The sequence below is a fragment of the Trichomycterus rosablanca genome, chromosome 13 (genome assembly GCF_030014385.1).
Source record: "Trichomycterus rosablanca isolate fTriRos1 chromosome 13, fTriRos1.hap1, whole genome shotgun sequence".
In the NCBI taxonomy this organism is placed as follows: domain Eukaryota; kingdom Metazoa; phylum Chordata; class Actinopteri; order Siluriformes; family Trichomycteridae; genus Trichomycterus; species Trichomycterus rosablanca.
In genome coordinates this window covers 17,051,003-17,153,461 of record NC_086000.1, presented here as the reverse complement: position 1 = coordinate 17,153,461, position 102,459 = coordinate 17,051,003, and the positions used below count along the sequence as shown (strand labels likewise).

The 102,459-nt window shown below is 39.1% G+C and overlaps 3 protein-coding genes across 4 annotated transcripts; 1 reads left to right on the top strand and 2 right to left on the bottom strand.

The window, feature by feature from the left end:
- Positions 1–2,549: 2,549 nt before the first annotated feature.
- On the top strand, positions 2,550–3,966 carry adob (2-aminoethanethiol (cysteamine) dioxygenase b). The gene has a single exon (XM_063007318.1). It carries the CDS (start codon positions 2,790–2,792, stop codon positions 3,549–3,551), a length of 762 nt encoding a protein of 253 aa, XP_062863388.1. The 5' UTR covers positions 2,550–2,789; the 3' UTR covers positions 3,552–3,966.
- A 4,718-nt stretch (positions 3,967–8,684) lies between these two features.
- egr2a (early growth response 2a) lies at positions 8,685–13,930 on the bottom strand. The gene is made up of 2 exons (XM_063007934.1): positions 13,783–13,930; positions 8,685–9,733 (listed from the first exon to the last, which is right to left on the bottom strand). Exons 1-2 carry the CDS (start codon positions 13,928–13,930, stop codon positions 8,685–8,687), a joined length of 1,197 nt encoding a protein of 398 aa, XP_062864004.1.
- Positions 13,931–27,260: 13,330 nt separating this feature from the next.
- Positions 27,261–97,412, bottom strand: jmjd1ca (jumonji domain containing 1Ca). 2 transcript variants are annotated; one of them, XR_010014234.1, is made up of 28 exons: positions 96,925–97,412; positions 81,422–81,571; positions 65,370–65,483; positions 49,977–50,082; positions 48,248–48,372; positions 47,440–47,577; positions 47,312–47,353; positions 46,996–47,113; positions 45,093–46,789; positions 43,422–43,576; positions 40,125–42,613; positions 38,678–38,879; positions 38,048–38,268; positions 37,138–37,290; positions 36,943–37,032; positions 36,689–36,813; positions 36,375–36,486; positions 35,805–35,968; positions 34,480–34,761; positions 33,956–34,124; positions 33,644–33,734; positions 33,305–33,435; positions 33,053–33,175; positions 31,604–31,743; positions 31,173–31,373; positions 30,342–30,473; positions 28,202–28,458; positions 27,261–28,117 (listed from the first exon to the last, which is right to left on the bottom strand). XR_010014234.1 is itself a non-coding variant. In XM_063006816.1 (27 exons), the coding sequence occupies exons 1-27, from the start codon at positions 97,063–97,065 to the stop codon at positions 28,357–28,359; spliced, it is 7,713 nt and encodes a 2,570-aa protein (XP_062862886.1). In that variant the 5' UTR covers positions 97,066–97,412; the 3' UTR covers positions 27,261–28,356. The 2 variants fall into 2 exon arrangements, 1 of the variants encoding a protein (XP_062862886.1); XM_063006816.1 differs by having other exon boundaries at positions 27,261–28,458.
- Positions 97,413–102,459: the final 5,047 nt, after the last annotated feature.

The window sequence follows — 102,459 nt, the reverse complement described above, 5'->3', positions numbered from 1 at the left end:
TTTGATTTTGTTGAACAGTTTTGTTATTGTGAGCTGTGTGTGCTTGTAAACATGTGGTTTCTCAAGTATTGCTTCCTGTCACACAGCTTACTACTTTATGGATATACTATTTTGGTCTGTGTATAAATAAATGACAGATTGTTAGAATTAGGCATGCAATAATAACCACATAAACTGAGATGACTAAACTGTCCACATGTCTTTCTCGCTATAAAATGAGAGATTGAATTACAGATAGAAATGATTCATGCAAAATGACACAATTTAGGTTTATGCATTAATGACTTTATATTTTAGGTCCATTGCAGATAATTGTTAATTGATTTTATTTTGTTTGTTAAATTGGTAGTACATACTAAGTAGTACATTTCTGCTAAAATTACCCACTAAATGGGTAAAATCTCTACATTTTTACTTTTTTAAATAGTAGACTCTACCAGGGTGCACATGGAAATGACCTCATATCCTATTTCCTATTCCTATTATCCTATTAAGAGTAGATCCTAAATCTTTTGAGAAAATAATAGACGAACATGACAAAATATAACATTATTACTATAATTTTATGAAGTAAATGTTTGTACAACAGGAACAGTTCAACATGCTAATGGTTATTTAGCCTAACCTGCATTAATCACTGAAAAATAAAAATTATTATGGTTTTACCATCATAATGTATATTTATTTTTTTTGCTGCCAAATTATATTTATATTTATTTACTTGCTGCCAAAAATGTAAAAACACACCATATTACCAACCATTTTAATTACATTTAGACCAAAACCTTACAAAAAAAGGTCAATGGCAGAGAGGGCAGAATCCAGCAGGAAGCGGGGACAGCAGTCCAGCTAGGTAACAGCTAAAAAAAATCTTGTATTGGTCATGAGTTCAGATAAATGGAATTGAACTAATGTCATCTTAATTAACATCACCACATACCAGAATGTAATAATCTATAGAACACGTATGGTTAGCATTAGCACATAGCAACAGGACTCACAAATGGCTAATTCATTTAATCTAGCTAGTACTTAGGACCAAGGAGAGCTGAGATTTACATGCCTCCTCTGGCATGCATGCTGTTACACACCACATCTTTTCACATGCATAGATATTTTTAATTAGTTATTAGCGGACATTAGCAGCAAAACATTAAAATATAGCATAATAAACTTAGAATTAGAAAACTGAAAAACCCTTTTCCAGAAAAGTTGGGACATTTTTTGTTTATATTTACAAAGTACAATTACGTTAATCAGTGATAACATTGAAAATCTTTTCTTTTTACTGTTGTCAGTTACATAAATATTCAAAACTTTTTTTTAAATATGGTTTGTAGCTAGGTTGGCTAAATAACCAGATCTAGTTTCCCAGTAACTTATCGTCTAATTAAATTGCATAATTTAATGAATAATTTATAATTTAATTTATAATAATTAATAAATTAATAATTTAAATTGCTACTTTAAATGTCTAGGTTTTTAATATTGGGACCTCTATTTTTCAACTGTTATATTTTAGTGCTATATTTTTCATACTTCTTGTGTCAGTGTATATATATTTGAGCTTTAGTGTTTATTCTAGTGTGTTTATTCTATTTTTATATTCTTCTTATTCTAGGTTTATTGTTTTGATTAGTTGTTTAGTGTTGCACCGTGGGTCAGAGAGTAACGTAATTTCAATCCTCTGTATGTCCTGTACATATTGCAGTATTGACAATAAAGCAACTTTGACTTGACTGACTTGACTTGATAATTTTAATTAATATTCTTAACTGGCAATTACACAAAATGCATTACAATGGTGTTGCATTTTGAACAAAAAGATCAAAAGTCAGCCCACTCAGGTGGTTTATTATAATCTGATTATTAATATGCACAGTTCATGCTTTACTTCAATGTGCAAGTACAATAAATTACAGCTTACGCACGGAACAGGTGCAGCAGGGGGTAAAGGGTAAAGAGAAACTTGCATTCAATATAAACTGGCCTTTAATCTAAACCATCACTAAAATGTGTTCTTGGTCAGAAGTACTTGGGAGGTCTGTGTTGTAAACAGAAAAATAGTATTTATTTATTGCAGTGAGTAATTTGCTGCAGAAATGTTCTATATAATTAGGCTCATTTGGTTTTATTTTTACTTCTGAAATAAATATTAATTATAATGCTCACAATTTACTAATCAGTTTGGCTACAATATTGCCCACATGAGTCAGTGTTGTACAACAGAGGTTAGTAATGCTGTTACCCCGCGGGGGCTTGTGCCTGTGCCCTTTGCGTGAGAAGTATGGGCCATGTGTCCTTATCCCAAACTAGAAGAACACGCTGGGTATTGTAGTATAGTGTAAAATACATTATCCTTTGCAGTGTATACTCTGTTTTAACTGGAATTAAGCACGCGTTATATTGTATATATGATTATCGTTGAAGGATATAGTTAGAAAGAAATTGTCGTGTACTCACAAAAACTTAAAATACAAAGTTTTATGATCTGTTTGGACTACATATCCCAGAATTCCAAGTGTTTAGCGCTGCAATGTCGTCATTGCGGACGTGTAGATTAGATCCGTGTATATGGAGATGTCGAGCGGATGATGAATGGTGGGATATTCGTGTGTTCCAGGCGTTTTGATAAATGCTTAATCTCACGTTCAATCTCAGCCGGGCTCGGTTGATTTGTTGTGGAGTTCCTGGATTATCACACCGTGTGTGACCGAAGTTTTCGGTTCGAACTAGAGGCGCAGACGAGCATCTGGAGCAAGTGGATTTCTCTCAGTAGATCTAACGTGATGCCCCGAGACAACATGAGCTGTCTGATCCAGAGACTTGCCCGCCAGGCACGCGTTACTTTCCGTACCTACCCCGCTGCTGAAGAAAGCAAGGCGTTTGTGGAGAACCAGAACAAGCTGAGGAACCTACTGTCGGAAGTCAGGGCGGCAGATTTGAAGATTGTGCCTCGCTGTGTGGACAGCAGTTCTCTTCCCCCGCCACCCCTCGGTCCTCCTGTTACCTACATGCACATCTGCGAGACGGACTCGTTCAGCATGGGGGTGTTCCTGCTCAAACACGGCACCTCCATCCCGCTGCATGACCACCCCGGCATGTACGGTATGCTGAAGGTGCTGTACGGAAAGGTCAGGATTAGCTGTTATGACAGGTTGGACATATCAGCTGATGGCGCCAGCGGGAGACACTTTAACCCCCCGCTGCTCCCCTTTCAGAAAAGTTCTCTCAGGCCTTCGGTGGACAGATCAGTAGGAGAGTACACTGAGGAAAGTGGAGCATGTGTCCTGTCCCCTTACAGGGACAACCTGCACCAGATCGAGGCTGTGGATGGCCCCACCGCTTTTCTTGACATTTTAGCACCCCCGTACGACCCAGACGATGGCAGGGACTGTCACTATTACAAAGTCCTCCAGCAGGGTCCAGATGGAGGAGACCGAAAGGTAGACGGACAGGAGCACACTGAAGTATGGCTCATGGAAATCCCACAGCCCAGTGAATTCTGGTGTGGTGCAGAACCTTACCCTGGACCAAAAGTTTGTCTGTGAAGGAGGCATCTGCTTAATCCTAAAGTTTTCAACCTGCATCCCACAGGCCACCTGGAACCTGTGATACATGGTGTGGCACACTATTTTGGTCCTGCTATTTCTATACAATTAACTTGAGTCTGTGGGCCAAGAGACCAGCTATTCTCCACCATTAAACCAATTAAGCCCTTCAAAAAAGGTTGAGAACTACTGGCTTATGACCTCGTTGGCAGAAATGGCTGGAGAACTGCCAGGTCTATAAATTCCTGATTTGTATTTGTCTAAGCAGTGTGCATGACAAGCTGTATTCTGGATTGAATAACTACATTTTGTAATTGTAATGGACCTGTCACTGACATCGTGTTATTTAGCCTGTTTGGAAATGATGATCTATTTTGCCTGTTTGGTTAATGTATATAAATGATTTCAAAGCAGATTGCTTCTATGCTCTTTATTTTAATGGTACAATTCATTTAGGCCAGTTTTAAAAGTTTAAGCTCATAATTAATCATACAAGTAATTGTGAGTTATCCTTAATAACCCAACAATCATCACAGTAAAATTGATAGTTTTAAAAGCCTCTCAATTATAAAATTATAACTGACAATTATAAGTGATGCAAAGGATCAATTGGTGATTTATTAGTATTCTATTAATTTAAAAGTATTCTACTACTGACTTTATGGTAGTCATATACAGGGGTTGGACAAAATAACTGAAACACCTGTCATTTTAGTGTGGTAGGTTTCATGGCTAAATTGGACCAGTCTGGTGGCCAATCTTCATTAATTGCACATTGCACCAGTAAGAGCAGAGTGTGAAGGTTCAATTAGCAGGGTAAGAGCACAGTTTTGCTCAAAATATTGCAATGCACACAACATTATGGGTGACATACCAGAGTTCAAAAGAGGACAAATTGTTGGTGCACGTCTTGCTGGCGCATCGGTGACCAAGACAGCAAGTCTTTGTGATGTATCAAGAGCCACGGTATCCAGGGTAATGTCAGCATACCACCAAGAAGGACAAACCACATCCAACAGGATTAACTGTGGACGCAAGAGGAAGCTGTCTGAAAGGGATGTTCGGGTGCTAACCCGGATTGTATCCAAAAAACATAAAACCACGGCTGCCCAAATCACGGCAGAATTAAATGTGCACCTCAACTCTCCTGTTTCCACCAGAACTGTCCGTCGGGAGCTCCACAGGGTCAATATACACGGCCGGGCTGCTATAGCCAAACCTTTGGTCACTCGTGCCAATGCCAAACGTCGGTTTCAATGGTGCAAGGAGCGCAAATCTTGGGCTGTGGACAATGTGAAGCATGTATTGTTCTCTGATGAGTCCACCTTTACTGTTTTCCCCACATCCGGGAGAGTTACGGTGTGGAGAAGCCCCAAAGAAGCGTACCACCCAGACTGTTGCATGCCCAGAGTGAAGCATGGGGGTGGATCAGTGATGGTTTGGGCTGCCATATCATGGCATTCCCTCGGCCCAATACTTATGCTAGATGGGCGCGTCACTACCGAACCATTCTGGAGGACCATGTGCATCCAATGGCGGTGCCGTGTATCAGGATGACAATGCACCAATACACACAGCAAGACTGGTGAAAGATTGGTTTGATGAACATGAAAGTGAAGTTGAACATCTCCCATGGCCTGCACAGTCACCAGATCTAAATATTATTGAGCCACTTTGGGGTGTTTTGGAGAAACGTTTTCCTCCACCAGCATCACGTAGTGACCTGGCCACTATCCTGCAAGAAGAATGGCTTAAAATCCCTCTGACCACTGTGCAGGACTTGTATATGTCATTTCCAAGACGAATTGACGCTGTATTGGCCGCAAAAGGAGGCCCTACACCATACTAATAAATTATTGTGGTCTAAAACCAGGTGTTTCAGTTATTTTGTCCAACCCCTGTAGTTTAATAGTAACTTTAATACTTTGTGTAGATATGAAAAGGAGTTTTAATTGTTTAACCTGTATTTTTTTTTAACATTGAGGATACAAAAATCTGTCCACTTTTCATAGTGTCAAACCAAGGAAAACAGGATCCCAACAATCCTTAAAATATTAAAACAATCACTAAAATACAGATTACTGTACAATAACCTATACTCTATTAATATTAGAGTTATATTATATTTTTATATAAAAAATATATTTAAAAACATTTAAAAACTGTATATAGCAATTAAATGACTGATATTGTTAACCTTTGCCATGTTGTCTCAAGTTTCACATGGAAATTATTTTAAACAGTTTTGTACTCAGTGATAAACCGCTCTGCTATTATGACTGTTTGCATAAAAGTTTAAAATGTAATTAAATTAAAATGTAATAAGCTATTTGTACTGCAGTATGAATGTTATGGCAAAATCTCTAGTGGCAGACACTCTTATTACCAATCCCTAACTTATAGTCATAGTTTACTGGCCATTTATATAACTATATATATATAATTTTTTTTATTAAGAACAGCTAATTATTTACATTTGCCCTACATAAGTGATGAGTGTTATTCTTTCTTAAACATGGATAACATGTCAAATTTAGACAACCAAAAAGTAGACATTAAATTTATTTAAATTTTGCAACATTATTAAATTTGCGGCATTACGTACACTAGATGGCCAGAAGTACGTGGACACCCGATCCAATTATTGAGTTCAGGTGTTTAACCCACACATTTTTTAAGAAAATCGTTTTGCTTCCAGCGTTGTGGCAAATGTTTGAAAAATGCAATTACAAATGCTTTGGTATTTACATCTGTTTCTTTGGTTTGCATAAAAACAACACAAAAAGCTGAGAAAAGAGTCAAATCTGATATCACGCCACACAGAACTCCAGGAAATGATACCCTCAACTTAACAAATCTCTTCTTGTAACCATGAATGAGTTTCTTACCTTCTCCTTTTTGAGATATGTAAACCGGTGTTTGATGGGATTTAGATCTGGACTCTGTGTCTTTCACCATAGTGTGTCACTTGGTTCAGATGACGATGGATAGGACAAGCTGTAAATGTTGTACCCTGTGTTTGCAGGTCAGCTTGAATTTAATTGAAAGTTGATTGAGATTTTTTTAAACCACCAATAAATAATCCTCTGTTTTAATCTTTTCTTTGGAGATGGACTTACAGACACAAAAAACAAAATCTACTTTTCTCCAACCTTTGTTCCTTAGTTGCAAGTGTGATTTCTATATTACCAGCACCTGTTACATGCCACAGGTGAATTTAAGTACAAATCAAAGGAACATCACATGATTAAAATCCAGTTATTCCTTACAATTCCTTTAGAAAAGATTCTTGCAATTTAGTCCAGTCAGGTTTCTGAGTTTTTTGTTGTAAGGTTGCAATGCAAGCAAAACAAACAAATCAATACCAACTTATTTGCAGTTGCAATCATTGAGAAATGGTGCATATTTTAAAATTAGTGCAGAGGTGCCAATATTTTTGGACATGCTTGTATATATTGGTCCTCAGTGATTTTAATCTACAGTTTAAACCTGAATCAAACAGTGAAATATTTAACTTAGGTCAATAACAGACATTGGAATTGTATTCTAAAAGAGATGAATAGCTGTGTTTTCAGTTAGGCAGGGATCCTGTTTACTATATACTATATACTTGAATAAATGCATTATTTCCTAATATTTTACGACCATATTTAGTCTAGTCACAGTTCTTTACAGACACTAAATGTGAGTTTATTCAAACATGCATGCTAAACATTTCTTACCGTATCATGGCAAGGCATCTTAGTAGCCTCTAGTGGAATATTCGGGTAATACATAACATTTACACGACTATTGCAACTTAAGAATGTAGTCAGTGCCAATTTACCACACACAGTCTACTCTTTAATTAAGACTTATATACAGATCAGCTTCTCTTTTAACATAATTTTAACACAGTTTTTGTGTACAGAACAAATATTAGTAGGACATAACAAACAGACATATAATACTTGTAAAGAGCCCAGATACCAAAGAATGTGAGCACAAAAGTCACAGTAACAACAGTATCTCACTGTCAGCTAAAATAAGCATGACTGATTAGTCAGAAAATAATGAAAAGCATTTAAGTTCATACAGTGATCTGTCCCTTTTTAAAATGTTCTAGTAGATTCAATCACAGACTTTCATCAGTGTATAGTTTATAAGAACCAAAATACAGAGCTCAGTTACTTGTAACAAGAAGGTTCAATTTTCAGTGTACAGAGAAATGACAGAAACAGTGTTGTATACAAAAATAAAGCTGCCTTCAAGGTGTGCAGGTCAGAAACTGCATACTGAACATTATATCAAAGTAATCAGGCCTATGTCGGGGGTGCCTAAATTTTGGAAAAGATCAGGTCACATTCAGGGCCATGAGAAGACTTAAATAATGTGAAAATCCCAGAAATGATCTTGGAATTCTTAATGAGAAATGTATGCATGTGCCCCAGTACACCAAATTAATGTTTACAGAAGTGTTGCACTATTGTTATAGGTTTTTTACTTTCATTTATACACACATCTGGATTGAGTGCTGATAAATCACAGGTAATTAAGCAAAAACTGAATTATTTAAAGTGAATCCACAAAGTTGAATCAGTTCATCTGGACACAAGTTTGTTGTAGAGATACGTTTCGTCACTCAATCCGAATGACACACGTGTATTGTGTGTATCTCTACAACAAACTTGTGTCCAGATGAACTGATTCAACTTTTTGAATTTGTGTACCTGGATTATTGAGCATGCATCAACATATTTAAAGTGAACTTTGTTTAAAGTGAATGCACATCCTTACAATGCACTTGATTTGGCTTTGTTGTTCACACTAACATAAAACCAGGGACAATTTAAAGTACCTAATAGCATGTTTTAAGAGATGAAAGAAATCTGGAGCATTCAGAGAAAACCCAAATGGACATGAGGCAGCATGCCAAACTATACGCAGACAATAACCAGAGCTTAAGCTCCAACCTGGGAACTTGGAGCTCTGCAGCACTGGTCACTAGTGTACTTTTTATTTTGACATTATTAGTACAGTAGTATGCAGTTTTGGACGTACCAACCGAAACTATCTGGTCTTGGACTAAAATGGTTCAGACTGGTCCACGGACACTCATTATCACGTGATCAGGGTCAGTACAGTTTTGATTTCTCACCCTGAGTGACCCTGTGAGCTGCTGGACTGTGCAGCAGCAGTAGTAGTAGCAGCAGCAGTAGTAGTAGTAGCAGCAGCAGGGTTTGCCCGTTTCTCTCTCTGTCTTTGGTGAATTTTGGTATGTCTCCGTCTCTCGTCGCTCCTGGCGAACTTTCTGCCGCAGAAGTCGCATGAGAACGGCTTTTCTCCGGTGTGTGTGCGGATATGTGTGGTGAGGTGGTCGCTGCGGCTGAAGCTGCGCATACAGATGCGGCACTGGAACGGCTTGTGGCCGGTGTGGATGCGCACGTGGCGCGTCAGCTCATCAGAGCGCGAGAACCTGCGGTCGCAGCCCTCGGCTGGACATGGGTACGGTCGCTCATGGACAGGGGTCTTACACGGCCGGTTCGGGTACTTTCTTGGTCGCAGGATTGGTCGTAACGGGACACTTTGAGGCTGTGAATCCACATGGGGTCTGGAACCATCCACAGGACACGCGAGAGTGTAATTTCTGATCATGTTCAGAGGGGTAAGAGGAGGAGGAACTCTTATCGAGTCTAACGAGCAGGAGAAGGGTTTTCGCTCCTGGAAAGGCGGTGCGTCTCTCTGGCTGGTGCTCTGGTAAAACCCCCCGTAGTCCGGTATAATGGAGAAAAGCGCACCGTCTATGCTGGGTTTAGGGGAGGAGTAGGAAGGTGGAGGGTATGTTATTGGACATGTGGTGGTTGACAGGTAGGTAGAGGGGTCCTGGTAACCCTCGGCGCTACAGGTGTATGTGGGATGTTGTGTGTACATGTGCTCCATTTCCTTTTGTTCAGAACAGCTTGGAGTCCCGGAGGATAAGGGTCCTGGAGAGGTGGTAGGGAATGGTATGTCGGTGGATGATGTGCTCTGCACCCCGGCACAGACGAAGTTTAGCAGACTGTCCTGGCTCCAGTTGGAGTGTGCGCACTGAGCACCGATGGATATCTTGCCTGTGTATGTGAGTGGAGATCTCTGTGCGTTTTGCTGATCTGGAAAGTCAGGAGCGCGCTTTTCTACACCGAAACTGTCCGCAATCAGGCAACCTGTCATGTGAAAAAGTACATTTTGGGTTAGGTTTTAACATTCCTATTAAACAGACCCATTTGTTTTACACCTTACACACTAAATAAATAAATAAAGAAATAAAGAAAGAAAGAAAGGAAGGAAGGAAGGACGGAAGGAAGGAAGGAAGGAAGGAAGGAAGGAAGGAAGGAAGGAAGGAAGGAAGGAAGGAAGGAAAGAAAGAAAGAAAGAAAGAAAGAAAGAAAGAAAGAAAGAAAGAAAGAAAGAAAGAAAGAAAGAAAGAAAGAAAGAAAGAAAGAAAGAAAGAAAGAAAGAACACTTATTGGGTAAAACCAGCACGAAACCAGCAGAAATTCCACCCCTTTCCATTTTTAAGAAAAATATTATTATTATTATTATTATTATTATTATTATTATTATTAATGTAGCCATGTGTGTACGTACTTGTATCTATCTATCTATCTATCTATCTATCTATCTATCTATCTATCTATCTATCTATCTATCTATCTATCTATATATATATATATATGAATTTGCATGTGTACATGAGTATATATGTGTATGTATTTGCATGTGTGTATATTTATGTATATGTGTATATATGTGTATGTATATACAGTGTATCACAAAAGTGAGTACACCCCTCACATTTCTGCAGATATTTAAGTATATCTTTTCATGGGACAACACTGACAAAATGACACTTTGACACAATGAAAAGTAGTCTGTGTGCAGCTTATATAACAGTGTAAATTTATTCTTCCCTTAAAATAACTCAATATACAGCCATTAATGTCTAAACCACCGGCAACAAAAGTGAGTACACCCCTTAGTGAAAGTTCCTGAAGTGTCAATATTTTGTGTGGCCACCATTATTTCCCAGAACTGCCTTAACTCTCCTGGGCATGGAGTTTACCAGAGCTTCACAGGTTGCCACTGGAATGCTTTTCCACTCCTCCATGACGACATCACGGAGCTGGCGGATATTCGAGACTTTGCGCTCCTCCACCTTCCGCTTGAGGATGCCCCAAAGATGTTCTATTGGGTTTAGGTCTAAAGACATGCTTGGCCAGTCCATCACCTTTACCCTCAGCCTCTTCAATAAAGCAGTGGTCGTCTCAGAGGTGTGTTTGGGGTCATTATCATGCTGGAACACTGCCCTGCGACCCAGTTTCCGGAGGGAGGGGATCATGCTCTGCTTCAGTATTTCACAGTACATATTGGAGTTCATGTGTCCCTCAATGAAATGTAACTCCCCAACACCTGCTGCACTCATGCAGCCCCAGACCATGGCATTCCCACCACCATGCTTGACTGTAGGCATGACACACTTCTCTTTGTACTCCTCACCTGATTGCCGCCACACATGCTTGAGACCATCTGAACCAAACAAATTAATCTTGGTCTCATCAGACCATAGGACATGGTTCCAGTAATCCATGTCCTTTGTTGACATGTCTTCAGCAAACTGTTTGCGGGCTTTCTTGTGTAGAGACTTCAGAAGAGGCTTCCTTCTGGGGTGACAGCCATGCAGACCAATTTGATGTAGTGTGCGGCGTATGGTCTGAGCACTGACAGGCTGACCCCCCACCTTTTCAATCTCTGCAGCAATGCTGACAGCACTCCTGCGCCTATCTTTCAAAGACAGCAGTTGGATGTGACGCTGAGCACGTGCACTCAGCTTCTTTGGACGACCAACGCGAGGTCTGTTCTGAGTGGACCCTGCTCTTTTAAAACGCTGGGTGATCTTGGCCACTGTGCTGCAGCTCAGTTTCAGGGTGTTGGCAATCTTCTTGTAGCCTTGGCCATCTTCATGTAGCGCAACAATTCGTCTTTTAAGATCCTCAGAGAGTTCTTTGCCATGAGGTGCCATGTTGGAACTTTCAGTGACCAGTATGAGAGAGTGTGAGAGCTGTACTACTAAATTGAACACACCTGCTCCCTATGCACACCTGAGACCTAGTAACACTAACAAATCACATGACATTTTGGAGGGAAAATGACAAGCAGTGCTCAATTTGGACATTTAGGGGTGTAGTCTCTTAGGGGTGTACTCACTTTTGTTGCCAGTGGTTTAGACATTAATGGCTGTATATTGAGTTATTTTGAGGGAAGAATAAATTTACACTGTTATATAAGCTGCACACAGACTACTTTTCATTGTGTCAAAGTGTCATTTTGTCAGTGTTGTCCCATGAAAAGATATACTTAAATATCTGCAGAAATGTGAGGGGTGTACTCACTTTTGTGATACACTGTATATGGCTATATTGGCCTCATTCTTCAATATTGTCTCATGTCACTTTACTATTTAATAACTTAATTACTATTCAGTCTTTACATTGAAACTATACCTCATGCATCATTACAGTTACCAGTTATTCATTTTATGTAAATTACAAGAAATATTCAGTTCTAGGTTTTCTGTTTGCTTTTGTTTTGTACTGTTAATTATTTGTTGTATTATGCTACTGGGGCTCTATCTTATCTATCTTATCTATCTTATCTATCTATCTATCTATCTATCTATCTATCTATCTATCTATCTATCTATCTATCTATCTATCTATCTTATCTATCTATCTATCTATCTATCTATCTATCTATCTATCTATCTATCTATCTATCTATCTATCTATATATGAATTTGCATGTGTACATGAGTATACTGTATATGTGTATGTATTTGCATGTGTGTATATTTATGTATATGTGTATATATGTGTATGTATATATATGGCTATATTGGCCTCATTCTTCAATATTGTCTCATGTCACTTTACTATTTAATAACTTAATTACTATTCAGTCTTTACATTGAAACTATACCTCATGCATCATTACAGTTACCAGTTATTCATTTTATGTAAATTACAAGAAATATTCAGTTCTAGGTTTTCTGTTTGCTTTTGTTTTGTTTTGTACTGTTAATTATTTGTTGTATTATGCTACTGGGGCTCTATCCATCTATCTTATCTATCCTATCTATCCTATCTATCCTATCTATCCTATCTATCCTATCTATCTATCTATCTATCTATCTATCTATCTATCTATCTATCTATCTATCTCTTGATGCATGCTCAATAATCCAGGTACACAAATCCACAAAGTTGAATCAGTTCATGTCACACTTTTGTTGGACACAAGTTTGTTTCTCTACAACAGACTCGTGTCCAGATGAACTGATTCAACTCGTGTATTGTGCCTTGTCATAAAAATACACCTGTTCCATAAAAAAACAGTTATTGGTCCACATTGGTACGGCTTGTTAGGCCTATGTCCATATGGTCCACACTAATTATGACATTGTATTGGAGGTAAGGTTAGTGCCGCACAGCCCCAGGCTCAAGGTTCAACTTTACTGTCTGTGTGGATTTTTCACGTCTTTTGAAAATGCCTCCGTCTCTGCGTGGGTTACATTTGAGTATGGGTGGATGGCAACTTACCCAAATTACCCGTGGGAACATTAGAGAGAACATGTTAGTGTAAGACTATGAGATGGACTTGGGTTGTATTCTCGCTTTGCCACAAAAGTTCTAAACCCATTGTGACCCTGGTCCGGATAACGTGGTTGTTGAATTTGAAGAATGAGGAATGACTTGTGAATAAAACGTCACAGTCACTGGTGTTCTAAGTTTTTCGTGTTTTCACTTTGGAAAGTAGATTTGTATTTAAGGGACAATATTATGAATCAAGCCTCAAAGTCAAATGTATCTTAAATTAAGCTAAAATCAGCCAAGCAATAAACGAATGCGCATCTCTTTCGTTTTATGCACATTGGTTTTATAAGCCTAAACTTTTAACATATAATTAGTTTATTGGTCTTTCCATTTATACATACCTAAATAATAATAAACTGAACAGTTTTAAGCGCTCACACGTGAACTTAGTGCCCAGTGATGACTTTTTCGTTTCTATTAACAGCTATAGTACTAGTAACAGTTATAGACCTATACAGAGAAACATCAGAACAGAACTGTAGACAGTATAGCACTGTTTAACATCAGTTTGTCCAGTACGGTCAGTGTGAGGTATGGACGGTTATATGTGGTTTTGGGCTTACCTCCTGATGCCTCATTCCCCTCGTCCACATGAGAAAAATCGGCCGGTAAGGCTGTAGTAATTTCATCCATAGGACAAGCATCCGTTGAAATGAAGCGTATAAAATCAGTAAGCGACTCAGCCACTTTATCCACAGTGTTTGCTGTCATTTTAAGCCAATGAAAAGTTGCCCAAAGCACTTAACTGTATCCTATGAATTTAATTATACTAGACATGTGTATTTGCTTTATGGCTTTATTTGCGGGCAACAGCTTTATTTGCCATCTCTATTCTGTTATTAATTCGCATGCTTTAGTTTCCGACGGCAGAATACTGAGGCTGGTGCGCCAGGAGGCATTTAAAAGGAGGCTTTGAATATTACATCTACGTCACTAACCATAAAAGGACATGAGATAAAAGGGTTGGGCTGTTTACAGGCGGCACGCTCTGTGACGACGCAAGGACCCCATACATTAAAAAAAACAATATTTACTGCCTTACAGGCTGATTTCCCTCATGTCACATCGCGTCAACATTTCTCTTGATTTGTATATATATATATATAATATAATGTGTTGTTAATACCACTGTACTGTCTATGCTTTAGGCTTTTCATAATTCAGATAGATGCGCTGCCAACTTTCTCAATCAGAATCAGGAATTCCGGTCGCTCCCATAAAAGGGTTCCCATCCGGCAGCCCTGAACACGCCCTGTACGACTAAAATGGGATATCCGGGAAACCCGACTCGGACAAATCAAACCACAACAAAACGCCATCATAACTTTCCTGATTGAGTAAAGGAAAGTTCTGTAGGAAAACCTTTTAATAAGTCCTGGCGTGCCAAAGATTAATAACCTATAGCAACCATCACACCAAAAATCATTTCTCTTCATGATTCATAATGAGGATTCATTCTAGCAGAGGCTCCCCATACAATATTATATAAATAACGTCCTTTTAATAGTTTATACATAAATAACACAATAATAGCTGCGTGGGCACTCAAGTACAATAATGGAAAATAAAACACATTTATTATTATTATTATTATTGTTATTATTGTTGTTGTTGTTGTTAGTCACATTTCACTAACCACATTATCCAGGTTAAGTTCATCGTGGGTCCAGGGCCTCTTGGAAATACTGGATGCAAGGCAGACTCACTCTGAGGGAAATGTTTGAGTTTTGGACATGGAAATAATGTGGAGTACCGGAACCTATGGAAGTTTAATATTTATTATAAAGTTATGCTAAAATTCCATAATATATTGCCTTAGCAACTCCCCTATATACCCCCAAGTGTGATCTGCCAGTGGCGTCACTAGGAGCTCATGGGCCCCAGTGCAAAAAAAATTTGGGGCCCCCTCAACAAATTTCATAGATAGATAGATAGATAGATAGATAGATAGATAGATAGATAGATAGATAGATAGATAGATAGATATACAGTGTATCACAAAAGTGAGTACACCCCTCACATTTCTGCAAATATTTCATTATATCTTTTCATGGGACAACACTATAGACATGAAACTTGGATATAACTTAGAGTAGTCAGTGTACAGCTTGTATAGCAGTGTAGATTTACTGTCTTCTGAAAATAACTCAACACACAGCCATTAATGTCTAAATAGCTGGCAACATAAGTGAGTACACCCCACAGTGAACATGTCCAAATTGTGCCCAAATGTGTCGTTGTCCCTCCCTGGTGTCATGTGTCAAGGTCCCAGGTGTAAATGGGGAGCAGGGCTGTTAAATTTGGTGTTTTGGGTACAATTCTCTCTTACTGGCCACTGGATATTCAACATGGCACCTCATGGCAAAGAACTCTCTGAGGATGTGAGAAATAGAATTGTTGCTCTCCACATAGATGGCCTGGGCTATAAGAAGATTGCTAACACCCTGAAACTGAGCTACAGCATGGTGGCCAAGGTCATACAGCGGTTTTCCAGGACAGGTTCCACTCGGAACAGGCTTCGCCAGGGTCGACCAAAGAAGTTGAGTCCACGTGTTCGGCGTCATATCCAGAGGTTGGCTTTAAAAAATAGACACATGAGTGCTGCCAGCATTGCTGCAGAGGTTGAAGACGTGGGAGGTCAGCCTGTCAGTGCTCAGACCATACGCAACATACTGCATCAACTCGGTCTGCATGGTCGTCATCCCAGAAGGAAGCTGACGCACAAGAAAGCCCGCAAACAGTTTGCTGAAGACAAACAGTCCAAGAACATGGATTACTGGAATGCCCTGTGGTCTGACGAGACCAAGATAAACTTGTTTGGCTCAGATGGTGTCCAGCATGTGTGGCGGCGCCCTGGTGAGAAGTACCAAGACAACTGTATCTTGCCTACAGTCAAGCATGGTGGTGGTAGCATCATGGTCTTGGGCTGCATGAGTGTTGCTGGCACTGGGGAGCTGCGGTTCATTGAGGGAAACATGAATTCCAACATGTACTGTGACATTCTGAAACAGAGCATGATCCCCTCCCTTCGAAAACTGGGCCTCATGGCAGTTTTCCAACAGGATAACGACCCCAAACACAACCTCCAAGATGACAACTGCCTTGCTGAGGAAGCTGAAGGTAAAGGTGATGGACTAAACCCAATTGAGCACCTGTGGCGCATCCTCAAGTGGAAGGTGGAGGAGTTCAAGGTGTCTAACATCCACCAGCTCCGTGATGTCATCATGGAGGAGTGGAAGAGGATTCCAGTAGTAACCTGTGCAGCTCTGGTGAATTCCATGCCCAGGAGGGTTAAGGCAGTGCTGGATAATAATGGTGGTCACACAAAATATTGACACTTTGGGCACAATTTGGACATGTTCACTGTGGGGTGTACTCACTTATGTTGCCAGCCATTTAGACATTAATGGCTGTGTGTTGAGTTATTTTCAGAAGACAGTAAATCTACACTGCTATACAAGTTGTACACTGACTACTCTAAGTTATATCCAAGTTTCATATCTATAGTGTTGTCCCATGAAAAGATATAATAAAATATTTGCAGAATTGTGAGGGGTGTACTCACTTTTGTGATACACTGTATATGCTACATGCTGATAGCTGATCAGAATGAATTAAAGGTTGGTGAAATTAAATTAAAGTGAGTTCATGTCGTGGAGGGGCCCCCCCTGCCATGGGCCCCAGTGCACTTGCCCCCCCTGCCTGTAGTTACGCCCCTGTGATCTGCCCTACAAGTTGGATTTCATCGATATAGAGACAGTTCTGACAATAATTGATAAATTATATTTTACATAATTATATATTAAAGGGGCACCAGGCCACACACATTGGCCCTTTCAAACATATTTAAATCTAAGGGCAGTTTAAAGTAGTTAATTTACATAACATGTTTCTAAAAAGTGGGGAAAACACACACAAAATGCAGACACACAGAGAACATCCTAAACTTTACACAGATTTAATGAAGCCTACACCTAAACCCTGGTGTTGATTTCTGGGCATCCAACAGACACAATTAGCTGTGTCTGTGGTAGGGTGGATGATGGGGTTCTTCAGTTGCTGCTGCAATTGCGGCCTCTGCTGGTGGATAAGGCACCTGCATGACAGATGGGTCATTCACAGACAGCAGTGTGGAACTTTCCATATGCAATGTGGCTCTCTGTGAAACTCAAATGAAAAAATGCAGCCAGTGACTGTAGGCATGTTGAAGGGGGCTCCCCAGTCAGAGCAGAGGTGGTGCTGCACCGGATGTTACAATTGGAAAATTCAAAACGACTAGACACTTCTGACTGTAATGGGCTGTAAAACATAATAGGTGGGTGTGGGATGTCTTTAGCCTTTTTATAAAAAGCAGAACTATATCCAAAGCTTAATTTGGGGGGGTGGGGGGGTGGGGCATTTCCCTGGTATAAAAAATTACAAATGTACAAATGGGTAAAACCCTCCTCATTCGGATGAATGTAATGTAAATAGAAAAGAATTATGTGATTAAATTAAAAAGTGATTCTCAACACTATGCCTACACTACACTTTTTGTACAAAACCCTAATGTGTCTGCATTGTCATATTTACGTTAAATCACATTCAGCACCAAGCCTGCTAGCATGTCAGTAATCTTCTTTTGCTTATCTTTTATGACGAAAAGCTAGCTTGCTGTAACAAGAGTGGGAGCAGCCATCAATTCTAGAATGCCCTGCGTCACTCTTACTAAAGCACCAGCCACTCGTTACTAATGATAAATGAAAGCGTAAATATTAGCATTAATGTTGAAATAAGTGTGTTAGTTACTGTAACAAGTTAAACTGTGTAATGGTATGCAATGACTGCTGTTGTGTCGTGATTTGTGATTTGTGTTAATCTACCAATCTTGCATGTATAGCCCTGATTTGATTACCGTGGCCCTCGTTCTGTGTGTTGAGTCAAAGATAGATCTCTTTTACCCTGCTACTTAACTTATATCAAGAGCAAATTTCCTCAATAATAAAGCAAAAATGACTCTTACTGCCTTGTCTTCGTCTTTGTCAGTGCCACGTACTTCTAACATACTAGTGTTTTTTTGTTAGGGTTGGTCCTAACAGACCAGTGATAGTGTCACCTTGAGTTGCTATGCTTCATTTCTGCCCACATATAGTTTATCATTGTCTCTTGACGTTTTCCATTTAGTAAAATCTTGCTTTGTTAAAGCTAAATCTATCACACTACTCCCTCCCCCAAACAAACAAAGTATGCAACACGGAAAGCATCAACTTTTGGATAATACTCAAGCTATGGCAGAGACTGATACCAACTCTGATTAAAAACTTGAGCTGTGTGTTAATGGTTAAATGCTTTCAAAACTGAGAGTTATCATTCAAGCTGTTAACTGCTTCGGCTTGTGCCAGGGAAAGAAAGCTGTTAGCATGACTGGGGTGTGAGTCTGATTTTTTAAATCAGAAAATGATTAAGTTTCTTGGCAATAGAATGTGAAATGCACGAAAAAGATAGTTATAGAAAGAGGCTGAGCTAATAGAGCTGCGAATAGTAGCTCCTAATAAAACAAGGTTTAAGGTAAGCATAAATATTTTTTAGAGTCAATTAACTTACAAATGTGAAAGGAATAGCCTATTAAGCAACAAAGATTATATCCACTACATATCCTACATACCATTAGGGCTTGAAATTGAGGTGTTTCCAGAAAAAAAAATCTGTTAAGAGACAGTGGTAGCTCAGAGGTTAAGGTACTGAACTAGTAATCATGGGGTTGCTGGTTCAAGCCCCACCATTGCCAGGTTGCCACTGTTGGGCCCCTGAGCAAGGCCCTTAACCCTCAATTGCTTGATGATTACTAGTTCAGTACCTTAACCTCTGAGCTACCACTGTCTCTTAACAGATTTTTTTTTCTGGAAACACTTCAATTTCAAGCCCTAATGGTATGTAGGATATGTAGTGGATATAATCTTTGTGTTCACTGATAATTGTAAGTCGCTTTGGATAAAAGCGTCTGCTAAGTGCCGCAAATGTAAATGTAAGTTGGACCATTTTGTGCTGTGTTGTACCTTTAACCCACTTGTTTTGCAAGCCAGGGATCCTTCAGTTCATTTATCTTTGGTCACCCCTTTACCCCACCAACTTATCACAGGGCATCACACACTCATTCAGACATGCTATGGGGCAAATCAGAGCAGCTAATACGTGTTTATGGAAGGTATAAGAAACCCACACAGACATAGAGATAACATGCCTAATTCTACAAAGATGAACCCAGTACCCTGTAGCATTGATGCAGTCTATGTTCTCCCTATTGTAAGAAATAATTATAATGACTAAATTATGTAACTACCAACTGAACAACATAATTAGAACATGACGCGTTTTCCATTTTTAGTTATTTAGATACACAATGTTTGATTAGTTATAATTTGACACAAATATGAAATTTGATATGTATACACTTATCATACCAGAAGTATTCAGACGTATAATATTGAATACATCTTTAAAGGTGTCTTTAAGAATTTATAGAAATTCTAGAAGTCTAGAAGCCGCAGTCAAAAACAGCTAATTTACATGCTTAGATACACCTGATTTGACTAATTCTGTTATCAGGTTTCTAAGGTGTGACAGTGGAAGAAAAATAAGCAAACTGATCTGGACTTTGGTCCCTGTAGTGCAGCTCTGCTCTATGGCAAATTAACAAACATACAACAATCACACAACATATTGCAACATTATTACTCCCTTCCTCTTTCCTTCAATATTAACCCCGTCGTCATTAGTCTTCGTTTTTCTGCCACCATCTATTTTAATCCATGGTGGCGTTAGCAATTGAGCAGTTGCTGTACTTGTGACTGAGGCCTAATTTTAAAGCCTCCCACACTAGAGAACAGCCCCTTCTTGGATTCTCAGCCAAAACTAAGGCTCTCCTCACTCAAAAGATCTGCCCTCCTACGGCTTGCCTCACCGCTACCTCCTCCCTCCCGAGCTCCCGCGTTCTCCTAGCTTCTCACACGCCCACACACACATGCATGCACATGTTCATGTTTTCACCAGACATTCACACAGCCAAAGTGACACAGCCAGTTTCACAAGAAGTTTATGACTATGCTATTAACATTCTAGTTTACATTTCTGTGTCCTAAATGTTGAATGTATACAAGGCTGAGTTTCACATATGTAGCACAGAGAAGGTAAATTTATGGCAAGTTAGGAAACGTGGTAATTAGCAAGTCATGTCAGTCACAAATCAATGTGATGGACACAGTTTGTAATAGCAAGTGTGTGGAAAGACAGTTTTTAATAAGAGCTTTACTTTTCAACCTTAAATACACACTGCATTAATTCACTTCTGTCATCCGAGATGCTTAAGTCCTGATAACAGGGCTAATCTAAAAATGCTATCATTGAACAAGCTCTTTAATTACCTCAAGCCACTGATTGTACTGACTTATTATAGCAAATGTGTCTTCTCCACTGTCATTCATTTAATCCCATGTTTAAATAAAGAATAGAAAAAATGAGATGCTTTTTAAAGTAACAGTAAAAAGAAGAGATCATTAAAGACATATTTAAAGAAGAGATATTAAATGTTTTACCTTGAGTTTTACAAATATATGCCTATAATTCCTAATTTACTGCCTGCACCACATTCCAAAAACGTTGAGACAGAGGCAGTATAAAACTGCAAAATTTGTGGAATATTTTAAAACACCTGTTTTTACAAACAGCAACATGTGATACTATTATAATTGGGCATCAAAGAAACATTAACAATCCCCATTTTACAAGTAAAGGTCATTTACAAGCCATGATGGCTTGAGGTTCCTAAATAAATAAGAAAAGCTCTTTGAGTTTCTCAATTTTTGATATTTTACCATCAACAGCAGCAAAAACCATACATCAACGTTTAGAAATGCCACCGATGTTTCTAATATTTAACTAATAAGACAGACTGATACAAAGTGAAAATATGTTGTGGTCTGAGAAGTCGACCTTTCTAAAAGTTTCTAAAAATAATTTACATCACGTGGGCATTACGGTGGTGCAGTGGGTAGCAGTGGACGATTTCCTGACTGGGCAATAACTCTAGTCCATTATTGCTGGTATCCAGGGTTCGAATCCCCAGCGGTGCTATCAGCTACAAAGGTAATTGGCTATGTCTGAGGAAAGGGGGAGGGATTGGTAATATTGCCCAGGACCCAAAATGGATAAGCATCATGTGCATCGCACCCATTGATTCTGGGGGAACCGGACCCACTGTGACTGTGTAATAAAGTATAAAAAAGAAAAGCAAAAACATAAAATAAAATATTTATATAAAAATTATAAAAAAGTATTATAAAATGCTAGTAACTACATTGTTAACATTGTTATTTTATTTTAAGTTATTTTAAAACTGACGTGGATCAGCACACAGTCTGAGCAAGATAAATCTGGTTTTGTTTAAAGGCATTAAAGAAGCCAAAGTTTAAAGACTCCTTGCTGTTTACTATAGTAATAAAAATAATAATAAATAAGTCCCAAATGTCTTATAGTGGTGTAGTACAAATGAGTTCTTTTCTTATACTGAACCATTTTGGATTCAGCTATTCTTTTACTTTCAGCATTGCTGGAGAATGAGCTTCAATCCCACTCCATGTCCTTGTCCTTTGTTTTACGCCCACAGGCACAAAAATGTATTGCTATTGTGTCAGCGCTTCTAGCTTCTCTTTTGGATTTCTATTTTAAACCGAGAATAGACACAAATTATTAGCTGCTGTATACCAAATATACCAAATTGCAAGTAATAAGTGGCATTAATGCAACTTTTAAAACAATATATACTATGATGATTAGTTCTGAGTACAGTGTACATATACATTAGTACATGTAGTTTAGGTCCATTTGTTTTGTTTATAATTTGTTTGCTTGTTTGTTTGGTACCGTCTGCACAACCCCAGCCTCTGGTGCCCCTCCCATGCCCCTGTGCCCTGTACGCCCACGCCAAGCCATGTTTCACCACCCGTTTTGTTTGGGCGTGCTTTGGTGCTGCATGGGGACCTAACGACCCCTGCACACAACGATTAATCAAACGTCACAGAGCGATTTCTCCAAACTAGATTATAGTATTTCATTATACACCAGAATAAAATTAAGTGTTTCTTCAATATAGTGCCACACTGAGCTATGAAATATTGCTGTCTGGGCCTTTTTTTACATATCTACATTTAAAGAGTAGTTTTTAACTTTTTATCCACTTTAAAAAATGGCTATTTAGATTAATGTTTAGTCTATGATGCATTTTGAAGTCATCTTCTCATAGACCATCTATCAGAAAGTAACAAAATAAGTTTCTCTTGGTTTAACTGCTGATATAAATAATGTCAAAGCATAATGATACAGAACTTAAGTCTTTGTTTAGCAGTCAGCTGAGTTTTTGTGCTGTTTTATAAAAATGACATAAAATATTGCCATTGCAATTGTAGCATCAGTACAGCATGGTAACATGGTAACAAACTTACTAACCTTAAAAACCAAAAACATCACTTACCAACAGCATCATTTTACACTTCCCCTACAGCTACAGTCTTTCAGATATCTTCAGAAAATGTTAGTGCTGAACTCCAGGCCTCTCTGCTTCGCTGCTGTTAATACACATTCATTCAACCCACACTCAAGACAACTACACACACAATCCTGTAGGTCTTTAGGACCAGAACCAGCATGTACATTTCCTACTCACGGAAAGCAAGTGAAGAAATCAGACAATGAGTTTGTTGCCACCTCCACACACCCTCACAGTGGAAATTGTTATGATAATGAATAAGGTTTGGGAAAGCCTGAGATTGGACCAAAAAGCATTTCTTTGCTGGGGGGAGCATCCGTAGGTGTTTAGGTCACATATGCACACCATGCTCAAGGCGTGGTTTTCTTAACAGCTGGCACTTTGCTGACCTGCTTCCTTACACATAATTCACAGAATAAGAGCATCTATACCAAACTGAAGATGTTCACTTTAATTCGTATTTTACTCTTCAGGTGGATACTATAAATAATGGGGCTGGAATATGAGAAAGTGCTAAACTTCTGTGTGTTTGTTCATTTATCTTCTTTGGATTCTCATGGTAACACAGAATTGATGAATTTATATTTTGGCAGATTAAGCAATATACTTTTATTTCACCGTAATGTAGAATGTATATACACACTATTGTATATATTGTATTATGTACATATATATGCATAATCTTATTAGATTAATGAAGAACAAAAACAAAATAAAATAAAACAAATACAATGTGTGATAGCATTAAAACAAGCTAAAACAGTAACATTGACCTAATTTAATGAGTTTATGTGTAACAACACAATTGTAACCAAATATAAAAAAATAAAAAGGATAAACTCATATAAAAATGTAGGCAATTAGAAATCCAATTGATTTTAGCAGCTAAGGTCAGAGTTAACCGATATCACAGATTTTTAAAGGAAATTTGGCTATTCTGATTCTTTACAAATCAAAACTCCCTTGTCTAAAACATATCCCTACGTCTACACCACTTCAAAATATGACCAATAACCTCATATTTAGGTAGCTCCCAAAAGTACTAAAACAGCTGAGCTCATGGACAAAAAGTGCCAGATTTATTCTAATGAATGGGTCTAACTCAGTTTTGGAGACTGGCGCGTCTCTGTTACCCTAAGAGCCCACTGCGTGGGTGTAGAACCCAGGAAGATGGATGACCATGCTCCCAAAGCGTGATAGGTATTGCCCATGTCACCACCAAGGAACAAAGACATGAGGCAGCAGGATGGATTGCATGGGGGTGTTGATCATTAGGTGTAAAATCGACAAAGAACCACTAAAAAATCAACATAACCGCCTGCGTGTCCTGACACTATTTGTGAGGCACTGTTTTTCTCATCACAGCACTATCTGATGCTGGTGCCCAGGCAGATTAAGTGCTTTTTGCTGGTCAATTTGACTGTTTGTTTTGATAAGAACCATATAGAGCACTTTGGCAAACTTCTTTTTAATTAATTCTCTCAAATTAAGTAATGATCTTCTTCCTTAATCTTTTGTAGTGTATGGTGCATACACATAACTCAATACAGGATTTGGGAGATGCTGTGGTTAGTTATATTAATTGTAACTCAGTTTTGGAGACTAGCGCACCTCTGTTAGTGTGTCTAGTGTGTCTACAAATCTTTGGGTTTTGGTCAGTTATAATACAATGTCTACAACTAGACATTTTTATATCATACAGCAGTATACTTTACAACTTAGCAAGTGGTAAATCAACATTTAAATTAACATACTACAACCCACTTCTCCACATCTACAGATTATCTACCAAAACGATATTATTAGTGAAATGGGTTATAACTTGGCATACATACACTACTTTCCTATTATTTATTAACCAGAATAGTTCCAGGTCAATAGTTTATTGTACTTTGGATAGACTGCAATTATTTAGCATTTAGATACTTAGATATTGTATCTGTATTGACTGTGGCCTAAGTAAAACTGTCTTGACATACTTAAATTTATTGTAGGTAACCTCTTTATCCTGGTCATGATGGGTCTAAAGCCTGTTCCAGGATGACTGGACACAAAGTGGACTTACACCATCAACAAGAAACCAATCCATAATGAAGCAACACACACACATTTGTTCACTTACTCTCTTACAACTACTGGGAATTCAGAGTGGTTCCTTCCTGACCGTTCCAAACAATTTAGCCATTAACTAAAACATATAAATTCATCTCAACAAATTTGATTTTTAAACTTCCCATGCATTTAATAAAACAGCAGATGGCGCTACACACCAAAAAGTAATGCAGTGCATTAACAAAGACTGGGCTTTCTCTCCGAGATTCTCTCCGAGATTGAAACTAATGCTTACTACTTACTGGTTACATTTCAAGAAAAGTTGATTTGTTTAGTGAAATGCAATAAAAAGAAGAATCTGTGACTCGTTAATTATTTTAGATCTTTATTAACCTGACACAGTAGAAAGAAAAGAAAAATTTAAACACATTTAGAATTTGATGCCTGCAATACAACCAAAACAGTCCGTGTTTGTCTCCAGTTAAAAATGCATGGTGCAGCATGAAGAGAAGAAACAGATTTGGACTGCAGGCAGGCCAGTCAAGTACATGCACTCTGTCTAATTTCAATTTTGTCAGTTGAATAAAGATTAAAAATTAACAAATTACAGATTCTTCTTCTGTTTTGTTATATTTTACAAAATGTCCCAACTTTTCTGGAAATTTTTGTACTTTTATTAGTTTAAAAAGTTATAGTTATATGACGTTATTGTTTGACACACATATTTAAAGTTGGTCAAGCACACAGAAGTGGTTTAAGAGAACAGGTTGTATGTGGGTTGGTTTGTTACCCATGTTCTGTGTTGCTACCGAGAGAGGTAACCTTCTCAGAGTTAATCTGTTTAATGCCTTGGAAGTAAACTATCTGATTCCACTGTGAATCACCTTTCACAGCCTGTGCCAACTGCAAGGTTTTTGAGTGATCAGTGTGTGTCTTGAATTTGTCCATAATCAAGCAATTAATAGTGAAATTACAACTCGCAAAAAAGCTTGTGGCACAAGCGTGTCTTCTGCAAAATCTATTAAAGTAAAATAAAAGTTGCTAAATAAAAATGGCTCTATGCAGTGTGAGGAAAAGCTTTCTGATTTTTCCATTTTACACAATTCTAAAGGACTATTTGTATTGCATTTTGATTATTTATCAATTTATTATCATTAATAATAATAGTAAATATTATTATTAATTAAAGGCAGTGGTAGTTCAGTGGTTAAGGCAATGGCATAGTAATTTAAAGATAGCTACCACTACCACCAAGTTACCACTGTTGGGCCCCTGAGCAAGGCCCTTAACTCTAAATTGCTTGCAGTGTATTCAATCACAATTGTAAGTCACTTTGGATAAAGAACATTTGCCAGTAATGTGTGTATGTGACCTAATTACAGATGCAACATTTACAAAACTCTCAATATCACGGCCGCTTACAAAATGTACATAAACTAATGGCATTTTCTAATGAATCTCACTAATGACACTTTAAATGACAGATGGTTAATGTTCTTCTAAGATGATGTGCCTATATTTTAAAATGATAATGCCCCTATACATACTGCTAAGATTATTCAACATCAAGAGCCTTTCATGGCCTTAAAATGTTGGAGTGTAAACTGTGTAATACATCTTCACCACCTCGTCCTTGAAGAACTGATAGATAAGTTCTCTTGAAAAAATGTAGAACTTCTATGAGAGCATTCCAAGAAGCATTAAAGCTGCTATGGAGGCAAAGAATGGCCTCCTTACAAGCTCTGAAATTAAATTAAATGTTCATATTTCCTGTGTATTTGTGCTAACTGCAGTGTATTTGAGTAGTATGTGATAACACAGAGACAGCTCTGCAATTTCTGTCTGAAAAAAATAAGTCATTTCTCGAGCACTGTAAAGTTTCTGATCGAGGCACCCTGGAACAGGTGTAGTAAAAAAAAATTGTGCAACAAATTGCCATAAATTGCCAGGACAGTTCGCCAGTCCATCACAGGGCCGACGCACAAACATTCACACACACACACACACTTAGTGCTATTTTAGTAGATCCAACTGGCCAGAACGCATGTCTTTGGAAGAAAACCACATGCACACAGGGAGAACATGCAAACTCCACACAAAGAACCTTGGCCACTTGGCTGGGAAACTGAAACCAGGCCCTTGATGTTAGGCGACACACAGTGCTATTCACTGCGCCATCATGCTGCCCCCCATTCACCTATTTTAACTTAGAAAATAATATTCATGAATAAACATGAAATTGGACATGAGTGACCACATTTTTCTTACAATTTATGCCCAATAGATGTTGCAAACAACCAATGCCTGATGTTAAAGATTAACAATGAAACAATAAAACTTAATACTCCAGCAGCTTGGTCTTTCTCTTTGTTCAAATAAAACAAACAGTATTATTATTTGGATATGCAATGACAACGTTGGGCATTTGTTAATTAGTGCATAATCCATAAAGTAAAAGAAAAGACCCATTTCAATGGTTTAATATTTTGCAATCTATAAAAATCCGCTTTCAAGTCACATTCATTATTTCATTTTTAAGTAATTGTCGGCTTGCATTCTAACTACTGTAGCCTGCTGTGTTTAATACATCTTTCCTGAATGCATATAAAAACAGTAGCTTTCTGTCTGAAATAATAAATCATTTCTTGAGCACTGTGCAGTCATTTCTGATCAGGGGCACCTTGGAACAGTCTTCATAACAGTCTTTTTATTCATTCATCGAGCAGGTACCACTTTGCAGACAAAAAATGTTCCAGATTGATTCCATTTTAATGGAAAATGTAAAACATCTCTTTAGCTCCAATGTACTGTACATCCAGTAGCAAACAACACATACATCAAATAAAGCACACCATATAGAAAATTCATAATATATTATATATGTATATTCTGCTTATTTACATATTATACTTCAGTTGAAAAATGTAAAGTTTTTTTACTTTTAACAAACATATACTGTATGTACTGTATTTTTGTGTTTCCCTTTTGCACAGTGATTACCAGCCAGAATGGTTAATAATTTAATATTACCTATAAACATGAACGATAAAAGCTATCAGCTTGGCGTTGGCTGAAATAATGGGATGCTGCGATGGTTGTGTTAGTTTAGCTGCTCTCCTAAAACTTTGCAGACAGTGCAGTTAACAGCTTCCTTAGAGCACCGTCTTCTGAACATAATACATATCCACTGTACACAGAGCATGTGAGAGCTGCAGTGTTGTGCTTAGCAGTTTACCTCTATTCCTTCTTTACAGATGCTTGCTTAAAAAACAGTGTTCCACCTCCTCTTTTCTACTCTTCAGCCACAACTCACCTTTCTTCTCTTCCTGTCCAAGCAGGAAGAAACCAGGATGGGACTGAGCACTGGGGAATATGGAGGTCAAAATAAAAAAAATAAAAACCATACTGACATATTGGGCTGAAGTGATGGGTCCTTGCATGGAAGTAAAATGGGTACAGAGTGCAGCACCAGCTTTGGTCTTAGAGCAGCGGTTCCTCAGAAAGGATCTGGAGATTGTCTGCACAAGGTGTAATGCTAAGAAATCTGGTTTGAAGAGACAAACTGTCAACACTCTTCCTCCTTTATGTCAGCTGTGCTCTGCTCCTTTAAATGTTGACTCAGTGCAGCCACAGCATCCTTTACTGAGTGGTAGAAGATGTTCTTCACCTGAACAGACAAGACAGACTACTTACTTCTAATAAATAATGCATGGCTTAGAATGATCAACATGGGCTGTTTGATGTCCACTTTTGTAATTTCTTTACATTTTAAATGTTGTTGTTGCCAGTTTCTTCTAATCAAGTCTCTCATATTGCACAAAGCTATCATTTTGGGAATATGAGGGCTAATGTGCTTCCTTAAAGACAAGTAAAGCTTTCTTTACATTTACATTTTTGTCATTTAGCAGACGCTTTTTTCCAAAGTATATTGTCTAAGCAATTGAGGGTTAAGGGCCTTGCTTAAGGGCCCAACAGTGGCAACCTGGCAGTGGTGGGGCTTGAACCAGTGACCTTTCGATTACTGGTCCAGTACCTTAACCACTAGGCTACAACTGCCCTACATGTACACTGTCATTTCTGTCTGTGGTAAATCATAGCCACACAGTATTTGCTTTAAAAATTAAAAATGTAATGGTATTTCCTTTCTTGCAGGTGTAGTGTACATATCACATGACAGTATGTACATGTGATGTCCCTAAACTTCTCCTGTCCCTCTTCTTTATGAGCATTGAGATAAGATGATTGAAGGAAGGTGCTACATTTACCATTCATTACACATAAACTCACAGACAACAGGGATTGGCTAGTATTACTTTGATGGATAAGAGGGACAGGAATGCAAGTCCTTCAATCCAATGTTTCCCAGACTACTAGACCTAGGTGACTATTTAACAGTCAGGGACGTTTTGTCCCTAAACTGTGTTAATAGAATCCCTTCAACAGAGGTTGATCATTCCTAATTGCATTTATAGTTATTCAGTTATACTCGCATTTATTTTCACATTGACATTACATGTACATACTGTCGGGTGATATGTACACTACACCTGCAAGAAAGGAAATACCATTACATTTTTAATGTTTAAAGCAAATACTGTGTGGCTATGATTGACCACAGACAGAAATGACAGTGTACATGGCAAGATCTGTAAATGCACAACAGTAATGAATCATTTATTAACCAGTGATCCAAGCCAAGGATCTAGCTAAGCAAATATGGTAACTTGTAAGTGTTACTTCTGGGTGAAGGTCTTTTTTAGGAAAAAAATTAACCTAAACAAAGAAAATTACAGTCTATTTTTCTATTTAGGGTAAAATAAAAAGAAGTCCCTACTGTAGGGTAAAAAATATTGCAACAGGCAAGTGAATCTATATTCAGTGCTTGAAGTGAGCCGGTACATACTAGTTCACAGTACTAGCACTTCTGCCTTTTATTGTGTACTGGCACGTCTGACAAGCTGCTGGTACTTTTTTCTACCCTCTCTATATCAGGCTTTTGGAGTTTCATAATGACCGTGTATAAACTGCATTATTCAGGTCACTATGTGACCCTCACCTGTTTCTGTTCTCTTAACAAGTCTAGTACAAGTCTAGTAAGGTTAATGCTAGTCTAAGTAACAGTAATTTAGAATGTAATACTTATTGATTTGCTAATACACACAGCAACACGTGAATAAGGGGAGTACTGGCACGGTCTCCCCACTTCAAGCACTGTCTCTGTTTGATGATTCAGTGGTCTAAATAATATACATTATTATGACACATTTACAGTTTTTTATCCAAATTCAAAGCTTATAGCCGATTGATAAGGGGTTGTGTGCCGCACCAACATATTATAAAATGTGTACACAATTCTCATACAATTCCTAAAGACAAGCTAGATGACTGGCTGTACAGCAACTTGTCATCTAGATAATTTTGAAGGCATGAAAAATTAAAAATTAAAATGGTTTTAGATAAACAAGTCTTAAATAGATGATGTTGCATAATGCAGCCCAACAAAAAAATGTGTAATAGTGAAAGAGGATGCCAGTAAGAGTGTGATATTACCTGTAGTTTATCTTCATAGTTCACCTGGTCTTTGAGAGTGCGGAGATCCTGGGTCAAGTAATAAGAGTTGTGGGCGTGTTCAGGGGACACAAAATCCACATTCACCTGAACGCAACTGTGCAGATTCATTACCTATTAATTGTAAAGACAAAACATTAAAAGCACATTCACAAATATCCAAAAATTACAACTAGTATATGACCCAAAAATGTGCATGACAATGCCAATTTTCTAACAATTTTGTGCCTGTCACAGTCATGGATATATTAAATGTTGATTTAATGGTAGTTATTTGTAGTACACATATTAAATGCAGGTAATATGTGCAGCATAAAGACCTGAGTGATTTTAATAAGGGCCAAATCATTATGGTCAGATGACTGAGTTGATGTATCTCTAAAACAGTAAGCCGTGGTGAGTGCCAACAGACAGTGGTTAGAGCAGGGACAAACCACAAACCACCAACAGTTTGTTGGGCAGCCAAGACTCATTGATGCCAGAATTGAAGGCTATGGCATCTGGTACTGACCAACAAAAGTATGACTGTGGATTAAATGGCAGATCATTGCAACACTGGTCATAAGGTGAATGTGTCACAACACACAGTGTATCAAACCCTGCTCTGATGAATGTGTTGTCTGGGTCTTAATATTAAAAACATTTAAACAATGTTGGTTACGGTATGACACAGACACAGACACAGACACAGACAGACACACACACACACACACACACACACACACACAGACCTATATTTTTATAACCTGTGTCTTTAAATAAAGTAATAAACTTTGGCTTGAGGGCCGCTGTGACAAGGATAGTGTGACAGACCTGGTGCAGAGCTCCAGCAGGGATAATTACAGCATCCCCGAAGAACTGCAACAGCGTGCGGCATTCCACACCGTATTCCTCCAGCAGCCTTTGCCTCATCTTTGGGCTCAAGTACCAGCTATTTTCACGAAGAGGGTCTGTCTCAGTATCTGATTCTGCCTCAGAATCAACTTCAGGACCTTCACAAAGCTCTGCTGATACCTACAAACATACACTTCAGTTAAGTAATGAGGTCTATATTAGCATTATTCAAGTGCATCTTGTTAGTAGTATTGTATTATACTACAAGCAGACATTCACATCAGATCAATGGCAATACACCTATGTTTCTCTGGACCTCAGAGAAGAACAGTGCATATAAAGGCCCTAAAGCTTTAATTTGGTAGACTGAGGTTTGGAATTAGTAGAAACTTTGGTAAGTAGTACCATACCATTCGAAGAAATTCCTGGATTTTATGGAGATCTTTACTCAGGTAGATGTGCCACAGTGCACCGGGGGTTTCACCGAAATCTTTTAGCCTTTTCTTTGCACTTTCATCCAAAGCCTCCCTCTCTAAAAGCTTCAACACCCCTGAAAGAACAACACACACATTCAGTTTGAAACTAATTAACATCAGAAACACCACAGGTTATGAGATCACTTTAAATACTCCAGAGCTGATGTATGTTTCAAGTCATCACATATAGCTTTAAGTCTATGGACTTATTTTTCAATAATTAACAATAGGAAAAACACAATATTAAAAAAAACAACAGAATTCAGGACATTTAACTAAAATAGGGTAGCTTGCTAAAAATAGCTATTTTTATAATGTATATATTGCAATATATGATAAAACAAAAAAAAATTAAGCACTGACATTGCCTTAAACATCTATGGTTAAGAGTCCAACACAGACTTTGTTATTTTAATAAAACTATGCTTTAACTGCCTCAAGCTGATCTTCAGTCCACGTCTGCTCAGTCTCAGCAAAGCCACTAGTCTGGTCAGACTCTATAGACAAAATCATACATCTCTCTTGATGGGGAGGTCGAATAAGGTATCGTCTCATGGCTGCTGCAACAGCAATTTCTACTTGCCGTTAAAGGTGCCTTGCATGAGTGTTAGAAAGAATGATTTAGTCTAGCATGTTTCACGTGCTGAAGGGAGCATGTTCTAGCCCACGTGTCCAAACTATTAGATTACATTTTAATGAATTACAAAATATTTATATGGTGTACAAACTTACAGTAAATTGTTTTTAGTTTGTTTAAAGCTATATGGTTTTCCAGTAAACAGAAGGCACATGCTCTTCTTGTTATGTTGTCTGTTAAAAAACATGTGCACACACCCACAGCTAGTAATAAAAAAAAACAAAAAAAAACAAAAGAAAGCTTTAGACCAGTCATACGTCTTGTAAATCATTTCCTTGTAAAAGAACTATATTGTTGATTAGGATAGCTGGCAGCAGTTGATGTGCAACAAGGTGTGTGCATGCCATGCATATTTGGATATCATCATGCATACACACATCATTGGCTTGGAAGCATTACTGTCTTCAGTTATTATTAATTTCTGTTCATAAGTGGGACCAGTGCCATGGGGAACCATTTTTCAGTATTTAAATGTGTAATATTAGGAGATAACTTTTTATTAAAAATAATAAAAATGTAAAAAAGAAACAGTCTAGCATTTGGTTGCTCTTGTATTTATTCAATTTTATACAGCCATTGATACATTTTGATCTACAGGAGAGACAGAGCCCTATCTGTGCAAAAGAAAATAGTTCAATATCATTAAATGATTTACATCCACTGTCAAATATGTTCAAACCAGTACTTTGACAAATCCATAATGCCACAGTAAGAACCGGAGCTTCTTTTGTCACAGATGGACTAACCTGCTTTGGAAAGAGCTCCACTGCCCTTGGCGATGCCAACATAGACTAGAATACTCATAGTGTCTGAAATTTCAACATGCAGATTGCTGGTTCCAAAGTCCTGTTCTGGGCAAGATGTCACACCTGTGCACGTACACATACACACACATACACAACAATTAAAGGTGCATATCAACTTGGTTACTAAAAATAGGTATAAGGTACTCCAATCAGGCGATAGAAGCATTAGAAAGTGAGAGACTAGGGAAATACCATGAGCACAGCAGAGGCGAGGACCTAGATCTGGCCGGATAAAAAATGTTGGCAGGCGAGAGGCCAGGTTGAGGGCACCATCTGGACCAGTGTATTCAGGAATAGGCAAAGACTTTATCACATCTTCATACCTAACAAAGGTATGATTATTTTTACAACAGTCATTATTTATAAAAAAGCAGTCATTATAAGAGTCATTACTTTAACAAAACTTAATAATAGTATATTAAAGATAGCAGCTGGCATGATCAATAGCTGCCACTATTTTTGCACAACCCCAAGAACACAATGCAAATATATGTGTTGAAAGAAGAGTTAGTGGCATGTAGCGCCACTTACCTGGATGGCATCAGAGCTAGAAACTCTTCTCCTGATGGCCAGTCCTTCAGTCTGTACACTGCAGTGTCACCTTTAGCAGATTTGGGTCTCTCTAATTAAAAAAAGAGGAAAACAAACAAAAAAACCACACACAATTATGTTTAATGTTTGTTTATTAATATGTTTATTAATAACAATGTCTGGTAAGTATATTAAATAACTCTGTCACAAATTATTTTTAGACAACTTCTGGCTGCTAAAATGAAAAAGAGGGCCAGGGTTGGGCTACTAGAGAAAAAAATAATTGAAATGAGACATTAAATTAACACGCACTTGACACATCCTCAAAGCTATCCCAGAAGTCCTTGACGCAGGTGTTTGTGATGCTCCCATCTCGGCAGTTGTAAAAGTCACTGTGAAGGGATGAGAACTCTTTGCTGAAGTCTTCTGGTTTCCAAAGACTGGTGTTCAGACTCTTGTGCAACCCAGAGACCAGCACTGGCTGCAGAACAACATCAGCATCAATCAACATTAACATCAATCCACATATTATACTAATCACTAATCTAGTTCTTAAGGCAGAGAGCACGTTCTATCCTTGTTAAGGAATATTCAAAAAAAAGATGAAAACTTTTGTAACAAAAATTTGCTGAATATATTTGTGCAAGATGTGACTGTCAATAAACAGTAAAAATAGTTAAACCTTTAATCCTTAAATATTTTATCCTCTATTAAAACAGATAATCTGATTAAAATATAATTTAGTAATCAGTCTCTTTTTCCTGTCCAAAAAGTTCCTAATCCCTCAGGTTTGCACAGAAAATGTTAATCCTCAATATCTTTGCTGTACGACAAACCTGTTCTTGCGTCCAGTTCTCTTTGAACAGCCGTTGGTTGCCTAGGTGATGATGATCTTTAAGCCAGAGCAGCCGGTGGCTGCCTATCCATTCGTGAGGGACACTGGTATGTGGGTCAGCCAATGGGATTCGAGCGGGCTTCACCTTTTCTGGTTTCATCTCCACCTCCTTTTCTGTTTGCAAATCCAGTTTTAACCCCAGTTTGTTCATTTTGGTGGCTGGAATCTTGTTCTCCACTACAGAAGCAATAATGTCATCCAGGAGGTTGGGAATGTGAGTATTCTGAACAGTATAAAAGATAAAGTACAAATAGAGATCTGTGAGCATTAAAATTACCACCCAAGTACTTAAACGTAATCAAATAAATTAATGAACGTATGAGTTACACACTAAGTAAACGCTTATTAAACGCAAGTAAGGATTTTGTGTACTTGTGGGTGAAAACGTGTGGGTTGCAAACTACATACTAACATTTTAAAGTTTGTCAAATTAGCAATCAGTTTATTATGAATGCAGCATCTATTCAATGCTGTTTTGGCACGCATGTTTTGTCTCTGAAGAGTTGCAGGAAAATGTTCTACAAATATTACAAAGGCAGTTGATTCTTTAAAATATTTCCATTATTAGTATGACCTTAGGTTCTAGGTTCAAATCTAGAAAATCCAGTATATTTATGTGTAGAAAAGATTTTTACACAAGAGGTAACTGTAACTGTCCCAGACTTCTATCAAATTTTCATTATGCAAATTTTATGGCTCGACCAAAATCATCATGATATCAGGTTGAACTGACCAGATAAGAATAATGCTTGCAAAATGAGCATACCATTCAAACCAACAGGACTGCTTTTACATGGTGGTTACTATGATTTTATATTACCGGCTTTATAATGCTGCATTGAAATTGCTTTTTAGTTGTACACTGTTGCCTATAAATAATTATCGTGTCATTAAAAATAACAGTTTCATGACATTTACGTTAGGACAAAAAGTAAACATGTAAAACAATAAATGTGGGATAAAAATAACTAAATGTGCCATTACCAACACTGTTTAGGTGTGCCATATAGGAATTAGAAATATGTAAATACAAGTCGAGTTTCAACAGTTATGTATGCTCCTAATGTAATGGTTATACTCCAACATGGATATGTTTTATTAGGCACATTGATTTAAAAATGTAATTAAACTTTTGAATGGAACTGTCATTTCATCTGGAAATACTACACATCTGCCACCCATTCAGAAAGTGCTGTTTTTCATGGCTATTGAATAAATGACAAGAATACCAACTTGTGAGACAGAGGTAGGATAAAAATGCTAGACCTGATCAGTATTGTGGTAAACTGGTGCAAAGGCTATTCCAGGACCAGTAGAGCCCAGCCTCAGTTTTCCAGCTGTGGAGGTCAGCAGGTCACGCAAGGTGGAGCCTTGTTCTGGGCTGCTAGACTTCCTGCCTTGAACCTCCAACTCATCACCCTGTAATTTTCCTGGAGCATACAAACACACACAGACAGTCACATAAAACATAGCAGCATCACAACTTTCTTGCACTACAAACATATATTTTATACACTGATGAGGCACAAAGATTGCCTAATTAAAGAATTCACCACTGTCATTAATCTGCACCTTCATGCCCCTGCCGGCCATAATGGCATGGCGGGTGGGCGTGATTCTGTACCCATGCCCCTGACGATCTCTATGACAGGTGGGCCCATTACACTAAGCTTTTGTTTACGGAACTATTCTTTACTAAACTATTCTTTACTAAGCTTTTTTTCAAATATACCACATAATCTAACTTGTAACATTGTTGGTCTTTTGTATGAACTGTATTTCAAGAGCAGCTGATGTAACATGCAGTAAAAATAGATGTTTGTAAATATTATTCACCTTTTTTCTCTGTGGGATTCTTGTGAAGTGTGTCATGTGTGCTCTTCTGTTGATCTGGGACCTGTGCAGAGCTTTTCTGGCTTTTCAAGTTGAATTGTGCCCTCTCTGAATGCTAATGCAACAACCACAACAACATGATTATCTTTTCCTAGTGTAAGACATCCATTGAAGAGAACAGCAAATCTAAATATAGCCTAAAGTCATTAAGAAGTAAAAATGAGGCACAGGGGTTATGATTTTATTTAATTTACAAGACAATTCAAATATAAACATACATAAGAACAAAAGAAACTAAGATTAATTAAATATCTTACCTGTGACAGACTATAGCAGACAGGGGGTCTGGACAGGAAGGGAGTGTTGCCATTGCAGGAGCACTGAGAAGGAATGCCATACTCTATTCTTATAGAATGCATTGAGCTCTGCAGCTTAGCCAATACTGAAGGACACACATCAAAACAAAAGTAACATTAGCCAAATGTCTTACTAAAACAATGACCAGAAATTTGTATTGTAGGTCAAAACATGCAAAAAAACACGCTTGTAAACCCAATGCACCAGTACTTACTAGTTTCCGGGACTATTTGTGTAGGCATAAGGGTCTTAAGGTCATGTTGTTGATTTTTCACACATCTAACCCAGATATATAGCTCCTTATCTAAAAGAGAAAACATAGTAAAAAGAGTATAAAATCCATAACATGCATATTTAGGTATAAAGAAAACATATGGAGGTTGTTACATTCTCTAAGTGTGCCACTTACCCTTAGCGCTCCTTATCTCACGAGCTTTGTAGCAGTCCATACAGACCACAAAGCCACATTTGTGACAGGCCCAGTGCATGTTAAACAGCGTAGCCTCACATGCATCACACATCTCCCTCACACCTCGCACTGCCCGCTTCCACATCACCTGGGCTACACACACACACACACACCACACAGAGGAAAGGTATTAAAAAGTATTATCTACTAATACAACACAATAAAATATCATTGTAAACATTTAATATCATATTATTATCCTATACTGTTATATGATCAGCCACATTGACGCTATATCCACACTAGCAACATTTCACTTAAAAACACCAAGGTGTTTTACAATAATCCAAGCAAAGTAGCCACATTTAAAATCTACTTCCATTTACTGGGCACATTTTCTGGTAATTTACTTTAGGGCACCAGGGTTTTAGGCAGACTGAAGCATTAATTCACCAGGTAAAAATGTAGTAACTTTTCTAAGCAAATACAGGAGGAATTTGTGTAAACAGAAGCCAATATACTGTAGAGTATGCCAGGCTGAGCCCATTTAACGGTAGGTGATTTAAAACAACAGTGGTAAAGTGACAACAGGAAAAGCTATCTGCAAATTGGAGTGATTATGTAATGAAGGATTTGATGCAACTGGTATAGAAACATTTTTCTGAAAGTAGGTTTTAATAAATATGGCACACTGTGCACATTGCACATTGTGTAATTAAATGTGTAAATTGCTGTAACCAAGCAAATTACTGTGTGCTGCCTGCAAATGTAAATGACACCAACCCAGAACAGAGCTGGGAAACAGATTTAATCTTAATTATAAATAATAATAATCTGAACAGCTAAAACTAAAACGAAAAATTAGGACAGATTTAGTATTGTTATGATTGCAGTATACACAGACACTCACTGTCTTTCCTGACCCATGTGAGAGCATTGTTTTCTGTCTTGACAAGCTGACAGAACTTGTCGCCTATGAGTGTAAGAATGTATTTGGCTGTGTCCAGTTCCATTTCTTTCCTCTCTCCTTCCTCAAAGCCTGCCGTCCACACCCTCACCGCCTCTTCGTTGGTCTCCTCCACAGCAGAGAACCCATCTACACGGACCACTCCATTCTTACTGTATGAAAGTCTGTCGCAAAAGACAAATAGACAAACTAGCAAAAAGGACAAGCAATAAATGATTCTGGCGATACATTTTTTAATGTTTTGAATGTGGACACTACTAATAAAACTTAGCATGAGAAAGCTGACACAGTTAAATCTTGCATTAAGTTGCAAACTGAAGCTAAGCAGAAAAAGGCAGGGGAAATGTATTTCTGGACAAAATCAAGTATACCTGAAATGTTTTCATTAAAAATCTAAGTGATTCTACTTAAACAAATGTTATTAGAGGTTATAAACTAATATACATTTAAAAATATAGAAGAAGGATTAATTAGTTGATCAGTCCTTTAAATGCATTTAAAGACAGATTAAACACAGGTAACACCTTTGTATGTTTCTAATTTTAAAAAATTCCACAGCCCCATCCAAATTACCTGCGAAAGTAGTAAAAGCGGCAGAAGACAGGTGAGATGGCAGTCTCCTGAGTCTTGCGTGAGCGGTCTAGTCTGCACTCGCAGCATTTCTGCACATTAGCCCCGATCTCTGCACACGAGTCATCCTGTAGGAAGGCTGAGCCACTCTGTTTCAGCTTCTTTACCTTCCTCCAGTCCTTCATTACGGAACGAGGAATGCCATCTGTGGAAAAAGAGAACCCACAGTAGCCCCAGTCAGCTCATTCAATTTCAATACGGCACAAAAATTCACATCCTTAAATTAGTAAACCTTAAATTCTTAAAAAGTCTCAAGCAGTAGGAAATAATATAATACTTTACTATGGGCTCGCTTGGGGCACATATTTCATATTACAACAGCAAGCAGTGATATGCATTGGTACATAGTTTAAAAAACCAAAAAAGCAAAGCACCTCACGCATAAAAAGACGAGGTATTGTAATTTGTTTAAAAAATTGCTCACAGCTGTGTTCTGTCTGCTCCTGTTATTATAAACACACTGTCAGAGTGACATGTCAGTAAAGTTTGCCAGTTAGGTACACATTGCCGGTGGAGGAAATTCTTCCAGAACATTGTTTGAATTAATTTGTGTAGCACTGCACTGGATATTAACATTGTAAGCCAGGTGAATCAAATTTTCCATCAGTAGACATAACCTCGTCAACAAGTGAAAATGTTCAAGCTTTTATAGTCTAGCTTTTCTAAAATATACACACTAAAACGAAATTACTATTAGATTATTTAACCTATTTTTAATAATAATGAGAGATTGTACACTATATGGCCAAAAATATTGGGACACCCCTTTTAATTTAATTAATTTTAATCAGCCACAGGTATAACCAGTTATATAAAGGAGATTACATGCCTCCAACTCTGCATCAACAGTTTAGAAAAGGCCCTTTCCAGTTCCAGCATGACTGTGTCCCTGTTTACAAAGCATGAGCTATAAAGACATTAAGAAAAGCTTGGTTTAAAAAAACCTCAGCCCACTGAACAGCTTTGGAGTGAACTAAAACATCAATCAAGCTTTTTTGACCAACATCAGTGCCCAGCCATACAAAAGCTCTTTGACTGAAGTCTCACAGGCATACTCAAAAGAGTGGCTGTTGTTATAGCTCAGATGATCACATAGAGTTCACTCTATTTTAGTTTTTGAAATGGGATGTCCAACAAGCTCATGGTGTCCAAATCATTTTGGCCTTATAGTGTATCTCTCTATGTTGGCATGTTTCCTCCCCCTGTAAACTAAATCTAATGTAATATTTGTTCAAGCCTTGAATTTATTATATACAATTTTAGGGATTTGCAGACACCTTGCAATCACACACCCTGCACACACACACAAACACTCCGCACACACACCCTGCGCATACACACACACCCTGCACACATCCTACACAAAGGCTTCAAAACAAAGTAAACTTACTGCTGGGCAGCCTGTGCTGAGACTTCTCTTTGATTGTCCGATGAGTGCCATTAGGCTTGCCCCGATTTTCCTCTTTCCGCTCTTCATCCTCCTCTTTCTCATTTCCCCCTCTCTTTCTCTGCTGTCCATTCTGCTTCTTCTTAAATGTGGTTTTGTTCTGGTTCTTGCTGAGTCTCGCTGACTCACATTTTCGATTCTCGCTTTCATTATCTAAGTCACCTCCATTTTCATTTTGACGGCTTTCTGAAAAGGCCAGTTTCTCCCCATTACTGTTCTTCTCAATTTTAAAGTCAGTTTGGGTTTCTGAGCTTGGCTGTCGATCATTAACACATTGCATCTTGTTCTGAGTGCTTGGCTTCTTTTTTTTCACCAAGTTGCCATTTTTGTCTAATACAGGTTTTACATCTTCCAAAACAGCTTTCCTTTCCTCTGTGACAGGTTTCTTGTCCTCTGTGTTGGACTTATTGCTCCCCCTGCAATTCCTGTCTTCAGGTACATTCATCCTGTCTGGGATTTTGGACTTTATGTTGTCCTGACTGGATCCTTTGCCCTCTTGTGTGGACCATTTGTTGTCAAAACCATTTACCCCCTGTTTGAATGGCAAAGAGACACCGACTGTCGGACTTACGTCAGCTTTCTCGAAGTTGGCACTACCTCTGTCCTGCTCAGAGTGACGGGTCAGCCAAGCTTTTTTCAGTTTGTGGTAGTTGTTTTGACTAGATTGGGCTGGTTGATTAATATGAACTGAAGGCTGAACCAGTGAGCCTGGTTTGTTGGCAACAACACCATGGACCTTGGGGGCTAACCTGGGATGCTTCGGGGGGCTGGGATTGAATACAGACTCTGACTCTTGTGTGTGTGTGTTACATACTGTGTGCAAACTGTTTGTAGAGCAACTGTGTGAGGCGTGACATACATTATTAGTAGAGTTTAAGATGTCTGTAGTGTGTAGCAGCTGGACTGTTTGCATATTTTGTCTTGATTTTGAAGCAGTTAATCCAGCTCTGTGTTTCTTCACATGGGGAAGGCCTTTGGTTGAGCAGCAGGATGTTGAAGAGGGATCCACCTTGGAAAAAACTTTGATCCCAGCTTCTTTGTTTTCACATTGTTCAGATACCAGGTCTGAGAAAGGACATGCGTCTGTGGAATAATTTGACATGTGATTTAAAATATTATTTGTATTTATGTTTTTAGTGGTCATGTTTAGGGGCATGTTAGTGACCTGCTTTGAAGTGATCATGCTATTATGGTGTGCGGTATCTACAGGGGTCCATAGGACACCCCTTTTACACTGGCCGTCCTTTAAATGTGTATTTGACACACTTTCAAATGTTTGCACATGCCCGCACTGACCTTGAGATAGTGACCTGTCAGGTTTGGTGTGGTTTATGGGTGGGTGGGTGTAACTGGCGGGACGAACAATAACGGAAGCAGTGGCAGCCTGTGGGTTAACTACAACTCCATTGGTTGTTGGACTTCCCATCACTCTCTCCCGGCTGTGCAAAATTTTGCCCTGGTACAAATGGTGAGCTTGGCTTGTCATGTATACAGGATCGGGAGTCACGCTCTTTCCGGCAACTGCTCCATGTCTAAGCTCTGGCATTAGAGTAGGTGGTCTGTGTACATCCTGAACCTTTCCAGATAAACTAATCGGTTGGATGGGTGTCAGAGTAGGTGGAGACAGCCTATTCTTCCCTGCCTCTTTAGATGCTGTACTGGGCAGGGCTGGAGGGTGAAAGATGGGCGCCCTGTGCAGTGAAGTTGTAGCACGGGAGGACACAGAACCTGGAATGAAGGAAGCAGGACAGCCTTTCCGATCCATGCTTTTGAGCTCCAGAGGCTCCACAGAGACTGCTTTTGAGGCTAGCTGCTCTGTAATCTTGACCAGGAGACCCTCCTCTTTCTGGTACTTGACAAGAGGTGGGGGTCTGGCCTTGACTGCGTTCTGTGTACTAGGTAAATGCAGGACAGAGGCACCAGTGTTTGGGACACTCAGTTGCTCGTACAGTTCCTTGCTGGGTGGAGCTCTGCGCGCTGAAGGCATGTTCTCAACACTGTCAGATGCTGGGCTGTAGTAACTACTCTGGGTAAGTGTCGGGGAGGGCTGGGCTGACTGTAAACGGGCAGGCACATTATGACTATACAAGTGTATTTCTCTTTCTCGCACTGCATCTCTTTCCTTTTGAGATATAGTAGGGCTCTTGGAATACCACGTCTCTCTGTCTGAGCCAAGTCTGGCTGTAAACTGTGCCACCTCAACGCCCTCCTGTGGGATACGCCGACTTTCTTCCTGGTAGCGGCCGGTGCGGTCGACTGTTAGGTCATACACTATCTGAGGCTGTTTGGAGCGAGCGGAGGTTGAATCCGCTGCTGGCGGATGAGATGTACGCCCAGTCTTTTCTATTTTAGATGTCATCTGCTCCTGATCCGTCTTTAGCGGCATGTGGACAGAGCTCTGCGTCTTTGTGAACACCCTCCTTTCCACTTCCCTAGAAGGCAAAAGAAATGAAAAATGAGCAGTGTTCGTGAGATACGAGTTAATTTAGCAGCTAAAAGGTATATATTTAATAATTTTGGTAGTTATTATCTTAATACTTTAAACTTGCTTTTTGGGGTTCCCTCAAAAGCAACACATACATGCCGCTCAGGTGGCGCAGCAGTAAAAACACATGCTGCAACCAGAGCTGGGATCTCGAATACATCGCATCGAATCTCAGCTCTGCCTTGCCGGCTGAGGCTGAGCGGTCACATGAACAACGATTGGCCTGTTGTTCAGATGGGCGGGACTAAGCCGGATATGGGTCTCTCTCTGTCAGACTGGTGCAATTACGACCTCTGCTGGCTGATTAGAGGTGCCTACATAGAGATGAGGAAAGAGTGCTCTTAGGGTGTGTCTCTCCGTACACAACGCTAAGTGGCACAACACTCGTCAATGTGTGGGTGATAAGATGCATACGGCTTGCTGCCCACATGTCGGAAGGGGCGTGGGTTAGCTTCGATCTCCTCGGTCAGAGCAGGGATCGACATAGGCAGAGAGGAGTTAGTTCTGCTCAAAAATCTACATAAGTTGATAAGCAAACAGAAACTGTTTTTGTGGTCCCCATTACTTCTTTATTCATAACAGAGTTAGAGGCAGTCAAGAGCATTTCTATATTCTTTTAAGCACAAATTTTACTATGATCTGCACAAATACGTTTGCTGAATAATAATAATAGTGTTCTGACTTAAAGCTCAATACCTCAATTGATTACTTCTAATAAAAAATATATGTGGTGTATTGGAGAAGTGTGGACTCACTCTGCGCTTTTAGAAACGAGTGTGCTGGACTGAACATTTCTGGACATTCTCTGGGGGTCTACACTTGAGGGACGCACAGGCAGCTGGGGACATAACCCTTGACCTTCTGCACTTGTTCCAGGAGTGGTTGAAGGAGGCCAGGGACTTTGTGTGTTCTGTGAAACATACCACACACAGAGAACAAACATAACAACCAATGTTAACAGCTTTCTCATAATACTTTCTCATAATACTCATAGTCCTCTAACAGGACCATAAAGCTATATGCTGGCCACCTTGCCAATTATGTTGTAAAAGCTTCCAAAGTAAATAAGACAAAGCTGAAACATTTTAAGTAAAGATGTGCAGAATTTTGTGCTTTGCTTGAAGCTTTTACCCAAATACACTGATCAGCCATAACATTAAAACCACCTCCTTGTTTCTACACTCACTGTCCATTTTATCAGCTCCACTTACCATATAGAAGCACTTTGCAGTTCTACGATTACTGACTGTAGTCCATCTGTTTCTCTACATACTTTTTTTAGCCTGCCTTTACTCTGTTCTTCAATGGTCAGGACCACTACAGAGCAGGTATTATTTGGGTGGTGGATCATTCTCAGCACTGCAGTGACAATGACATGGTGGTGGTGTGTTAGTGTGTGTTGTGCTGGTATGAGTGGATCAGACACAGCAGCGCTGCTGGAGTTTTTAAATACCGTGTCCACTCACTGTCCACCCTATTAGACACTCCTACCTAGTTGGTCCACCTTGTGGATGTAAAGTCATAGACGATCGCTCATCTATTGCTGCTGTTTGAGTTGGTCATCTTCTAGACCTTCATCAGTGGTTACAGGATGCTGCCCATGGGGCGCTGTTGGTTGGATATTTTTGGTTGGTGGACTATTCTCAGTCCAGCAGTGACAGTAAGGTGTTTAAAAACTCCAGCAGTGCTGCTTTGTCTGATCCACTCATACCAGCACAACACACACTAACACACCATCACGATGTCAGTGTCACTGCCGTGCGGTGAGAATCATCCACCACCCAAGTAATACCTACTCTGTAGTGGTCCTGGGAGAGTCCTGACCATTGAAGAACAGCATGAAAGGGGGCTAACAAAGCATGCAGAGAAACAGATGGACTACAGTCATTAATTGTAGAACTACAAAGTGCTTCTATATGGTAAGTGGAGCTGATAAAATGGACAGTGAGTGTAGAAACATGAAGGTGGTTTTAATGTTATAGCTGATCAGTGTATACAACAGTCATACAAGATTTACTTTAAATAGAATATATAAACCCTTGTTGATTTAAGATGTATTACAGATAACAATAAGGATATCCTACCAACATCAAGTTGAACAGGCCAGTGGTACCAAAATGGTTTTTGGTTTAAGCCCCACCACTTCCAAGTGGCCACTGATGGGTCCTTGATTCAGACCCTTAACCTTTAATTGCTCACGACTGTATGTTGCTTAGGATAGAAGTGTCTGCTAAATGCCATAAATGTAAACGTACCAACGAATAAACATTTGGAAGCTAAATGAATGACCACCTACTTGTTTAATCCCTTTGCAGACACTCTACTGGTCCTACCCAATCATGTAGCTACAGATTGGTGCTTCAATGTATTAAGTTAATCTACTACTAGCTATGGTAGTATGTGGATACATTTAAAAGGACTCTTACCTTCCTCAGGCTGACATCGGAGTTGCCTGCACTCTCTGAAGGTGACCACTTGGACCCTGGCAGTCCCAGAGGATACCCATGTGCCCCATTGTGCAAAGGGTGCCAAAAGAAAGGGTACAGACCCAAAGGTGCCAGTGGGGTGGCACCCGGGCTCTGGCCCAAAATAGGCGGGGTGGCCTGCAGTGCCAGTGGGTGGTGAGGGACACTCAGGTGACCCAGCCGAGTATGGCCAGCCAGGAGTGCTGAAGATGCGGGCAAACTAGGCAGGAAAGATGGGAGAAGGTGGGGGTGGGGGATAGAGGGATGAGAACAGCACAGATGGGTCTGGGATGGGAGGGGAAGAGGCGAGTTGTGGGCAGCGAGGCTAACGATCTTGGTGTGGGAGTTAGTGGAGGTGAGGCTGGGAGAGCTAGAAGAGGGAGAGAGTTCTTTAAGGTTATGTTTGGAATGGAGGTTTAGTGCAGTGCCAGGGGACTGGTCATGGGTGGGATGGTACTCTAGTTCTTTTCTAACAAGAGTTGGGTCTCGGTAGACAGTGAAGGGCTCATTCCTGTCAATCATCAGCGGGCTATTGGTTGGTTTATCTGGTGGTGGGGTGCAAGTGAGACTACGTGCCAGATTCTGAGGTGGGGTTTTAGATTGAGCTGGAAAGTCATTTAGGTTATGACATGGGACATGTACCTGCTGCAGGGTGGGGGTCAAAATCACTTCGGGACAAGGTGAGTTTTTAAGGCAAACTAAGCCTTTCTCTGTAGGGCCTAGAGACCTGATGTCCTCTGTCTTGGAGACTTCAGGAGAGGCACTACACTTCAGCTTAGAAATGTCAATCACCTCTGGAGGCTTGGAGATCACCTTAGGAGAAGAGCAAGGAGAAGGGTGCACAGGTTTGGGAGCTCCAGGAGAATTTGTTAGAGTTTGCTGAAGTACTTTACTAGCACCGACTTCTGTGCTGCAGGACATGGAGGAACCTTGACTTAGATGTACTTTAGACTCTAGCTGGACCGTTTCTGATGAATTACAGCTTGGTGTGATGACCTCTGTATGTGTGGACTTCCTGACCTCTGGGTCTCCTGATGGTTCACCTTCCCGACCATTGCACTCGGGGGGCAATGTGTGTAATAACATACATGCAGTCTCCATGGAAACCAGTTGCTCACTCTCCTGGGATGCCAGCAAGGCGGACACAGCCTCCGAGTCCTCTTGTGATGTTCCTTCCCTTCTGTCCTCCATCTCACTAACTTCCACTTTGGTCCCCTCCTCTGCTTTATTACAACCTGATCCCAGCGTGCACTGGGGTGACCTGGTTACCCCAAACTCTCTGTTGCCAGAAGTGCTAGGTAAATGGAACTGTAAAGGAGGACTTTTCTGTACTTGCTGGCTTTCAAGCTCTGATAATTGGCTGGGAGAGAGATCACCTTCGGAGGATGAGTGTGCCTTCAGGTCATGTTCTAAAAGTTCTGTGGGACCGTGAACCATCTGACAATTGGATGTCTTCTTTAAAGTGCAGTACTTTTTTGACAGGCTCTTTGATTCAATGTTGCTGCCCTCCGATTCGGCACCCTCAGACAGGTCAGAGTCAATGTCATTCTTCAGCCTCTTCAGTCCGGTTCTCCTCCTCTCATTTTCATTCTGCTCCTCCTCATGTAATGCTTTTCTTTTTTTTCTCGCACCGTAGTTGGTCCTCCTGGTAGCAGAGTCTAAAAATAAAGAAGTAAAGAGTCATCAAATAAAAAATACAATCATAAATTCCACCCAAAGGAGTCTTTTCCAGGCACCACACACTGTTGGCTGAATGAAAATGTCTTTTCCTCAAGTGCTAATGACACAAATCCATGTGCAATGAAATGAAATAAAAACACAGAGGGAGCTGTTAATATCAGCTTTGTGTATTGTTTCACCTTACCTGCTCTCGAATCGTCGGCTCTCCTCCCTTCCCTCATTCCTTCTGTCTTGTCCTCAGCTGGGCTGCAGTTGGAGTTTTGTTTGCACAGCTTCCTCTGCACTGGGCCCGAGTTACACGCCTGCAGACACAAGGAGGAGGAGATGGTGGAGGGAGTATAGATGTGTGTGTTTACAGTACTGATGATGAATTGTGCTGCTGAGTGGAACCGAGTGTGTGTGGGTAATAAAGTATCACACCATTTACTGTGTTCTCTGTGTGTGTATGTGTGTGTGTGTGTGTGTGTGTGTGTGTGTGTGTGTGTGTGTAACTGCAGCACCTGGTCTGTTGCTGTAGTGTTGCTTGACATGTTTTCTGTGTTCTAAAGAAAGAAAAATAGGTAATGAGAAAACAAAAATTGGTCAATGCTACATAGACAGTAATACAAATCCAAAAAAGCATAATCACCAGGTTGGTCCTGTTGGTATTGTTAGTTTGAGGCTTGGGTTCTGTTGTGGAGGTTTCTTTCATTAATAATGACGGACTAATGTCATCCAGGAACAAAACATGCACAAGGGCGGGGTCCACTCTTAAAGGTTCAGCTTCCTATGGGGGGCAGAAACATGTATGAGTACGTTTATCAGGAAAAAAACGCAGATATTTAAATATTTGTTATGGAATATGTAGATCTGTCTAGAGTAGTTAATTAATTAAAAGAACTACTGTACTTAAACAATGGCTAAATCTTCTTCTTCTTCCACGGCCTTTGTCCCGTTCGGTTGCGGGGTCGGCTCTCGGCGGATCATGATCCGCATTGATTTGGCACAATTTTTACGCCCGATGCCCTGACACAACTCTCCCTATTTTATCCGGGCTTGGGACCGGCACTACAATGCACTGGTTTGTGCATCTAGCGACTAGGTATCTATAGGACAATTCAGTGTTTCCATTTAGCCTGGTGGCATGTTTTTGGACTGTGGGAGGAAACCGGAGCACCCGAAGGAAACCCACGCGGACACGGGGAGAACATGCAAACTCCGCACAGAAAGGACCCGGACCGCCCCACCTGGGGATCGAACCCAGGACCTTCTTGCTGTGAGGTGACAGTGCTACCCACAAAGCCACCGTGCCGCCCAAACAATGGCTAAATAAAACATTATTTAAATAATGACTTTGAGTAGCAAGTGCCTCAGTGGAAAAACTGTAGGAAACACCCACATTTATTTATACAGCAGCTTTCCTAAACAAAACATGTTTTTACTGCCTGTGTTTCTACCTGGTTACTCAGAACAGTCATGGTTCCACTGTTGTCGTCATAGTTGCTGACGAAGCCATGGAGCCACTGGGGTTTGGAATCGGGTCTGAACACCTTTACTCTGAGCCCCTTAACACAGCCATGCCCTGTGAAACACATAATATATCTCAAACACTATTTGCCTTCACTCCAACATGTATAAAACAAAGTATGACGATAGAACCACACTAATGCTGTTAGAAAATGCTTTGGAACACCAGATATATTTTTGTTAACATGTTTAGATCATTTACTCTTGAAATGGATTGTTAGCTACTGTGTCTTTGTTTAAAATCTACATCCTAAATGCTGACCTAATTCTGTTCACACTATAGTTATTTACCTGTTTTACATTACTGCCATGTTTCCTACATTAATCTTTTTTTCATTAAATATAACAGACCGGTCTTGTGTACCCAGCTATCTCTTAGTGGCTAAAGAATGTGAATCTCAATAGACTTACACTTATCAAGCATTTTATTAGATATACCAATCTGGTATGCACAATTATTGATCATTTTAGAAGCTACACCTACAATGCAGATTGACCTTGTGGGTATATGGTGTCTGGCTAAGCCCATCTGTTGCTCCATATATATAAACCATATATATTGTGGTTCACTGCAACACAAAGTATCCACTAAACAAAGAGAGTCTAATGCAGTGAACCAAGTCTTTTATTTCTTATCATGCCTAGTTACTGAGTTACTTCAGAAAATCAGTAACTAATGTAAAAAAGACGATTCATTTATTCATTCATTTTTGCTAACTGTTTTATCCTGGCCACAGTTACGGTGGGTTCAGAGCCACAAGGCGCAAGGCAGGAACATACCCTGGCACCAGTCTATCATAGGGCAAAACAAACATGCACATTTACACTCACCCACACCAAGGGGCAATATTTTGAAAGGTGGGTAGAAATGTATGATTTAGGGAGAAAAGGACATGGACACTCTTTAGAGAAAGTGTTAAGGATCAAACCTTAACACTTACGTGGCCACTATGCAAAACACTGGGTGCATAGCAAGAATAATCTGTCAGTCCATTGCAGGGCTACGACCAAATGACTCACCTAACACCAAATGAAAATACCTAATCGTGTCTGTGTAGATGGCTGACAGCACCACTGAAATTCAAACCAAGATCTCAGTAGTGGTGGGCTAGCGTATTAGACTGCTGTGCCACCATAAGCGCCTTCAGATTAATAGCAAATGTTAATAATACATATTTATGAAAAAAAAAAATATTGTATTAAATTATTGCAATTCATTATGGCTGGATTTTTCATGTAACCTTTAAAAACAATCGTTAGCTAATAAAGAAATCTTGGAGACAATAATTCTGCTCCGACAAGTCTAGTAAAAATATTAAAGAGTTTACAGGCTGAAATTCTGGTCAGGCAGCGCTGACCTATACAAAATCCAAGAAATTCTGAGCCAAGATCCCCAGATCCAAATGCAGCAGAGTAAGACACATACAAACACATACAACCCTCCCATGATAGCAGAGGCTTAAAGTCAACTTTGTTCCGAACTGACAGCCTGAACTACTCAGAAAACTTATCCTTTCAGCAGTGGCAGCCAACAGATCCCTGACACTACATTCCCAGCAGAGCTGAGGGATTTCAGGGGAAGGAACCAGCCTCCTTACTTTTTCCTTCTTTTACTCCATCCTTCACTTTCCAGCAGCAGAACAGAGTGAAATTGAATACCTGGCTGAAGAATGTGCTGGAGATGACGCTGTCTGAGCCAGGCTGTAAGCTGCTGGCTGCATGCAGGATTCTCTCTCAGTATCGAACTTACACCGTTTACTTCCACCTACACACACACACACACACACAGCAGATCAGCACAATGACTCCTACTGCTTGCCAACAGTGATAGGCTGGGAGTGGTTAAAGAGTAATCACAAGAGAGAGTTTGTCAAAAAGTAAAACAAATTGTAACACATTGTAACAATTTATACCTAGTAGTATTACGTACAGATCTGTAAACTGTAATGTCAACACTGTTCAGTGCATTTAAAAATACTTATATATTATTAAAAATGAACAAGAGTGTAACGATCATAATTTTTTGGCTGATTCCAATTTTGATCTCTGTTCAGCTAAATGGACTGTTTTTTATGATTTTTGTGGTCTAAGCAAACACATAACACACCTAATACAGATTTCCAGTACATTTTATTAGCTGCAACATAAACAATAATGTTATTTGCTTTTAAATGAGCAAAACTGGCTAAGCAAAAGCAACTGTACATTTGTACTCACCCGTCATTAATGATTTACGTTACAAATCACAAAAACCTTATGGTTAAACATATATAAGTTTTTGTCATTGAAAATGTGTTTGTAACTGTGGCTTGATTTAAATAAAATTATTAACTGAAATTACCACTTGATCTGAAACAGGGCTAGAGGGTAACGTTTTCCAATCGGTAAGATTGACAAAAATGAAGGTGTAGTTTGCAAATCTGTGAGTAGGCATTGTGAAAAATAAGGATGCAATAAAGTATGAAGATGGTTTAGGAATATCTTAAGCCAATACAGTGGAGCAGTGGAGCACAACTCCTGTGTCAGCTATTCTTGACCAAACAATGACCAAGTCAATCAAAGTCTAATGAGTTAATGAGGTTCTGATACTTTAAAACAGAAGTTTCTAAACTTTTACACATGCTACAATTACATTTTTTACTTGTTAGTTAATAAGATGAGATAAGATAAGATAGCCTTTAATTATCTCACAGGGGGAAATTTGCAACATTACAGCAGATTTCAAGAATACAGAGACATAAAAGTGTTTATAAATATTAAAAAAATTTAAAGATATAAAAAATGACAAAAAAACAAGTCTTTGAAGAAGTTTAACAACTATTGCACTGAAAGGTATTGCACAAAGTTTAACAAATATTGCACTGATTTTAAAAGGCATTGCACATGGTTCAGGTTCACTTTAAATGAGTGCAGATATAAGACCATTAATTGAACAAAATATGTAGTGCGATATGCTAGCCCACCATCGTGGATAGCTTGAGTGCTTAAGTTTGCCTTTTTGTCTGGATGGGCCCTTAACAAACACAACTGGCCATGTCTGACGGAGGAAATGCAGATGCAAAAATGTGACTTCTTGGTTGAGGCACTGGCAAGAGTGGAGAAGGATGAAATTGGGGCATGGCGTGAATCTCCGCATGTGTGAGATTGAGAATCCACCGATGGCTAGTATAATAAGCTTTCAGCATGAGGTTGGAGTAATTGGCAAAGGAGTTGCAATAGGAAATGGATAATGAATGCATTGTGAGGAAAACAAAACAATAAACACCAGAAAAAACATGCAATGTGACCAGGGGTGCCTAAAGTGTTCTGTAAATCTCTCCATATGTAGTTAAAAAAGTATTTACATTAAATGTTTATATTGAGGAAGAATAAGTACAACAGATCACAATACTGTTCTTTAAATTGTTTACAATGTTTACCAAAAACGAAAAAAGAACAGAAAGTGGGAGGAAAAGATCTGTTGGTGTTAGACAGGCTTGCAATTGCAGACACACATGGTATTACTCATCCAGACTGAGACACACCTCCTCGCTGTGTCTGACACACACACACACTCACACACACACACACACACACGCACGCACACACACGCGCACGCACGCACGCACGCACGCACGCACACACACACACACACACACACACACTCACACACTCACACACACGCACGCACGCACGCACGCACACACACACTCTCACACACACACAAAGAAAGAGAGAAATAAATCAAGAGAAAGACAGAAAGGGATAAAAGCTAGATGTAAAAGAAGCTGTAGTGTAGACTGAACTCTCACTGAACTGTGGCTTCTGTTGTTTATTCCAAACAGCATGCCACACACACACACTCACACACACACACACACACACACACCTTCTTTTTTCACACACCAAACTACTTCCTCTTGCAGTATAGTAAACACATACCAACACAATTTGTTTTGCTTTCTCTTGCTTCTTCCAAGCCCTTAAACATACACACACACACACACGCACACACACGCACACACACACACACACACTTTAACATGCAAGTCTTAACACTATTAGCTCTTTAAAAGGTGCTGAACAACAATATTTGTTCTTGAGCTCTGTGTTTGATCCTTGTTTGTGAGTTTTGTGTGATTTTATGGTTTCCTCTGTAAATGCAGGAGGTGGATTGGTTGCTCTAAATTGGCCCCCGGTGTAAGAGTAAATCTGTAAGAGTGTAACCTCAAAGCTTAGTAGTTGATTATTTGCATTACTTATAGTTCTCGTGCAAAAAATTTGCTGTATAAAACATTTTGCATTTTTCCCAATTTTCCTCCCAATTTAGTCGTGTAAAATTACCTAATTGCATTTAGCTTCTTCTCTACTACTGCTAACCTCCACTCCTGACCAAGGAGAGCTGTGACTAATACGTGCCCCCCTGCGTCTTTTCACCTGCACAAGACAAGTTCATATGCACGGAGAGTCACACACCCATCTCCATTATTCCTCATCTCTGATGCAGCAGAGGTCTCCAGCAGAGGTCCTAGTTGCATCAGTTATGAGGAATCCCCTCCGGCATCCAACCCTGACAAACAAGCCAATCATTGTCCGTATAGGTGCCCAGCCTGCCGGTAGCAGAGCTGAGATTCAAACTCAAGAACTGCACCACCTGAGAGCCCGTCTATTTACTTTCAAATCTTTTATTTTTTTATTTATGGCAAGTTGGTGCAGGCTGCCTGCCCTCCTGTTTTTAGTGGGTTTTGGATTACACCTGACAATCCACACAAATTTCATCTTAATATAAAGTGAAGTTTGGGGTTATTTTCTGACCTTGGTTAAGACACTGCTGTTCCATGTATTTTATACAGTAAATTGATTGTACACATAATAATGAATCCTGAAGTGGCTTAGAATGGGCTCCAAGTGCCACTCCAGAGATCTGTACAGAGCTCTATAGAATTTCCCCTAGAATTTCGCCCTGATTATATGGACACAGAGAAGGCACCAGCTTTATCATTATAGATCCTCAGATGTATATGCTCTAATTCCAATTTCAACAGCACACATGAACACATTGTTAAACACATATTGTTCCTTCATTCATTTACATTGTGAGGTACATCTTGTACAATCGGAATACAGCGTTGACAGAGTGCCAGTCCCTCGCAGGCAACTCATGCTCACTTACTCACATTCCCTCACAGCTGGAAGGACACCAGAATACACAGAGGACTCTGCAGCACTATGCAGGACCCGCAGCACCCCATGCTGCCCGATTATCGCTTTTTCTGCCTTTACACACATGATGATGCATCATAATGGTCTGTCCACTACACCAGGACTATGGGATTATTATAATGAGTAATATGAAATGTATGAAAGCAGAAAACATTATATAAGCAAACATTGTAACATTTAAACATTTAACATTTTTAAGGCAAATAGTTTTAAAAAATACCTTATGTCTCTTTCTCCTTTTTCTCAATCTAGTTGTTTCAAATTTCCTAATTATTAACTTAAATAATTAGTAAAGTACTTTTTACAGTGGACATTGTATCAAAGCTACTTTACAGATTCCAGGTCCAAAAAGCCTTAATAAGCAAGCTGAAGAACAATGACAAGGACCCTAAAGACCCTAAATTTAGACTCAACGGAGACCTATCCTCCTTGGGTGGTCTAAAGGCTATTTGGATTAAATTAAATTAAATAAACATTAAATGAATTATTACAAATATTTTGACAAAAAATCATGATGAAAGTATTTAGTGGTCATAATCCTTTTGTTCTGTCTGCTTAATGGGTGAATATCTGCAGTGACTGCATTCACAAGAGTTGTAGATGTGCACATACCCCCTCTGACACTTGTAGTCGCCAGCCACTTCTTTTTACCAACCAGTGGTGTGTTCCCATACAGAGCAGTATCCTGTATGGAGACTCAATGCTATGCCCTATGTAAATCCCCCACAGCTTGTACCGGGGCCTCGGTCAGCATTTTTGCAGTGTCCCCTAATGCCTGATCAGGTCGATATCATTGCTGAGATTCAATTTCGAAGAGCTCTAGAGCTCAACAGTGGTGAGGTAGTGTTTAAGCGAATGATGCCTATAGTATTATGCTATAAGTCAAAACGTTTCCAGTGTACCCAGCACACACACACATACAGCCAACGCTTCATTAGAGCAGGACTGGCTGGGATGCACAAGGCACTGAACAAAATGAACCATTATGTGGGCAAGTTGTGACTAACCAACTGTTAAGGGGAAAATTGTGCTTTCAATTAACATGTGATTAACTGTGCAAACAATTGAACCATCCCCTAAACGTTACGTTAAAAGTTTAAACAATTTATTCTTTTGTTTCTACTACAGCTTATTGCTTATTTACATTATCAGCTACCTGGGCCTTATGATAGAGCTGTATGGTAAATGTAATACTGAAGAAAACCTGATGACATGGTATCCAGTAGTTATTGTAGCTGTCAGTTTGGCTATTTGGTGGTCACACAAAACCTAGCATTTTTGTGTCTGTGGTAAGAAGCAGGTGTTTTAAGACCAGGCACATTCGCGTCAGTGCCCAATGTGTACTATTAAACACAATCAGTTGGATAGATAAACTTACCAAGAGACAGACAGAAAGACACATAGCCACACCCATATACACCCACGTACACAGTGTTGTAAATACATATTGAATGCTTAGGCAATATTGTTAAAGAACAGAGAACCTCTGCTGTTTTTTTCAGGCTGCTATATTGATGTGAGCAATTTGTCAAATGTCCAGTTACTTTGCGGGTATTTACAAGAGGCAGCATTTGTCAGAAAATGCATGGGGGAAATACACAGATGGTGGGATTTGTACTAGAAGAGTTCAAATTAAAACACAGCATCTCAGCTACAAAAAACGAAAACATGAATACTCAAATACTACCATACTGTGGTAACTTCTTCTGTCAGTACTGTAATAAATAAAACAAACAAAAAAAATCCCTAAATCAAACCCTAACTTATTCATTATGGTATCAAGATCTGATTATTATGAGAAGCAAAAAGCCCAGCAGATGTGAGAATGTGTGTGTGTGTGTGTATGTGTGTGAATATTTAAATTACTTTAATAAGCTCTGTGCATTTATGTGAGGGAAGCCATCTTTGATTACTAATCTGACCTTGTATATGAAACTTACGCTTATGTGAGGGACTGAGATGGAGTAGGTTGTGTCAGAGACAGAATTATAGAGAAAGAGGAGAGGGAGGTGTAGGTGTGTGTGTGTGTGTGTGTGTGTGTGTATATATATTACTCATCTGTGCTTCAGTTCTCAGGACTAAGGGAGGACATGATTTATTCATTTACCCGCAGGCAGGTTTTGATCTCTTTCTTTCTCTCTCTCTCTCTTTCTCTCTCTCTCTTACACACATACACACACACACACCCTCCTTTCCCTTACTCGCTCTCACTTACACGTGCACACACACATACACACACACCCTCCTTTCCTTTATTCGCTCTCACTTACACGTACACTCACACACACACACACATACAGAGCTCTGCTTCATTGGCTTTTAGGAGGGGAGGGAGAGGTTGAGGGGGAGAACAGAGGAGAAATGAGAAGATAGATAATAAGGATGGGGATGCAGGGAAGGATGAGTGGCGAATGGAGCTAACGATGATTGTCAGGTTAATTACTGGTAACGTGTTGCACTGCTGTTTCATTTGATTGATGAAAAAGCTTACCTTAAGCTAAAATATTGCACTTGGTTGTAAATAGATATGACATTTGAAAACACATACATACAGATATCTAAACACTAAAGCTGAGCAAAATAATGATATCTCAATATTGCAATAAATTACCATCATGATACACTTTATACACAAGTATGTGGAAGAGTGTTTACATGCACAGAAATAATCTGATTACTGGGGGTTGGCCAATAATCAGTGCTCTGATATCAGTAGCTTATCACACATGAGAAATGGAATCGTGGTCGGTAAATTAACCAGTGGATCCTTTTATCAAGTAGGTCTAATTGAGTCTGGAACTACACAGCAGTTTAGGCTCTATATTGGTGCATCTTTAATTTTTACGGCAATACAAACAATTCATGAAAGCAGCTATCTTTTGTCAGAATAATTACCCATAATTAAGGCCTTAGCTAATGCACAGCCATGAAAATCGCGTCACGGTTAACTTGCAATATGAGGCGGTCCTAGCAATCCTACAGCAATCGCTTAGTCAATATGTCCAAGATGTCGAAGTGTATAGCAGCTAAAACACTTCATGGCCCAACCAATTCTTTAAAGGCAGCGGGGAGCTCGGTGTCAAAATACGGACAAGTATTTTCATATTTGAGACAACATGAAGCCTTGCAGCGTTGCTGGATGTTCTAGGTTTACATTCAGCCATTAGGGGAGGCTGTGCTGTGTGTTGTAGCTTCTACTCATTCTATCATTTGATTTAAGAGTGTTATTTAATGACTGGCATGAAATGTGGCACTTTTCTTTAAAAATCTGTGAAATCTGTGAGGAGGTCCGTGAAATTAAGCACATTTTTCTGTGAATTTAGTAGGGCCCTATTTATAATACACCCTTGAGTACTTAATAAGAAACACCTGTTTTGAATGTACATTTAATGTACAATTTATAAACTACACCTACTGTCCATCTGTTGCTCTATACACTTTTATTAATGCAATGGAACCCCTACAGAAGCCCCACTGACCAAATATTTGGGTGGTGGAGCATTCTTGGTGCTGCAAAGACCATCACGTGCAGCAGTGTTAATGTAATTTTTAAATACCTTAGTGTCTACACTGGAAGGAAAACGGTGCTTTATCCAAAAATATATAGCAAACAGTGTCATGTGATCAATGTCATATACTTTATTAAATCTAAACAGACCATGGCCTTAATACAGAACAGAAAAACAGAACAAGAACACTGCACTGGTTGTCTTTTTTCACTTAATTTTAGCTCATAGTCAAGTGTATATAGTGTGATGGTTTTCATTTTCAATGAACCATCTGGCTCCCCCACTGTCTACTACAATTCAAACACCACACACTGTTCTGTCTAGGCTACTCAATTTTTAATAATTTGTGTACAGATGCTTCTGTTACTGAAACTCCCAGGCAACCATCAAAGCAATCTCTGTGCCTCAGAGGCTGTAAATACGTTCTGGCACAATCAGGTTCAGACTGGCTGATTCTCACTGTTGAAATGATCATTTGCTTGTGGAGCTTGGCAAGCGTTTTAAAAGAGTGTGGCTACAACGAACATCAAACTGCTGCGGCTCAAACACTAGAATATTTCAGCTGAATGCTCAGTGACTGATTAAATGGAGGAAAAAACGAACTGCAGTTCTGCTGAAATGTAAGAAATGCAGTCTCTGCAAAACTTTCAGAGATTGATGCTGATTGATTGTGTATTCTAAGGCAAAATTAAAGACACAGGGTGTTTTTTTTTTTTTTAGCAAATAACCAACATGTTTTTTGATATACCTGTGTAATGTGCTTTACTGTGATATTGTCAGTGTATTAGCCACACTTATAACGAGTTAATTACTGTAGCCCAAGTTTTTATTTACAATTTGCCAGCCACCTTACACACCTTTCATCACAGGACATGTACCACTAGTTAAAATCAAGGGTCCTATGAGGGCTCTTCTCCACTCATGGACAGGCCAAAAGGTTTGCTTGTTTGTTTGTTTGATTCGTAATTCCAAATCAGCTGCTATGGCTATTATCTTGGCTAAATAAAAGGATCTGTCTTTAAAAAGTCAAAGTGGAGGTTGATATGTTTCTTTATAGTAATTCATGAAAAGACTATATGGATTAGGGTGTTGTTTGAGTAACTGTAATGGTGTAGAGTTTAAATGATTTTTTTTACATATCTGATTTGGCGTTTGAATTCCTATTGCTTCTAAGAATTTAAGCTTTTTTTTTGCGGGGGAGGAGGGGTTACTGGGACTGAGGTGAAGGCTTTTGTGTAGTTGTTTTTATTGTAACATTTTGTTCTGGTGTCTTTTGAGATACGTAGATAACAATCTATGCCTAGCAACTGCATATCAACGAAAAGCACTTGTAGTGATGAATGAAAATGAAGATTATGCCATCCTACTACTGCTGGCATCCAGGGTTCAAATCCCTGGCGATGCTACTGGCCGATCGGCCGGTCAGACACACTGTGCTACCAGTTTATTAGCAAATCTGTAATTAAACATGCCTATGGTGTTAATATTTCATCCTGTCTGTTTTTCTCCACCAAATGATAAACACATCAGCAGCAAGTGGGAGAGACCAAGGCGATAAAAAAAAAATTATCCAAAAAATTGAAAATAATATGACCTCACTCTTCCCCACTGTCAAACCATCACCACGGCAACAAAGCAAAAAAGAGACAGAGCACTGATCCAACTATTGCATCAGGAAAATATGAGAAAGTGAGAAAAGGAGAGAGGATGACAGAGAGAAGAAGTGAGTGACAGAGTGAAAAAAGAACAGAGAAAGTGGAAGAGACAGACAGAGGAGAATGTGTGTGTGTGTGTGTGTGTGTGTGTGTGTGTAAAACAAAAATAAGTTTGCTCTGTGTCTTATGCATACACACACATACACAAAATGATAAATGAACAAGATCAAGAACATAATGGTGCTTGTATAAATAAATGGAACTATTTAAATATGATAAGAGCTGGAGGAGAATGAAAATGGCAATAAAAAAAGACATGTACGTGAGGGAAGAGAGAGTGTCTGATTAACAAAGACAACATGGTAAAAAGTGAGAGGCATGAGGTAATGGTGAACGAAAGAGGACACAGAGAGGAGAGAAAGAGGGAAGGCTGGAGGGAGTGTATAAAGATATGGACGGTGCTTATAAAAAATCAATAAAGACGTCTGAAAAGTTTGTATTTCGGTTGCCTGCCCCACCACACAACTTTAAACACAGAATCAACTCTCTAGGTGTGTGTGTGTGTGTGTGTGTGTGTGTGTATCCTGCTACAGGCTGGCTGACTCACACTGCTTTCTGCTTTCTCACCACAGTCTCAAAAGGGAAAGTGTTCCACAGAGCCTAATGGAAACCACTCCTCACTCTGAATACTATTTCCAACACTGCACCCATTCCACACACACACACACACACACACACTTTTACTTGCACTTACGCCCACACAAACATTAATAACTTCCATTTGCTTTACAATAATTGTTTAATGTGTGGTACAGTGTCACATAAATAAGTGTCTGTTCTGCACGGCTCCACAGACCTAGGGTACTCTGGTTTCCTCCCATCTCCTAAAACATGCTGAAAGGTTGAGACACTCCTATAAACTGCTAGTGTTGGTGATGCATTGCTCCAAAAACCCTGGGTCAATCCCCATTTCCAGTTAACAGTGCTATCTGTGTTTGGCAGACTAAATAATCTTTACATGCAAGCAAGTGTAAATGTGCTTGTATGTGGCGTGAGATGAGTTTCTGACTTGCTCACAGTTCCTGTGGGATGGGCTGAATTTTAATGTACGGCGACTGGCTATTCAGGAGGGGTGTTTCAAAACAAATCTAATATTAGCAGTGAATGTCTCTACTGAATTCCAGCTTTCCCCAGTTTGTCTGAGGAATTTGGGCATTTGCAATGCAGATCAGCTGGGTTGGTTTAAAGCACGATGGCATTAAAGCCGTGGAAATTGATTCTCTAGAGAAGGGGTTTTCAACCTGTGGGGCGCGCCCCCCCCGGTCATAAAGTACTTGTCTGGGGGAAGGGGGGCACGAGTGCCTGACCGGGGGGCGTGGCATTACGAGATTTTTTTACTTCTAAAACTAAAGCAATTCATTTTTCACCCACGGGAGACAGATTTCATTACTCTAACTGACCACGCTCACACGCACGTTTAATGTTATTCAGTTCCGTCTGAAAAAAACCTTCAAAATAGGGCTCACAGCGAAGATAACCGGTGTCAAAAGCAACGACTGCTGTTATAGGACGTGTTTGTGTCTTTAAGAGAGACGCTCTGTTCACAGTATCGATTATAAGTGACTCGGGAGTCAATTCATTTTAAGCGCAGCGCAAGTTTCTTTTCTCAGTTATCTCTCCGTGTTTACTGTTATAATGAATGTTGCGGTTGTAAATAAACACCAACTACTACAGAACATTTTGTGTGACTCGCTTACCTTAAAATTATGAGTATTACCACAGAGTCAGAGTCGTTCTGCCTGTGGAGCTAAACGTTTTCAGTCAGAGCAGATGATCCCGAACTAACCAACTTAGTAATTGATGAACTTTTGTCTATGCTCTGTGAAGTAACGTTTTCTGCTCTCATCTACATCAAAAAGCAAGAACCGCTTATGATTTACCAAAGTGAACCACGAATTTATATAATGTGCTGATAGAATCGGCTCAGATGGGGTCGGACTGTATTATCTTTTTAAAATAATATTTTCAATCAGCAAAATTATATAATGTGCACAACATTAATTACGTTCTTTTAGCTTGTCAGAAGCTTTCTCAATGATTTCTGTGCGGTGGTTGACGAAGGGGAGGGGGGGGGGGGGCGCAAGTTGGGGGAGGGGGGGCGCAAGTTCACGGTTGGCACACGAAGGGGGGCGCATGTCCAAAAAGGTTGAAAACCCCTGCTCTAGAGCAATAAACCAAACTAGTCTTAGTGGACAAGCAGGGTTCGATGGGTACCAGGAAACCAATACCTGTTCAATATGCAATATGTATAAAAGTAATAATGATCTGAAGCTGTTAGTGTTAGCAATTCTGTTTGCTTTATATGTAATTAAATTCTAAAGAGTTTGAGGCAATGGTTTGAGAAAGATTCCTTTCTGCTTTTGTGTGAGGTGTACACAAAATAAAGTTCATTAAAGTGTTTTGCTAAATTTGATGTGGAAGGATTTGAATGGACTGTACATAACCCTGAGCTCAACCACATCCAAATGTCGACTGTGTGCCATACAGATTATTAGCCCCCCACCCCTTCAAAAATGCTCTTGTTGCTGCATAAAAACAAATCCCTGCACACATCTTTCAATATCGAGTATAACGTCTAATCAGGAATGGAATGGAGGCTGTTACAGCAGTAAATGAGTTTTCAGCTGTTTATAAAGGTCATGGTTTTGGAATGATGTGTACACTTGGATGTGATGTGAGTGTTTTATACTGTTGGCCAATTCGAATATAATTTCCATTACACTAGAAAGTCCCTACTTGCGTGCTTGTTTTTAGCTTTCTGAAAACAGCTGTTCAACCATTGTGTAGTCTTAACAATCTGTATACTCCCCCTATCCTAAGGGTCAAAAATGACCTACCTTTACTAACTCTACCTTAAGGAAATTTTAAACCCCAAATCTATTTTACATAACATATTTTCACAAATGTTGTGAATATATTGGGTCACTAAAGGAAAAGGAAAAAATTTCAGGTTGAAATGAGATTGAGGGGATCTTATCTGCTGATAATGATACTAGTGGGTCACTGTCAACAGTGCTTAACCTTTTTCTAACACACACACTTAGCAAGTGTAAGGTTAATACACAGCTTGGAGACAAACTCCTATTTCTATTTCTCCTGCTGCTCTGTCTGTACCTCCTACGCAGTAGTGTAAGAGTTATTATAATATCCACCAATCCAAATGGATTTTAGTTTTTTTTAAGGTTATCAAGTATCTAAAAATCTGGAATTTGATAATATGATAAATCATTTCATATCATATCTGGCCAGCCGATAACACCACCGGGATTCAAAAACAAATCTTTGCAGGCATGGGCTGAAAAATTAGACCGCTGTGCTAACCGAGCTCTATTCTATTTTTTAATTAAGCAATATTAATCCTTTGTAATACAGTCATTAAGGCGTGTTGCTAAGCACCACAGGTAATTAGAGAAATTAATTGAAAATAAAAAAAATATTTTTGTTCTATTAGATCGCAAACTTTGTCAAACTTCTTAAACAGTATGAATAATCTTACTCATAATAGCTAAACACAATTGTTGAAAACGCCCACATTTATCGGTAAAACTAACTAACCACTTTATCATAGTCAAAGTTGTGGTAGGTCTGGTACCATCAAAAAAACCCTGAGCACAAGACATGAATACACCCTGGACAGGTGCCAGTTCTTAAAGAAAATGAATGAAGGGAATCCCATGCTGACACAAGAAGAACAAAGTGTCAATGTGCTTAAATATAATATATTTTAATATTATAGATTTCTTAAAATGCTTATGACTCTCTAAGCCTGACACTGTTCTAAATCACTCACACATTATGCTCACAACTACAGTGGTCAGTAGAATAACTTGATAATGTGGTACAGGAGTAAGAAGGAGTGAAGAAAAGAAGAAAACAGTGAAAAAGACAGAGGAGGTTATAGGCAAATTGTTACGGCTCATCTAGACTTACATCACGTCATGTGTGCAAATCTTGTACCTACATACACACCCAGGATCGCTTACCCACTTTTTCACATTAAGAACATTAAATTCTCTCTCTCTTTCTTACTATCTTGTTTATTTTCTACTCAAAGCTTGCTTCCTGCCCCCTCACCACTTTTTCCTTTTCTTTATTACACACACACACACAGAGAGAGAGAGAGAGAGAGAGAGAGAGAGAGAGAGAGAGAGAGAGAGAGAGAGAGAGAGAGAGATGAAAGAACGAGGTTATGTCTTTTATCATCCTTCACAGACAGGGAGTGATGAAATCAGGCTGTGTGTGTTCTGTTTCTGCACAATCAAAGTAACTCTATAATCCACAACTCATTAACTATTCTAAACACTGCACATGAACAGATTGTACTCTACAGCTATATTATCTCAGGCTTAATTAAAAATATATATTCTAAAAATATAAAGCACGCTAGCTCACCAGAGTTGGGGTTTCGAATACATCGTATCGAATCTCAGCTCTGTCTTTCCGACTGGGCTGGGCGGCTGCATGAACAACGATTGGCTATTGTTCAGGGTTAGAGGGTAAGAAAGTCGGATCATAGGTCCTCATAACTGGAGCGACTGCGGCCCCTGATGCTGACTGATGACGCCTGCACAGGGCTGAGGAATAATGTTGATGGGGTGTGGCCCTCCGTACACAGCGCTCGTCAAGTGTATGAACTCGACTCGTGCAGGTGAAAAATGCACTATCTGTACTGACTGTGCGTACCGGAGGGGGCGCATGTCAATTGAGAGGTGTCCTCAGTCAGCGGTGAAGGGTCGAATCAGTATAGAGGACGCAATCAGGGTAATTGGACACGACTAGACTGAGGGATCCAAATTGGGGGAAAAAAGGGGAAAAATATATATATAAATATTCTAAAAATATTTCTAAAATATGCATGTCTGGGAGCCATTTAGTTGGTTTGGTATTTTAGAACATCTTACCCCTCCCTATTATAATCAGAGTGGGAAGAAATCACAGTTTTAGCACTTTAAGCCACACTGCACTGGATTTGATTATTTTTACATGCTGGCAACAGAGAATGCCTTTGACAAAATAAATGCGTGAGAGATTTGTTTACGCTTTGTTCCTGTTTTGAGTACTCCAGTGCCATTTTAAATATACTCCTTTATCTAAGGTTGGCCAGGTTGGTCCATTAGGTTTGTCTATGCTACTTCAAAAATGTGGTCAGGATTCGTGCCTTGTCCAGGTTATTCCTGCCTTGTGCCCAGTGTTTCCTGGTGAAACCAGACCCGTCACGACCCTGACTAGGATAAAGCGGTTGATAAAATTTAATTAAAAAAATCAATATAGTATTGTACAGGTTTTACAGAACAGTTCTCTTATTTCTCTAGTTAACATCTTTTCAGTTAAAATATGTTCAAATGTGAGGTGACAGCAAGCTTTCTTTTATAAAGGTATTGCCCTAAGCACAATATAAGGTTCATGAAAAGCAGAGCCACACTGACCATGCAGACAGTTTGAGTCTGTGTTTTGCTGCAATGATGTATGTTCTTAATATCGCAAATAAGGTGGAAATATCTGGAAAAACAATAACACAGAATTTGAACGAAGCATGTGTTTCCTACAACTGTGAAAACAGCTGAAAAAACAAAAAGCCTGGCTGGCTTGTTTATATTCCTCCTTCTGGTCACGTTATAATTACATTCTTGAAGGTCGCACCATAATCTGTACTGCTTACAGCTGAGAACATGGTAGACACTTGCTAAATGATATGGTTGTAAGAGAAGATACAGTTTGTTGAAGTAGTTATTTCATCTACAATAGTACAATTTTTATCCTGTAGAGTCCAAAATTCCTCCTTGTGAACCCTTTGCACAAACATGCTTTATTATTTTTTTTTTTTTTGCGTTTGAGGAGGGTATGTTTGCCTGCTCCACACCGCTTCTGACACGTATGCAGTTTCTTAACCCTTTCTTTTTCGCCCGTGCCTCGGTCATGAGCCCCACCAACTTAGCCTCCGGTCTTTTCCCACCCAGCAGACTTGGTGGCCAATTTTGTCTGCTGCAGGCACAATTGTGACTGTGGGAGGAAACCGGAGCTACCGGAGGAAACCCATGCAGATGTGGGGAGAACATGCAAACTCCACACAGAAAGGACCCGGACCGTTCCACCTGGGAACCCAGGACCTTCTTGCTGTAAGGTGACAGTGCTACCCACCAAGCCACCGTGCCGCCCCACCATATCGTGTATGGATAGCCACACTAGGCTCCATGTGACCCCCCCCAACACACAAACACACACACACAAATGCAGGTGGCAGGACCAGTTTTAGAGATTGCATATTGCAGCAGAAAAAAACCCTGTCCCACCCACCCTCCCTCCCTCCCTCCCTCAAACACTCCTAATTGTGTTAGTGTGGATGGTTGGTGGCTCTACTGAGATGCAAACTCACATCAATCGTTCTATCACTACTGAACTACAGCTGGGTATAACCACTGCAACCAAAGAAATAAAACAACTTGGTAATGGAAGTTGGGATCAAGTGTTGTATTTCAATCTGCATCTGTCATGTTTTGAGTCTGACAAACTCGCCAGCCTGTCTAAGACAGGCCATAATAATCCATCACCCTCACTTAAATAGACACACACACACACACTCACACACACAAACCTGAATATAAAGTAATACAAGCTCTCACACAGACCTCGCATGGACGAAGCTTTTCTCTGTCTGTGTAAAACTCCAGCTGTCTGTCCGACAGGAACTCCACTACTGCCACTTCATTCACATAATTCTGGCCAGTCAGGGGTCGGAAAACCTGAAAAAGACAAACACAGCAACCAACCTTCATTAGTGCAGGCCAAAGGTATTCCCTCACACCCTTATTAAGCTATGTCTTAATGGGTAACAAAGTGTGCAGAGCAATATATGGGCTTCAGTCAGTAGATGTATACCATCAAAGTGCACTTCTGTGGAAAGTGTAGCTCATAAAAAAAGACAGTAAATGTATAAATATGGTAGATGTACAAGGTACCCAATAATGTGGTTGGTGAGTGAAGTTTCTAAACAAAATTCATTGACAACCCCCCTTTTAATCATTAGGTAAAATGTCATAGCAATAACAGGTTTATTGGAGAGATAGAGATGTAAAAATAAATACATTTAAAACATTAAATGGTAAAACACACTAGCTCTCCACTCCTGAAATCTCGAGCCCTTGACTTTGAATCTCAGCTTATGTTTGGCTATGTCTGAGGACAGGCGTGCCAAAGGAATTGCTTACTGCGGCTGCGATTGCAGCCTCTGATGGCTGGTCAATGGCGCTTGAACAGAGACAGGGATTCATGGAGATTAGTGCATGATTCTCCATATGCGACACTGAGAGACAACCTTAAAGAGACAGTGTAGAGAGTGAGATACTAAAAGTCATTTTAATTGTATATTGCTTTGTAACTGTTGGATGATTTGCGAATGACCTATGCTTGATCATAAACTACAAGATCGTTATAAATGCTCCAAATCATTTTTGTATTACCTCTTTATGTATTTACACCCTTTTCTGGAATGCATCAAACGCCACAGACATGCAGTTCAGCAATGTTACCAAAATAAGTACTTTGGTGTGATCTTAGCTGCCATGTGACCTACAAGTTGTGTTTGCATCTCAAACACATGGCATATTCTTTGGTAACACATTTTCATTTCTTTTATCTTCTCTATTATCACTAAATTGTCTGTCTGTCTGTCTGTCTGTCAATTTTCGCTGGAACTCTTATTATTAACGTAGTTAATAAATAGTATTATATGAGCAAGTTTGTGTTCTTACTTAAATACTTGTCTGAAATGCTGGAAAGCAGACTATGATCTTAAATAGATAGATTCACCATGTCACATGAGGGAATATTTGAGGTTAGAGATAGGATGAAACTCATGGAAGATCCTTTTTGAACATGAAGGTGACTTCTTCACCAGCACTGAATATGAGGACTGAGTCCCGATCACAAGCTACACATGCTATGCAGCAAGTAATGATCAAAACTTACTGAAGAAACAGTTAGACATACAGTTTTGATACTGTGTTAAGCAATTTAGAACACAGCACGTTGTTCCAACCTATTTCTGATTTTTAAATACTTGAATACTTGCTACGCCACATTAAATCATAGCCCAGGGGCCACATTCACACTGCTTTAATCGTTTTACATTAAAAAAAACATTTTATGTAAAGATAAAGGTTTTTAGTGCAGTGATAGCACAGTGGTTAAGGTACTGGACTAGTAATCAAAAGGTTGCCAGTTCAAGCCTCACCACCACCGAGATGCTACTGTTGGGCCCCTGAGCAAACCCCTAAATTGCTTAAAACTGTCATAATTGTAAGTCGCTTTGGATAAAAGCGTCTGCTTAATGCCGAAAATGTAAATGGGGTAAATCTCAAATTTAATGTGTCCGGGAAAACTCATAGTAACATCTTGTTTCAGACTATTATTAATCAAATGCACAAATAATAATCAAAATGAATTGTAATATAAATAAAGATTCTCATAAATGCTTTATCTTGCACATTTTGTCGTAGTATTGTAATATACAGTATTTCATAATCTTGTGGTATTATGTGAGTGTATTTGAGGACAGCACTGGCAATCTCATGAGAGCTCACACTCATACAACCATTGATTAAATCTGTGTCTGTATACACACATCCTATTTATAGCACTAGGACAGTAAAGTCAAACTTTCCATAGTGCATTGTGTGTGTGTGTGTGTGTGTGTGTGTGTGTGTGTGTGTGTGTGTGTGTGTTCTTTTACACAGCAGAGTATCGAACACTCTAAAATACTCTGAAGTGAAACCTGCTTCAAGCTATTTTAGAACACACACATACACAGATGTGGAGGCAGAAAGAGGAGACAAACAGCTGCAGCTCAGCCACTTATTCCTAGAATTAGATCACACACACAAACCAATCTTACCAGTACTTCCTGTTTTCTGAAATAAGCAGCAATGAGGATACATCAAAGAATGTACACTTTATTTTATTACATTAATTATTACATTAATATTATTTATATTGCCACATAAATAAGGACTAATATCTTTAAACCTTTCTGCAGAGCTTGATTTAGCTTTAAATGAAGTCTTTATCAGTTGCAATGATGCAACAAACTCAAAGAGAGTAGAAGGATATTTTGTTAATACAGCCATGTTACAACTATGTAGACCCTACTAAATATTGCTCATTTTTTACCTACTGCTACTCTATATGACCTAAAGTTGGGTTACAACAGGATTAAACCACTGGGATTTAATAACCACTCTTAACCACCTAAGATAAAAGTGTTCTATATGTGTTGTAATCATGGTAAAAAAAAAAACTAAGGAGCTGTCACAAATGCTGAGAGAGAAGATGATCCCATTGCACCAACAGGACAATGAGTATATGAAGATTTCCAAGACCTTGAACATTCATAAAGTTATCACTGGCAGTACTGTCTAGCAGTTCCAAACTCGTGGCACAGCAGCAAACCTGTCTGACTGTGGGAGAAGGTGCAAAACTTTGTTCAGAGGCCTCAGCAATCCTGTCAGGACAGCAAAAAAACCCGCTGCGTTACTGCAAAAGACTTAAAAAAGATGACCTGATGAAGGCTGGGACGAATATGTCAGTGGCAACCATAAGAAGATCACGGAACAACTTCATGGCTTGGTTAAGGAATTAGTACTGCGATATCCTGACATGACCTTCTTAGTTCCCAGATTAAAATCCCATAGAAAATCTTTGGTGGGATTTAAAGACAGCAGTTGCAGCATCAAACCTCGATTTGCACAAAATGAATGGGTGAAGATTGCAAAAGAGAGGTGTCAGAGGCTGGTTAGCACTAATCAAAATCCCTTATTAGAGATTATTAAGGCAAAATGATGTTCCACCAAGCGCTGAGACTGGGGGTTGAATAATAGTGCACATGGACATTCGTCAGGAGAACTAGATATTTTTCATTTTAATTCTAAATGATGTCAACTTGTGTTATTAGAAGTGCTTGTACGTATTAATAAATACTCTTTCTCTGTTTACCGAGTCTTCTTGTATATTCTTGTATAATTCTACACACATTACCATAATCCCTTTTATGGTATGGGAGGTTAAAAAAGTGATAACTAAAACCTCATTTCCAACCCCACATGTGCTTTATACACATGATATTATTTGGACCTTTGGATATATCAAATCTCCTCTCTCTCTCTCTCTCTCTCTCTCTCTCTCTCACACACACACACACACACACAGCAATTTCCTTATTCTTTCTCTTTTCTTCCTTTGCTTCCCCTCTCTACACACAATCTCAGTCACACACCTGCTAAAGCATGGCCCTACACCCACACTTCTGGCAGAGAGCAAAGTGTTACCATGGTTTTGTGTGTGTGTGTGTTTGTGTGAGTGTGGGGAGGTTGTTTGAACATCATTAGGCCCTTTAAAAGCTGCTTGAAAAGATCACTACCAGTTTTCAGAAACCCAGTGTGTGTTTGAAGGTGAGAATGCACAAGAACATGCCTCTCTGTGTGTGTGTTGGTAATTAAATGTAAAAGATAAAAAGCAAAGCCTAAACAGCTGTAGTAAAACTAATTTCATGGGTCTAGTGGTATCTGATGTTCACACACACACACACACACACACACACACACACACACACACACACACACACACACACACACACACACACACACACACACACACGTAGAGAGAGAAAGATTTTTCATGACAGCCAAACATCTGTGCTTTTTCATTCTGTTTCTGTATGTGTGTGGTTTATAGTTGTTACTAATATGGTTACCTGGTGGACTTCCCCCACACATGATTCATAGGTATACAACAACTAAATGGTGCCTGCTTTAAACTGGATAATTATCCTGCACAAGTTACCAATTCATACATACTTGTCTCTAAATAAAAGTGAGCTTTTACATAGTTTTTTTTCAGCTTGGTCAGGGTCCTAGTGGGTCCGGTTTACCTGGAATCACTTGCTGTAATACAGTAACCAATTCATCAAGGGGTCTCAGCCAATCCCCTGTATTTTCCTTTTATTTCATGTTTTACCACAGTGGCTATGGTAACAGGCTGTTTTTCTTTTTTTTTTTTTTTTTTACAAAAAGCTGTTAAATAATTATGTTTGATTGGTCAGAAGGAGTTAAACCCCCATAGTAAATGAGAAGGTTTCAGTTCTCTAAGTTTATTTTGTTCTCTAAGTCTATTTAGATCATTAAGAGAAAAGTAAAGGGAAGTAAAATCAACTCTCTCTCTATGCATGTGTGTGTTTGTGTAACAGAGAGAGAGAGAGAGAGAGAGAGAGAGAGAGAGAGAGAGAGAGAGAGGAAAGAGAGAGAGAGAGAGAGAGAGAGAGAGAGAGAGAGAGGGAAAGAGAGAGAGTGTATGTGTGTGTGTCTTAGAACCTTCTTTGTTTTGGCTCAGCAAGTGCCTGACACACATCCAAGAGCTAAACAGTGCATCTGTGTGTGTGTGTGTGTGTGTGTGTGTGTGTGTGTGTGTGTGTGTGTGTGTGTGTGTGTAATTTTGAGTAGAAGAATTAAAGAATAAAAAAAACAGATGCTGGCTTTCAAAGTAAAGAGATTTGAGAAAGAAAGATAAAAAATGAATGTGTGTAAGTATGTGTATGTGGGTGGGTGGGGGATAAATTTATGTCCAGCTGAGTGAGTAATAGCACATTTCACAGAAACTGCACTCTCATACACATGACTGACACACACATACACACACATTTCCCGCTTCAGCAGACACACACTTGCACACACACACACACACACACACACACACACTGCCTGGCTCGCTGCTGTGGATCTGGGTCAAGTTAGTCTCCCTGGATACGGATCATGCACACACACAAATGGGTCCAATCATGCACATACACAAACACAGTCACACACACACAAACACAGTCACACACACAAAAAAATTAATTAACAACACCAGTGATGGCGCCACACGCCTGGCCTAATGATGTTGCTAATGGCAACTTGGATATATATCCAAGGGGAGTGCTCCTGCCCTGAGAACCTGACTTCACTTACTACTACTACTACTACTGCTACTGCTACTACTGTATGTTTTTGTGTGTCTGTGTGATCAATTTCTCAGCAGTAGTGTAAGTTTTATGTGAGTGTGAATGACTGTATGTAAGTAAGAGACAGTGGTAGACCTAAAAATCAAATCATCAAATGAGAACAGCATGAATGGACTCTACTTCTGTGTGTCTCTGTTGATTGGCTTTATATTTCACTAACATACAAACACACACACACACACACACACACACACACACACACACAAATAAAGTCACTTCCTGCTTGAGTCACTAGCCGATTAATCATTTGGCAAAACCAAACCAGTTTAAGTGTGTGTGTGTGTGTGTGTGTGTGTGTGTGTGTGTGTAAGAGAGAGAGACAGGGAAGAAAGGTAAACACAAAGAGAAACAAACACACATACTTTTATTTTTCCTATTTTCTGTTAAAAAGAATATAAGAATTCAGCCATTATCAAAGTCACTCATGCCTGATCATATATGCTGCATATACAGTACGTAACTAACATCAGCCCAAAATGAATATATTACTGACCAAGACATGCACAATTGTTATAAAATAGACATTGCTGGACACAACTTTGGGTCATTGACTTATTTGTAGCTGTTCCTTTCTGTGTGGAGTCTGCATGTTCTCCCTGTGTCTGCGTGGGTTTCCTCCGGGAGCGCCGGTTTACTCCCAAAGTCCAAAGACATGCAAGTGAGGTGAAGTGAGGAAATACAAAATTGTCCATGTCAAAATGTCAAAATTTGACATTGAACTTGTGAACTGATGAATCTTGTGTAACGAGTAACTACCGTTTCAGTCATGAATGTAACCAAAGTGTGTAAAAAATTCTAATAAAATAAATAAATATTTGATTAATTTGATGAATAGATTTTGGTGAATGTGCTCTTATTAATATGTCTGTGTATATTTTTGACCCAGCATTTTGTAATATTTGTGTTATTTACTCAAGCAATCAAATTAAGCAAAATATACAGTACTTCTCCACCTAACAGCGTTCAAGATTCATTTACATTTACATTTTTGGCATTTAGCAGATGCTTTTATCCAAAGCGACTTACAGTACTGTGACAGTATATTGTCTAAGCAATTAAGGGTTAAGGGTCTTGCTCAAGAGCCCAACAGTGGCAACCTGGCAGTGGTAGGGCTTGAACCAGCAACCTTTCGATTACTAGTCCAGTACCTTAACCACTAGGCTACAACGGCCCTTTCATGATTCCATCAACAATAGTAAAAAATGCAAGTGTAGATATGAAATGTTATTCTGCCATGCCCATTAATAGCAGTTAGACGATGAAACTAAAGTGTATAGGCAATTAAGCATGGACAACACTCAACTTAAACTCAAACTCAAAAGAAGCTTTATTGGCATGACAAAAAAGGACATTTGTATTGCCAAAGCTCAGTTACAGAGAAAAAATAAAAAATTGCAAAAATATAAAATAGAATAAAATATTAATAATAACAGTGCAAATAATAACAATAAAAAAGGTGACATTTACAATAAAGAGGTAGTAATAAACGTTTGTTGTGTGCGTGCGTGTCCACTACAAGCTGTTCGCTTAATCACTGGCCTTCCCTCACCTCTGCAAAATGAAATCAACATTTCATACAGCACCACCAACACAGAAAAATCTTCAATGCAAAAGGACAATCAGGTACGCAACAAATAAAAAGTAAAAGATACACTGTCGAGTCACATTATTATGACCACTTCCTACTTTCAACGGCTGTGGCAGTGTTATGGTCTGGGGAATGTTTTCGTAGCATTCTCTGGGCCCATGCCTCCATGTGATAGGCATTCTTCTCTGGGACGGATGGGATTTTCCAGCAACACAATGCAACATGTCACACGGCTAGAAACATTGGTTGGAAGAGCATGACCAAGACTTCCAAGTACTACACTGGCCCTCTAATCTTCCAGACTTGAACCCAATTAAGCATCTGTGGGACCTCGATCGTCGTGTTCGATCTATGGATCGTCCCCTATTCACCCTGCACATGGCTCCAGATACCTGTGACAACCTACCAGGACCTTATTGAGTCACTTCCAGCCCGTCTAGCTGCTTTCCATGCTGCACATGGCAGTTACACTGGATATTAGCCGGTGGTCATTATAACGTGACTTGACAGTGTATGTTAGTGTGATAAGTAGGCCAAGTAATTAAAATACAGTGTAAATTCTTAGGTTCTCCTCTGGGAGCTACACAATTGTTCGTGACGATGTCCGTGACAGTAAACTTGAACTGATGAATCATGTGTAACCTGTAACTACCTGTCCTGTCATGAATGTAACCAAAGTGTGTAAAACATGGCATTAAATAAATATCCTAAATAAATAAACAGATAAACTAATTTTTTAGAAGAAATCACTGCACAAATGGATGAAGACATCCCTCTTTACTACAGCAGAAATGAACAAGGAAGCCCTTAAAAAAGGCGTTTTTCAAATTTCCTTTCTTAATATGTGTTTAGATTAAATTCATCGTGTGTGTGTGTGTGTTTGTGTTTTGAGTGTTTGTGTGCGGGAAGGGCATGTTGTGTGGTTTGTGGGTATTTAAATCTGGGCAACAAGGTCATGTCTCAGCTGTGTAATGACATCATCTGTGCTAAGCAGAGTTGATCACACACGGCAAATAGCCACACGCACACACACATACGCACACACACTCTCACACACATTAAACTGACAGAATGAAATATAGCAGTGTAGTCTGCGAGAGAGAGTGAGAGTGGGGTAACCGACGCGTAGTATAATCAGATATGAAAACAAGCAAGCTGGATGAATAACTGTGTGTGTGTAGATGTTGATGACATGTGGTTAGACCATTACAGGCACATGGTGAGGAGTAGACTCTGAATCAGGGGGCTCACACACACACACACACACACACACACAGCAAGCTAAATAAAGTCATGAAGAAGCCTGTAAACGTTGACTGCAAACAAACCCAACACACATGTTGACATGCTCACTTGCACATTCGCACACGTGTACACACACACATAGTCACACAGCTGACAGATAAACTTGCAACACAGCTTCATTCATTACACTGTGGGTGTATGTTAGTGTAATAGCATGTGACAGAGCTGGCACGCATGATAACAGAAGTCTTACAACAAGTAACCATGGCCACTAAGGAGGAGAGAGACAGAGAAACCCTATACCCCAGAGGAAAGAAATTTCCTATCACACACACACACACACACACACACACAAGGTGTAATTGTGCAGGGTCACAGTGTAATGTAAGCTTGGGTTCATAAGTATGACTTTAAGAGTCCGAGGTAACCTGACACACACCTACAGCTGTGTGAGAACAAACACACGTACACGTACACACAAGCACACACACGCACACAAACGCCCACACACACAAGGTGTAATCGTGTAGGGTCACAGTGTAATGTAAGCTCTGGTACATAAGTATGACTATGAGTCCAAGGTAACCTGACACACACCTACAGCTGTGCAAGAACAAACACATGTATATGTACACACACACACTTTCATCCTACAGAGTTCTCTGAGGCAGTGCAGTGCAGCAGGAAGGTGAGAATGACGGAATGATAAATGAGAAAGCAAGGGAGAGAGCCTCCACTCTCTACGCTTTTTTTCTATTTAGCTCCTCACTCACCCTCTTCCATCTCTAGTTCTTTTTTCATCAGCCCTCCCTCATGTTTCCCCCTTCTTATCCTCATCTGCTCTTATCTGTCCTCCTTCTCACTCATCTTATGTTCGTATTCTCCTTCCTCTTCTTTCTCTATCCTTCTCCCCTCATCTTTCCCCCTCTATTTCCCTTATTTTAACCTATTGACTCTGTACATCTTTTACTCCTCTCCCAATCACCTTTACTATTCTTCCTCCCACTCATCTACACATCATCTTCCCATCCCTTTCTTTATATCTTTCAATCCCCTATTCTCTTTCCACCTCCCTTTCTTAATTCTCCTTTTATCTCTACTCCTCTTCTTGTTCCCTCTTTTATATAGAATACAACACATGTAGGGTGACAAGAGGGTTAAGGGCCTAACAGTGGCTGCATGACAGAGCTGGAATTCGAACTCTCAACCTTTTTATTGATAGCCCAAAGCTCTACCCACTAGGCTACCACTCTCCCCAAATATATTCTCTTTCCCATACTCCTTTCATCAATCCTCTTTTCCTTTACCCATTTTTTTCTCCTTTCATCTCTACTCCTCTCTCATTTAATAATTTCCGTCCTACTCTACACTGATCACAATTCCCATTTTCTATTAGCTTCTTTCGACCTTACTCCTTTTTTGCATTTCTCTATTTGCTCCGTCACTTCTCCTCCAGTCTCTCCTCTATATTTCTTTGATTTCTCTTCATATACTTTACACCACTGCTGTTTTCTTTTCTTTTCACTTCTTTGATCTTTTCTCCTTTAGGCCACTGCCTAGCCTCTTCACGACTTATTTTACACCACTCATTCTTTTATACTACTTTCATTTATCTTTTTAAATTCTACAACTTACTTTGGGTCTTATCCCCCTTGTTTTTTGTTTTTTTTAATTTCTTTTCCTCTCCTTTTATTTTGACATATTTTTATTCACTGCTCTCATTATCTGAACAGTTTTGTTTCTCCGCCTGTCATCAATGTTGCTGATCCATTTATCCCTTTCATCCTACCTGCTCGTTTTATTTACCTTTCCCTCGACAAAACCTCCACTCTCCATCACATTGCTGTAATATTTTCCCCATTAATCTCTTTCTTCTTTTCTCACCCTGATTTCATCTAAACAACCACCACCTCTCGGTTTTACTTCTCTCCACATCACTCTGTACCTCTCACTTATTCTCTGTTTCTCTATTCCACTTCTATCCACTTCCATCTCTATCATTTCTGTCCTTGTCACTCCACTTCACTCCACTTTCCTTCCTTCCCTCTTTACTCCTAATGTTTCTATCTTCACCCTTTTTGTTCCATTTCTCCTCTGTTCTCCTCCTTTCTCATTCTGCTCTGTCTTTTCTTAGTCCTTTACAGTTTTTATGCTCTCCTCTTTTCCTTAAATTTTTCTTTTCTCAGTCCTTCTAGTTGTTCTTATCCTCAGACCATCCTCAGTCCTTGTTTTCCTTTTCTCCTTTATTCTTTCTGCCTCCTCTTTCATCACCTTCCATCCTCTTTTTCCTTTCTCCATCTATCCTGATAAATAAGTGCAAGCTCAAATGATGTCATGGCTTTGGAATGTCCCGGAGGAAATGATAGAAGACTGTAGAGTCGATCCCATGGGCTTTCACACACACTCAATTACAACTCAAATGTGTGTGTGTACAAACACACTGACAGAAACACAGGCACCTTAAATCTGTCCTGCAGTACAGTAAAGATTAAGGTGCAATGGAAAAAAATTATAACCACAGAACAAACGTGTGCATGCAAGCACACACAAACACAAAATGTTTTATTAATTATCTTATGGAAACAAAATTGTGTGTTTAGCCTGTTTCTAAAAGCAGATGATATAAGCTTATTTAAATGAGTCCATATGAACAAATGTTTAAAGATAATAAAGCCCTATTAAACTGCTTACAGTACCCAGTGGCTGTTCTGAATGCTGAATGCTAAATTAAGTTATGTAAAGTAATTGCTAAGTGAGTGCGCTGGTAAAAAGACTAATGTAAGAACCAGACAGATAGAGAATGATACAGAATGGCAGCAACAAAGCAAATACACATATAAATGCCAATGGTCAAAAACAAGTACTATGCCAAGCAGTTGATATGTTTCTGCCAACATGTGTTTAATTTTAAATATTTCATCATCTCAAACCCTTTTACCAGGTAAACTCCACAGGCTGCCAACACTGATTCAACAATGTAGTATTTGGCTACATAACTGTCCCACTGTTAAGCTTCCAGTTTGTTTTAGCTGTTTATAGCAGTTGAACCAATGGTTGTTTTCTTTGCCTAAGTATTTTAAAGCTGTGATACCATGCCTCCAATAGGAAATAAGCAAGCTGAGTTAATGGATGTTTGGCAATCAGTATAAGATTCATGAAGCACCGGTTGGTCTATATCTATATTTCTTCTATAACTTATAACTTCTTTTTATAATGTACATATTATTATTATTTTTTTGTTTTTAATTTTCTATTTTTCCCACTTTTCCCCCCCATTCCTCAGCCCTGTGCAGGTGCCATTAGTCAGCCAGCAAGGGCAGCAGTTGCACCAGTTATGAGGACCCATGATCCAACTCTTTACCCCTAACCCCATGAACAACAGCCAATCGTTGTTCATGCAGCCGCCCAGCCCAGTCGGAAGGTGAGATTCGATACGATGTATTCGAAACCCCAACTCTGGTGTGCTAGCGTACTTTACCGCTGCACCACCTGAGCGGCTTATAATGTACATATTATTAACCCTCATCTAAATTTCGTTTGCTCACATTCTACCCAATAACAATAGCATTTTGGAATAACATTTAAAGTAAATACAGATGACGTATTTAATAATTTAATAATAATGTTTAATAATTTAAAGTGTTTTGATTAACCAGAATTAGTTACCTCATGGCATATGGACCTTCTTAAAACACACCCTTTTAAAAGTATTTGTGTGTCTTGGAGGAAAAATAAAGAATGCAGAAGCACATGTTCTTCCCAAACAGGTTTTACATAAAAAATTCAAAATAGTTTTTGCAATAGAAAACATTAATTTATTGAAGGCTTGATATGTGTTTGAGTGTGCTGTCCAGGATGGGCGGGGTGTCAGGGAAAGGCTGGTTGGGTGTGTTTTTCTACTGAGCTATTTATACTCCTTCTTTCTGTCCTAAATGATGTCTGACATTTAAAAGCAACATTTTATTCCTTTAAAATACACCAACATACACAAATGGCAGTGTAATAATAGTGTCAGTCACACAGTGACATTCCTCGCGCCAGTGTTTCACACTGCACTGTTGCCTTTTTGTTTTTCACACACACACCCACACCACTGCAAATCCCCCAAGTCGCCCAAGAAAGAACCCAACACATTATGCATGTGAGTGTGTGTGTGTGTGTGTGTGTGGATAATTGTGATAGAACACTGCTGCTGACTCAGAGATATTCCACAGCTCAGAGTCACCAGCATACTTTTTATTTGCCACTAAACATTAGTCTCTGTGTGTATGTGTGTGTGTGTGAGAGAGAGAGAAAGAGAGAGAGAGAGAGAGAGAGAGAGAGAGAGAGAGAGAGAGAGAGAGAGAGAGAGAGAGATTTATAGAGAGAGAAACTACAGAACCTTTGAATGAGACATAAAAGAAAACAGAAAAAAGAAAAACTGTAAGCATTAAAAGTGAGAGGTGGAGGAATGTGTGTGTGTGTGTGTGTGTGTGTGTGTGTGTTTTGGCAGTGTAAAACAAATGAGAACTGAGGGATCAGTAGTTGCTGTAAAAAATCAGATACAGAACATTCCTCTCCCTCACACTTTCCAATGTCTGTGTACCTTTCTCTTTGCCTGAAATGGTACTTTAACAATAGTACTGGTATAATAGTATATTATCAGTAATACTTAATAATAATAATAATAAATAATGATCTGTTTAATTACCTACTAAAATTCACACATTTATCCCTGGATTACCAGAAATACCGTACATATTTTACCAAACGTTCTACCTCGCTTAACCAGGTTTTATTCCTGTGTCAATTCCTAAAAGTTCTTCCTCTTTTTAAACAGTTTTGATCTTATTATAACAACTTCTTGTTTTTAAATGTAAATCTGATGATGTTTATTAAAACATGCAACTTTATTGTCCTTTTTAATCTCGCTCAGTAATTTCCTGGATGATACTTTTACTGTAGTTAGTAATTGTAGCACAGTTCTTTTACTAGAGTACTGGTTTTGGCTGCTTCATTCACCTCTGCAAATTGCATATGCAATGCAATTAAATTTTCTACAACAAGCAAACAAGCACCAGAATCAGTTCAGATTTTCAGATATTTTAATAACCATGTCCATTTCTACTTTAATGCTGTCATTTTGTTTAAATATAGCCCTCTTTTTAAATTCCCCATGTCTTTTTCTTCTTTAGGGTCCCCATATTCTTTGTCCATGGACCTCTAATTTTCTTTACTGCTCTTTGTATCTTCCTCTATAATTTTCTCTCATCTTTATATTCTGGTCACTTTCTGCTCTATCTTCTATCTTTATCTTTATGTTCTTTCTTCCTCTTTAGTATCTTCTTCTGCATCTGCACTGACAGCAGAAAACAGCACTAAACTGAGAATCCAGCCTCTCTCTCTCTCTCTCTCTCTCTCTCTCTCTCTCTCTCTCTCACCCACACAATCACCTTTAGTCTAAAAAAAACACACACATACACACACTTTTCCTTTTATGAAGGTGTGAAACAAAAAGCAGAATGTCAAGTAAACACACACACATACAACAAAAAATGTAGGGCTACTCACCTATCTCTACAGTCTACTGACCAAACAGAGGCCAGTTGCCACAGTTACCCTATTTACCAAAGTACATGTCCCTAGCAAGTGTATTCAGGACTAGGGCGTCAGTGTGGTAAAAAAAGCAAATTATTTAAAAATGACCCAACACATCTTACAGGCCATTCACCAACAACCAAAGTAAACTACACTGAGGAAGATTTAAAATATAAAACAGAAAACACTGTACAATTGTTTTTTTCTTTTTTCAGCAAAGTATGTCTTAACAAGTTTTGAAATAGCTCATTATTACATCCATTAAGTCCAAGGTCTGGTCTTTCAAATTACCTTTCAAATTCATGTTATTTCTGTTTTTTATATGTAAACCCATTGGCCACTTTATTAAGTTCGCTATACGCTTTTTTTAAACATACATAGTGATAGTCATGCCTGTGGAATAAAAAATGGAAAGTACAACATCTGTAGAAGAGGACAAGTTGTATATGATAAACTAATTTAGCTTTACGCTTTTCTTTAATTTAATTTAGATATAGAATTATAATTAAATTATTCCAGCAAAAAGATTCACTATTGGGCTGAGTTCCCCAGTGGGCATAACTAATGGTTACCCAATGTAACGTATGGCTAACTTATCATAACAAATGGTTATAGTGTAGCCATGGTAATGCACAGCTATTTGATATGGTTACATAAATATGCCCAAATCCCAAATTTAAAACACTGGCAGAATACAGCTACAAAAATAATGCCTCTTTAGAGCCAGAGTTTAAAAGAAAAAGCAGGTGAAGCCAAGAGTTCAAGCTGCTTTCACTTAGACTCTTCACATTCACAATACCAAAGAATGCCTATCTCTACACACTCACACCAGAACAACACACTACAATGTAATTACTGTTATTATGTCAGTGCAATTGCAGTGATGAGAGTAGTCCAGCACTCAAACATCATCTGACAAATTGGGTATAGTCACAAAGTGTAGAGTGCAACAGCTGGGCTACATTCAGTAAAGGTTCACCCTTATGCTGGGTTCGGCTTATAAATAGGGCCCTACTAAATTTATGGGGAAATGTGCTTAATTTCACTGACCTGACTTTTAACAAATCGCAGATTTCACAGATTTTTAAAGAAAAGTGCCACATTTTACAGCAGGCATTAAATAACTCTCCGTGTTTTGACACACCATCCTCGGCGTCCACATGGTCGGTTGGGAGTTTTCCAAACTCAGTTAACCGAGAAGTGTTTTTAGCTGCTTTAGACTTCAGCATCTTTATCTAACCAATTGTTAATGTAATCGAGAGTCTTTACAGTTTTTAGAGAAAGAAACTATACATAGACAAACTATCGGGAGCACAATACTTTACCGGATTGCTCTTTGAGGCGCAGCACAGACTACAGGGAGATGATCATGTGTGTAGAGAAGCACACTTTCCATTGATAATAGAATCCCAAAAGGGTCAAAGTGCACTCAATATGTAAACACATACATCAAACATTATCCGCACACCACAGAAAAGTCTGCTACACTAACTTAATTGTCGTATGATTGCTAGGACCGCCTCATATTGCACATTGTGCCTCATATTTCATACGCTATGAGAAAATGTTAAATCGCTAAACACAAACCTTAAATTTGAATTTGAATTTCACGAAAAACTGCATATTACATGGAAAACGACTCATTTCACGGTCTGTGACACGATTTTCACGGCCGTGAATTAGGTAGGGCCTTAATATAAATAATCACTAAATGCACAAACAACATACTGTAGGTTTACCTAGTGCTCAGTGATTGTAATTACATGTAATTACCTGTACTAAACAATAAGGTTCAGGGTAAGAGTTTGTGTCTGAAAGACTAGTAGCTCTGACATTGTAACCATAACCACAATCTTCTTTTTCTTTTTGCAACCGTAGAACTGGTCTTGCAGTCCAAACATCTAGCTCATATATGTTACTTGTCATTACTGAATGTGGCTATGAACCCCCACCTTTACTTTTAAGTAACCAAGCACGGGTGTGTGTATAAGGAAGACGATAAACCAAGACCCTACAAAGCTATATATTATGTTTTATATTACTATTATTAAGGGGAAATTTGGTCCTCACAATGCACTAAATATACCCCCACCTACTGCAGAACAATAAAAAAATCTATAACTATCCTTTAGATATGTAAGCAGCTGCAGTACAGAAAGTTAGATGTATGTGTGTGTGTGTGTGTGTGTGTGTGTGTGTGTGTGTGTGTGTGTGTGTACCAGTGCAAGCTGTGGAGAGCTGTTCTCCGGTGGGGTGCTGCTCCTTCTGGCCCACACTAGCTCATGCTCTAGTACAAACACCTCCCACTCCTCCTTAAGCCTTCTCCAATGATGCTCTGCTGCTGGCTCACCGTCCCACTCTACACACACCTAACACACACAGATGGAATTAGTGGGACACTGAAGAAAGTGTGAGCCGATATTATTGACACACACATATCTAAACACAGACACACTCGACAGGGGGTAGAGAAAGAGTACACATGTCGTATTCGTGTAGTAGCACACAATCACAATGCAATTACATTAATAATCTAATTAAGAAACATAGAGTGGAGTAATTACAAAGAAACTGAAACATGTACCAACACATACATACAGCTATACAGCAAAATGCAATAACTATAATCAGTGTGTGTGGAGGAATATTTTAAACACACATTCCACATTCCATAAAACCTCCTCTTCACTTAGTCATGTTACATTGTGACAGTTATTTAGTCATGATGTATAATCCAACAGTTACCATCTTTTTTACAGTACTAAATAAAACAGGGGTGGCACGGTGGGCAGCGCTGTTGCCTCACAGCAAGAAGGGCCTGGGATCAATTCCAGGGTCCTTTCTGTGTGAAAGTTGCACGTTCTTCCTGTATCTGTGGGTTTCCTCCAACTGCTCCAGTTTCCTCCCACAAGTCCAAAGACATGCAGTCGGGTTAATTGGAACAGCTCAGAAAAACTGCCATAAGCGTAAGTGTGTGGGTGTCCTGTGATGGACTGGCAACCTGTCTGGGGAGGTAACTGCCTTTCACTTAGTGAATAAGACCCACTGCAGCCCTAACCAGGATAAAGTGGTGGTAAAATAGACAATTAATGAATAAATGAATAAATAAAATAAATTTTAGTCCATAAGTCTACCATATATACACTATATAAGTAGCGTTAAGTGGATACAGTTTATGTGTTTTAGCCACACCCATTGCTATCAGGTGTATAAAATCAATTCTATAAAATAAACAGTTTGGAAATGCAACAGTTTGAAATGCATTTTGCAGTTCCAGCATGACTGTGTGCCTGTGGACAAAGTGAGGTCCATAGAGACCAGGAACCCCAGCGACCTGCACAGAGCCCTTACCTTAACTCCATTAAACCCCTTTGGCATAAATTTTGCCTCACCTCACTAATGCTCTTCTGACTGAATGGGCACAAATTCCTAAAGACTTGGGATTCCCAATTTAATGAAAAGCCTTTCAAAAATAAGAGAGGCTATTAAAACCAAAAGTTTTCAAATAGGATGTCCAATAACTTTATGGTAAAGTGTTCACATACTTTTGACAATTTGTTGTACCACCTTGTAAAACAAATTATGACTTACCAACTTAATTTTTTTTTATTAATGATGCTTACGTTTAAGGATCTGAGTGCTTTGGGGAAATTTTAAAAGCTCCAGTAAACAACTATGTTTTGTTTGCTTCTGCCTTATTTTCAAATTACATACAATTTCACCATCAAGACTGCAGAAAAGCCAAGCATTATAACGTTGCATCATTTAAAAAACACTGTACTCATGAGAAATTAAGTTTCAGGTTCACTGCATCAAAAAAGATGATGAAATAGAGACACAGCTCTACTACATAAATAAAGCCTAACCAGAATAATCAGAATGTGAATGCCGAGTCCATTTAGTTTTCAAAAAGTAACAAAGTAACACTATACAGCAGTTAGATGTGACTAAAGACATTACCATAAGTACAGATATCCAGCTGTGGAACACTGTTATAAACGCCTGCTTCATGTGCTGATAAAATAAATAAATAAAATCACAGATATGGATATGATTATGAAAATAGAATTAGATCTAAATAATGAATGCGTGTCAGATAAGGACAGTGATGAGGAAAGCGCGACTGACTTTGACTGTGCAAATCAGGAATACTGATAGCAGGTAGCCTGTGGTTTGGAAACAGTGGGTTCCTTGGTAACACTTGCATTAGCAAATGGAATCATATTAACATTTTAACAAGATATTAACAGTTGTGACATTTTCCACCTTAATAGCACTCTTAAACAATACTGTTTATTTAAGTTGCATTGTGTGAAGATATTAGGTTACTAAAACGTACTTTTATAAATGTTTTTTATAAATTTAATATTTTAAGAAACATTTAAGTGCCTCATAAATAATTAAAAATGCTCAGTGTTAAAGACCTAACACTGTGAAGGCTTTCCCCCCCCAATATAATACAGAAAGAGTGCACAAACATCAAAAATAAAAATAATTAATTAAACTAAATGTCAGTGAAAATTTAGTATAATAGCTATTGCCAAATGGACTTTCCATAATATTTTTCTTAATTTAAAATCCAGCAAATTTAATGGTGCCTTGGATGCTTACATAAAAAATGTTAATGTAATCCAAAATAAGTAATAAGAAAGAAAGAAAGAAAGAAAGAAAGAAAGAAAGAAAGAAAGAAAGAAAGAAAGAAAGAAAGAAAGAAAGAAAGAAAGAAAGAAAGAAAGAAAAGAAAATGCTCCAACAAATGATACATTGTATCTGTGGGTCTATTAGGACTCCTTTAAATGTCTTGTGAAGTCCATGTTTAGCAGGTCAGGGCTGTTAAAACAGAAGGGTGGTTCTAATGTTTTGGCTCATCAGTGTATATGGTGCATTGACCAGACTGATATGTCCAGTCATTTGTAGCACTTAATTCATTCAGCCGTCAGTCTGTTTTATTAATGGGTTTGTGTGTGGCAGCCGATAGAGAAGAACAAATAGAAGATACTATATTGCTAACATGTCATCACTGGTCAAGATTTTCACAGGGTGATGGAGCAAAATAGCATGAGAAAAGTCTGTTGAGTTGCTATGCTACCATCAGTCTTTTACTGTGTTACTGTTCCTTTCTACCTCCCTCCCGTCCGCTACCCCCTGCTCTCTCTCTGTCTCTCCTCCACAGCTTCTCTATGGCTGACTGCCTGTTCAACTCTTTCTCTTCGCCTCTCTTTCGTTCCAGGGGGACACCATGCGTTAAATCTCTCAGCACAAAATGCCAAATTATTGGGTACAATTTTTAGGTACATACCAGATTGTTTCATGTGTGAACAAAAGCCAGAAAGATTACTGGTAACCACCGGTATTCACAAACAATACTCTCAATTCTACTGTCTGTCACACACACACGCTCTTGTGTATAGATGCATGTCAGACACTAAGGTGATTTCCGTGCCCTCCAGTCATTAACTCAGTAGTGTGAATGTGTGTTTTTGTGTATGTGTATAGAGGGTATTAAGGAAAACAATGATTACTAAGAGATCATTAGCCATAACACACACACACACACACACACACAAACACAAACACACCTTCATCTGTGCTGTGAATGTTAAGAGCACATTGTATAATGCAGTCATTGATCATGCTGAGTTGCTGAGTATTTTCCCTACTGTGTCTGTGGGAGGCTTTACTGGTGTGTGTGTGTGTGTGTGTGTGTGTGTGTGTGTGTGTGTGTGTAGTTTTAGGCTATTAACCGCAGACTTGCTGTAACAGGCTATGTTTTATACACATTAAATAGAATGAACCAATCACATTCAAACTTATGTTAAATAGTAGTCAGGACCCGCCATCAAGTGTGACTTTGATTAACCACGTATACAGTTCAGCTCTTCTAGAAGGATTTTCTTGACATTCCCTTAGTTGCACCTTACAACAAAAAACACAGTCCACAAAGAGCTTACAATGTATCAAAGGGATCTTAATGTTGAAGGGTATCAGTCAGAAGAAGGGTACAAAAAACTACATTGCATATACCATAAAACACAGTGAAGACCATCAACAAGTGGATAAAATGTAGCAGATCAGTGAAAATACCAATAACTGGACGTTTCTACAAAATTGATTAATAGACAAGAGGAAAATGGTCTAGAAAGTTGCCAAAAGGCCTACAGCAATACTAAAGTAGCTGCAGGAATTTCTGTGTACTACATGTGACAACAATCTCCAGTATTCTCCTACCCTGTTTGTACGGGTAGGGTGGCAAGAAAAGCATCCGAACCAGTGTTAATTTTGACAGCAAATTTTGATTTAGTTTTAGTCATAGTCTTTTGACTAAAATGTCATTTAGTTTTAGTCATAATTTAGTCATCTTAATTGTTTTAGTTTTAGTCTAGTTTTAGTCGACTAATTATTATAAGAATATAGTCGACTAAATCTACAGTCAATTCAGTCGACTAAAATATAAAGGTGTAAAATGTAAATGCTTTGTCATCAGTGCACTTGAATTATTTAAGTCATTATATACACTTACACAAAATGAAACATTTTTAATCAGTTATGTAATATTATTAATGTTTTAATGTGCAATACACACAAAAACAGATTTAACTTATTTCAAACAACATCTTTATTTACATGACCTTGCTTATTGAGCAAAACAATAACAAAATATTAATGACCAGTAGGCCTGCTCTGCCTGAAAAATATATGCATTGTTCATAACAAATTGCATATTACATTCTTTATAAAACTGGGTACCATAAAAGCAACAGTGCCATTATGTTGCCATTATACTGCCAGCAGTGCCAGATGTTTCAGATTTGTTGTGTTTTTACCCGAAATCGTCGCCCCACATGGTTTACACACATCGTCTTGTTTCTCATTTCACGTCAAATGAGAAATGTGTCCATATATCGACTCTCCTCTTTCTCCCTGTTGACATTGTGGAGTTAATCTAATTCCATGAGTTAAGACAGTTTACAGGCTAGTCTGGTCTTCCCGGGTTTAGATCAAATTTGTGCAAGTGTGCTCTTACCGCAGTACTGCAAAAGAGATTAGTACTGATTGGATGGCTACCCGGCTTGTCCCGCCTCTCCACATACGCTAAAGTAGTTTTGATTGGATCTCTTTCTAACTTGTCCCTACCTTCCACAAAACTAAATCAGTTCTGATTGGATGTCGTCCCTGCCAAACATTTTCGTCTCGTTTTTATTCGTTGACGAAAGTGTCAATTCATTTCGTCATAGTTTTTATCCTTTTATGTAGTTTTTATTCAGTTATCGTCTCGTTTTTGTCAGGAAAAAAAGGTTCGTTGACGAAAACTATGACGAAAATCATTCGTCAACGAAATTAACACTAATCCGAACCTGGCTGCATTTTGCAAAATCCTACATCAAGTCTGCCAAAACCATATAGAAAAATGTGTTATGGTCTGATGAGACCAAAATTGAACTTTTTGGCCATAATTTTAAAAGGTATGTTTGGTGAAAAAACACCACACCCACAATTATTATGGTGGTGGCGACATTATGCTTTGGGGCTGTTTTCTTCAGCTGGAATTGGAGCTTCAGTCATTATGAACAGTTCCAAATATCAGTCAGTTTTGGCACAAAACCTTCCGGCATTCAAAGCTGAAGATGAAGAGGAATTTTCATCAAAAGAAATCCAGATAAAAGTCTGTGTGACCTAAGGTGACCTAAAGAGGGCTGTGCACAAGAGATTCCCTTGCAAAGTCACAGCGCTTTTGCAGGCAAGAGTGGGCAAAAATTGCCAAGTCAGGATGTATCATGCTGAAGGACCCACCCAAAAGACTGAATGCTGTCACAAAATCAAAAGGTGCTTCAACAAAGTATTAGTTGCAGGGAGTGTATATTTATGCAACCAGGGCAGCATGGTGGCTTAGTGGGTAGCACTGACATCTCACAGCAAGAAGGTCCTGGGTTCGATCCCCAGGTGGGGCGGTCCGGGTCCTTTCTGTGCGGAGTTTGCATGTTCTCTCCGTGTCCGCGTGGGTTTCCTCCCACAGTCCAAAAACATGTCACCAGGCTAATTGGAAACACTGAATTGTCCTATAGATACCTAACTGCTAGAGGCACAAACCAGTGCATTGTAGTGCTGGTCCTAAGCCCGGATGAGTAGGGAGGGTTGTGTCAGGAACAAGAAGACCCCTTTAAACAATTTTAGTTTGTTTTTCAATTGAATTGTACAGATTGTAATTCACACTGAAGGTGGAAAAAGTTCTGAAATGATTCATCTTGGTCTCATCATAAAACCTGCATTGTAACAGGGGTGTGTATTCTTTTTTACACACTGTACACACACTAAATACTTTCTCTCAGACACACACAAACATACACTACAAATACTCTCTTACACAGACACACATAATAAATACTCTCTCTCTCTCTCGCACACACACACACACACACACACACTAATCCTAAAGCCAACCTTAGCCTTTTTTCATACTCTGTAAACTCTTGCCTGTAGGAAAAGATCTCTCTTATACTCTCTCTCACACATACACACACTTACATAAACACCTTCTGAAGATAAAGGCTTGTAGAAGGGAAACATTCAGAAGCATCAGATTTCATTTTGGAACACAGCCAACATTTAGACACAAAAGTGCTTAAATCTTAAGCAACACACACACACACACACAGAACAGAGAATATAATTTGACTACATCTCCAATCACAGCATAACAGTAATGTCTCTGTGTGGAATCATCATGCATTTATATGTGTGTGCCAGTGTGTGTGTGCGCCAGTGCGGGTTGTTTATATGTGTGACAGTAAATGACTGGGAGGAAAAAGCACCCTGTCATCAAGAGTAGCGTAGAATGAGCCTCGCTCTGTGTGTGTGTGTGTGTGTGTGTGTATGTATGTTGGGTACATGTTCTCAGCTGTAGGTCTAAACATGAGCACACACACACAGAGCACTTTTTGATTAATAATTCACAGTGCGGTAGAGATGCAGCGAGAGAGAGAGAGAGAGAGAGAGAGAGAGAGAGAGAGAGAGAGAGAGAGAGAGAGAGAGAGAGAGAGCGCAGAGCAGAGCAGATGGGAATAGAGTGGTGTTCTACACTACACTTCACTGCACAGTTGATAAACACTGCAATGTGCAAATTCAAGTACACACACACAGTACAAGTACACAGTCATTTGGTAATGACTAATAAATGTTGGTATAACCGTAGTGTAGAGAGTTTTAACTGTACTTAGACTCTGAGGCCATGTTTACTTACAGCACCATAAATGTTCGCCTAACCATTTTAAAGCAACATGTTAGTTTTTCCTAGCAACGTGACTTTAATTAGCCAAAAGACAGTTCTCTGACCACCCCACAAGCATAGTTTTTTAAACACTGTTTAATGGCATCCTTATTTAGTCAGAGTGAACAACAGCTGAGCTGAACAGCAAAGTTAAGGGCACAAGAGATAGAGAGAGAGAGAGAGAGAGAGAGAGAGAGAGAGAGACAGCTTGGCAAACTAGGGATTTAAACTCTAAATGTTTTTGAGAACGCAGTCAATTGTGACTGAAGGTCAGTCAAAAAGATATGCGTCATGATAAAATAGGTGATATCTAAAACACCTCAAACAGCACTTTGCTTGGGGTGGAGTAAATAAAACGATTTAAAATTAGATTATTTCGGAATGCTTTAAAAATAAATGAAATGATGTTTGTGGTCTTAGAATTTTTATTAGATCTCTCACTAGAATAAATGAGATCTGCCATGCAATCAGGAATGCATTATTTACTTCCATGGTGTAGATCATTCTAACAGAATTATATATAACACAATTTAAAATGATATATTATGACAACTTCATTCAATTTCATCAGGCGCTTTATCCTGGTCAGGGTCGCAGTGGGTCTGGTTTCACCGAAAAATACTGGGCGCAAAGCAGGAATACGCTGTGCAGGGCACCAATCGCAGGGCTTTGGAAGACAGCCAATCAGCCGACCAGTAGCACCTCTGAGATTCGAACCCGGATCCCTGCAGTGGTGGACTAGCTTAATAGACTGTTGCACCACATACCAATTATAAAATGTGAGTAAACTTGCAGGTTATTATAAGTGCTTAACAATATTAAATGTTAACTGGATGTGTGTATGGGCTGCCTAGGAAGTTAAGTTAGTCACCTGTAAGATCAGCCACGACTGTGAGCACACACACTCACACATGTATCCACACACACAGATGCATCCACACACACGCACTCATCCACACGTGTTTGGTGACACCTTGTGAGGATGTAAATCCAGGTCACTGAATAATACATTATCCCTATAACTTTGGTTCTGACAGCTTTAACCACACCTCACATTACTTACCACACACACTCATACATACACATACACACACACATACACACTCTCTCTTTCTCTCTCTCTCACACACACTCTCTCTCTCTCTCTCACAAACAAACACACACACACACACACACACACACAGTATTAACTTAAAAGAATAAAATGCCTTCCTTCCTCTTGACCTGCACACAGACATTCTCTTTCACTTTCCCCCTCTCAAACACAGAAACACTCTCACCGATGCATACAACTATGGCTTATCACTGAGTAACACTGAAAAAACTGAGCATTGTCATGTCTCTGTGACTGATAACGAGGAAAGTGTGTGTCCCTTTATAGCTCAGATCTATTATCACACACACTGAGCTGGACAGGATAACACAAACACACACACACACACACACACACACACACACAATCTGTCTGGTCTGCAGAATCACAAATGCTTTCCTGGCAGAGCTTCAAACCATCTGCTATAGGTTAGGGGTCAAAAAAAAAGAAAGCCATATATGGATCATGCTTTCACACATATACACCTACATTGTACAGTACATGCAGACCATGCTCAGTATTTCCCAAATACACACAAAATATATACTGGCTGCAACATTAATACAGACACAGAATTAAGCATACACAGATTAGAGAGAAAGAGCAAAAGAAAGAGCGAGAGAGAGAGAGAGAGAGAGAGAGAGAGAGCAAAGTGCAGAATCACTTTTTTCATTTATTTCGCAATGTACTTCACGTAAAATATTTTAAAAAATAGTTTCCCAGCAAAAACAGGCCCCGGTGAGTCGGACCAAATCAAGATCCCCAGTTCCCTGTAATGGGCGGCACCTACTTTGCCTGTTGCTCTACCATGCAGCCCTATTCTCGATACCGTCATTTCAAAATGTATCCCATACTCAATACAAAAACTTGGTTTTGGCATCATGAATATTTTTAGGCTGTGATCACATTGACGTTGTCAGCATCTGTTAAAAATTAGTTTATATTTTCACATCTCTTGCAAGTCAGACATATTATACACTTAATAGTAGTTCTAATATCAATGATATTATTGGTGGCATGCTTATTTGTTATGAGTATTATACAGAAAATGTTAATTAAAACACGGCACACATTTGTGTAAGCTATTGCCTTTCCTTAATACAGTATTTAACAACTGAAAGGAGAATCTGTTAAATATGCCATAACATTAAAACCACCTCCTTGTTTCTACACTCTGTCCAGTTTATCAGCTCCACTTACCATATAGAAGCTACTATACTATACAGTTACTATATAATTCTACAATTACTGACTGTAGTCCATCTATTTCTCTACATACCTTTTAGCCTGCTTTCACCCTGTTCTTTAATGGTCAGGACCCCCACAGGACCACCACAGAGCAGGTATTATTTAGGTGTTGGATCACTCTCAGCACTGCAGTGACACTGACACGGTGGTGGCGTGTTAGTGTGTGTTGTGCTGATATGAGTGGATCACACACAGCAGCGCTGCTGGAGTTTTTAAATACTGTGTCCACTCACTGTCCACTCTATTAGACACTCCTACCTAGTTGGTCCACCTTGTAGATGTAAAGTCAGAGACGAACACCCATCTATTGCTGCTGTTTGAGTTGGTCAGCTTCTAGACCTTCATCAGTGGTCACAGGATGCCACCCATGGGGCGCTGTTGGCTGGATGTTTTTGGTTGGTGGACTATTCTCAATCTAGCAGTGACAGTGAGGTGTTTAAAAACTTTATCAGTTCTGCTGTGTCTTATCCACTTATACCAGCACAACACACACTAACACACCACCACCATGTCAGTGTCACTGCAGTGCTGAGAATGATCCACCACCCAAATACTACCTACTCTGTGGTGGTCCTGTGGGGGTCCTGACCATTGAAGAAGAGGGTGAAAGCAGGCTAAAACAGTATGTAGAGAAACAGATGGACTGCAGTCAGTAATTGTAGAACTTCAAAGTGCTTCTATATGGTAAGTGGAGCTGATAAAATGGACAGTGAGTGTAGAAACAAGGAGGTGGTTTTAATGTTATGGCTGATCAGTATGTATATGTAAAAAAAAACTAGTGAGTGAGATGGGCAAGCTTTATATTCTTGAGTGACAAAATGAACAAAGCTCCGTCTTCAATTGTCTAATGCATAATTATTTTTAAGAGTGTTCCATTAAAACTTCAAACTTGGCACATTTTTAAAGTATTTCATGTAATTACACAAAGCACAATTTCAATTCTTATTTTACTATTGTGAGAAGTCATCATTTTGATCTCACTGAATCAACGTTGACAGCACCTTTTTAACAGATGCTGGAACTGTCCCTCTAAATCCATTACTCATTTTTATTGGATTATACACAAATGTGCACACACACACCCACACTCACACACACACACACACACAAGTACACATGATAGAGAGAAAATTACAAACACATAGTTATACAAAAAGAAAGAATGACAGAATGAGAGTGAAAGAGAGAGAAAGAAAGTGAGAGAGAGCAAGAGAGAAAGGTGGATTAGAGTCCAAACAAATACATCTGGCTTTACTTAATGCTGAGCAGAACAAAATCAGAAGACTGTCAGAGCAAGCTGACAAAACACACACACACACACACACACACACACACACACACACACACACACACACACACACATAATGAAATAAGATCAACAGAAGTGGGTGCTTAGTAGTAATCTATTTTAAATAGAAGTGTGGTACACTACAAATCCAAACCAGTTCAATATTACCAGTACTAATTCTACACAGACATTTTCACTGCTCTTTCATTTTAACATTCTGCACCAAAACCTACAAAACTACAAAGAGAAAATACATGCTACGAAAGGAGAAAATGTAATGTGCTGTCTTGTACAGACACATTGCAATATACACTTTTCATATCTTTCAACATGCATTAACATACTTTAGCATATAAGGGAGGTAGAAAGCACCTTATATTCACCCCCCCCCCCCCCCCACACACACAAACTGTTGAAATCTAATACTTGAACACTTTTACTGTGTAAACATACACAGTAATGAGACACTACTGTTGAAAACGTATCTGCTTCCTGTTTTACAAAACATAAACATACTTTAAAAATATTATCTTTAGTAACCACTTTATGCTGTTCAAAGTCATGATGAGTCAGGAGTAAATACCAGGAAAACTGGACCAGAATAAACCCTGGACCAAGTGTCAGTTCATGGCTTGGCACCACACTCCATCCCTGATCTTATACAGTACTTAGAATTACAACATGTGATGCCAGGCTGGTAAGCTAAAGTTATCAGTGTAGTGGTACATGTTGAAGAATAGAAATCCCCATGAGGGTACTGAGACAACAGTTAGGAAAGGAGATGAAGAGCACTGAGAGGTGTGTGTGCGTGTGTGCATGTGTGTGTGTGTCCTGTAAGCTATTGGCTTTCCTTAATACAGTACATAACAACTGAAAGGAGAATCTGTTAAATATGCAACCCCCCCCCCCCCCCCCCACACACACACACACACAAAAAACGTATAAATGTAAACGTATTTTATTTATACAGTATATATATATATATATATAAAAGTATTATACATAAAATATATAAATATATATACTCTAACATGTTAAGTATATGTGTGTATACGTGTGTGTGTGTGTGTGTGTGTGAGCACAGCAAGTGATTGTAACACAGGGAAAGCTGCCAGTCACACGACTAAGCTATTGTTGCCACGGGGACGGATGTCTAACCACTAGTAGGAGACATAAGTCTCCAAAGACAAACAAGCACACACACACACACAAACACACACACACACACACACACACACCTTGTGTGAAATCAAAAGGGGGAGTGTCCTGTATTTGCACAGCTACTAGCAGAGCATCTACATTAGAATTCATCTAATGTGACAGCATTTTTCAGAGATACAAAGAGCCACAGATACAAACAGAACTCATGAACATACTGTATTGAAATGTGGTATGTAAATATTAGTATTAGTCCAATATATTAGTGAAATCCTAGGTAAAAATTAAATCAGTTTTGAAGTGGTTTGTCAACAGTTGCATCTCATTTAATTTAACCAAGGTTTGAGTGCAATGACAAGGATGGTTTATCTAACTAGTTTTAATTAGCCACAAAAATGGCAGTTATGTTTGTGGTGCAGGTAGACATGGTCTCTGGTACAGGTCTACAAGATCTGGGCTGGACAAATTTCACGGAAAACTGTTATATTACTTCTGGTCAGTTATAGTACACCCCATATTGATTACCAATTATTATTTAAGCCTAACTCACATAAACAGGGCGGCACGGTGGCTAAGTGGGTAGCACTGTCGCCTCATAGCAAGAAGGTCCTGGGTTCGATCCCCAGGTGGGGCGGTCCGGGTCCTTTCTGTGTGGAGTTTGCATGTTCTACCCATGTCTGCGTGGGTTTCCCCCGGGTGCTCCGGTTTCCTCCCACAGTCCAAAGACATGCGAGTGAGGTGAATTGGAGATACAAAATTGTCCATGTGTGTCTGTCATGAATGTAACCAAAGAGTGTAAAACATGACGTTAAAATCCAAATAAACAAACAAACAAAACTCACACACACGCACACACTTACCCACACACAATCATAGTAACACTGTTTGTTGACAATAAAACTTTTAACACTTTGTAACATACATTTCTAATATATATGGGATATAATTGTCATTATAGGTGTGAAACACTGGTACAAGGCAGGAATACCCTGGCCAATCCATTGCAGGGCTTTTGCTCTCCCCACCTCAGACATAGCCAATCATGTCTGTACAGATGCTTACCCGGCCGAATGCACTGGTGGGCTAGTGTAATAGGTGCACAACATGAGTACCATAATTTATGTCTTGGGTAAGTTTACTAACTTTCTAATTGAAAATACTCAAACACAGAGTTTAAACACATCACAGTGCTATTTTCAGAGAAGTAGTCTAATTTATGAATCTAAATCAACATGTTGCTTGTTTTTGGCAAGGATAAGAAATTCCATCAAGTCATTAAGTAAGCTCTGGGTTAAATAGCAAATGACATAATAGCATGGCTTACAAATGCTTCCTTTTAAACTGAATTAACGTTTTGTACATAGAAAGACACAAGATCTGGTATTGTGGGAATAGGGAGAAAGTGATTATACGTTCAAAACCACAAACATACTACCATACTATCTATGCCTTTCATAATTAGAAAATGATGATTCACTGTCATACCAAAATGATGACTAGCAATTTAATTGTCTTTTCTGCTTCTTTAATATTATTCACAGTTAGGAGCAGCCTCACAAACATTAATAATAACCTTAATATTTAAAAGCTGATACTAAAATACACAGAGGTGGATGGTAATTCTGCAAGAGGTACAATCTGTAAATAATACCATATATGTATATGTTTTTTTAAGTTCAAAACAAACCAAACATAACTGACCACTGCAATTTTGCATGATAATTAATGATTAGCTCAAATGTAACAATTGCAACAGGCCTGATACCTGTAGCAGTTTGAGTTATACAGTACTGACACATAATGGTATTAACACTACACAAAAGGGTTTGTTTAAATATTGAACTTATATAGCCATCTCTCCCTGTCCTGTCATTACTTATCTTTAGTTTAACATAGTTTTAGATATATATATAGATATATATATATATATATATAGATAGATAGATAGATAGATAGATAGATAGATAGATAGATAGATAGATAGATCAGTAGCATAATACAACAAATAATTAACAGTAAAAAACAAAACAAAAGCAAACAGAAAAACTGAGTAATTCTTTTATTTTACATACAATGGATAACTGGTAAATGTAATGACTATGCATGAGGTATAGTTTCAGTGTAAAGATTAAATAGTAATTAAATTATTAAATAGTAAAGTGGCATGTGACAATATTGCACAATGAGGCCAATATAGCCATATATATATATATATACACATACAGGGGTTGGACAAAATAACTGAAACACCTGTCATTTTAGTGTGGGAGGTTTCATGGCTAAATTGGACCAGTCTGGTGGCCAATCTTCATTAATTGCACATTGCACTAGTAAGAGCAGAGTGTGAAGGTTCAATTAGCAGGGTAAGAGCACAGTTTTGCTCAAAATATTGCAATGCACACAACATTATGGGTGACATACCAGAGTTCAAAAGAGGACAAATTGTTGGTGCACGTCTTGCTGGCGCATCTGTGACCAAGACAGCAAGTCTTTGTGATGTATCAAGAGCCACGGTATCCAGGGTAATGTCAGCATACCACCAAGAAGGACAAACCACATCCAACAGGATTAACTGTGGACGCAAGAGGAAGCTGTCTGAAAGGGATGTTCGGGTGCTAACCCGGATTGTATCCAAAAAACATAAAACCACGGCTGCCCAAATCACGGCAGAATTAAATGTGCACCTCAACTCTCCTGTTTCCACCAGAACTGTCCGTCGGGAGCTCCACAGGGTCAATATACACGGCCGGGCTGCTATAGCCAAACCTTTGGTCACTCGTGCCAATGCCAAACGTCGGTTTCAATGGTGCAAGGAGCGCAAATCTTGGGCTGTGGACAATGTGAAACATGTATTGTTCTCTGATGAGTCCACCTTTACTGTTTTCCCCACATCCGGGAGAGTTACGGTGTGGAGAAGCCCCAAAGAAGCGTACCACCCAGACTGTTGCATGCCCAGAGTGAAGCATGGGGGTGGATCAGTGATGGTTTGGGCTGCCATATCATGGCATTCCCTTGGCCCAATACTTGTGCTAGATGGGCGCGTCACTGCCAAGGACTACCGAACCATTCTGGAGGACCATGTGCATCCAATGGCGGTGCCGTGTATCAGGATGACAATGCACCAATACACACAGCAAGACTGGTGAAAGATTGGTTTGATGAACATGAAAGTGAAGTTGAACATCTCCCATGGCCTGCACAGTCACCAGATCTAAATATTATTGAGCCACTTTGGGGTGTTTTGGAGAAGCGAGTCAGGAAACGTTTTCCTCCACCAGCATCACGTAGTGACCTGGCCACTATCCTGCAAGAAGAATGGCTTAAAATCCCTCTGACCACTGTGCAGGACTTGTATATGTCATTTCCAAGACAAATTGACGCTGTATTGGCCGCAAAAGGAGGCCCTACACCATACTAATAAATTATTGTGGTCTAAAACCAGGTGTTTCAGTTATTTTGTCCAACCCCTGTATATACATATATACACACATATACACATATATACACATATACATACATACACACATGGCTACATTAGGACCCTCAGACTTAAGCTACAGTTTTGTAGTTTTGTGTACAAACAGAAGATTAATCCAGGGGAAAGCAGCCAACAAGTGTAAACTCTAAGTAAAACAAACATGTAAATAATGTTTACAATGTTTATACTCACAGCAGTTGTTGGGCTGTCGGTATCTCGGCTGGTGACAGCTCGAATGACTCCGGCTCTCCAGCTCCAGCTCGCCACATCGCTAAGCTGGAGCTCCTCTCCACGGCCGTTTACACACAGAAGACGCCGGCCAACAAGCTCCATAACCCCGTGGTAAAAAGTGCCAGACACGCGTAATATCCGCGGGGAACCAACTTCCACAAGCGTTCGGTCTCACGAATAATCACATTTTAAACTAATAACCTATGAAGTAATAATGACAGAAGTGGGACTGTATGAGTAGGGTTTAAATTCGCTGCTCAGCTCCTGTGGTGAGCAGTGTGTGCGCCGTGAACCTGTTTTACACTGATAGTAATAAGAGTCATTATGGGTGTCTCGTTCCGTTTCTCTCACCCACTCTCTCACTTACACAAGCTCTCTCTCACTCACACACACACACACTCTCTCTCTCACTCACGCGCTCCTCTCTCTTTTACTCACGCGCTCCTCTCTCTCTCACTCACGCGCTTCTCTCTCCCTACTCAATGACTGAACGATACACACACACACTCACCCATAATATTCATCCGCATTGTGTACAGTACAGCACACCGGAGTAACAGACCACAGCCTGCATTTCTTCCTCCGCGAGCAAGTTCACGCGCTCTTTTACTACACACAAAATAAACCAGTAATTCATGTAAAATACATTACCAAATGTATATTCGATTACAAACTTTTCGAGATCTTTTTAAATGAAACATTGAAATCAAAAATAATTTACGCAATGTCAGGGTACAAGACTCAAAGAGCTAGATCACAGAATAATTAACGTTTGCAGTTCATTCCTGGCTGACCACGACCTTTCTTCATGCAGTAACCAGTCATTTGTTTATACTTTTATTTATTTATTCACATTTCTCTAATCTACAAGCAATTTTTGTAACAGCTTTTGTAACAGTTTTTTCCCCCAGGCCATCAGACTGCTGAACTCATAACACTTTTGAACGGCTGTATGCTGCTTGAACTATTTCTAGGTTCAATACTGGACATCATGCCCTTCTGTACACTTATTTATCTACCTCGGTAAATATATATGAACAATTTTTAACTCCACAGGCCACTTTTTCACTATTGCACTTTATAATATTTTTCTGCTGTTGCTGAAAATTTTTATTTTATTTTTATTTTAATTCCATGCTGCTATTTTATATATATATATATATATATATATATATATACATATATATATATATATATATATATATATATACAGTATATACAGTGTATCACAAAAGTGAGTACACCCCTCACATTTCTGCAAATATTTTATTATATCTTTTCATGGGAAACTTGGATATAACTTAGAGTAGTCAGTGTACAACTTGTATAGCAGTGTAGATTTACTGTCTTCTGAAAATAACTCAACACACAGCCATTAATGTCTAAATGGCTGGCAACATAAGTGAGTACACCCCACAGTGAACATGTCCAAATTGTGCCCAAAGTGTCAATATTTTGTGTGACCACCATTATTATCCAGCACTGCCTTAACCCTCCTGGGCATGGAATTCACCAGAGCTGCACAGGTTGCTACTGGAATCCTCTTCCACTCCTCCATGATGACATCACGGAGCTGGTGGATGTTAGACACCTTGAACTCCTCCACCTTCCACTTGAGGATGCGCCACAGGTGCTCAATTGGGTTTAGTCCATCACCTTTACCTTCAGCTTCCTCAGCAAGGCAGTTGTCATCTTGGAGGTTGTGTTTGGGGTCGTTATCCTGTTGGCAAACTGCCATGAGGCCCAGTTTTCGAAGGGAGGGGATCATGCTCTGCTTCAGAATGTCCCTCAATGAACTGCAGCTCCCCAGTGCCAGCAACACTCATGCAGCCCAAGACCATGATGCTACCACCACCATGCTTGACTGTAGGCAAGATACAGTTGTCTTGGTACTTCTCACCAGGGCGCCGCCACACATGCTGGACACCATCTGAGCCAAACAAGTTTATCTTGGTCTCGTCAGACCACAGGGCATTCCAGTAATCCATGTTCTTGGACTGCTTGTCTTCAGCAAACTGTTTGCGGGCTTTCTTGTGCGTCAGCTTCCTTCTGGGATGACGACCATGCAGACCGAGTTGATGCAGTGTGCGGCGTATGGTCTGAGCACTGACAGGCTGACCTCCCACGTCTTCAACCTCTGCAGCAATGCTGGCAGCACTCATGTGTCTATTTTTTAAAGCCAACCTCTGGATAGGACGCCGAACACGTGGACTCAACTTCTTTGGTCGACCCTGGCGAAGCCTGTTCCGAGTGGAACCTGTCCTGGAAAACCACTGTATGACCTTGGCCACCATGCTGTAGCTCAGTTTCAGGGTGTTAGCAATCTTCTTATAGCCCAGGCCATCTTTGTGGAGAGCAACAATTCTATTTCTCACATCCTCAGAGAGAGTTCTTTGCCATGAGGTGCCATGTTGAATATCCAGTGGCCAGTATGAGAGAATTGTACCCAAAACACCAAATTTAACAGCCCTGCTCCCCATTTACACCTGGGACCTTGACACATGACACCAGGGAGGGACAACGACACATTTGGGCACAATTTGGACATGTTCACTGTGGGGTGTACTCACTTATGTTGCCAGCTATTTAGACATTAATGGCTGTGTGTTGAGTTATTTTCAGAAGACAGTAAATCTACACTGCTATACAAGCTGTACACTGACTACTCTAAGTTATATCCAAGTTTCATGTCTATAGTGTTGTCCCATGAAAAGATATAATGAAATATTTGCAGAAATGTGAGGGGTGTATTCACTTTTGTGATACACTGTATATATATATATATATTTATATCATATACCTTTATATTTAAATACTTGCTGATATATATTCTGATATAATTCTGTGCTGCCATTTATATCATATACTTTTTAGTTTAAATTTGTGCTGCTGTACATTTAATTTCATATACTTTTATATCCTAAATTCTGTGCTACCTTGTATCAATGCTTTCTTCACCTACGTTTTAAATTCCATGCGAGATAATTGCAACTAAATTTCATTCTGCATACACTTTTGTATAATGAATGACAATAAAGTTTGTCTAATTCTCTAAGTCTAATGTATCCACTGACATGTTTTGATAGGTGGGATATAAAATCGCACCTAAGACCATCATCTACATTAATAAAGTATCATTGTTTGCTGTAAATACTAATGTATATTGTTCATCATGTGAATCACATCTAATTCTTATATTTTACAATATTTATTGCAGTTGTAATCCTGTTGTATTTAACTGTAGCCTTTAAGGGTTGATAAAGAAGTTTTGTAAAAATCTATAAAGTTACAACATTTTACTGTATTTTTAAAAGAAAAATGTGAGAAATGTGTTCATTCATGTGTTCCTATGTTTTACAATAGTTACAGTTGTAGCAAACAAAACTGAACCAATCACAAAGAGTTATATCATGTTATTTCGTATGTGTGTTTGGGTTGCTTTCTTAAAATCATGAACAGTTTCTTTAACTGCTATGGCATGTATTTGTAACGGATTCTGAAGGCCATGCAGTAATTAAGTGTGCTAATTTATGATAGCTGTAATGACATCTCATTCACCTCATCTGGAAACTAATTTATCCTAAGCTCTGCAGTGAAACTCTATAACCATAAAACAATTTGAGACATATAAACTATGTAAATCATCAACAGAGAAGTCTTAATAATTTCCCATTCCAGATCAATGTTCAGGCTTAATCTCATCACAAGCAGAGCTATATGACTAATTTACTCATTATGTTCACTTCATCTATCGATTTTATTGCCAATTTATGTATCTTCATGAACTTTTCAATTATGATTATGGTGGATGCTAAGCCAATTTTGACACAGAATGAAGGTAGGAAATATTACACTGTGGAGAGACATTTGAGGACAACACATTCATTTACACTCATTTAAACTCACACAAACTTTTGAGTAGTGAGTCCACCTATACAGCATACCATTAGGATGTGTAAGAAAACAGGAAATGAAACATCTTAAATTCTACACAGACAGTAACTAGATCTCAAGAAAACCTTGAGGTCTGAAGCTGTGTGGCACAAACAATACACACACACTTACATTCATACCTATAACCGCATATATAGTTCTATACTAAATAGGTAGTTTGCCAAGGTATTTTAGCATATCTTTTAGTACAGCACAATATGACCTTGAAAGCATATTACAAGTAAAACCATGTAATGTTTAAAATTGTGCATACAACAGAGAAAATGTGAGATTGGGTGATTCAGAGTAACACCTGCTACCACATGCTCCACTGGCTAGTTGGCACCAGGACAACTCACGTGTGCTGTGTATAAATATATCTTCTTGTAAGGTTACTCGTAATTCTATCTGTTTAGAAGAGAGGTATCACAGGCATGCTGCAACACAGTCTGGCTGTCCTATTCATGCTATTAATAGATGTTTAACAGAAATATCAATATACAACTTTTATTTATTTCCTTTAACTCCTTTTTCTTGGTCAAAGTATTGAGGTTTGATGGCTTTCATCCTGCAACTGTTTTCTTTAAATCTCATCAAAGATTTTCTATGGGATTTAAATCTGGAAACCAAAAGGGTCACTCCAGGATATTCCAGTCCTAATTTTATAACCAAGCTTTGAAGTGAAAGTGTGTTTGGAACCATCGTCTTGCTGAATGAATCGATCATTGCCAAGGTCCACTTTCACCACAGAAGACATAACATTCCTCCTCAAAATGCCATGGTATTTCCAAAGATAATGCCAGTCACATGGTCAAGATTGCCAGTTCCTGCAGCAGAAAAACATCCCAAGATCACTAATTCACCCCCATTCTTGTCTTGACCATGGTGATAGTATTCTCCAGGCACTAGACCTACTGCTATGGTTAAACGGTTCCATTTTTTGTTCGTCACTCTCCAGATTTCTTTAAAGTCCTGGATTGTTATGTGACCGTCTTATGTCATTATAAAACAGAGGAGTTCTGTTCATTGTTCTAACTAGATTGCTGAGGCCTCTAGAGATTAATTTTTGGCTTTCTCCCATGGCTGGGCAGCACTGATGTCAGTAACGCGTTACTTAGTAATCTGACCACATTTTTCAGTAACAAGTAATCTAACGCGTTACTATTTCCAATCCAGTAATCAGATTAAAGTTACTTATCCAAGTTACTGTGCGTTACTATTTTTGCAACTCGGAGAGTGACGTCTGGCCTATGCGACAATTAAGTCACGAGCTGCGTCCGGAATCTCATACTTACAGAGTACGTACTAGATTGGAGGAAGTATGCACTACTCGGCCGGTAAAGAAGTACATACTTTCAGTACAGAAGTGTGCAGTATGCACACAACACCGCTACGTACTACACGTGGGGACATGACGTAATATCACCATAGTTACAGACTCATTACAAACCCCACTCGCCAATATTTTGGATATTTATCGTCTTTTTGTTATTTATTTGTCTCTAAAAATTTTATTTTATTTATCTTACTTGTGAACAGAGGACTTAGTTTTCCGCGTCTTTC

What these genes read in the sequence shown, in the direction of transcription:
- adob (XM_063007318.1), top strand. Translation starts at nt 2,790, where the DNA reads ATGCCCCGAGACAACATGAGCTGTCTGATCCAGAGACTTGCCCGCCAG.
- egr2a (XM_063007934.1), bottom strand. Translation starts at nt 13,930, where the DNA reads ATGACAGCAAACACTGTGGATAAAGTGGCTGAGTCGCTTACTGATTTT. An exon ending in GGGGAATGAGGCATCAGGAG is followed by an intron (nt 9,734 to 13,782) that starts GTAAGCCCAAAA and finishes TTCACATGACAG; the next exon opens with GTTGCCTGATTGCGGACAGT.
- jmjd1ca (XM_063006816.1), bottom strand. Translation starts at nt 97,065, where the DNA reads ATGGAGCTTGTTGGCCGGCGTCTTCTGTGTGTAAACGGCCGTGGAGAG. An exon ending in TCAGCACAGGCTGCCCAGCA is followed by an intron (nt 38,880 to 40,124) that starts GTAAGTTTACTT and finishes CTTTTTCCACAG; the next exon opens with ATGGCATTCCTCGTTCCGTA. An exon ending in CGCTTTTACTACTTTCGCAG is followed by an intron (nt 38,269 to 38,677) that starts GTAATTTGGATG and finishes CTTTTGCGACAG; the next exon opens with ACTTTCATACAGTAAGAATG.